Source organism: Ruditapes philippinarum, unplaced genomic scaffold (assembly GCF_026571515.1).
Source record: "Ruditapes philippinarum isolate M1 unplaced genomic scaffold, ASM2657151v2 ctg452_1_1_1_1, whole genome shotgun sequence".
Taxonomy (NCBI): Eukaryota; Metazoa; Mollusca; class Bivalvia; order Venerida; family Veneridae; genus Ruditapes; species Ruditapes philippinarum.
In genome coordinates, this window is record NW_026859349.1 from 451023 (window position 1) to 595201 (window position 144179).

The 144179-nt window shown below is 31.8% G+C and overlaps 4 protein-coding genes and 1 long non-coding RNA gene across 6 annotated transcripts; 1 reads left to right on the forward strand and 4 right to left on the reverse strand.

Moving 5' to 3' along the window:
- Positions 1 to 20562: 20562 nt before the first annotated feature.
- Positions 20563 to 24110, reverse strand: LOC132756171 (uncharacterized). The gene is made up of 3 exons (XM_060747168.1): positions 23974 to 24110; positions 21918 to 22625; positions 20563 to 20907 (listed from the first exon to the last, which is right to left on the reverse strand). The coding sequence occupies exons 1-3, from the start codon at positions 23996 to 23998 to the stop codon at positions 20630 to 20632; spliced, it is 1011 nt and encodes a 336-aa protein (XP_060603151.1). The 5' UTR covers positions 23999 to 24110; the 3' UTR covers positions 20563 to 20629.
- Positions 24111 to 32928: 8818 nt separating this feature from the next.
- LOC132756172 (uncharacterized) lies at positions 32929 to 33580 on the reverse strand. Its single transcript, XR_009629295.1, has 2 exons — positions 33423 to 33580; positions 32929 to 33192 (listed from the first exon to the last, which is right to left on the reverse strand). It is a non-coding gene; the product is annotated as an uncharacterized LOC132756172 (long non-coding RNA).
- A 13281-nt stretch (positions 33581 to 46861) lies between these two features.
- LOC132756162 (uncharacterized) lies at positions 46862 to 77986 on the forward strand. Of its 2 annotated transcripts, none has more exons than XM_060747160.1 (4): positions 46862 to 47018; positions 75957 to 76150; positions 76690 to 76786; positions 77304 to 77986. In XM_060747160.1, exons 1-4 carry the CDS (start codon positions 46926 to 46928, stop codon positions 77475 to 77477), a joined length of 558 nt encoding a protein of 185 aa, XP_060603143.1. In that variant the 5' UTR covers positions 46862 to 46925; the 3' UTR covers positions 77478 to 77986. The 2 variants fall into 2 exon arrangements, with proteins under 2 accessions (XP_060603143.1, XP_060603142.1); XM_060747159.1 differs by lacking the exon at positions 46862 to 47018 and adding an exon at positions 62438 to 62686.
- A 28658-nt stretch (positions 77987 to 106644) lies between these two features.
- On the reverse strand, positions 106645 to 110878 carry LOC132756173 (carbohydrate sulfotransferase 15-like). Its single transcript, XM_060747169.1, has 4 exons — positions 110727 to 110878; positions 110120 to 110264; positions 109384 to 109531; positions 106645 to 107343 (listed from the first exon to the last, which is right to left on the reverse strand). The coding sequence occupies exons 1-4, from the start codon at positions 110816 to 110818 to the stop codon at positions 107165 to 107167; spliced, it is 564 nt and encodes a 187-aa protein (XP_060603152.1). The 5' UTR covers positions 110819 to 110878; the 3' UTR covers positions 106645 to 107164.
- A 24142-nt stretch (positions 110879 to 135020) lies between these two features.
- On the reverse strand, positions 135021 to 140063 carry LOC132756163 (NADH dehydrogenase [ubiquinone] 1 alpha subcomplex subunit 1-like). The gene is made up of 3 exons (XM_060747161.1): positions 139883 to 140063; positions 136612 to 136704; positions 135021 to 135266 (listed from the first exon to the last, which is right to left on the reverse strand). The coding sequence occupies exons 1-3, from the start codon at positions 139982 to 139984 to the stop codon at positions 135237 to 135239; spliced, it is 225 nt and encodes a 74-aa protein (XP_060603144.1). The 5' UTR covers positions 139985 to 140063; the 3' UTR covers positions 135021 to 135236.
- Between the last annotated feature and the right edge of the window lie 4116 nt (positions 140064 to 144179).

Below are 144179 nucleotides of genomic sequence, written 5' to 3' on the forward strand. Positions count from 1 at the left end.
TAAACTGATATTCTTCTAAGTAGCAATAAATGCTGCTCTCCTAAAGGTATGCAATGCGCCGCTGACCATTCCTTCGGCGATATTTTACGCGTACATAAAACCTTGCTGCTTGTTTCTTTAATTATGAATTTTGAAACATTGTTGATATAACATATTACTCTTCTGATTATGCTTTTTATCTTTAACTTCTTTGAAAATGTGAAGATCTGCCAATTTTATGATGTTAAGATTGCATTGCATTAGGTATGTTAATTTCCAAAGCGGATAAACATAATCAGTGTACAACGTTAAGCAAGCCTATAAAATCAATGTGTAGCAACTGATGCGATAACTCCCTCACATCTCGGTAAGCACACGCCGTGGAGAGGAACAGGATATCGGCAGATGAATGAAGATCCACTACAACGTGTAAAACGTCAAGTTTGCTTGCGTCCGACAGCTCGGGTATACGTATAAGGCGGCATAACTTAGCTGAAGTTTGAAGGGGTGGGGGATTAGCCCTAAAAACTAGGCAGAGACGCCGAGGAATGGTACTAAGGTGCCCCACGTACGAGGAGACGGCTTGAACGCCTTTGCTGTTAACAACAGTCCTTATCAGGACTTGCCTCCTTTTTTATTGTCACATGTTACTGTATGTTTTAGTGACCTTTGGCTCATTCATTTCTTTGGCATTTACTCTGTCGACATTGCTCGGTGTCTTTCAAAATCAACTCTTTAAGGGCATGGCTAGTGACAAGTCCGGGGTCCGTACTCGACAGCAAAAGCTGCTTTTTGTTCCTGAATGGGCGGATGGACCCTGCTACTTTTGATCATTGTTCCATTCTTCGAAACCTTTATATTTAAGCATGTTCATTTCTTGCTCGTGTATCCAATGTGAATTTCATACACAATTATCTTTAAAACCAAATCCTTTGTAGCTGATGGGTTGCTGTTGGGGCATCAGAATTGCATTCACCGTTGGGTGATCAAATGGTTTCTAAAATCTGGAGTATATGCATCCCTTAGCTCACACAAGTGAGATGGTTTTGACCCCTGGTGTTGCTTTGATGTTTGTATCACTCGAGAGGCTAGCCAAAATTATCTTTTTTGTTTCGGCGCCACATGACTTCAATTGTGTTTATGCGCCGTAAAACCAAACATTACAAACAAACAAAATATGGAAAACACCTACTGTAAATATGTGTTAGTCATGCATTATAGAAATTATAAATAATAATACGGTATAAATTTCAAATACTCGTAGTTACCATGTACAATATTGATGGTTTAATAACATTTTCTTTAAACCCAGCTAGAAAGAAACAATGAACTTTTTCATTAGAATAACCTTCTAATATTTCACTAAGGATCATACAATAGCTTGAATACAATAATCATACGTTAGGTTGAATACCTTTAAACACATTACAAGAGAAATTGTATAGCAATTTCTTGGTACCAATTAAGGACATTACTCAAATGTATAATCTAATTGGATGCTTATTCTACGGCCCTCAATTAATTTTAGTGTGACTTTATGGTACAATTTTCATGTTTAAATGTTCTGCTAAGGCCGGTGCTAGAGGGCGTTGAAGGTAACTTGCACTTTCAAGTACTGTCGACGAACTGGCTCAATCTAATCAAGGTTGCAATATTTTTCAATTTGTTTGTTTTGGGCGTTCTTTAGGATTCCGTTTTTCTCTATTTTATGTTGTTGTATGTCGTCTTTGACCTGTCTTTTTTTAAATAATCGCAAAAATACACATGTGTATCACAAAAAAATTCTAAATAATTAAACTTGTATGAAGTTTACAAAAAACATAGATTTAACAAATACATGACATTTTAACAGAAAGTACTATAAATGAATCGTCAAGTTTTCCTGATATAGCCCTTACCGCCTCACCAATGGGGTAGATATTTGGTGATGAAAATTAAAAAAAAATCGACCTTAACATAAAAATGTCACATTTTATCGTATCAATATTTATACATTTTTGTAACTCTTTATAAATGTTATTAAAATATTAAATTTGAGATATAAAAAAACAAATAATAATATAACAAACAACAAAAAACTGGTAACTGGTCTTTTAAATGTCGAGCAAGAAAATATTGATTTAGTTTTGACTTACCATCTAACTATCGATAATGCTCTTCTATAGACGTTTGTATGGTTAGTCGCCTCAATGAATATCGTTTGACAGGACGCTTTATGTTTTCAACTATGAGGGCCATAGTTCTCATTTCACAGTAATTAAGAACAGTAGTTAAACCCAACAAAACCGACAAACAAATTGTTTTGTTGATTGTTCCTTGTTTTAATGCATTCACATGACCGTGTCACATTTCAAGATTGCACAAAGAGCGTGCGTTTAATTGATCAGCGAATAAATAAACATATAACAAAGAAACAACTTTTACCTAATCACTGTTTAATGTCCTAAAATGTTAATGTAATTTCAATAGTTAAAGGCATTATGTCAGCGCCTATCTGTCAAACAGCTTAATGCAAGTCAAACCTTGCTTTCGTTAATGGCTATTATAAATTTTCCTGTTTTATATACGGTGAAAAGGATATTTTCTTTTGATGTGCGGATCACAACTTAATTCATAAAGTATTAAATTACGATTGACCTTGGTATTTCTTACAGTAGAAAGAGATTATCTATGCATTAACAACATGAAAACATGTCGTAACTGGTGCCCTTGCCCTGTTCATTAAAGACGTTTGCATGTCTATAAACTAAGTATTAACTTTTTGTAGACAATAATAAACAAGTCAGTATAATTTATATGTAGACTACGTGTAAACAAAGGTTGGCTGCTTTTCTTCCAATAACTAATTAATGCAATTACGTTTTAAAATATTTATAATTTACTCGTATATAAATAAAAAAAAATGACTGCAAGTTTATGTTTGATGTTTTGTTGCATTCGCCAGTAAAGCTATCATGATAAATTATATTAAAATGTGACGAGTGAAGGAAACCAATTTCTTAAAACACATCTAAAACACTACTTGCATTAACTACAAGGGAAATTTTAAACTTTGTTATTACCTTACATTTATCACCAATATTGTGACGACCCAATTAGCTCAATAGGGAGTGCATTGAATAAGGAACCCAGTTGTGACTGGTTCAATCCTAGGATTAATCTTGACAATTGATATCTAGCATTAGTCTATTAGTCGTTTGTCTTTCACACCGCTTATTCTGAAATCATTTAGGATGAGTAGCCGATCACTTACCGTCGGTCGACATATGACTAAAAATATGTTAAGATTAACGGCGTAAAACCAACAAATCAAATAACCAATCCGAAAGCCGAATTGACAGAATCGTTTAACAATCGACGTTCTTGATAACTTGAATACGCTCTGTGTAAAGCAATTTAATTGAAACAATATACGGTGCTTGTTAGTTGTTTTGTTCAGGCATATATAGGAAATAATTCTGCGTCCTATTAAATATGACTTTATGGTACAGTTATATCATTCTGAGTTTAACCACATAACAAATGATTTTACGAAACCACCAATCAGGTATTGACTTGTTGTGCATTGATTCGTGAGTGAAGTCAAAAGAAATACTAGTAGATTCATTTGTTAAAAGAGCTCCACTAAGATCAAAAAGTCTAAAAACATAAAATATAACCATAATAATGTGCATTATGTATTGATTAAGAAGTAATGTATAATCTCAAATTAACCTGTGTTGGGGTACCCAATGGTACCCGTGTAAACCAAACTAATTTGTCATAAAGCCTCTGGTGTTCTATTCTACGAAGACGGAAATTACCAATTGTTGTGCTCTCTTCAGTACACAATGCCTTCTTGATAATCATATTCTGATCGTCTAAACATCTACTTAAGAAAAAATGTTAATAAAATGACCACTTCCTTGTTCTTTAAGATGAAAAGCTTACTGGATATTGTTTATTTAGTGCAAGAAATGTGCAAATATTGTCTTAGAATTAAATAACATGACCTTTCAAATTTTAATATATTTCATAAATTAAAAATAACAATGTTCGTAAAAAAAGGAAAAAACAAGATCAACAAGTTCCATGAAAAGTTGTACTTTTCAACCATTCTACTAGCAGACACTGTCTGCGTGTTGTCGCAATTATTCTTTTCTAGAATATAATATGTTAAGGGCATAATTTAACATCCGTTTACAGCAATATAATTAATATTAGAGTCTAGCTCACTACCCTTTAAGTTACATTATGCACATCAAAGTGTAATAGGCTAGTGAACATGGAAAAATCAAAATAACTTGACATTTTGCCATTATTGTGTTCAATTTATTTTTTATTATGAGAAAGTAATCAATAATCCACGTGACTAATAAAAATGTTTATACATATCGTTCAAAATGTAAATACATGTGTTTAGAAATATGTAAAAAAGAATGGGACCGTCTTTGTATAATTAGGGTATTTTATTTATTGTATCATAAGCATTTTATTATCAATTATTGGTCAATAACCAATATAGCTGTCAATGTTTTTAAATATATTACTAATTCAACTCAACTTGACAGAAAAGTAATGAACATAATGTCACTTTTAGTGCAAGAACTGTGCAAATATTGACCTAGAATTAAATGGCATTCGTCTGAGAAGATTAATAATTTAATCCAACTTAATCATAAATTCCTGTTTTGGGAGTAACAATTCATAATTTGGATGAGATAATCATATCATATTAAGTATCATATCGTATCATATAAAGCACTTTCTAAATCATGTTTAATGATAAAATGTAGAAATGCTAGTTTACCCAATATAAATATCAAAAGAAGCACTTCAAACATACACAAACACATTTATTTGAACTTGTACTTGAATAATATATAAAAAGTGTATTCAGACCATTGTGTGTATTTGCTTTAAATGGAGAATTACAGGTTTTATACTTTTAATTTATGTATTGCAAGAACCCAATTTAATAACATAGTGTTTTGTAATAAAATTAGTAAAATGCAAGAGTATCTATGGATTGCATCTTTGTAATATGGTCAATATTTACGCATCATTTGTACTCATGTGCAGTCAACTAGACCTTTAAATTAATAACGGTGCTGTCAACCGATGTTTGCTTATGTCTTAAACACAATGTAAATCGGAAAAAAGGTTGCTACAACAAGAGCGCAAACGGTTCAACCTAACGAATCTGTATAATAACAATTAGAAAAATACAACATTACGGGCATACTTACCTTTATTTATGTACACAATGATTTATTTGAAAATGTGAAAGTGTGTCATATTTCATTTAATAAAGTTTGCATGTTAGTATTGCCTCCTAAAGAACAGTCAGGTGGACTTTTAGAAATTTCAATATTACGATGAAAAAGAAGACAATATAAAGCATAGAGACCACAGGAGAAATTGCTATGATTTGTTTTTTTCATTCAGCGGTATACCTTTATATCAGTCTCACGAAACTTAAAGTGGCAGGGTGGAAAACTGTTAACTCGTCGGCCTAGTAATCTATTATATTGCGTATTTGGCGCTTCCACCGCGCTTTTACGGCGCTCAAACGGCGCTCTCGCGGCACTCACACTTTGAGAAGCACAGACACGAAGACACGATATTTTACCGAGACACCAAAAGCGGAACATGAAGCGAGGCACGAAATTCTACCGTGAAATCTCGCGGTACGGGATATTTCGACATTGCGAGATCTTGTATTACAATTTCGTGCCTCGCTTCGGGTGCCGTTGAAATGTCCCGTCTCGCCCGACTCTGCTAGTCTGATATTCCATAATTGTGGCATTAGCCGGATATGTTTATATGTACATGTAAATATTTGTGATGAAAGTAAAATACGTGTGGGACGGTCAATTTCTTCCTTAGATCATTTAGGGCCATCCGTGGCCGAGTGATTTCAAAAAACCACTTGACCCTAACCGCTGTAGGTTCGACACTCACTTTGGGGAGGGGGAGGAGTAACGCTTTAGGACGTTATAGCTATCGCGTGCGCATAATTATTACCTGTTTAGAATTTTATGGAATGTGTTCCGAGGAGTGTCCTTTTTATTGTGTGTCGAACACATCTGTTTCATTTCCAATTTGTCGCAAAAATGAATGTTTAAGAATGAATGTGCTCAGAGACAAATGTGCACCCACACTGTTTTAAAGGAAAAAAACTTGACAATAATGATAGGCTTGTTAATTGACCTTGATGCTGACCTCTTTCAAAATGCAGGTTAATGAACTTGTTATTTGATATGACATTAGAAAAACCTAGATAAAACCAATTTATGTTTTCTTTGAAATAAATCGAAAGCTAATCTAATTAGAAACTATTTAGATATACGTAGAAGAGAAAATATGAATGGACTTTGCTTTTTTATACCATCACATTAAGTTATAAACATGATTGATTGATTTTATTCCGGTTAAACACTCACATACACATATACCTAATAAATACATTACTTATTATTATGATAAAAGTAAATATATAAAATTGTACTAAAAAAAGATACTTAAGGTAGTTTGTTAAAAATATCTGTATCATTTAAAAACAGAAAAGTAAATACATAAATAAATAAATAAATAAATAAATAAATAAATAACAAATACAACAAGACTAGAAGTATATATAATTTGTGTTTGACTAGATTATTAAATACATACGTATCATGTAATTATATCAGCAAATGCATGTAAAGAGTGTATTAACCATGAAAGCCTGAAGGCTTATTTCCAATGGAGTCCTTGGACATATACTTACCAGAATTTGCAATACAATAAAACAAACATAAATACAATTAAAGCAATACTTACTTAGTATAGTACGTCAAAGTTCTCGGGTTATCAATCGTTAGATCACCGAGTCATAGTTATAACCATATTTTTCAAATCTTATAGTTTCCCTTATTTACCCTTCATTATAGCCCCGCAGAACAAAGTTGTAAGGGGATTTACTGGAATAAGCTTGTCCGTCCGTCCGGCTGTCCGGCCGTCGGGCGTCTGTCGGTTTTTTTCTTGTCCACCCAATAACTTATTAAAAATAAGAATCCTTTGACCCACAGTCTTCATATTTGGCTTAGAGGTTTATCATGACCATTAGGGACCCCTATTTTGAAGTCACTGGGTCAAAGTTCAAGGTGGCAGGGGCCTTGACTGAAAAAGCTTGTCCGCTCAATTGCTTTAGAAGGCTTTGGTCAACAGTCTTCAAATAAATTTGGAATTGACATGACTAGTAGATGACCCATTTTGATTTTAGGTGACTGTGTCAAAGGTCAAGCTTACAGGGTTTTTACTATTATAAGCTTGTCTGCTCAAATGCTTAAGAATGCATGTCCGCAGTAAAGCATGTAGAATACATAAGTTAGCAATGCACTGGGTTAGTAACCTCAGATTTTGCAGGGAGGTTGTCTTTGAGCTCTCAATGGTCACTGTTGATTCTGACAAAGTGGTATGCGGGGGTATACACGACGTGACAGTGGCAGTTCTAGTTAGATCAATGCCGAAAATATGTAAAGAAAAAGACAACACTTTTATTAAAGTACGAATATTCCAAGTAGTTCAAGTTCTAATGAAACACTGGGCACGTGGCTTTATAACACGATGCATCTGTCATTTGTTAGGGATGAGGGCAATTTAGTTCTTATTACGTTGTATTTTTGTATTCCACTAAATGTGGTTACTTTGTGAGAGAATTTGAGAATGTCACAAAGTAAACCATTTCGTAAATGCTCAGAAGTGCTATCAGTACTTTGTTTTTTACATAATTCGTAAATGCTTAGAAATGCTTTCAGTACTTTGATTTTTGTAGTATTCTATGTTCATGCCGAACCTCAGTTTTATACTAAATCCAATTTATTCAGGTTAATAACCTATATTATTAACCTTATTACACATCGCAAGGATCAGATACATGTACAAATATGGTATACATGAAGCGGAGGGATACATTAAGTACTACTTTTCTTAGAAAAGCGCAGCACCGATCGTTATTCTTTCTTTGCAATCTGGAAGCCAACGAAGAAGGTAGTTGTTTACTGACGCTATGTTTTAAAACTTAAAGTTTTAAATATTTTTTACATAATTAAAATGCTTTTAAGACAATTTTTAGAGCATGTACATTATTAAAACCTAGACTATTTCTATATTTTAGAAAGGAAATATATTTTTCTAAATTGGCTATTTATGTGTTTTTATATAAAAAAAATATTTTAAACGCCACGTGGCCTGACTGACCCGAGCGAAACTGTTTTTCGTGTTAAATGGGTAGATAATATATATATTTTTTCAGAATCTTAAAATACAAAAGGAAGATTAATGTAGATTAATTTGTTTAATCTTTTTTTAAATTTATTTACTAAAATTGTGATTGTTAAGTTGACTTGCTGAAATATTAATGTTTTAATGACGTCACAGTGACTGTTTTGATTTCTGACGTCAGAAGAGCACGTACACTTTATATTTATTTTTCTTTCTTTCTTTCATATTGGATTTCGTACTGAGTCAAAATGCCAAAACGAAAAAGCAAATTCATTGCCAGCACAAGTAAAGGCTGTTCGGAGTGCACGGTTTGCACACCAGAGGCCACTTGGGCAGACCGGATATAGTCGCTACACAATCACAGTCAGTTCTACCGGAGGTGGAAAACAATAGTCAGGCATCGGTATTGGAAGACCAACAGCAGCATCATAATGGTAATACTGTTGATTTTCCTTCAAACATTGTCAAATCTTGTGGTACTAATATGTTAGCCGCTAACGTTAAAGAAAGTATAAAAGGAAAAATATGGAATAATTCAATTCATTTGAGCTTCATGACCTGCTTACAAAATAATATAAAATCAGAACAGAAATTACATGTAGTCAATGGTGAAATAATCATCTCGGAGAAAAAAAACACTGCGATAAGACACTAGAAAGGATCGAATCTTGGTCGGATGCCTTTATTATTTTTTATTTACATATATACTCAGAAATTTCCTAATGAAATTCATAACCTTTTGCAGTATTTAGCCAATATAAGGCTTGCTGCGCAACAAGACACGACGGTTGGGCAAACTACGACAGACAATTTCGTTTAAAGAAATCTATACATGATGGTATTGGCTGGCATTCTTTAGACCCGGAGCTTTGGCTTCATATCCATGAAACCGCTACAATATAGTAGTAACGACAATAATGTAAATGCAAAAAAGTGTTTTCAGTACAATAATTTTGGAACTTGCACAAGACCTAAATGTCAAATATAGCCATACCTGCTTAAGGTGTCAAGGCAATGCACGCCATGATAACGTGCCGTCAGTTCAGCGGTTTACCGTTGCAAAGCAGCGGTTTACCGTTTGCAAAGGTTCCATAACCCTGTTAACTTTTCGGGTGCCCCTTATCGTCCAGTCAGGGACAACACATATCTGGTGTTCATTTCAGGAGCCAGTTATCACCAAGACACATTATACCGGGAAACCAAGGCCCTGGAAGGTTTATGGGACCTAGGCCAAACCCCAATCAACGTTAATATTGTAAAGCACGAACTTGCAAAATATCCTAATCAGTCTGATGCTAGTTTCCTTCTAAATGGTTTTCAATATGGTTTTAAATTGTATTATTACAGGTCCCAGGATTCCTATATTCTCAACAAACTTAACTTCAGTTAAAACATGATCAGACGATGTTAAAACTTAAACTTCACGAATATTCGCAAACTTGGTAGAATCACAGGTCCATTTACGTTACCCCCTTTACCTAATCTTAGGATAAATCCTGTCGGTCTCGTCCCAAAGCGGACCGGTGGATTTCGTCTGATTACAAATTTGTCGTTTCCGGCTGGTATCAGCGTAAATGATTACATTGACCCAGATTATAAGCACGTGACATATTCTTCGTTTGATAATGCAGTAAATATGGTTCAAAAACTTGGAAAATGCGCATTTATGGCGAAAGCCGATATTTCGTCAGCATTTAATTTGTGCCAATTTGGCATGGTGATTTTGATTTGCTAGGCATTAAATCAGATGAAGGGTATTGGATACAAAGACATTACCAATGGGAGCGTCTTTTTCCTGTTTCATTTTCGAAAAATTTTCAAATTTTATTGAGTGGTTGGCCAAAAAGGGAAGCAAAGTCTGATTATTTATGATCATCTTTTAGATGATTTCATTATGATGCACAATTCGTTCGATAACTGTCAGTTTCTCATGTTAAATTTTTTAGAAGTATGTGCACGTCTTAATGTTCCATTAAGCAAAGACAAATGGGAGGGTCCAGTAAAAATTATTACGTATTTGGGTCTTGAGATTGACGTGTGCGAACAAATGATACGCGTTCCGCAGGAAAAAATTATAAAGCAAAATCGGCATTATTATCTTTGATTGAAAGTAAAAAGGTTACCCTTCAACAGCTGCAAAGCGCTTACCGGTTTGTTAAACTTTTTAGCTAAAGCGTTACCGTCAGGGAGAGCATTTTATTCGCAGGTTCTATGATAGAATGTCGAAAGTAAAAAAATCATTTTCACTTTGTTAGGGTCTCTAAGGATATGAGAGACGATGCTTATACTTGGTTACAATTTCTTGAAGAGTTTAATGGTACACGAATATTTAATAAGTCCGAATGGTTTGAAAATGACGTTTTGAGTTATAAACGGACGCTGCTGGAAACAGAAATATGGGATGCGGTTTTTTTCAATGGTTCATGGTCTGTATTTAGATGGCCCCAGACCTGGGAGGAAAACGTATTTAAAGACATTACATATTTAGAACTTATTCCAATCCTTCTAGCGTTACATATCTGGGGTCGGTTGCTAGAAAGGAAAAAGATAATATTAAGGACTGATAACGCTGCCCTGGTTGATATTCTGAAAAAAAAGTCATCAAGGAACAAGAATGTAATGGTACTCATACGTTCTTTAGTCTTGGTAACTCTCAAGAGAAATATTCAAGTAAAAAGCAAAGCAAATTCATGGTAAACGTAACAAAATTTTGTGACGCTATTAGTCGTTTTCAGTGGCAAAGACTTCACAGACTGCTGCCGGACTCCGCGTCAAGGACGCCATGCTCGATCCCGGACTCTTTCCTTCAGATATTGCGCTTGAACATGAAGTAGATAGGCTTATATATGCATCTTTGGCAGACAGCACTCGCAAGTCTTACCATTCAGCCGTATCGGCGTTTGAAGCTTTTTGCATAAATGTTGGTTTTAAACACATTTGGCCTCCAAACGTTGACGTAATATGTCAATATGTAGCATTCATGTCTTTTAAAACAATTTTCGTACTCACATGTGAATATCCACTTATCGGCTATTAGTTATATCAACAAAATGAGTGGTTCTGTTGACAATACAAAACAATTTATCGTTAGAAAAATGGTCGAAGGTTTTGCGACGAGTTAAAAGAAAAAACGATACAAGAGACCCAGTCACACACGATATTCTTGAGAAAATCATTCAATCATTACCATTTAATTTGTAGGTCAAAGTTTGAGTCTCTATTATTTTGCAGCAGCATATTTCATTAGCATTTATAGCGCTGCTCAGAGTAAGTGAGTTTACTCTCCCAGGCAAGAGATCAAAAAAGCCGGTGCTTCAGTTCGAGGATGTAACAATCTCGGATACTTGTTTACGGTTGATAATAAAATCCTCAAAAACTGATCAAAGGTGTAATGGTTTGTTCTGTCGTTATTCCAATAGATCCTCAGAATAGATTCTGTGTAAAAGCATATAAGGTCATATATATATTACCGTCCGACTCATGGGGGTCCACTGTTCTGTCATTTTGATGGTTCCCCATTAAACCAGTTTTCAGTTCAATGCAGTATTAAGAAAGACCTTGAGTTTTATTGGTCTTGGTACAAAGACTCTAAAGTCGCATTCCTTCAGGATTGGCGGGCCTCAAAAATGTTTAAAGACGGGTGTTCAATCAGTGAAATCAAAATAAGAGGTAGATGGCGTTCAGGTGCTTATAAAACAATTATATCCGTTAATCCATGCTGTTGCAAATGCTTTGTAAATTCTGATTTATGTGTTATATCAGTGTGGGTTTTTTTTGATATTTTTTTTTAAGTTATTTTTTTAAATTATTTATCCCACCATTCTTATTGACTGATTTATAAAAAAAGGTTTAACTGTACCTCCATCGTGCTCGGTCACTTGCATGCATATATCATTAGTTTTCTAATATGTATATAAATGTTTAAATTGAATACAATTATCAAAACGTATATATATAAGAATAATATACATTAACTGAAACAAAGATAAATATAGATATAAGATATTATGTTTCTGTATATACGTTGGTACATGATGTTACCAAGTTTGTTTGTTTATTTGTTCGTGTCTAAAGGATCTGCCAAATGACCTTGTTATGGTTCGGCGATCTGTTTTAAGTTTAATTTGCAATAACAGTGATGTCCAGCGGTTTTGGCTTCGTTACTGAGTCAATTTTCGCATTTTTTAAAATCTTAATAGAATATAATTGCATTTCTTAGCTATTAATTACTTACTGTCTGTTCCCGATATTATATTAAAAGTATATAGGCAAGATTTTAGACCAATTTATTCTTATCCAATTTGGAAGTAACCTTTTAGTCGGTTAGTTTATATTTTCACATTTAATAATACGATAATATTCCTGTACAAGAATCATGGATACAACCGTTTTCTCACAGTAGTTAAGAATTTAAATGCTTTTAATCATTCAGCTTTACAGTCCAAGGGAATTTATCTATATCAATGTGTGTGATTTCAGGTTACACCTATGACAACGTATTTAATGTATGGGTGTGTGGTTCGTCGCTGGTCACTGGGGCATCGAATCGGGCCTCGGAACGCCCTGACGGACATAACATTGGAATGGAGAATTTAGGGGTGAAGGTTACATGGTTAGGTATTGAGCGGGATGAGAGTACACCATTTAAAGGAAACGATAAGTTACCATCTTCAGTTTAATCCGAAGCCTGATATGCTGAACATTCATGTGGGGGGAAATGACATAAGGTGCCAAGATAGACCTGGTCTAGAACTCAGTTGGAAACTTAAAAAATGTATTTATGACGGTAATGACGACTACGACCTTAACGGTGACATTGAAAGTATCCAACAAAAGTTGCCAAACTGTAGAATGATATATTCTCAAATTTTTACCACGTTTAACATGGCGTTTACTATGCAAATCATCGGGAAAATAGCTAATCGAATCAGAAAAAAGGGTGAACAGTTGTTTATTGGAGCTTATACTGTTAGGAAAGGTGGGGGTTACATTAAATATCCAAACATTACCGAAGACCCCTAGGGTTTTTTTTCTGACGGCACGCACCTTAGCTCTTTAGGTTATGACATCATGCTAAATACAATTGGGTCAGCAATATATTCATTCAAAAATGTTTAGGAAAAATTCTACATATCCTGTCTCATAATTAGTGCATAACATAGCACAGATGTTGTTTTTTTTTTTATTTACAGCAATATATCATATGTACGACATCTTTGCGCGAACATTGTCATGGCTGAAAATTCATCCTATACCGCTTTGGCGGAAGGGTCGTTAGAGACCCTTTTTGGCATTTTTATATAGCATGAATTTCAGATTTTTGCTGCCGTAATCGGAGCGAAAACGCAAAATATACTACATAAAGATAATAAATTATTCAATTAGCATTTCAAATTTTCATCTTTGAATATGATATCTCAGCTATGACATGTTTACGCCAAAAACTTAATAAAAATAAAATTTAGTAAAAACTTTTAATCGGTGTTGAGTTCTTTGTCGATGGGTAATTTATTCAGGTTAATAACCTATATTTATTAACCTTATTTACACATACGTCGCAAGGATCAGATACAATGTACAAATATGGTATACATGAGCGGAGGGATACATTTTAAGTACTTACTTTTCTTAGAAAAGCGCGCAGCACCGATCGTTATTCTTTCTTTTGCAATCTGGAAGCAACGAAGAAGGTAGTTGTACTGACGCTATGTTTAAAACTTAAAGTTTAAATATTTTTACATAATTAAAATGCTTTTAACCCACCCTCCCACCTCAGATATTTTTTTTTTGCTGTCCGTATTTTGTTGTATAATTTCAGATAGAGTTAGCAGACGATCGTCATAGCGAGTATAAGGCAGAACAAGGAGACCAGTCAGCACGTGTGCAATGATATATATTGCCAAATGGACCTACGAGAAAGATACTTTAAATTTCTTAAAAAGTGTTCAAAGACTCTTATTTTACTTACCAGTCACCTGGGCAAATAGCTTTTTAAGTTCTGCCGCGTTTTTCAAGTTGTTGATATCAGTCGGAATGTAACTTATTCATGCATTTTTATAGCATGAATTTCAGATTTTTGCTGCCGTAATCGGAGCGAAAAACGCCAAATATACTACATAAAGATAATAAATTAGTTCAATTAGCATTTCAAATTTTCATCTTGAAATATGATACTCAGCTATGACAATGTTTACGCCAAAAACTTAATAAAATAAATTTAGTAAAACTTTAATCGGTGTTGAGTCTTTGTCGATGGGTAATGTAAATTATTGTATCATCTTTTTTAGAATTCAGAGTTATCGAGTGAAATTACTTATTTCAGTATTTTTATTCATTGCTTAAATTTCTTGGTATCATTCCAAGCATTTTGATATATTTTTCATAAAATTCGGTCCAGTAAGAAGAAAGTTAGATTATAATAGTTATAGTATATGCAACTCGTTAGTTACGAGGATATAACACTGGCTGGGCGACATCTCGGGATGTTTCTGCAAAAAAATTGTCTCGGCCTAATGGCCTCCCCAATTTTTAGTAGAAACATCCCTGGATGTCGCCCCAGCCAGTGTTATATCCTCAAAACTAACTCGTTTCATGTACTATAACTATTACAAATGCGGAAATATACCGTCAAATTAGGACTGCTACTTATAGCCATGTTTGTTGATATAATATTGATGTACGGATGATCCGAAGGCGGAGTTTCACATGCAAACAGAAATTGAACTTCCGATTTCACCACAATGAGGTTGCAGATTTGTATGCTTATAAAACTCATTTTAGTTGTCTGGACACAAAAAAAGGATCTTGAGTCGCTATGAAACCACATTTATTAATGAAATGTCGCTATTTCTGTTTTTATGAAATTTATTAAATGTAGCTTTAACAATTTTTTTCTCCATTTTTCAACTATAAACAATAAAAATGCAACCGTACAAACGCACGAAAATTTCATTTCCATTTCAAAAAAGTTTTAGCGTATTTCACCATTTTTGAACTTGCATTACTTTATAGAAGAAGAAAATGCAAGTTAACACCCACAAATGAGGAAATTGTCCTCTAATTATCTCATGCTGCACTTAATTACGCGAGACCTTCTCAAGAATCCAACAAAAGTAAGATCTTTATTTTTCATGTCGCAGTAATTCCCGTCGTTGAGGCCTTTTTAACACGTTTAGGTCATCGCGTATAATTAGTATAACTGTACCTCCGACACTATTCTTTTTCTGTTTTCCATCATAATATCGGCAATTTCAATAATGGAATCCTTTAAAAGATTATGCCAATTATGTCAATGCTATGAGGTTGGAGATGAATATCATTTTATTCTTAGATGTAATGCTTACCATTTTTAAAGAATCTAATTAATTAAACGTCATTTTAATTAGTGAGTGATCAAGTTTGGTCTAGTTTGCACAAAATAATGGATATGCTCAAAATAGTATAAACAAGATCAACAAGGAGAGGCGCCGTTCAAGCCAATCACAACAATCTTAGCAAATTTATCTATTCAGCCAATGTGAAAAGGTATGATTTCATGATAAACAAGATCAATAAGGAAAGGCGGTGTTTAAGTCAAACAACAGATCAGTTTAGAACGATCTTAGCAAATATATCTATTTAGCCAATGTGGAAAGGTATGACTTATTGCATTCATATCCTAGACTATAATAATTTTCATTTTATTCACTGTAAATTGTAAATGTACTTTATTAGTGAAAGAGTTACTGTAACTTCTAGTCAATATCTAATTTCATAATAAGTAAAGCTTATTCTCCGGATAACATACATGTAAACAGAATGATTTAATATTTTGTTCTATTTAATACCAACTGTGTCAAAAAGTTTGCTATTTACAACTAGTAGTTTTATGTATAAAGAGAAACATTAAATAGAATTTTATTCCTCTGTTTCTTCCTCCTTTACTTCTAATTTTTCTTCTGCCTCTTCTTTTCCTTCTTCTTCTCCTTCTTTTCCTTCTTCTTCTTCTCAAGACCTATCGTCGCCAAACTTTCATGTACTGCTTGCAAAGCAAAACTCAGAAGTGTGAAAACGGTTAAATAATGTAACTTATAGTTAACTAATGTAACAAATATTTTCTGATTTTTTTTCTCGAAAACTGTAGGTGTTTAGATATTTGAACATATTTTTTGTCCATCAAATCTGCTGTGTATCAAGGTGTATAGATTTGACGAAAGGACAGCTAATTCACTACAACTTTCATGCAAACTTACCTCAAAATATCAATGTTTGTTTGTCTTAATTTGTCCGGTTAGTTCATCTTGATAGCGACATAATAACAAAGTAAATATTCAGTTTTACGACACCTTTTTTGTCCCTTAAGTCTTAAAATGTTTTTCATATTAACAAGCGCTTGTTTATAAACAATTGTAACACAATCCCAAAAACTACAGTCAAACACGTGTAAAAGACCACCTCCGAAATAAAGACCGCCCTGTAAATGAATACCACTCATTGAAAAAAAAACTTCACTATAAAAATACAACAGAGTTAACTCCGAATATAGGTCATTTGTCTATAAAGTCCACTGCTTAAGATGACCTTTATTTACAGGCTTGAATGTAACTTGAATGAAACAGGTTTGTGTCTTTGAAATACATCTACGATATCTCAATATCTATTTTTTGATTTATTGATGGTGTCATTTATTGCGTGTCACTTATCAATAGATATTTTGTATCCTACTGTAAAGAACAATTGTTAACTTGCTCTGGACGGCGTAAAATAAACATCGCTAATTGGGCGGATTATGCACGTAAAAGCCGTCAAATATAATCCGGTATAATGAAGTTAAATGTAGATCTCATCGGGATGTAAAAAGGTCAACGCAGGTAAAACAAGAAGTATCTTTAAACAAATACCCGACGACTAACATGAATAACTATTCCGGATAGACAGTGTGGTAGCTGGGGTAAGGGTGACTTATAACTGCACTCCATGTATCGCACTATACATATACAATATATGTCTTAACACAATTTCAACGAAAAAGTCTCCAAACTATGAAACATTCAAAAACGTGTTATTTGAAACGAAAAATTAAAGAATAAAAGTCTAAGACTAAATGAAAAATGTATGCAAATATCGTATTTACATTTACAATGCAAAATGAAAAGAATAAATGGTAAACATGAAATATTTAAAAACGAGTAATGAAATGTTCACCATATTCTTTTAAAGATAATTATATGAAATTCATAAGATATTAAACCTAAAAATAAGCAATAATTACCACCACTTTATATGATATTATTAAACAGTTAAATTTTTAAAAATAAATAAATAAATAAATAAAAAATAGATAAATAAATACCCCACATACACATACACAAGAAGTACTATAAACAAGCAGCATAGAAGCTATAGACATATATAGAAAGAAAGAATAATTAGAATTGTTCTCGAATATTTTTATAAAAGTAGATAACAGGATGCTAAAGATTCGTCGCCAAATATCCAAGGGTAATATAAAACACAGCAGCCTGGCCAAAGAATCAAAATTGGGAATCTCTAAAGACCATGCCGGAGATACTCTATCAAAATTTAAACATTTTGTCTCATATTAGTAAACAACATCACTATATTATGAAATAAAAGTAAAATTTGTATAACTTATTTGCTGATGACCATAACTTTGAGGAAAAAATACACACAAAAGATTCAATGACATCTATGTCCAAAATGTAACTGTTTACATTGTATGTTGGAAGATTTTTATATAAAAATCGACCCTGAGTGTCAAGAACATGAATCATTATACTTATCTGATAATAGAAACTGATATTTTAATTCATTTTTATGCAATAATAACACGTCTAACACTGTTTGTTTGACACTAGATATATAAATATTACAGCTGCCTTATTTACATCTTCGCAATTACTTCAAAAATGTTTCAGAAACTGATATTTTAATTCATTTTTATGCAATAATAACACGTCTAACACTGTTTGTTTGACACTAGATATATAAATATTACAGCTGCCTTATTTACATCTTCGCAATTACTTCAAAAATGTTTCAGAAACGAATGTCTTATTATTACCCCTCACTTTTTTCGTACTATAATTTCCCATAGGCCTCTGGGAGTTATTCTTACTGTTAATGCAAGAAATTTTGTACTGTTACATAGGTGTAAGTTTTTTAACAGTATAAAATCTGCTCACGTGGTCTATTTTCTAAATAAAATGGCCGCCATTTTTCTCTCGATTCATTCATATTTTCGACGATAGGGCCAAGGCATCACCAAATTAAATATGACTCTCATAAAATTTAGTTCTTTGCACCCTAGAGTTCTTTTCGCATATAAAATATTTTTTTGTTGAATAGTCAAAAAGTAAACATCCGTTTTCAACGGAAGTAATTGTAATGTTAATAATTTTGTGTCAAACTGGAACATGCAGACGATTAAAGCAAGCAACAAAGGATTATTTAACAATTTTAACCAGTGAAACGTTACAGATAGAGTTGGTGGACAGACATCTGTAGGATATCATCGTTATTTTGTAAATGCACTTTGTCACAAACCATGCGAAGAATATTCTGGATACAGAAGGATCAGATTTCACAAATCATAACCTTATAAATGGGTTAGTGTTTTGTTTTCTAAATAAAACACAGCTTATTGTATGTTTATGACTGGTAGATATCATCACTTGCTCAAAGAATAAAAGAAAATCAGCTTCTCCAGTAGGCCTACAGTACACGTAAAACTTGCAAGGTAAGGACAGTTTAGTTATTGCTACTCTTCGTTTATTTTTGTTACAGTTAGATTTAGTCTACAAATTCAGGTCATTACAGTATTTGTTCGGGGTGATAAAAAAATAACACATTTGTTTGTGTGTATCAGTAAAAATATCATCCCTCGTAAAAATACTGTTACCCTTGGCTACGCCTCGGGTAACAGTATTTTCCTCGGGATGATATTTTTACTGTTACCCACAAACCCATGTGTTATTTATATAATGTTTGATGATAAATATGGTAAGTCGCATCTTTTGGAATGAATTGGATACTTTCTATGTACGTTTCGATATAAAATATGAATGTGAATAGACTAATAACACTAAAAATTCACCTATTTTCTTAAAACGTGACTTGATTAGTGTCAGTAATCCCACCGAACTCGATAAATACGGGACAACACTTCAAGTTAACCACTACAGACGTGGTGGTATATACATTAAACACGAAGTTGAGATACATTGCCATGTAATTACATGTAGATTTTCTGGCAAGCAAATTAAGGTTTACAAATTAACTTAACAATATCCTGTTGATGAATTGATAGAGCACTGTTATCGCTTGATTTACCTTGTAAGTGAATTAAAAAAATAATCTTTTGTTTTCAATGTCGATGTTTCATGACGCAGATTAACCTTAATTTAAACATTATATCTCAAATCGGCACAACCAATGTCTGTGCATCATCCAAGTTGATATCTGTTTGGAATTTGAATGACGATAAAAAGTTGGTGGCAAGTCTTGATAAAGACGAAAATAGAAAGATGTATTCCTAAAACAGTGCTCTTCCGTAGATGTAAAAAAAAAATCCTGGGTTTCTTTTGTTGTTATATTTGAATAAAACACAAAATAGTTCGTTGAATAACTCGCTCATTCATTTTTGCTAAACATTTAGCCACTCCATTAACAACAGATCACTTTTATAGTTATTTTGATAGTATACAATTTAAAGTTTGATGTTTGTTCAGGCAATTTAATTCTGATTGCAATTGTAAATCATAGCAAAATTAACTTTAAGAACATAAAGACTCAGGTTTTCGTTTGAATGTATTTTTCAGGACAACTTGAATCGCATATATTGTATATAAGGAATATAAGCACTATAAATAAAATTAGTGTTAAAACTGTCATAATTTCGCGCAAGGAGCGTACATATACAAGAATGTCTCCGATGATCTTTTATCTTAATTTATGCCATAGTTCTTCATAACTTATTCCATTAATATTGCGGTTATAAATTTATATCTCACGTAAGTTTAGCGTTAAAATTAAGCTGTGATTTTATCTAAAATTGTTTGAAAAAGATATATAAAAAATAACCATCACATATTATCTGTACCAATTTCATGCAAGTAAAAATAGTTAGTCTATTGTCGCAGTGGAGTTTTTTTAAATTTATATACGGTGTTGTTATTTATCATCCATAATTTCCTTTGGCAAGTGTACAGAACCAAATATACATGCATGAGTAAGAAACTTTTTGGCGTGATTTCTAGCAAAGCTAAACAAAAAGATAAAAAAAACTGTATCGTTTTCATTTTATTTAATATAAGTACACTACATTATATGATGAACGAGTTTACTTGCAAGGGACTAACTTATTTATATCTCTTTCTGGCCCAGGTTTTATCTAAGACCTTTTTCATTTTGAGCAACAGATGTCGCGTCGGATGTAATAGTTACTTCCGGTAGCAGGTACAAGGTACACTGAGTAGTCCGAATCATATATTTTACATTCTACTGTTACTTTATTCAATGTGTATGTCCAACATATCTCGGTCCTCACACATAATTCTGCACATTTCATTCTGGACGAGGTGGTTGTCGTATTTATTGGTGATACAGAATTATCTATCACAGCATTCTGTTGCTTAATCTTAAAGTAGCCTTTAAGTTCAGTACAGGTTTCAGTCACTGGAACTGTTGAATAAAAAGAAGTTTAAATAATTTTTAAATCATCTAAGATTCTTTACTTACACCCACGAGAATATTATCTTAGGATGCTTAAATACTGATGATATCATTTTCCTGAACAGATTGAGAACATACTGCGACAAATATACAAATATTGTTTGTGTCTCGGAAACTAAAACAATATGTCTGATTTATTTTACTCTTAAACAAATATGATAACTTTCCCTATTAAAATGTAAAGCCTTTACTTTGATAGTTGTGAACTTCTTTTCTATTGGTAAATTCGTGATTAGTCTCCTATAATTTCATTAGAAATTTAAGCCTTCAGTTTATAAAGTTTTCAAAGATTATTTTCTTTCTTTTTTTCGTTATTTAGTGTAATGTTGTATGCCCATTTTAAGTTCAAAATAAAGAGAATATTTCCAGAAAACCCACGATTAAATATATGCTACAGCGTATTACAAAGCTGGTTGACTGTATGTGAAATAGTGACGACAAGTATAGCTATTTCTAATTATAGAACAAGAAATCATTACATTAAAGCAGAATAGACTGAAAAGAACTTCAATATGAGGCTTTTTGTACAAATACACCAGGAACAGTAAGCTGCCATTATAATAAAGATTTCTCTTTGAAGAAATTATTCTGATTGTACTTTCGTGAACGATAACACGCAAAAGTTATTAGCACAAGTATGATGTACGTGAATCATGTTATACTAAGAAAATAACGTCTTTTTTTAATAAACAGCCGTCACGATAAATGCATGTCATATACATGTAGTACGAAACATTTTGTTATATCTGCACACACGAACGCCTTTATCTAACATTTCTAATTACAGCACATTTTCACGGGTTGGTTTTGTTATTAGATTTTTTTTCTTGTTGCAAAGATAAAATATTTGAATAAATTTAATACAGCAACAAGCCGTGTTCAAGCTATAAAGGTATGCAAACATGGATACTGAAATATGAAAACTCTTGACACATTGGAACAACATGATAAATATATACCTATGGGAAGTTGCCAGGCTCCACCTGTGCACTCAACTAACGAATCATCTAAATGGCAATCTTTTGTACCATACATGTTAGCGCAAATAATATTCCCGAAGAAAGGTGGCCGTTCAGGGTAGAAAGAGGAGCCGAATCTCAGCATAGCTGGTTGTTCTATTTCGGCATCCATTGCGGCTTCTGTTAAAATGTCAATACCCGTATTAGTGATGATCCGTGTCTTCTTCTTCCCATCATGACTTACACATATTCCTGTCCAATTTTGAGCCAGTGTTGCAGCGTCTAATGCTGCCGCTGTGAAGCCATACAGTTCATCATATGGCCCGAACGTTTCCGCAATCAAATGCGTTTCATTGTTACTTAGAATCACATCTTTGATTTGTATAATGGTGTTGTCAACGGCGGCTGCATCCACTCTGTAATGAAAAATAGTTCCGACACCGTAGAGACTTTGCCTCTTAACGTATATAGTTATTGCAAAATCATCTATACTATGCGCATTCCCTATTGTAACGTCAATGTAAGAGTAAGAACTTCCCGACATGTAAATGCCATTGTAATTAAGTGTATCATACAATAATCCTTGCTGATAAGAACAGCCCGGTTGTCCCTCGGTAACATTCGCCCTCGTCTCGAGTAGAGGGTTCACAATGTCAAGAGGCCATGTATACTTTGGGGCACCATGACATGTGTATACATGCAATAAAGCTGAAAACAGAACAAAAAGTTACCAAGACTGTCTTTTCGTATTTATTTATGTTTCTGCACTATATATTCTAATCTACTTTGTTATTTAATCATGAAGTCACATATATAATAATTATGCTCTTGAGTTATTAGGAAATTCTGGATAAAACTGGCAACTATGGAATTTAAAATGTTATAGTAAAACTGCGATATTGTAAATATCTAAATGCTTTCATATAAACATTAAGTTAAAGGAACTCCACTGAGATCTAAAAGCCTTAAACTATTATAAATTCAAATTTTTACACAGATAAGTTGGGGCATATAAAATAGAAAAATATGCAAAAGATCATTAAAAATTTGTCCAGGTTAATCGTACGTTACTTGATAAAACAATAAAATAAAGGTGGTGTCCTTCATAAGTTGTCTTTAAATACACAATATACTATGGGCGTATTTTATGTACATCGTCCATGCATTTGAAATAAATTCTGTACTGCTATTGTGTTTAATAATTGAGAACTGTATAAAGATACTACATTAAATTGGACAGTGACTTATAGCCCCATAGGCCGGGTGTTTTAATACCTTGATTAAAATATTTGTATATGTTTATTTTGTAAGTGACGCATGCCACTTTATCAAACAATTTACTTCCCTACTTATAAATATTTAAATTTGATTGATTGATTAAACGAGTTCAGGAAATTGTTTAACAGAATGCATACTGGCAATATTCCAACGAGCTTCATAGACTTTTGTTAAGTCCACGCTTTGGTGATATTACGTATATTATCGTCATAACAAAAACAACAGTTATTTGTTTTAATTGATTTAAAGCAACACAATGTTTGAAATACACGCACAATTAACGAAAATAAAAAAATGGTAAAAAATAGAAAACGAAACAAACAAATTAAGAATGAAAGAAAAAGACAAAATATAATATCATACAAATGTCAAATAATAAAAAACGAACCCATCGGTTTTCATTTAACGAACTCGTTTATAAGCAGTAACTAATCAACTTTGTAGACGTAATGTGAAGGTAATAGTAACGTTGAATTTTAATATATACATAAGCGAGAGTTTTAAAACTTTTGACCGCATGTTAATTAAATTAATTAATATATTCAATAAATAAAAAGCTTGCTTTAAATATAAATTAATGTGATAATATTGTTTCATGTATTTTTGTTGTTGTTTTTCTCTCTCATTTTTGTCTGTTTTATGTTTTTGTTGTATTACTTTTTATGTTCTAAAGATAAACCATTAATATTTTATTTTATTTCTTACAATATAGAGTAGCATTTTTGTTGTTTTATTTGTAAAATAAAGAGGGTACTTAAAAAAAGTATTAACAAATTACCTATAAACAATGCTAGTATCCACATCCTTTTAAATTTTATATGTCTGTTCTTACATTATTTCATCCCGCTTATTTGAACGAAAATAGTTCCCTTTATCACCACTAAGAGAAAGTAGTTCCATATATCTGCCGTAAATGCCACGCCTCATTAAACAATTGCCTTACAATTTCAAGGAAGCTCAGAGGATTTCCTGTGTATTGAATAAAGGAAGGTTTTAAAGGTACGTGTTCATCTGCTCACTTTAGAAATCAAACTAATGAAAATATGTTGGGGAAAAAACTGATATAAGAACTTAATACACTAATCAATTGTGCCCTGTCAGTAAATTCATAATCTACTTACCGATGTTTTTTTCGGCTGCAAAGTCTCATATGATTTTGAATAAGACATGCTTTACTGCGGAATGACACGATTTATTCTGCGTCAATAAAATTACAATTACGAAATAGGACAAATTACAACATATTTGTTTACTTGATTTTTAAGAATAAAAAAAACTTATTAACACAATATGACATTAACTGTTAATGATAACAGCTCCTACTCTTTGCCAAAAACGAAGCATACATAAGAGACGACGCCAAAAACCTTCACATACATCAGCTTTAAATTTCATGACCTATTTCAAATTTCTTTCTTTCTTGCAAAATATTTTTTATTTACATTTTCTTAAATGGAAAGTCAATGTATTCTTATCTTCTTACCGGTATTATACAAATAATGGACTTCTGATTTCTATAATGATCATAGTTTACTGAGACTTAATATCATGGAAGCAGGCTAAAATTAAATCATGCGTAAACACTTTGTCTTCACACCCTAAAGGGGAACTGTTTCGCATTTCGCTGTTGCACTGAACTGTATTAAAGTACAGAATATTAGGGTTCTTTTAATCAAGTTAAGTTTGAGGAATTTGAAAATATTCAAAATTTATAAAAGAAGTAACCATAATTGGCCGGGGCATTTTTTTACACTCAGAGACATTATTATAGGCAATGTCAAAAACAGTCAATATAAAAGAGTTAAAATTCAAATCCTAAGCATAATTAAACATAAAAACTTACTTTTCCTTTTTTTCTTTGTGATAATTTCTTCACACTCTTTCTCTGGAAAAAAGCAAATTTATGACATACACTTCTCAATAAGTAATCAATACTAAGTATAACCAGACTGAATTGATTATTTTGTTAAAAAAAACTTCAACCAATTTGGTGCTTAATTATCAATATCAGTTTTGATACAGAGGCTTGATTGGTATAACTTTTGTAGGGTTGACCACCCGTGATTTAGAGTTATACATCACTGGGTGTAATAAAGCCCCATTGGTAATACTAGATGGTAAGTATCAAACTTACCAAACTAGATTTAAAATACCCATTTTTTAAATCATACATATACACACTTTGGTGCTCTGTCAATTGATTTGGCTCTTTGCATGGATTTTTGTGAAGTTACACAATTCTTTGGTCAATATCGAAGACTCATAACTATCGTAACTATGTTATGTATTCTTTTAATGTAATCTTTTTTAATTCCCACAGTGTCCAGGTTCTTGTTTTACTATTATAATAGTGTTCTACTGACAGCTCTTGTTGTTATTGTTTTTATAGTGCTTGTTATTAATTGAAACTAGTGATGTTAAACAAGTAAATATCTTACATATTTTCTATGTGTTGTTTTGATTATTTTACTCCGTTTTCCACTCTCCACACCCTGTAGTTAATTTCTTTTAAACTAGATCTATTTTATGTATTACCTACACATGCCTGACTACTACTGAAGTGTTTATACTTTAGTGAAGACGAAACGACTGGAGAAGGTCTTATATCAGAGATACGAGAGGTGATTCGTTTTTATGTGAACATTTTGATTTGCTTTAATTATTTTATATTTCATTGCAACAAATGTTCCATTTTGTGACCCATTGGCACATAAGATAATTCTAAATCATGTCTGCCAGCTTCAAAGAGTCTTATTAATGGTACATTGCTCCAGTTTCTCCCACTCTTGCTTCAACGCAATTTTAAAAGATACTCAGGCAAATTAATGATAAAATATTAAAATGATCTTATGTACTCAAATCACTCAGTCCTAGCATAAATTTCTGTATAAATTCTATGTATTTTGGGTTTGAAGCGTAAGCATATCTATTTAAACGCCGACATAATCACCGAGTAGTTTTATAACAAGTCATGTGACTTGAACAAACCCTTTAACATTTACAGAGTTCACTGTGACAGCCTAACCTGACCCACGTGGGTCAAGTTAGGAAACCATCCTTTAATTCTTTATAAGGAAAAAAGTTTTGTTCCTGTGACTGCCGAGTGTATTCATTTTGAGGACATTTACAGAATAATGGATAGAAAATTCAAAATGAAGAGATGAAAATTTTGTCTGTGTCTCCTTTTAATTCTGCTCAAATGACACATTTTTCGCTTTTGGAATCGGTGTTTTAGGATGCCCCAGGCCAGATTTTAAAGTCCATTGGTGCTGCACCAGGACTCTAGCAGTCATTCCTCTTTGGTCACGTACTTGACTACGTGCTTTGAAAAACTGTTTCCTCTGGGTAGATGTATGGTCGGAAGCACTGTACTGATGGAAAAAAACATTTCCTTTTCACGACAAGAAAACAAACGTGGAACGTTATTTATCATAATTGGCTCTTACATAGTAGCCTGTATCACATTAACACCTTTCAATGACGTCTTGCTACTAACCCTGCTGCTTAACGAACTTTTGATTTTTTCCAGCGTTATTGGTGGAGGCAGACCCCAAGTGCCCCTTCGGGCATTATTTCAGGCACAAGCGGGCACCTGGGTAGAACCACCGACCTACCGTAAGCCAGCTGGATGGCTTCCTCACATGAAAGATTTCGACACGAGTTAGGATCGAACCTACAGCGGTGAGGGACCTGTGATCTCAAGTCAACGACCTTAACCACTCGGCCACGGAGGCCCCATTAGGTCTGTCTGTCTCGTTTTCTGTTATATAGCAAACGCGCCTCCTACCATAACTACCACCCATATACAACATTGCCTCGTCCTTAGTGACAAAGTTTTACCATTTTCCACTATTTAAGCGGATATACAGACGCCAAGAACGAGTAAGTCTTTCCTGAATTTGCTTCTCATTTTGCTTATGAACTCTGCATTTTTTCTTAGCTTGATACGAATTATTTTAGCTGTGATGCGATTTACTTTTGACTGAAATAATTCCAATTTGTTTGCCATCTGTTTTTGGTTGGAGGATTATACTGCGGATCTTTCGGATGACTAATTTTCACGTCATTGCGAGTGAAATACTTCGAATAAAATCTTAAATTTGGCCAATTTGTGTAGCGGGAGAAGAATCAGAGACTATTCCATTCCTTAAACTATATTATGAATGGATCCGAACATAAAATACTAAAATTACAAATCAGTTCTTGACGTCAATTTATTTTCCTGTTCATGCTATAGATACCTTTATATCATATAAACCGCTGGCATATTTGGTATGGTTGGTTTCTTTGTAATTATAGCTCTTTCAAAATCAAACATATATCATGTGTGCATATCAGGTAGAAGATATCCCCTGTCTCTTCTCTCGAATTTACAATATTAATTCACCATCCTTCTTCCACAGAAATTGATACCCTTATATAATTCAGATGTTTTGTATGTAAGGGACTGACAGAAAACCTATACTTAAGGCATTTAATTTTGAGACAAAGCGATATATCAGCATGGGTTTAACGAGATTAGTAAAACAAATGCAAACATAATGGCAGGGATAGCGATAACTCTGGCAATAGGAGTATATCAATTATAGAAGGGGATTATCAGTTCTAAACTTATGCAAGAAGAATAATCTGTCCTGACATAAACGTTGTTTATAACAGAAGAAATTATTGTGAAAATGATTTGGTTATATTCACCAGTATCTTTTCTGTAAGAAGTATTTTTGCCGATAATTTAAGACAATTGGATATTATATTTTATTCATCAGACAGAGTGGATGAATTCGTTCCGTGATATTTTAAGTATTCTTTATCTGAAATGTGAAAAATAAAACATAAAGTGGAGTACTCATGACAATAAAGAATTCAAATTTGGCGATCCCTCAATGGGTGATGCAAACATGAAAATTTTAAAATCTATTTCAACTCAACCCACCACTTGACCTTTCCTTTTACATGTAGTATTACTATTGTCAAAAGTTAATTTTATTTCTAATTAAAACTGTGTCACAATTACATAATTCTTTTCTGAGATTTTAAATTGCTTTACACATTTTTAATTCAATTATTATTTTGAAAAATTAAAAGCAGTGATGAACTGACTTTTATGTGACATGGTGAACGACAAAATGTCATTATGTGTGTGCTTGATAGTTTTTCAGAATTTCATCATGGTAAAATTAAGACGTTTTTAATACACGTATTTCACAAGACTTCTAATTTTTTAGAACAACTCTTTTCATAGTTTGATAACAATAGAAATTATAACCTGCATTTATACGTGCATGTAAAAATAAAGTTACATTCAAATCGATTAATTCTAGTTTACCTCGACTCTAAAAATATACTGAAATCGTGCGATGACTCAAAGCAGTATATAACATTTAACTAAACGTAATTCATTTCTAGTTGATTCATGTTGTTGATTCATACTAGTAATTAAATCTATATGTAATTAACATGTTACTTTTCACAACATAAAATGTTTTGTAATGAACTCGTTGCATGTACAATCTATATGAAATCTTTGCAAACACATCCTAACAATCAGCAATGCATATCAAGTGTTCCATCTGTCAAATTAAACATACATTGGTATCTGTTACAGAAAATGAGACCCTTATTTAATTATGTTAGATGTTTAGAACGTGAATTGCTGACACATACACCATATTTAAATTAAACTAGGTACATGTAGTTGTGAGACAAAACTATTTATCAGCAGCATGAATCCAATATAAGTTTTTAAACCAGATGTAACACAGAGATATCTCCCATGGTAGAAGAATATTAATTAAAAACAATGCAGGTAGATAGTTGGCTCGACATAAATGCAAAAGTTTTGTATTTAGTTTGACCTTCAACCGGTATTTCTCCTATGAAGCAAATCAACTTTCAGTAAAATTTATAAATATAGTATGCCACCTCCGCAGAGCAGTCCACTGTATAATAATTACTTGTTTACAACATTTTCAATTTTCCCCAAAGTAAGACGTAACAATAAGTTCTCTAAAGGCCTCAACAGACGGTAGGATTTAGTTGTACAGCACTAATTAGAGATATGATGTACAATTTTCAAAGCAGTACAACACGTAATTCTGCATTGTTCCTCCCAATTGATCCCTTACATACTTTACTTACTAAAATTTTATTCCCCCCATTTTTTGAATTTTTTATAATTGTCACAGGGCGAGATTAATGAGCAGCCTGACCGACACTCGAAACTGTGACCATCGGAATACCTTACTGCAGCTCTATTAACTGAGCTATCCGACCGCTTACAAACTATCTCCCCTTTATAGTACCTTGACATATTCATTTTCTGGATAATTTTGTTTTCGAACATATCACAACTTTGGGTCTCCTGAAGAGTTTTTCAACATAACTATACCCCCACCTTACTAACATGTTTACATTTTAGCCTTAATTGCTCTGGAATTTCATTCATTAAACACATTATCAGGGTATAATTGGGAAATATGTCATCTGTCATCGCGGGAGGTCTATACAACAAATATTAAGAGATAGAACATCTCTGTACATCTAGTATTAAGTTGTCTGAATTCAAGAAATAGTAGCCTTCACACATTAAGATTTGCCTGTACATCTTAGTTTTAATTGGTGTTGTACTTCAAAATCCTAGCGTTTGTTGAGGCCTTAACATCTCTAAAGCAACACATCTCAACACAAGAGTTGCCCTCTAAATGGTGTTGCTACGCAAATGTTGTACTGTAGTCTACTATATCCTTGCAATATTTCTCTTTGATGTTCAATCGAGATAACTTGTAAAACTAGAATTCCAAGTTAAAATACAATAAGTAGGAATTTTATACATTATTATCTGAAATTTTCATTATTGTTTGAAATCTATTTATTTAAGTTGAATTTTTGTATCACATTTTACGCTTCCAAAATTATCAGAACGTTATGCTTTACAAGCAGCTGTAAATGTCGTATAGATAATGTAATGGTAGACAAAACTCGAGACTTAAATCCATATAATTTCTTAAGGTAATGGCAGACTTGCTATTTGAATTGGTATCTGAATTACATTTATTCGTTTATTTTTGTAACTGATTCCTCTACCATTTAATTATCCAGCAGTACAGTGATATTGTGACTTTAAAGGGAATACGTTCCCATATTGTGGAAGTGAGTAAACACTATGTCACTGTGAAGGTAAATCAACCTACTATACTGAGGAGATAAGGAGTGAACCGAAAATATATTCCGTGGACTTTATTCTCTGTTCACAATAAATTACTTACCAATGTTGCATACATTCTTTTCACATACTTTTCGGGTCATTGTTGCATTGCAGCACAATGTTGACCCATGTTTACGTACACTCTTATGGAATGATGTCTTGCGAACAAATGCTTGTAGAAAGATCTTTTAACAGACGGTAGAATTTAGAAGTACAGCATCATTTAAAGCTTTAATGTACAAGCAAATCTTAATGTGTGCTACTTTTTCTTGAATTAGTAAAACTAAATACTAGATTAGAAGGATATGACATGTTCTAATTTATAAATCTTGTTGTAAAGATGACCAGATTTCTAATTTTCCACTGATAATGTGAGTGATGAAAGACATTCCAGAACAATTAGCGCTTAAATGTAAATGTAAGATGGAGTAAAGAGAATGTTGAAAATCTCTTAGGGAAGTCCAAGCTGTGTGATGTTTGAATACCACATTACTCAGAAAAGGATTATAAGGTTAAAAAATTTTAAAAATGGAAAAAAAATATAATTCCTCATGAAGAACCGGTACCAGTGGTTAAGGCGTCCATCTTCGGATCGGGAAGTCGAAGGTTCGAGCCCCACGGGGAGCTTTAATTGAAGAATGAATGTTTCTCGTGGGACTCATTCCGAAATGGCCGCTTCGTGTGCCGCGATGTAGGTAACTATTTCTACCCGCCTGGTGGCTGTCATAGTGGTAGGAGTTCGGAGGTACATGGTAAGCAAGCAAAAGGTGCCTCATAAGTCAGAAATGGCTTGCCCTTTCAGTAGGGGTGACACTTTAATAAACAAGACCTTTATCTTAACCTTTTGAAGAAAAAATAATTCATCACATTAAGACAAAAATACAGAATAGGTTAAGGGGATCGCAGTAAGACCAATATGATTATTTCTTAGATACTTCCTCATTGCTATCCAATGCTGAACAGTTTTTGTTAACCTCTTAAACATTGTCCCTACCAACAATAATTTATTATTATATTTACACATCCATCGTGCATGTAATCCAGTATTAATACCTATGTTACTATATATAGTAACAAAATCTAGGGTATTTCGGGGCCATTATGGCAAGATCTAGGTCATTATGCAATTTTGGCCGCCTTGCTACTCGGCATTATTTTTCCATAATGGGCGAGTGAATGAGCGCACGTACAGTATGACGTCATCAACTCTCAGTGACTTTCAAGATGGCTGCTGACGTTGAATGAACTAAAGTCATTTGTACACAAAATTTAAAGTTTAAATGACGTTATCAATCGCAATCAACAAAGCTTAACATTGAATATTTATAAACTCAATAAAAGAATACAATAACTCATTCCAAGACAAAACATGACCCTCAGAACTTCCAAAAATGATTTCAGTTTGACGGTATAGTTTATTTAAAAGAGACCGATCGGATCGATAGCATTTAGAGGTTGACATTGATCGTCTCAGAGGCACAAAAGTTCATAAAAAACTGGCACTAAATGTTATTCTCAAAAAAAATATAAAGATTATTTATCGATATAAACAACAATAAAACAATATTGTCTCATATGTATTTTGTTTTTGTCATGTTTTCAAAGTAAATCGAAGAGTTAGCCTGAATGACAGATATTTTTTTACCGTTTCTTAGAAAGGGCGACAACCAAGATTAGCGGCGATGTCTAAATGCCGTATTTCGGACATAGGTATTAAAGACTTTAATACTTGGTTGCTGCTCGCCATTATGCGATAATGGCCCTCGAGTCCATAATGTCCTTCGGGCCTGCGGCCCTCAGGCCATTATGCACATCTTCGGGCCATTATCGCATAATGGCGAGCAGCAACCAAGTATTAACCTCTAAGTAATAGTGTCTTGTAAATGCTGCAATTGATCCATTTAGAGGACTATGTTTTGGAGGTCAACCTTATGATTCATATAATATAAAATTATGGTATCATGAATGCAAGTGTTGTATTGTAAATTGTACATTATATTTTAAATTATTGTTGTACAACTAAATCCTACCGTCTGTTGTGGTTTTAATATATAAACATTTTAGATGCCTCGAAAATATTTACTTTATTATTTATAATGTAAAGTTAGCTTGACTGTTTCATCCATTATAGTATTGGTATGATTTGATTTTTCCTGTAAATTCAATCGAGTAAGTCATTCTTCAGTGAAAATTTTTTTCATAGTTCTGTCATTTCTGCTAGTTTATTTTGGAAATCATCACGACAGTGCGTGACTTGTATCACTAAACTTTACAGAACTGCTCATCTTAAGATCCCGATTATTGTATAATGATATATTTGAAGCTAATTTACAAACCTGTTATTATACACTAATCCTTCTACCCAATAGTACTTTCTTAAAGTATCCATATTCGTGTGTCACCTTATTTGCTACGCTGAAATTAAAAGAAAATAATTTGGATTATGTTTTCTTTCAGTTCCTTCAGACAAACATAAATCATTTATAATTAAACAATATTATAACCTTGTTTTGAAAAAACAACAAACACTTATATAGGTGTGGTCAATACAGGCATTTTATTCATTGATAGTTACAAAACACAAGCACACTGCGATGGTTTCTCGCAAAAATATGACCAGAAATATGGTCTTTTGAGTCCATCTCTTAACACAAAAGATGAGAAGGGAAAAAAAAATCACTTCAATGTCCAAGAAACCATCTACACTCAAACACTTATTTAAATCCTTTACATATGGATGAATATTCTTTCACTCTGCTTCAATCTTACAGAAAATTTGACAATTCATTCGATCTGAAATAGATAAATTGACATGATAAAACATGAAACAAATTTGAATATCTATATATTAAATTTGAAGCACTGTATATTATTTCATGTATATAACTCTTATGTTGTTAAAACATGTATGCAAATAAACTGTTGTTGTTGTTGTTAAATCAAAACTTTACTGTAACCAAATTCCAAAGAATCAAAACAGTAATCTTAAAAAATGGGCGGGTGGGTGGGGAAACTAAACTAACCAGTTTAGTTTGACTGCCTGTATCTGACCTCAAAGTGACTTTAACACGTTACAACCCGGTTTATATATAAACCGCTTCCCGTTATAATTACCATATTTGGTAATTTCTCATGCAAAACATGACTTCAGTTATAACATAGAACAATAATAAATATATTCATGTTTTGGTCATATTTATAAATGTTACCCTGACAGAGAAAAACCAACAATTTTAACAAGGATTTCTTTACGACAAACCAGTGTGAAAATAGCTTTGTTCCATTAGACGTTTTAAGCTCACCTGTCACAGTGACAAGGTGAGCTTTTGTGATACCGTATGGTCTGTCGTCCGTCAGTCCGTTGGTGCGTGAACTTTTTCATTCAAATGACTTCTCCTCCAATGCCGCTGGGCTAAATTTAATGAAACCTGGCAGGCATGTTCTTTGCATGAAGCTCTACCCAAGTTGTTAAAAGACTCCAATACCTTGAAGAACTCTGGTTGCCATGGCAATCAAATGAGTTTTTTTTAAACAAAAACTTAAAAAACTTCTTGTCAAAAACCAGAAGGTGTAAAGCCTTGATATTTGGTATGTAACATGATCTAGTGGTTCACTACAAAGATTGTTCAAATTATGACCCTTTGGTCAAAAGGGGCTCCGCCAGGGGGCTCATCAGCTTTATATAAAGTTATATAGGGAAGTCTTAAAAATGTTCTTGTCAAAATCCACAAGGCCTAGAGCCTTGATATTTGGTATGTTACATGGTCTAGTGGTCCTCTACAAAGATTCTTCAAATTATACCCCTAGGGTCAAAAGGGACCCTGTCATGGGTGTTACTCGATTTGAAAAAAGTCTTTAAAAATCTCTGTCAAAAACCATAAAGCCTACAGCTTTGATATTTGGTATGTAACATCATCTAGTGGTCTTCTACAAAGATTGTTTAAATTATGCCCCTAAGATCAAAAGGGGCCCTGCCAGGGGTCTCATCAGTTTAATATACAGTTACCTTGTCAAAATCCACACGGCGTAGAGTCTTGACAATTGGCATGTAGCATGATCTAGTGGTCCTCTACAAAGATTGTTCAAATTATGCCCCTACGATGAAAAGGGGTCCCGCCAGGGGGCTTATCAATTTAATAAAAAATTATTAAAATCGTCTTGTCAAAAACCACAAGGGCTACAGCTTTGATATTTGGTATGTAACATTATCTAGTGGTCCTCTACAAAGATTGTTCAAATAATTACCCTAGGGTCAAAAGGGACCTTGTCAGACGGGCTCCTTAGATTTTTAAAAAGTAATATAGGGAAATAATAAAACATCTTCTTGGCAAAATCCACAAGGCATAGAACCTTGATACTTGATATGTAACATGATCATATAATGGTCCTCTAAGATTGTTGAAATTTTGATTTTAGGGTCAAAAGGGGACCCGCCTGTTTGTCCTCACACACTCTTAATACAGGCATACACCCAGGTGATTGACCCAGGGTACAAGGGTCCTCTTGTTTATATGTAATATTAGAAGATTGTCAAGTGCATTCGTACATTATTTACAAATACACGTATTTACAAATAAAATTTATGTTGAAATTACATAGATATACAGAATAAATTTCTATCATGTATGTATTTTCTTGTTCACTTTATGAATAAGCAATTCCTGTTATTAATCTTTCATGAACCATATCTTAATTTCATTGTAGTTTAAAGTAGTCTTTATTACAGGACATATATATTTCAAATGTTTGAACACCATAACATAATTTGCATCAGAATATCTATTATTTTCGTTCGCATATTTTGGCTAATTACTTCAGAAAAAAAATCTCATATCGGAAAAGAAATGTGGCATTTATCAGTTCTCGATTTTCAGAACTCTCACTTCTGAAGTAATTTCTGTAACTTTCTGCTAACAATAATATTTTATTTTAATTGTTTTTTTTTTTTAAGAAGAAACATACAAATTCGTCTTATTTCGTATTTCCTACAAACACAGCTGAATTTAACATTTTTGTAACTAGGATTTATTGTACTTTACCGTAAATAAAAAAACAACAACAAAACAACGAGTTGTTAAGCAGGCTTAGATAGAGATGTTTTAGACTAAATCAGATGAGCCGCGTCACGACAAAACCAACATAGTGCGTTTGCGACCAGCATGGATCCAGACCAGCCTGCGCATCCGCGCAGTCTGATCAGGATCCATGCTGTTCGCTTACCAACCCTATTACAAGTAGAGAAACTGATAGCGAAGAGCATGGATCCTGATCAGACTGCGCGGATGCGCAGGCTGGTCTGGATCCATGCTGGTCGCAAACGCATTACGTTGGTTTTTGTCTTGACGCGGCTCAGATATATTTGATTAAAGCTCAGGAAACCAATCCGTCTTTCTCATTTACCCTATCTGTTTGTCTTGATTCAATTTAAAAAGCAATTTATACAATAGATTAATTGTTCTCTTCCATTCTTACATGAGTAAGTAAACACATGTTGACATCTAAAAAAGCAAGTTTGTCTTAAATTTCATTGTTGACATCTAAATTAAATTTCATTGCTTGAAACCAGTCTTTTTGATAGTAGGTTTTCTTGGTCCACGGTTTTATTTCTTGCAGATCACCCCTATTATCGTAAATATAAGTATTGTAATAACAAAAGTAAAATAAATATTTCCATTAAATTGTCAATGTTATAACATAACATGTTAGTCTGCTAGCTATTATAACAATTTTAGGTATTTACCCACATTTCTTACCCGTCAGTAAAATATATCGAAAAGCATTATATATTTCTACAAAATATATTATCAAGATGATTGGTGTAAATATGATACTTTTATACTATTATAACACATGTGGCAGAATTATAACAATCAAATTAAACTTCTGTTTTAACTTCAGGTATTGACTTCAGTCACTGATGTAAAATAACAGGATCTATCTGCTGATTCATGTTTTCTATAGGAATGATATCTTTGTAAATTTAATGAATTCTAACATAAGCAGAAAAATTATTACAATATTACAATGCATTTTATCATATAGAACAATTTGACGTCAAAATATCTGAGGCTTGAAATAACTAAAAAAAAAAAAAAAAAAAAAAAAAAAAAAAGCAAAAAACCAAAAACAACAACTGTCATATTTTAAATATAATTGTCCGCAGTTCGGATATGATGTAAATCAGGATGAACGAGTCCACTATTTATATTTAAATTCATCACATACCCGTGCCGTTTTTACGACTCCGTAAAAATGGTATTGCACGGCCATGTATATATTTTGACGTGACATCAACAGTGTACAGGTGTAAAGGCGCGCTAAATAATAGCGTTACATTATAAGCGTGTCAATGAAAAATGATACTTTTTCGCTTTAAACGGTCTTTATTTTTGGTATACGATAAACAAAATATTAATGTAGGTTCATTTCTGAATATAAAACTTAAGTTACAGACATTCTTTGTATTGATATTTAAAAGTTTCAGGGTTTTTTTTTAATAAACTTACAATAATTGTTTTATTCTATGGTACATGTATACCGGCAAACAATTACATTTTTTGAAAGGTTAACAAAGTTATTTTGGCTACACATGAGTTTTAATGAATTATTTCTAATTCAAACAGTGGTTTCATGTACTTCGACGATCCTTCACAAGCGTATCTACATATTACCTATTCTTTAGCTTACAAAAGATTAACAAAATGCCGTGTAAAATAAATTATACAATCATAGCCTTATAATATTGGGTATTTAAGATAGAGAGTGCATTATTAAAACTAAAATTACACGGGATCATTAGACGTCAATTTTTCGTGTGTGCTATATAAAATCCTTATAACAATTATCACTGGCAGTTTTGGTGTGCTTGATGCCTTTTTTAATTAATACATATATACATCATGTGTGCATAGCAGGTAGAAAATATCCCCTGTCTCTTCTCTCGAATTTAACATATTAATTCACCATCTTTCTTCCACAGAAATTGATACCCTTATATAATTCAAATGTTGTACGTAAAGGACTGAGAGAAAACCTTATCTTAAGGTATTTAATTTTGAGACAAAGCGATATATCAGCATGGGTTTAACATGTTTAACGAGATTAGTAAAACAAATGCAAACATAATGGTAGGTATAGCAATAACTCTCGCAATTGGAGAATATCAATTACAGATCTAAATAATGCAAGATAAATGATCTGTCCTTGTATATTAGAATTGTAACAACAGAAATATTGTTAATAGGATTTGTATGGTATGTTTCAAACTTAACAGTTATATTGGTTTTGCAAAGCAATGCGATATAATGCTCTAATATAGCACTTTTTACTATAATATACATCTGACAGAGCAGTTTTTATTTATTTCGTGATCTAATTATTACTCTTTTTCTTTCATTGTTCTTTGTTTTGTTAAAATAAAAGTATTACCAGCCTTGTTTACGTGGTCATATGATAATACATAACATAATAAGATTTGAATTAAGATTATTAGACATATTCTTTCATGTGTCCTTTAATAGTGTCATTTAGTGAAACTTTGATATAGCTGACTTTCATGTGACATGATATACGACACAATGACATTGCGTGTGCCCTAGGATACACTGTTGACATTTTGTTCGATATCTGGTAATGTTTAAATTAAGACGGTTTTTACATGTATTTCGCAAGACTTCTAAATCTTCTGAAGACACGTCAATAACAATTTTCCTGTTTAAATAGGAATCTATTCTAGCAATATATAAACGGACGTGTAAAAATTAAGATCAAAGTACTCAAAATTGGATATTTAAAAACTTCAAAAACAATTACTAAATACATGCACAAGTCTAAAACAGCACATACTTTTTCGACATACTGCAGTAAATTTAGCTAAACGTTAATCTTTTCTTATTGTTATGTTTTTTTTACAACATGACATAATGTTCATGTACAGTTTGTCCCCACAATACAGTTTAGATAAATAGTTTCTCAAAGCTTATCAAACACCAATGACTGCATATCAAGTGATTCATCAGCCAAATCAGATATATTCTTGTTACAGAAATTAAGACCCTAAAATAAGTCAGATATTTTAATGGTAAAAGGCTGACACAAACCCTCTACTTAACTAGGTAATTGTCAGACAAAAGGATTATCACCATAAATCCAATATAGTTTGTAGAACAAATTTAGACAGAGATATCTCCCGCTCTACAGGACTATCAAGGAAAAATTATTTTTATCTACATAATTTATATAACTGATACAATAAAACATAAAGTTAAAGAGCTCTTTAATCAATCGGTCTTTCAAAAGCAGTATACGTATATTGTATAAGAAATTTAGTCGGTAAAATTTAATAAGATGGAAAAATTCTCTTGAACGGCTGTAGTAGGTCTACATTAAGGACAATCGAGAACAAAACCAATAAGTAAACGGACACATCTTCTCTGAAGTATTCTGTTAAATAATCCGATAGACCCGTGTAATATTTTTAACTTCTTTTGTAAATACCAACACATTTTGAAAATAGTATCAAAAAACATTTGTATTGGCGTTTTTGTAATTATCTTTTATTTTCTACTACTTTATTAATCATTTATTCCACAAGATTTGAAAATAAGTGAAAATTATAGACCCGATTTAAAACTTTGCAGTTTGATGCATCTTTTACGCTTCATAGCACAAGATGAAACTGTTTTCAATTATCATAACTATATGTTTTTAAGGGATCAGAAAGTACAAAGTTTTTTTAATTCATATACATGTATATCATAATAGTACTAATTGCCTTGCTTTAAAAATATTTGAACTAATAACTGAATTATATTCATTCGTTTATCTATGTAACACATTTCAAATCCATATCTTTATCTAGAAGCCTATTGAACTTTTAATATCTATTAAACATGATCAGTAAATCATATTGAGATTGTCAATTTTGAGGTTAACTTGAAGGAAAATTCACTTGGACAACTTCACTGTGTCTCTACTAAAGTGAAACGAGGACAAATACAATAACAAAACCAAAAATATCTTCTGTGAAGTTTTCTTTTTCATAATCTTATAAACCAGTGTTATAGATTAAACTAAAACAGTAAGTACAACAAATAACTAATAAATGTAAAAAAACCCCACAAAATAAACAACAAACAAACAAACAAAAAACAACAAAAAAAACAGTATTAATTAAAGACTTTTGTGTTGATCATCATTTTTGCATTCATATTTCAGTTCAATGTTTTAGATGCTCGAGTTTAGCTGTAACGGAAATATGTCTTATGCGAACAAATGCTTGGGAAGGATTTTAAATACGTATCGTTTTTGAGGCTGACAGATAAAGTATAACGTTCCAACCATACTTCTTTTGGAAACAATCAGTGTCTTTAGATATAAAACAGTAACAATATTAATATTTCGAGGGATAAATTCAAAACGGTTGCAATTGCTTTCTTATGTTATATGAGTTACATCCGTTTCGCATTGGTTCCATCGATTTGAAAGAATTTTATAAAAAAAGGCCCCGACAAAAAGTAAACATTCACCAATTATTTGTAACAAAATCATAGTTTCAATGTTTTACCCATTAACTGTTCTAAAAGATTTAATTTTCTCTCTAAATACAATGAACTTAACCATTGTTTTGTGAGAATTAAAGCAGATGATCAACGGTTATCATAATCTTGTCATCTCTGTTCGTTAATTTCGGAAATAATTACGACACTGCGTGACTTATGCCAATAAACTTTACAGAGTTGTTCATCTTGCAGTCCTGATTATTGTATAATGATAGATTTGAAGCTAATACAAACCTGTTATTATTGATATTAATGCTAGCATTAGGAAGTCATTACTTTGGATTGATCATTTTGTAATTGCAAAGGTCAAGTAAACACCATTAGTTGAAGTTCTGTCGGAGACGATTGCGGCAAGTAATTCATCTTTTAGCAAAATTTCATTGGAAAGAGAAAACGGAGACAAATCTTTATGAACAAACAGTTTCTTAGCTTGTGGTTTTTATGTATGTACTTTTATACAATAAACGGACACCTTAAATATTTCCATCAAGTATCACTTTCTGAATGTGTCCATTTTCACGATTCACGTTTTTTGTTTCGTTGAATTTTAAAGAAAAGATCATTGAATCATATAAATATTATTCTGTTACAGAAATGTAATAATTTGTTCCCAGTTACATAGCTGGTACTTTTGGTGTAAGATTTTCTTTTCTGCAGACCACCGCAAGTGTCAGAAAGGTGACAATTGCACGGTATTTCGTGAGTACATGTTAAATATGCCTCAGAATAAAAGTGTATAACGGAACTTTGCATGATCTTAGAATATAATAACAAAAGTATTTTCAGTGAAAAAAGGTTGGGGGTTACAAAACTCGTTTTTTTTTTCAGCTCTTTCGCTTAAATGCCTGCAAATTTTGATAGTCCTGCTAACATTAGGGAGTAATTAATTGAAATCTATTATTTTGTAATCTGTATGGTTCAATAAACACAAAGTTAACAGAACAGTCGAATGGGGCAGTGCTTAGTCATTTTTCAGATAAGCACAAATGTGACCGGAAACTGCATAACTAAAACAATTTCAACTTAGAAAATAGCTTTTAGTCAAGTTTAAACACAAATTCGTTGACTGTTATTCCTGTTATGACATTGAAGGGTCATTACTATCCTAGAACAATTCTACTTTGGAATGTTTCTTACCATGAATAGAGTTAAAATATGTCTTGTGATATACCGGTACTAGTATTAGAACATACGTTATGATTGAATTTAACATGAAATACGTATAAATAATCATTGAAACTAATGATTTAACTAAATGTATTTGCAAAAACACAACAAACAAACAAAACAAAAAGGAAACATCAACAACAACAAAAAGTGAGAAGTGCAATTTTTCTACGCGCCCACTGTCAGATCAAACAATGAACATTGTTACTTTTTTAAAACGATTTGTAAAGTGGCTCCAACTGGTTAGCATGTCACACAGTTAATTGAATTGTTTCCTTTATTTGGCAGACAATGTCTTGTTTTAATTTATTCTTATAAATATACATGTATACGTTTTGCACATTAAAATCATTTACCAAAATGTTAACTACTTTGCCTTAGAAACTGGACCAACGACCTGATATAGCTGCATGGCATTAAGGAATCGTACAAGAAATATAAAAAAAACATATGTTATATTGATTTACAAGAAACTGAGCAAAATTGAGAAGTTTGTCGTCTGGAAAGGTTACATCTATCATGTCATTTAGTTTTAGTAGTTTGAATTCTTCATAATACATATGTTTTTACATTGTCCAAAACATGGTACCACTTCTGATACAAATACAAGGAGAAATAAAAAAAAAGATTGATTGGTTTCATAACAAAGGTCATTAAAGATTTGTTACATCCATTACCTGAATATAAATCACAGCCGAGGATTTTATGATTTTAAAGATTATATACATTTGAAAAACCTATCTCTTGTTTGAGCTTTATGTTTTAAGAAGAGCTCGACAGAGGTCCAGCTAGAATATTAAAAACTTGAAATTTGAAATTCTTACATACATCAACTGGAGCATTTAAAACAACAACATAATATGTATGAAAAACATGATAAATTTACTGAGAATTATATTAATAACGTTTGTCGTGCGATTTAAACAAAGAGCGTCTTTTCTGAAATTTTGCGCACAAGTCATTGGTCCAAACGTACACAAACCTCTTCCGTCATGTCAAAAAAATCTTGAGTAACCCCTATAACATTAATTTCTTATTTGATACAGAATAAATCATTACTATTAACGATTTTTTTAATGATCCGTATATTGTTTAATTTTTAAAGTTAGATTTGATATTCAATTAAATTTACGAATACGTTATATTTTTGGTAATATATAGAAGAAAGGTGCTTTACTATTCTATCAGAGACAAGAACAGTCCTATCTATTTAAACAGAAAAAAATGATTAACCGAAATATATGTCTTAAACACCAAGCATATTGACATGCTCAGTTCTAGTCATGTAAGATTTTTGTCATGAACTTCTTTCTTTTTAACAATTTAGAGTAATATATATACATGTAAATATTTTATTAATAAATTTGTGAACTAATCTAAATCCTTCAAGGATTAAATATAAATCAGTTCAATGGAGAGTTGTGTTGTTACGTTTTATAATTACCTTTATCTTACTTCAGACCTTTTTTTAACTAGATGAGTCAAAAATCATGCACATGTTTAATTTCCTCCAACATCGTTTAAAGCCTTTGATAAAAGTTGAAGAAATGCATGGTTTTCCACATTCCATTGAGTCATTCATTTCAAGCTATTTGTTGGGGAGCATTACTAAATTTAAATGATTGCTTTTTCACAGACGGTTTATCCCAGTATTGAAGTGTAATGCATCAAAGATTGATTCTTTTGTTATTATCTTGGTTAAATAATCCCTATTATTTAAAGCGGGGAATTTCATTCGTCCATTTATTGTCATTTTGTTGTTCCATTAAAAGAAGCAGACGTGAGCTAAATGAAATGGAAAATAATTCATATATGGCTTAATATGAATGTGTGTTCTGTAGCTTTTCGTGTTCTTTAGCTATTTGAGATTATGTTCGTTTCATTAATTATATTAATATGTTTAGAATGGAGTTTTTAACTGAAGGTTCATGGCTAAATACATACGGTGATTAGGTGTATCAGTGATAAATGATTTAACTGTTAAACCAATTTAATAGGGATAAATGGCTGAAGTTGGGACATATCTTCAACCTTTTTCGTATGCACATCATTTGGCATCTCTTTAACAATAATACTTTTTTTCAAAAATGTGGTCATGACTTCTTCAAGCAAGCATACGATTTCACAATATTTGTTTGTTACTATATCTGAGCTATGATGGATCTATTCCCTCACCAGACTTTGATAAACATTACATTAGCAATCGTCCAGTACGGTCTGGCAGCCGGAAAAATTTGTCCCATACTCCAATGTAATATATCCGGTCCTGTGAGATAATTGATTCAATACGTTTTTGTATTGAAAATTGCTTTATATCGGCGCAAAGAGGTTTGTGGCATGCTACTATTTTTTTCACTTTCTCATAGTAAAATACTACATAAAACCGAGTTAGCAATTATTACCAATTATTCTCATCACTTCCTTTTCCAGAATATCTTTTTCTTTTTTATTTCTGAAAGCCTTGCATTTCATTTCATTACAAATACCGGTGATTTGAATAAATTGACGAAAGAACGAGCTTTATTCTTCATGATGTAAACGCATCAATCGAATAAATCATTTTGTTGTAATGAATTTATTAGCATTGCATGTAATTTCATACTTCTTTTAAAATTCACTGGCTTAAGAAAGATGTTGCTACAAATTTTTTTCTAACAAATGAAAACATTTTAAGTGAATAAGGGGAAAACGATTTGCAAAAAATAATATGTTTACCACATTTTTTATTTGTGACTTAGTATCAATTCTGCATTTCTACTCATAAAAAGCACCCATCATTTTAAATTTTCGGCTGGCTATTAAAAACGCAAGCACTGTCGTGTCAGTTGTGATTAAATAAATAACGACAAACGGCAAAAGAAAATTATTTTCAATTTTACGCGTTTTCTTTTTCTTCAATAATCACGGCAATGCATGACTTTCACCACTACATTTTACAGATTAATTTGTATTCAAGGCTATATTTGAGAATAATGATAGAACTGGTGTTAAACATGCTGTATTTTACTGATAATTATGCTAGCATTAATACAACATTACTTTAAAATTGATTAATTTGTTATTGTAACTTTGAGGTTTTCTCAGACGCAATAGCAAAAAAAAATCATTTGTCTTGACAAAGTTCAAATAAACAAAAGCAGGCCTATAAACACACCTATAAACACAAATATTTTTGGAAATTAATGCAGTCAACGCATTATTTTTTCCTATAACCTGAAAAAAGGGAAAATGCAGCCCAATGTTCACAAATAGACAATATAAAGTATAACTTAACATTTGCAATATTTTGCCAAGTTGACTTTCCCAAAACTTTCAAAGTGAAAGTATCGCAGTCTTTATGTAGAATTCGTGGTATGAAATACTTTTTGTATTCACAAGGAAAGAAATAATAAATGATATTGTAATAGAATTTCTGCAATGACTTTAGTAGTTTTACTTGTTAATTCCCAATTTGCATTAACACATCTGTAACAGGGATTAAAATCCTTGATGACCTAAGGGAGAAAATCATGTTTTTGTCGTAGTCAAAGTAAAATACGTACTACTGCAATACAATGGCCCAGTCTATAAAAACTATTTTCCTTTATTGTACAGATCATCATTTTATTTTTAATATTTAAAACATTTCATTAAAAAGTACTTTGTGTGGCATTGTAGATGAGTGACATAATCATTGCTTTTTATATAGCAACTTAGTACACACCCACCAAATATAGGCCGATGATAGCGAGCATGGATGATAGTTTGCACTTGACAGTACCGCACATGAACAGGCTCAAACCGAGCCTGCATAATTTTTAATTTTGTTGTGTTGAGCTTTCTTTGAGGATTCTTATTTTCTCTATTTTAAAAACAGCACATGACAAATATCTAAAACACAAATATTCATTACTTTTATGCCTGAAAAGAAAAATAATACACTGACCCCGAGAAATTAAAAAAGTGCCTTTCTTGCAAGAAAAAACTATCTATTCCATCAATTATGCCACGGGTTTCAATTAAAGCCCCGTTATTACTGTTAGCTTTCTTAATACATTACATTTGCTCATGATTCATATAAATGAAATATAGGTAAATGCTGAATAGAAAGTTATACAGTATACTTGTATTGCAATTAAATATTACTCATTATATACTATGTCTATGTGTTTGTTTTTTATGAAATACGTTTAAGATTTTACATATTTCAGAAATATTTTGTCTCCCTTAAAATATTATATACAAATTATTCACAGTGCTATTATAAGACTATATTGATGGCTAATAAATAAGCAAATAGAGTTATAATTAGTGATTGACTAATCAATAAATATGGCATAAAAGTTTGGTATCTCATACTGACATTGCTGATCTTTCTATAAACATTCATTCATAACTGTTTTATTTTGAATTTTGGGAAATGAAAGGTAAAAAATATTAATTTAAAACAGAAAGACCATGTAATACATTGTTATTCCACACAATGAAAGCTCGTTGTCGTTTCTAGGGGCTGAGGGATTGATTCACAAAGGTCTCCCTACTATGATTGCTCAGTTGGGGACGCGTTCGGGGGTTTAGCGTAGGGAATATTAGATAATCCGTAGTCACACTTTGCTTTGTTATATGGTAACGACAATCTACATAACTTGATCTACACCGGACAGTTCTAGTATAGATAGGCCGTCCGAAATGAAAATGTTATTAAAGATATTAAACTTCTATCTACAGCAAACATATTGAGCAAATGGCAAAACGCTTACACGTGGAAGTATTCAATAATGATGAAGTGTTTTTTTATTCTTTTATTCTTTTCACAACAACAAGGTCATCAGCGGAAATCATGCTACCGCTGTGCTGCTTTAAGGTTAATGTCACATTTAAATTTAGAATGCCTAGAAAGTTACGCTTGAATTTCAAATGTTAAGCAATTTTGTATCCGCTCTATAAGTCCTATACGCGTTGAAGTCTTTAATTAAAAAGGAAGTCCACATGTTCAGATCAACACTATTGTCGCTGTGCCGGCTCAAGATTAAGGTCACCATTAAAAGCTGGTCTTTTAATAAATCCGCTACTTTTGAAGGATTTTCTTTAAATGTGGTTCAAATGTATGCCTGATCAAGGCAATCTTTGAAGCGTTTCAATGTCAAGGGCTCAATTGAATGTCAAATGTCTAACAATTTCGCGTCTTCTCTATAAATACTACAGTAATTTAGGAACGTCTTTAAACTCAAATGTCAACTTAATAAAGATATGCGCGTGAACCAAACTTGTCTTAAATGTTAACTTTAATATGGCGATGAACAAAATTTCTGCCACCGCTGTGCCGGCTCAATGTTAATGTCACCCTTGGAGGTTAAATATATGACACTCTATAAATATTTTACCCCTTGACGGATATACCTCAATATAGGCTAAATAATAAGAGCGATGTATAAACAATGTGATGTACTGAACTCATGTCATCATTGTATTACCTCAAAGTCAATATCATCCTTGAGGTCGCATGGCTAATATGTTCACCATTAAAAATAATGCCAAGTGGACTTGAAACATCCGACTGAATTGATTGTCTTTTCGTACTTCAAGCAACTCTATAACAAATTTATGATAACAAGTTTACAGGAAAACAAATTCAGCTGTGCAATCTTGGTTTGAACAATTTTCAAAACACCCAAAAGCAGCCAATCGGCTGCTGCTTGTAGGCAGGGTCTTATTTGTAATTGATTGATTTTCACTTATTTGAAGCTCCGATTTCTAAACGCAAGCCGTTCAATCTGAAACACCTTAGAATAAAGGACAGAATTAAATAACAAGACAACGATGGATGTGTTGTTAGTGTATTTGGTTACGTTAACGGCTGTTTCTGTGGCAACGGATCTTGATGACGACAACGTCTTAATGGTGAATGTAGAGGTAACATTTAAACATTCTTGACATTTTATGTGACATTTGAAATTGATGGGCATTTTAGAAATCAGTTCTACGAATACAAAAATAATTATGTTAAGATATCAAATAAGAAAACATGTATGCATAATATTCAAAAAGTTGGATGTCTTTTTATTATGATCTGAATATTTGTTTGCTTAGAACTTGATGTTAAATTTGAGATATATTTGAAAATGTTGAAAACGATGAATAAAACATTTATCAAGAGTGGCGGCGTGGCCGAGTGGTTAACGCGTCGGACTAGTAATCTAAGGATTGCTAACCGCGCGGGTTCAAACCCTGTCAGGGGCAAGCCGTTGTTTCCTTGAGCAAGAAACTTTACATTCATTGCTTAATTAGTACTGGTTGGTTCCAGGAACGGGTTCGAGAGTGTTTCAATAAGCTTATAGCTTCCAACACAATCGAGCTGAAATAAATTTGTATAAACTAAAACATTTGTCAAAGTTTATGAGACTCAGAAGCTTGTAGTTGTACATAATCATTTTACTGTTAAATATATCAAAATGCTATTATAAACAATGGAAATAAGATAACGTAACATATACATTAAAAAAAGCTTCAAACAAACAACCAAAGAACGAACGAGCGAGAGAACTAACAAACAGACAAGATAACAAAATAATTTTAACTGATTACTATCATGTAACAAAATCAGTAAGAACAAAATAAACGATGTTATTTACTAATTTACAACTTGATTGCTCTCAATTGGAAGAATAAAACTATACAGATACTTTATGCAAATGCTTCCCTTTTTACAAAATTTGACAGAACAAATTCAGAAAAAGCGACAACCAAACAATTGGATATTTGAAGTGCATGAATAAGGATCACCAACTGAAGCTTTCTCACGTCACTTTGAACGCTCATTTTCATTTCATTTATTTTTGTACTGGTATTTATCGTAATTGAAATTTATTTTGAAAATACAATAATATATTTCTATGTATATTTGTTACAAAGTAAATACACGTATTTATTGCTTCAGAAAAGCAAGTTAATGTTTTTTTTTAATAAACAAAACATATGCAAACGCTTAAACAATTTTTTTCTAAAGTTAAAGTTAGATATCATTGATTTTCGTAGTTTAGTTGTACATGTATTTATATCAACAACTAAAAACGAACTTCACACACTAATAAAATGCATTTCAATTGTACTGGTATGTATTTTTACTATTTTACACAGATTTTTGTCACAGTATATGAAAACATGTATGTTTGAAATTTGGAAAACCCTCTCCAAAACTACCTTTCCAGTATTGCCGCCTTCCAACTGTTTTATTTTTTCTGTCTTTAAGGAAATATATCTGAATAAAGAAAATGTTGCTGTAGAATTTGTAATTGCTTAATTATTATGGTACTGATGTAACGAATTGAATGTTAGCTTTTTGATAAACCATTCGATGTTAATAATTTGATATTCTGGAACAATGTTCACCTTGATAAGCCATTTAAGTGATATTTCCTTATAGGTGTATAGCTTTTTACAATGCTTTCTTTTCAATGTTGAATAAACAAAATATAAGATTTTAGATACAAATACATGTACAATATTGTTTCTATCAATAAAATATGTATTCGTAATAACCAAAGCTTTATAACAAACACCAAAATGCTGATATAAATGATGTGAGTACATTTGATATCAGTAAAAACAGAATGTTGATTTGTAGCAAGCATTATGACTAGCTAAATGAACAGCATACGAGACAAAGATTTTGATAATAAGTATCACTCAAAATAACAAACCACGATGTCGGCTTTTTTTAACAATTTCTTATCTTGCAATATTTGAACGACATTGTCTGAATTCATTCTTTCACATAAGCTTCAGCATAATAATTTAGTTAGTATTCCGGTCAATGGTTATATTACATGCTGTAATGAGTCTATCTAAATGCTAAATAGGCATCACGCTGTTTATCTCCTGATGATAGCTCTAATTTGAAAACATGGCTTTTGTAATTATAGAAAACGAAGTGTGTATAATGTCATTGATTCTGTTGTCAGCCATTTGAAAACATCTTGACGATATGATTAACGTGACTCACGTTATTCTTAGTTTTCTTTTCCTAGTAAATTGTCCTTTTAGAAATTATTTCTAATATATTTAGAATATCTCGTGAAAATCATATTATAGAATATAATGAAAAGATTTGTTTACCTTCAATGAATGTAAATTATGTTTCGTGTACAGTTTCTTGGATGATCTTTATTACATAACAAAAAGGCTTTAGACAAATCCAAGTACCATCTGATTATCATGATTATTACAATCTTAGTATTCGTAAGGAATAACTTAACTTGGTAGGAAGAAATCTTGCTGTCTACTAGTAATATCGGCAGAAAACTATTACATGTATTGCCTAGTTAAAAATAGATGTTTTCTGTGTGAAAACAATAAGAAATAAATGTTCTAGAATATGAAAAGCCCACGATGAGAGCTTTAGAAATATTTCTTGATGGGGCTATAAATTTACATGATAGAAAATTTAAAAATCTTCTAGAGTTAATGGTATTCTGAAACACTCTACACTCTCGTGCAATCTTCTAAGCACTGTCCAAAACATAAAGATGGTCAATACGAAGACGCGTTGTTGTTGCAAACCGTCCTCGACGGGAATGAATGATAACGAATCGGTCTTGACCTGCTGTCGTCACTCTTTGTCTGCCTCTGGCATGCCTCCTGACAGGTTTACCATACTACTGACACCTTGCCTAGGCTAGGGTGATATACACAAGGCGCCACAAAGATATAAATTTTATAAAATATTAGAAAAAAAGAATATATAAGAAAAAACGATATTGGAAAGATATCAAATGTAATTGTATTCTAAACATTGTGTTGAATGTTTGTTGTCTCAGTATTGACATTTTAAGCTACGCTTTTTACGAAAGAAAGAGTTGAAGGGAAATCTCTAGGATATTATACCTTCCAATTAAATAGGGATGAATTGAGATTGAGTGTATTGAATCGGTAACAATTACTTTGTCTTTTGAGAAGACAAAACCGCATTTTATTGCTGCTATAAATGCACTAGGCAAACATTATCTGAAATTAAGTATTGACTTAAGAACAGTTTTTGCAAATAAAACGCTTTGTACAGTTGATGCGTAAAGAATGCACCGCTTTATTTGCTGCAATGGTTTCAGATTTAATTTCACTAAATGTAATCCAATTAAGAAATCAATTACGTTTATATCATGTTAAACATAAAATACCGCTTATCATATGTTTCATATACTATTCACAGCAAATAGTATCATACAACATTATGGTTTCGAAAATATATAAAGACATTTAAAAAACGGTTTTTATATTACATTTACGTAATATTCGTTATGGCTTTTACTAAAATTATTTATTTTAATACTGTTGTTTATATGTGCAAATGTATCCAACTTGTAAGTAGTCAATAAGTAATATGTGTGTTATATTTTACACCTTGCATAGATGCTAAAAAGCATTGTGACCAGTTATAACAGCGTAACATATCTTTTATAAAATTCGTTAAAAAATGAAAAAATGAAATATAAATCGGAAATCACTAATTATACAAAATGTTAAAGCGACTTAGAAATATTTTCAAGTTTTATGTATCGGTATTATGTTGTGTATAAGCTGAAAAAGGACATTAATTCACGTAATTACCTAACTTTTGTTGAAATATGCAAAAATAGATATAATATCATAGAGATATGGTGAGAGCATTAGTAAATACGGTCATGCTTTGAATATAGCTTAAATAACTTTACAAGTTTAAATTACATGATTATATTTCTCAAACTGATGCTGATTTAGTTTATGACATTTGTTTGCTTATCTGAATACATGCTTCTTTTAGGTAGTTATAAATTAATTTAAATGTTTTATTCGGCATATACATGTATTTCATTTTTATGTAGTAAAATGTTGCTAATAATTGATTTATCTAAATGCGCACGTAAAACAGTCAGTGTTGGCAATACTGCAATAACAGAGGGGAGTAAATTAAGAAAAGGCAATCATCTTAAATGTTTTATCCTTGGAGGCGACAGAATTGTTTTTATTACAGCACTTTGCAAACATTACGTGACATTAACAATCACCTTCGTTTGTTTTGTTACTGGGAAAGACTTTCTTAAATTGATGTGACGAGAAAAGACAAAGCTTAATTTGCAATAGTCTTAGAGTTTATTTGGTTCCATATCAATTAAGAAAACTACTGTGTTTCACCTGGCAGATAGGAAATAAAATAAACTTTGTTTTTTATTTATAAATCCTGTGGCAGAAAGTCTGACCCATTCAAATGCAATATCAATTCCATCTACAGAGACACTGTGCTGGGTAAAAAATACTTTTTCCGTAAAAAATGTTTAAAAAATAAAAAACAACATTTTTTAGTGTTATATTTTATAACATGTTTGGTATTTTGTCTTACTTGATTCATGTACATTCAGAAATATTTAACAAATAGCAAAACATTTCAGCACAATCTTCAATTAGAAAAAAAAATTACATTTTAAAATCGCATTTCTAACTTTGAGCATTTAAAATTCTTCGATTTTCTAACGTCTCGCACTTTTTTTCGCGTATCAAATTCAACCATTACAGCCTGGTGTCATAACACAAAGAAATTAGATATCAATTTTAATGGAATTATCCTGTCTAATTATGTAAGTTCTTCTAAAATGTACCAAATCAAATTTTCGTCAATAAAGTTTTAGTTATAAATATCTAAAATATTTGTAAAGAATAAGCGGAATGTTGTTTTTCCAAACATAATATTTTGACTTTAAAGAAAGCGATGTTATCATATCTATTTCATTAAGTAAAATACGTGTATGTATTTCCCATTCGTTATAGATTTGTCTCTTAATTATTATTTTAACTATATATACAAAGTTATTAGTAAATTATTATCCCATTAAACTTGGTTACTGACAGGAAAGTGTTTCTTATGGGTGTAATACAAGAAGTTTATGTAATATTTTCATAACAAGCCTTTATTTTGAACTTTGTCGGACGATGCACACATAAGCTTTTACTCAAGAGTTTGTACTAGCCATAATAATATTGCTCTCAAGTACAATATTTGGTTTTTACGTGCTTTTTGGTGAGGTTTGCGTTAAAATATCTGGTTAAAAGCTTTTCTTTACTTCAAGTTCAAATTATTCAATATCTAATTGAAGAGATATCATTACAAATAGCATTTATCATATTTCATGATATCCTTCGATCTTTCAATTAAGTTTGATTTTCGCGAGAACTAGATTTCTAAATTATTCCAACATCTCTATAGTTGAGAGTATGTCCGTCTTTACCAAAGCTGATCTCGCATTTATTCAATAATATCTCGGCTTCAGTCTATAACAACAACTTTTATGCGATATATGAACACAATTATCTCTGCAATACTGACATTTTTATACCATATTGTTCATATTATTTATGTTTTATTAGATTGCAAAGCATTTATTCTTTGGTCATTATTTTTTCTCTGAGGACATTTCCTCTCACACAAGCAAACGGTCAAATCAAATGGCAAAATTCATTTTAGGGAATAATGAGGTAAATGGATATAACAAAATTACTTCAACACGGTGGTTGCCCTTCACATATCAAGTAACACACTTGCTGGTCATGTGATAGTGATTCTATAAGCCAGTACTTAGATGCAACAATAATCGCTAAGTCACCTTTACTTTAAAGGCAATTTTTCAATATTCAGAAAAGTTTTCTTTACGTTGTTACTCATACATATATTTTGTGTTTTTAGAACACATGTTGTTCTTCATATTTAAAAGTCGCCAATACAATTTTTAAATTCCGTTAACACCTACACCTAACTTTAAAAGTTTGCTGAAGGTATTATGTGCCTTTCAAATAAATTAAGCAATTATATTTTTGTCTTTAATTATTAATGCGTTGTTTTAAATGGAATTATACTGTTTTTTTTTATTTTAGAATACATGCTCCAAGATGTCTAACTTACATATTATCACCCGCTGACCATCAATGGCAAATATGATTATTATCAAGGAATATCCCTGTTAAACTGGCAAATTATTTTGATATCGCATTGAATAGGTAAATATCATTAACAAAATTTGTTTAAATTACGATAACAAAATTATATCCAGAAAATGATCGTACATATACATTTATAGAGGAAAGGTATTTAGTGGTATATGTTGAAGAAAAAAACGTGTAGTTGTTGGACTTTTTATTTAAGGGATAATTCAGAAATTTTCAAATTTGATTTTATATACTTTTTCATGTATTTATATGTAATGCTTTCTGATCACAGCAATAAATATCGTTTCTACAAGCATCTTCAGTTTAGAATGATACTGTCAATATATAAAGTTGAATCGCCTACACCTTGGTTGTTTAAGGAGATATGCCAAAAAGCAATGAAAAACATGGTACCTGTAGATAATAAACTAAGGAAAACCGCGACTGCCCTCATGCCCCATATCACAATCAAAATTAAATAGATCTATATTCAATCATTAACATTAAAAACACACAAATATACTTAAAAAGAAATATATATAAGATATTTAAATACCTTAAAATGTATAACTAATTCAAATAATCATGTTTAAATAAAACAACAATAACAAAAACAAACAACATTTTACAATTAGTGACCGTTATGGATTGTTACTTATATGAAAAATTTCGCCTTTTAACAAACCGAAACTGTTATCATTTTAAAATGCACTTCGTGAATTCGGAATTGACTGATAAAGCACTGAATGGGTAATTGCATTAAAAGCGGAATAAACATTGATGCCGAACAATTTAATATTTGAGCCGCGCCATGACAAAACCAACATAATGGGTTTGCGACCAGCATGGATCCAGACCAGCCTGCGCATCCGCGCAGTCTGATCAGGATCCATGCTGTTCGCTTACAGACCCTATAACAAGTAGAGAAACTGATAGCGAACAGCATGGATCCTGATCAAACTGCGCGGACCCATTATGCTGGTTTTGTCGTGACGCGGCTCATTACATTGGAGAATGATTCATCAAACTTCAATTTTCCCTTGCACATCATCGCGGCTGCATCGCTACGCCGCCGTGCAATCTGAGATAAGCGTTAACTTTGTAATGTACGATATTGTGAACCTCCTCATAGTTTAGTTAACAATGCTTTGTAAGGCCACATGTGTCACAAATCACATTCGTCACAATTGTGAAGAATAAGATCACATTCGTCACAAATTTTGTGATGCATGTGATCCAATGTTTTAGACAATCACATTCGTCACGAGTTTAAAATCACAAATGTCACAAATTTGAGATAAATATTGTTTTCTTCAATGCTTTTCACTGAGTGACAAACGTCACAAATTTTTAGGACTGAAATCAATTATTGGAACTAAAACTACAGACATTTTTATCCCCTCCCCCGCTGATGAAATCGGGAGTGATGGGACTGTTTTAGCGTGTTCGTCCGCCTGTCAGTCCAGATTTAGTTTCCGCACTATCCGGCCATTGATTAGTTATTATACACTGTATATGGAATCATTTCGTTTCCACGCTATTTTTCAGCAACTTCTGGATGGATATCGATGCTGCAACTTTGTAGGAACCTTCATTCACAAACCAGTTGCACATATAACCAGCATATCTCCATTTCTTTTTTAAAAACAGACTTATTGCCCCTTGTTGTTGTTGTTATTTATAAAACACTGTATATAGAACTATTGCTTTTCTGCGCTCTAGGAATTTCAATGAAATTTAGTTTAATATAAAGAGGAGATGCGCATCTCGAAAAATCTCGACGGGACACTAAAGGATTTGGTCCGACTTGAGGGTACGGTCGCTTATATGGGCTTTCCGGCGGCGACTTTAGATAAACACATAAACAAACAAACAAGATGTGCATATCATCATCATCATCATCATCATCATCAGTATTTCCCGTTTGGCCGTTTAATACAGAGTTATGATCCATAATTTATTATCATTTATTGTTCATAGAAAAGCATTAATTCAACCCTATTCTTCAACAAATCTGCTGAATAATTTAAACAAAACTATGTGGGTACATCTAATACCAAGCGGAGATGTGTATATTGACGGCACTTACCCGAAGTTAAGACCCCTGGTTGCTTAATATTCAGTCAGATAGCTTAAGTATTTCATGTCTTCAAATGTTAAATATATCTAATTTTAATTGTGTGGGAACCTTCAATACAAAAAGGGCATGTGCATTATCGCCGTGACCTTGAGTGATATGGGCCCTGATAATTTATGCTTTAACCGACTATTTCCCCGGAGTCTTTATTCGAAATGTATCCTGCAATTGTTTAATTTTCAATCAGTATATGATGCTGTCGGCGGTAAACATTAATTCAGCGAATTTGCTTGCAAGATATTTGAATGACCTCGTGTAATTATAGCTTCGCAAGACCAATCATATTCTACAAGAAATGTTAAGTTTTCTTTAAGTTTATTTATTCAACTTCCTTCATGATTCTCATTTAACCCTTTCCTTTATAGATATTACTGGTAAAATAACTATATGAACCGCGCCATATTGAACCCTAGATGAGCCGTCAGTACTAAAGAACTCTGATATAATATAGGAATAACGCATGTTTCTTTTTTCGTGTTAAAATATCTGTAGAAACCCAAGGGATTAGTTGGTACCCGACCCAACGTATCCCGAGGGTTTCAGCAGTTGTTATGACACGGAACAATCATTCGTTAACGCTATTCTAGCATAAAGCATGCATAAATCTAACACAATCCATACACAATCAAGCAACATCACTGATTTTCCTCGGATTGCACGGGAACGTCAGCGTTGTATGTGACCGTGACGTCATTTCCGTTTTAGTTAAGCAGCGTCCGGGCCACAATGTATTGACGCTGTGCCACGGAAAACGTATATCAAAAGGTGTTTTAACAGCGCATGAGCGCTAGAATCTCCTTGTTAAAAGACCTTTTTGGTCCTGTTAAAACACCCCGAAATCATGGTTATAACGGCAGTTTTATGCTAGAATATAAAGTAATGAATAACAACATGGATTCCAAGAAGACTAAAAGCAAACTCACATTGCACAATACTAGCCGCAATTATAATACTGCTAATAAAGTTCACGAATTTCATTAGTTTAGAGGCGGGATATATTTATAGGTTATTACAGAGGTCTGATGTGCCTTTATTCGATTTTGGCCCACTAAAAGAGCCGAGGGCTAATACCGATCTTGTAGACCCATATCGCATTAAGGCACACCAGACCTGTTCTATAACCTTTTTATTGCATGTGCTCATTTATGTTTTGGTTTTCATTATAGAATTAAAAAAATCGTTTGAAAACATTGTTCAGCGACAATGTATAATTTATTTTAAAAAGCGAGGGACTTTTGACGTCGTCTAATGACGTTGACGTCATTTCCTCACAAACATTTGTTTTTAATATATTTTGGCGTTATTTAACTGTTTGGAGATTGTTTTTCAAGTGTTTCTTCAATTTTGCTTTTTTATCAAGATATATTTCAGTTAAACGTATTTTTTCTTATAAAATTGTCAATCTTTCCGCGTTTTTTTAGCAACCCGATGTGGGAAATCGATATCGGCCCAACCGGAAGTCGGACCGATATCGATATTTGGCGCATCACGTCACCTGACCACAGTCATATTACATGGACAAAACTCATATACGTTTAAATTCACATTTTTTTTCTATTTATAGTGTTTGCCGTTGCGTATTTATAGGTTATTACACAGGTCTAGTGTGTCTGAATGCAATATTGGCCAAGAAGAGGTATTGGCCCGAGGGCTTTAGCGGTCTCGTAGGCCAATATAGAGGATATTACATGAGTGTCTTTTCATATTGAATTTATTAAACGAGTTGGATAAAATAATAAATTGCGAGGCTCTGCCGAGCATTTTATTATTTTATTCATATCACAGGTTAAATTTTGGAGCCGATAAACCGAAAAATTGTTGTTATTTTGCCTTATAAACGCGGTAAAATCAAGCGACGTCCGCTAACGTTAAATGACGTCGACGTCAAAACGATATTATACTAGTTTATTGCATTTGTTACTATAAATAGTAACAAAAATGCTAAGGAAGTGTGCTGATATTGCCCAAAGAGTGCCGATATAAGCATGCATTGAGCAAGTGTGCCAGATATCGGCACACTTGCTAGTGTGCCAAAATCCATATCATGACGTCACGTCCGGTTGACGTAAACAAGTTTTGACGTTGGAGCGCTCAAGATATAACTTATAGTTAACTTATCAGCATAACACGCAACAGGATAGATAAAGATTAAATTTCTGCACATTTTTATATGATTTTATAGAAATTTAATGAGCAGATATTTAAAATACAAATGTTTGTGGCGAACGGAAAATGTGAAGAAAATAGACACGATTTGTTAGAAAACAGTATGGAGATAAAACATTAAACTTTGTTTAGAAGAATAACATAATTGAGTGTCTACATATGCAATAAAAAGGTTATGATACAGGGCAAGTGTGCCTGAAGGAAGATATCGGCACACTTGGTCCGCATTGTAGTAAACGGTCTAAAAGCACTTTTCAAAAGGCACATAAAATAAAAAGAAAATGTGTTTGCTTTTCGTGAATATGAACTATATCTCACATCGAAGTGAGAAAATGTTCATATTTTCACTCGCGCTACGCGCTCGTGATACATATTTCATTTTTTTTCTCACTTCTCAGTGAAATATATTTCATATTCACTCAAAACAAACAAATATCCTCTATAAAATTCACTAAACACCGTCGTTTGAAACTATCTAATCATAAAAGGCGAAAAAAGCTAAGACGCGTCGAAACGATAAAGCGGCCCCGCCACAAAGACACGATCTGTTTAAACGAATTAACTATATTATTATTACTAGTGGAATAGATATGGAAAGTTCCATAGAGCGTCTGCAAGCAATTGGCACAGACTTGCAAAATCGTCTCAGGAAAGAAGGTTCCTAGATGTCAAAATGTCATACTCTTTAATTGAACCAAGATTCCTGAAAGTCTGCGGAAGTCAAAAGTCTGTCAGACCAAAAAAGGTTCATTGATGTCAAAAGGTCCTAATCTCTAATTAGATATCCTGAAAGTCAACGGGGGTCTCAGCTACTTCCCAAACAATCATATATGGTCTCATTGGTGTAAATATGGTCATAATTTGTACTGAAACTAAGATTAAGTCTGTGAGATTCCTTTAGACTGTCGCTGTATGGTGGGAAGAAATTTGAGGTTCACAGAGGTAAAAGATCACTTCCAGTTGAAGTCTGATACTATGCCGTGCATTGTCACCAAAATTTTTTGAAGGTTTCGAGAACGTAAGACGACTTGATAGCAATACCATTACGACAATGCGACAGTTCTATGAAGACAATACAATGCCGACGATACGATATTGCAACAAGTTAGTACGATGGCGATAATGCAATGGTGGTGAAAAGATATTGGTATCGTGATGTCGACATCACAATATCGATTTATTGCATTGTCGCCCTTGTACTATCGCACTGATATAACCACGATTGTCCTTATGATATTCCGTGTATCACATATTGAAAAATAAACTTGTGACATTTGTGATTCGCCTGTTTAAAAATTCTCAATTTTGCTTGTGACGTTTGTGATTGGCATTTTTACCCGATTTTGGTCAATCACATTCGTCACAAAAGTCATTTGTGACGAATGTGATCACATTCGTCACAAATTCATAAAAACTTGTGACGAATGTGATTTGTGACACATGTGGCCTAACAATGCTTATTTTGATTGTAGTTTTAGGACTTTTCAGATAATTTCCTTTACAAACCTACAGTTTATATATTTATAATTATATTGATCTATTGTTACTCATTGATCTCCCCATGTCAGATTACATTCAGCAATTTTCAATACAATACATTATAACTAATATGATCATTAATGAGAACTATAAAACCGTTTTATTTCTTAGTTCAATTATGTTATTTCAAACAAAGTATGCATTTTTCCGCAATATCTTTCGATATTACTCACTGCGGACATAGATAACTACATCCAATTATATGCATGTTTCCCTTACTTCAAAATCATTTTATCTAAAATAGAATAAAAACAATATTCAAAAGAGTCGATTACACTTTTGTTTTATGTTGAAGCTGATGTAACAGTCGAGAAAATTTGTAATAATTCTTAGTTATATATAATTTGATTGGCAAATTTATGGAGAGGGGAAATGTCACTTTTAATTTTGGCATTTTTGTTTTCAATTTTGTTCAGGATAACACTTGCAGTTATTATATTTAAGTGAAGTCCATTCTACGACTCAGTGGTCGTTATGGTTATTTCTCTTAAAATTCAAAATGTTTAATCCGGAATGCTAGAATCAATTAGGTTCAGCAACAACTTATTTTTCGAATGTCACAAACTTTCTGTAGTAAAGTAGTTTGCGACACTAACATACAAAAAATAAACTCTGATACCAGTAGAACATCTCTCTCCATTCAATGTAATTAGTACATCAGACATAGGGTGACACCAGTGATTGATATTAGTTCTTGAACCGTTTCAAACAAGATCAATCTTAATTTGTCTATTAACTCCAAATACTGTGATGTTTATAAAACCAAGTTACTGTAAATGCAATGTATGTGGTTTTTTAAACGGAATTTTTCTCAACATTTCAATCCAAACCTTCAAAGACGGATATGATATGTTTATTGGCGTATTTGCACAATATTAGTTGTATATAATTTACCTTACACGAAAAATAAAGATTATATGATATATGCTCGTAATATTGGTGGTGCCGCTTTAATGTCATTTAATCGAAAAAACAAACAAACAAACAATAAAATACAAACAACAACAACACACACAGCAACAACACTGAAATCATCACGTAAATCAACAAATGACTATATGTTATCATTATTTTTTTCCCATTTTCGTGAAATAAAATTCTTGAAATAATGAAGTTAATGTCTTGCCCATGAACGTTTTTGTGATATTTTGAAATATTTAGGAGGATGAATTTGATCGCGTTATTTTTCCAGTGAAACTAGAAAAATATTTCGAAGAATAAGACTTGTCGTTGCAACGCTATTCACTCAAATCGGGCTGAAAACAACACAAAATATGATTTTCAATTTATTACAGAATATATTTCTAAATTATCTTTTGCATATCTCTCTATTTTAAGTGCACGAGCTGATCTATGTAAGAAATTCATATTTAATGTTTTCAGGTCTTTGGACCTCAATGGAGTTCCTTTAAGGCTCAGTTTCTGATAGAGACACTATCGTAGGAAAATAGATTGAAATCTTATTTCATTTCACCGAAAGAATATCTGAATCTTTACACGCTATTTTTTGATAAACTGTCAAATTTACTTTATCACTTGTAGGTTTTTCTGTCATTTTTATTTTGTTTACCTGGTTGGTTGTTAAAAAAATTTCTACAGAAGAAAGAATCAAATACAACAATTTCTTTGTTTGCAAAGCCTTTTGGAATAGAATCATGCATCATAAAATACCATGTGACTTCTCGATTTGTCAAATTAAGTTGAGTTTTCTTTGAAAAGGTGATAGATGTCCATGAATAAAGCAAGATTCATTTCTGTATGGATTTTTTCAAAATATTGGCATCTTTAACAAATCCTTAAGTGAAATTGAAAGCGTTACATGCTTTACTTCTTCGCGGTTACTAAATACACTCTGCGTACTACAAATGATCAATTGGGCAAGATAAAGCCAAACTTGTCACACATCTGGTCATAATGTTATGAAATATGTTAGTAGAAATATGCTTTCATTCTCAAATGATAAAATTCTGATTCATACTTAATTGCAGTATTTTATACAAATATTATTATTTGCAATTGGGTCCCTTGATAAAATAAGAAAAAAATCTGAATTCAATGATATGTTTTTGAATGATGATTTGAAATGTTATGAATTCAATCAACTGATAACGTTTACATAAAAAGAATTTCATTCCAATTACGTTTTCGAAGCGTCTTTTTGTTTATCATGAAAACTCTAGAGTCTGCAAAGATAGGACCCTTAATGAATATTGATAAGCTTATTATGATTGCTTTTCTATTGATAATTGCCTTTTGTGTGTGGGTGCAAAGATAATTGTATCAATCAAATCGTGAACGTATAGGACGATTATTTCAAGGGCAAAATTTTAACAAATATTAAGTATCAGAGAATCAAGAACGTTCTTCTGCACATACTGGTTAAATAAAGAACAACAGAATATGAATAGCAGGGCATTAACTAATGGTTGTATAAAAAGTCTTTATAGAAACAATGATAAAAATGGCCACTTTACAAAGACTTACCTAGAAAACATGTTTTAGAACACTTTTCCTTTAAGAATATAATGTCAATATGAGTATGAGTATCAATATTTGATATCAAAATCAGCTTGTGGTCCCCTATACATATTGTATAAACCAAGCCTATTTGTATAGGAAAAAAGGTAAAAATCCTCTACTTATATATAACAATGCTCAAGGTTATTTTACATGCTGCATTTCTTAGTGAACCTCCATAAAAGTAAAATCAATGTTGCTACCTAGGTTAAAGAAAATCATTTAGACTGAAGAAATATAACTTAAAAATCTCAGATGAGCGATGTATCACTACATGATACAATAAGGTATTTATTAAATAACTTCAGTTCATATATAAACAAATAATGCCGCATGGTTATATACATCTATTTGGGTTATAACATCAGGATAGTAATAATATAAACATAGGAAAACATAAATAGATAAAAAGAAGAACACCTAACAAATCTTCTGCATAAGAGGTAGTTTGACAAATTTTAATACATTTTTGGAAAATATGTTTTCATTTTCAAAATATATGTTTTCAGATTTTAAAAATTTCAAAACTGTTTAATACTCTACATATCTTTGTTCTAGACTGAAATCTTAACATAATTTAAAATATAAATTCGTACACAACAGAAATTGTAAGTGAAACTAAAAATCAGATTTTCATGACCTTTTCCACACGTGCACATGTCATTTCTTTTGTTATTCGATTAATGAATCTAATTCATTGCAAATTGGCAGATCTGAGACGGACAGCACCGGCCAATTTTAAACATGCATGAAACAAAGTGATCATTCATTTTTCTATATACAGACAACATATTGTATAGTTGCTCTAAATCAGGAAGAAAAAGACTGATTTTTCAGGCACAGCATACGGCCAATATCAAATAATTGAATCTTGAAGTAGAGACACGTGGTAGTGACCCTTAAATTACCTTCAGTATAGACTGACATCCGGAAATTGACAAAATTTCATGCTGCTATACTTTCAGAATCAGACATTTATCTCTTTTTCAATTATAGCGGATGACTCGGCTTCCAAACCAATAGCAAGCGTCTATGAATACGAGTAGGTAGATCTCGTGGAGTTTCGCGGTATAAAATCGGGTTAAGAACGGAAAAAATCTGATACTTATAATTTGGCGCTCATTCTATATTTAGCTCTTGAAAATTTACAGTAAACAAACACACAAACATGTTTATAACAATGGAACTACTTTTTGGAGTTTTGATGGTAACTTTAGCGGTAACCGACTGTCTTTCAGTGGACAAAGATGATGTTTTAGTTGTGAATGTGCAGGTAATTTTTGAAGTTAAATTTGTTCTCTTCTCAAAATTATATTGATAGTCTTTATAATCGTATATTCTTTAATGACAGATAAATGTAATTCATGAATATTATACTTTTTATTAAAATTTAAACGCGGTAGTTGTGTACCATTTAAGCATTTGTTTATCAGTTATCATAAAATAATTATTTTCGAAATTTCTTATGCATGTTTATTGTTTTATAACATTATTCAAGTTTTATAAAATGAATGAAACAGCACAACACGTATATTGCATTCCTGTTAAATGACGTTATTGCAGATGTAATTTTGCATGTACAATGGTAGTGTAATTTTAGATAATTTAGATATCAGTCTACAAAGTGGATGCTAAATTTATTTCGGTTTCATACTGATAATAAATTAGAGTAGGAAACTTGCTTTGACATTACATTTTTAATGCTTTGTCAGATTAACATCCACATTAAAAGTAGTTTTGTATTTTTTAAATATAATTAACGGCAAAATAAAATATTTCTTCTTGTTTATATCATAATATTTAAACAATGGTTGTATGAATAAAACAACAAATAAATTACATTTTATTGTTAGAATGAAATAAGATACAAAACAAGCGCGCAATCAAATGTTACTATTATTTCCTATTACTTTTGTAATGTTTGTAAGACGAAATGTATTACGACTTTATTTTAAAGAAAACATCGACTGTGCTATACATTCAGACAATAACACATTTATCATATACATTATTTCATTTTACTAAGAAATAGTTAAATATTGTTAAACATTATTTTAAAAAGATCTGAACGTTCTGATATCAGGCCTCAAGTGTCACCACGGTTCACATTACCCATTCCCGATGACAAATGTGCAAAAAAAATTCTTTAAGTCTTTAAGATTAATTCCCAATCGGACTGAAATTCATATATATCCAGTTTAACAAATTTAACAAATTTGATGATTTTCATTCCGGTATGTTCCCTTACAGTCAAATATTATTGTATTTTTTGTGAGTCAGTTAAAATTTGGGTTGGTTAGAATAAATTAACAATGTCGCACAATTCAAGGTATCAAGGGCTAGGCACTTTTCCCAAAAATATCTAGGCAAAAACCAGGATTTTATAACAAAATACCTACAAAGGATTGCTTTTGTATGTATATGTTATTTTCGTTGTAATCTTAAAGGATTTGCTTATATGTCGACATAGTAAAACACGTAAATATATTTAAATAGAATGCTACCACTGTTTTATAGCATAAATTTTTTTATAGGATTGACAAATCAGTTTGTAATAATCAAAAAATCAGCCGCGTCACGACAAAACCAACATAGTGCGTTTGCGACCAGCATGGGTCCAGACCAGACTGCGCATCCGCGTAGTCTGATCAGGATCCATGCTGTTCGCTATCAGTTTCACTACTTGTAATAGAGTTTGTAAGCGAACAGCATGGATCCTGATCAGACTGCGCGGATGCGCAGGCTGATCTGGATCCATGCTGGTCGCAAACCCACTTTGTTGGGTTTGTCGTGACGCGGCTAAAATGTTCTATAACTTCAGTTAGTATCTCTATATATCATAACGGAAAGCAATATTAAAGCAAAACGTGAAACAATAAGATTTCAAGAAATGATATTTTTGAATAGATTTGATATATCTTTGATATATTTATATATATAGATCTTATTATCTAAATAAGATAAATACAGAATTTCAATTTATATTGAATAATATTCATATAATCTTTATCATCGATAAACACAGTTTGTTCTTTGTAGTAATCATTGAGAGTTTTAAGTGCTTCTGATGTACAAGATGAACAAAACTCTGTTATAAATTTACGCCTCCTTATATTAGCATAGATTAATTATCGCTCATATTACATATAGATTAATGTTTATATCTGATTACAAATGAATTTGGTTTAGTATTCATCCCAAGCCGCTTACTGGAACTAATGTGATTAGTATAGATATTATACCATGTAACCCTACCATCCCTTAACATAATTATAGTATATTAAGTTATATTAGCAGACTATCATGATTATCATAATTATCGTCTGCCTGTCTCTATCACGTATGGGCAGTTAGTGCATTTAGTTTTACAGTTCATCATTATCATCATTTTAGGAATAGATTATGAATAATTTATCTGAAATTTATCTGTGTTAAAGGGGCGAACTTACTTACGACAACAATAAATAGTTTTGAATTCAATATATCTAGTTAAATAGGCAACAGGCAAAGTTATTTACAAGACAATATCCTAAATACATTCCTAAACAAGGATTTTGCTTGAGGAATGGCATTCACATTTTTAAGCAAACAAGCAGCTAGTCGTGATTTGAAGAAACATATCAATAATACGATATGACAATAAATACAGCTCATTACGAAATACAAAGATATATTCAGATTATTTGTTGGATGTTATTTGTACACTAAATAGTACTCAGATTATTTTAATATGAGTTTTAAAAAATCATTATCTACCGGATAAATAATGTAATAGGATTACCTGATTACTTTGTAAAATTATTATAAACCATCTATAAGCATGTTATAATCACTTATTTAGTTACATTTAATCTAAATAATATACGTTAAATACGGATAAGCATAATTTAAATACAAGGATACGTCAGAAATGTAGAAAAACAAAACACCATCCTTTATAATCCATAATCACAATGACAATGAAATTAAACAATATACACTAACTAAAATGGAAAATAGAAAAAAAATATCAAATTCATATCAAGTAGATATATATGCATATTATTGTAATGGTAATTTCTATATAATTCGTACCTATTGATGTTTGAATATTTCTAAACAATGTTGGAAATTATAACTGTGTCTGAAAGACAGTACACAATTATTTGTTAAGGCGTCGATATCTTTGAAAACTATTTTATAGCCTAAAGGGTGATGATGATTAAAATTAATTGATTTCTTCATATATATATCTAATCGAATCAAAGCCCTATTGTTGCGGGAACCTCCCATTTTTCAAATAAGTTAAAATAAAGTAAGTTTTGTACAAATTGTGCAAAAGTGAAAGAATTCTATTATTCGAAAAGAAAAATGAAAGTTTTGTGAAAATTTTCAGTGGAAAAATTACAAATGTAGCTGATGACGCTTTTACAACCGACAATTCATTAAAGTGAGCTTATAACAAGTCTTATGTTTATAAGAATTAACCCAGTGAGATATCAAACATTTTATATCTCATTAGCTCAAGGGCTTGATCTTTTATTCGTTTGAATTCAATACTTTTTCAGATCAATCTATAGTGAAAGAGGGAAATTAACTTGTTTTGAGCTTTTAAATCAATAAAAATTAGAATTACGAAAGGTGAGAATAGCACGTCATCTGTTTTATAGGTTGCTTCAGGTTAAAATGAGAAAATTTAGCCTGAATAAAATGAATGTGAGTGCCTCAGAGTATAGAGATCTAAGAAGTCGTGTATTCTCCTGTATATCACGTCAGTAAAGAATTTAAGATATAGCAATTTGTGTTTAACTTTTAAAACAATTAGTGGAAGAAGTATATGGTAAATAAATCTTGATAATAGTTTAAAAAACAAAATCTCCATCGGGGGCCTCACAGAACGATGAATTATTCGTGTATTTACATATTATTTATGAATTTAACAATAAGTTTTACTGTTTAAACGTCAACCAAAGAGAAGAAAGATTTCGAACATGCTGTTGCTCAATTTCATTTTGTTTTTATTTCAAAACAAACTACTCATACACCTACAGAGAAGATCGGGGTATACAATATAAATATACAGAACGTGTCTTTGGTTGTGTAAAGAATTCAAAAGTTCATAGCAAAGATACAACGATATCTACGAATTGCTGAATTTAAACATCCACGCTTTATTTAAGAAAGGCTTTAAAAGGCTTTTGTAATCCTGCATTCCTCAGTATATAACATTGTTTTAACTACATAAGTACTATGTACGTTGACACGTCATTCGTCTTGCATATATGTATTTGACAGACATTCATCAGAAAATGTTGTTTCCTGGCAACGTATTAAGCATGATGTCACATGCATCCATATAAGTATGGCGAGTTACTTTGATAGTTTTGCAACTTCTATAAGGTTATGCCTCTACCTACCAATTAATGGTTAATTTATTATGTGCGGTAGAGAACAGGACAGGACATATCATTTGTGTTATAGGTCATTAAACCTGCAATAATATTCTAAATTAATCTGTTACGAAATTGTTAACTTAATTTTTATACGGTAAACAACTTTATTTTATACAGTAATAGACAAATAAAAAGTAATTCCAAGGATGATTATGATCGTTCGGTGGCCTACTGGGTACCTATGGTAAAATATTGTTGGGGCTGTGTTGCAGAAACGCTGCTCTCACCACTTGTTAATCTTAAATGTTATATTTGATAATCAAACCCAAACCTTTAATTATTAATTTCATTCAGACATCCATATTAATCCAGTATTTCTTAAAATTTGATATGGACATTTATTCTACAATGTATTTAGGTAACTTTAAAACTATTGACAAATATATCATGTTCATTGAAAACCCTGTCACAATAACTCAGAAGGGAGAGCTTCAGGGCAACCTATCAAAACCTGATTGCAACACTACAGTTTTCCCAGGACATTTATGATGTTGTCAAATCTAATATACGCATTAAAATTTTATGAAAAAGAAAAAAGAAAATTTGTAGAACGTGCTTTTATCTAATGCTAAATGGAGCTTATTTTACCATCATATTTTCTCAAAATATAAATGTTGTAAATTTATTTCTTTGTATGACAATGGTGTATGAAACGCTCGACACAATAGAACTTCGAAGATGTCAATTACATTGTAGCATTAAATGATATCCAAAAGATAGAATTTCGTGGCTAACCGTTATAATGATGTATAATGTAGGGAGGATAACATTTTGGCCTGTATAATCGTAAATCAAATATAATTACAGATACAAATAAGGAGAATAGTGGCTGGCTAGGCAGTCACACATTATGAATGTAATGGAATAGGCAGTTTCATCATTGAACGGACCGTATAAATTATAAAAAAACATCGTGAAATATGGAATCAAGTCTTTAATATGATGTGAATCATTTGTTTTAAAAATATTTGCAAATATGAGAAAAGCACTGGCGAAAGTTGGAACTGACTAATGAAGTTTCTATTGTACTAAACAACGCCACTTTCTTTCCTAACTTACATCGACAAAATTAAATTACAAAAACATTTATTTACATGCATTCGATTGACGTTTAGAAATGTAAACATATACTTAAATTATCATAAACAGATAAATAAAAGATAAGAAAAACATAAGATGATAGCATCAGCAAATATAGTGGTAAATTATCAAAGATCGTAATGTGGATTTGATGATGGTGATGTATTCTCTTTATAAGAATACAGAGTATTTATAATGACATGTTTTATAGAGTTTGTTTGGGTGATTACGATGTGATTTAGATGGAATCATAACGACAGCTTTATAAATATCGTTCAGCATTCCTACGTATAAAAACATTAGGTACTAGAAAATGATTTTGAGAGTCAATTTAGGGTATTCTGGATAATTCATAGATTCTAAAATAACGTTAGCATTATTGTGAAATATACTTAACAATATAGTATTCATTATAACATTATTAAAAATAACAATGTATTAAAAACAGTATTTTATTTTTACTTTCATCAATATAAATGCAGAAAGTATATGCTAGGGAAAATTAATACAGTTTAAATACAAAATATGCTGTGTCATGACTATACAGGTGTTTCATTTCAAGTTTCCAATCTACTGCCAATGTTAATTGTAAGTTAAAAAATATTTTACTGTGAAATACACTTCAGGAATCATAGTCAATAAATACAAGAAATGCAAGATAATAAGATGAAATTTTTTAAGTGGAGGTGTATAAACAAGTTTAGATATGACATACAAGAGGAATATGCAAATATAATATAGAAGAGCATCGAACAGGCATCTAATTGTACGAGGAGTAGCCGAGTAAATCATTGCATTTTGATGTTCTTTTCTTGTATATTCAAAAAAAAGTCCCTGTGTAATATGAAACCCCAGAAAGTACCATACGAACTCTAATATATTCTATCTATTTCTTGTGTCAAATGTAACCGAAAATGCAATCATGGCTGACTGATGGGAATAATTACGCATTAGTAATTACGACAAGATAGATGTATATGTATACGATTTAAAAATACACATTTCAACAAAAGGTCAATAATACATATAAGTTACATTAACGTTATATAATTATCTTTACAAACTACACCTTGTATAATGTTTTTGACAACCAACCGTGAACACTGATGTTGCACTTGGTCATGCCATGTGCAATATGCCAGCTACAAGTAACATTTAATATCATGGCAAAATATTTTGATGATTTTTCTGACATCTATACTGCGAGACTTCTACCGTCAGCTACTTATTAAAAGATTAAGCGATTAAAGCAATTTGTGCAATAGACAACATAGATTACATCTATTTGCAGTTTGTCATAGACAGTACATTTGCCATGCCTTAAAGTTAATAAAATGCAAGTTCAACAACCAAACTTTGAAAGAGAATGTTGAACTGTTGTGATTCATTTTTTTTCCTTTCATGAAATTCAAGATAATATACTTTACTTCAATTTATAATGTTTGGCTTACAGCAAATATATTTGTAAACATTCAAATTCTCCACATTCATTTATTCTTTGTATCCATGATACAAGGCACAACTATCATAAAATCAAGACCTTTACCCATAACCACATATGCATAGTTTAAAAATAAAAAAACGTTTAACTCGTTAAAATATATATCAGTTGATGAAAACAGAATAAAACGTATACTCGCTACAACAGTAATAGACTTACAACTTACAATATCATTCTAATAACAAACCATTTCAAGACAAGTTATTGTAGAAATAACGCAATCATTTTCTATAATTCAAAAGTGATTTTATGGTTAATATTTTATTCGTTTAATATTCAGATCAAAATACTTCACAGGGTTGTTTCTATCTATATTGTTATCTATAAGTAATCTAAGCTCATGTAAGGCCCATCCGCTTAGCTCAATAGGGATATGTAAGCAGGCTTCGTTGATTCCTACCTCGAACAAGGTGAAATTTTCCCCTGAAAATTGATGTGCGACATAAGTAGGGTCAACCATACAAAACGACACGATTGACTGTAACTTGAAACTTGAAATATAATAAAATACAAATTTAATGGAATTTTACAAACCGATGGAAATATACAAATATATGATATAAGGGCAAGGAAACATACCCGGTACATTGCCTTTGTTGCAATTATAAATGTAAAATAATCTTAAAGTCAAATTTGCCATATACATATGTCATCATTGTAATTATAGTTACCAGCATTACATATGTTTATAAAGTTTACACGACTAAACAAAGAGTTAAGTAGAATCTGTGCTGTAGACATTACAAATTGTTTCAGATCTTTTACTTATTATGTGTATCAAAGGAATCTTTTACTTCTAAGGTCTATAAAAGGAATCATTTACTCATAAACTGTATCAAAGGAATGTAAGCTAGGAGTTAACAATAGATTGTTTGAAGTCGATGACCGTAACTTTTCAAAGCTGATGCTGATTTACAGATAATAAATCCTACTCAAGTATGTTCGTATTGAACATATCATCAAATAAATCTTATTACATGGAACGGTTGAATAGAAACTTTCTCGACCAATTTCAGTAATAGGATATTGTTTGCCTTTAATATCTAAATGGTTGTCAGCCATTCAAATAAAGGGGATAATTGGTGCGAAGGAAAGCAATTTATCTAAAGAGTGCAAATATTTTACATAAAATCATATACAGATATATCTTAACAGACAAATACGGATTCTTTCCTGTGACTTTTCGATGGAATTTGTTTATTAAAACATCTCTGTCTGTTGATTGATATAATGAGTATGTAAAAAGATCTTAAAATGAAGATGTCTTAATATTTTGATCTTATGTTTTAAAAACCAGATATTTATTGGCATATCGATTTATTTTCAATAAAAAAGTAGATGTTTTAAAACAGTGTACATGTTTAATTTCGTTTCTTTCCCTTGTTATTTATTGCTTTTCAATACGTTTAGATATTTTTGTTGTATGTTTTGTTTTAGTGACAAGTATATTATCAAGAATATTATATCTCAAATGAGATGTCCAGTAAAATATACTATTGTATAATTTGAACTAGAAGAGACAACAAGAGCTAGTACGCTTTTATATTCCAAGATTTAATACACAAGTGATGTTACATGTGGCATGCTATGGAGGCGGAGCTTATCAGCAACTAAAGTCTGTTTCAGTATTTATCAATATAGGACAATTTTGATATTCACGTGAAAGTTCAAGTACGTGGACGTATTAAAATGATGTTAATATCACTAATTACTTAAAGAAATAAATGCTGCTGTGTATACTTTAAAGTTCTTGTTACTAGAAATCATGTCCACTCATTGTTCTATGATAGGAAAATTTGTCTAACGCTAATGGAAATATAAAGGTACAGTTTTTGTTGCACAGAGCTTTACATTACGATGTTGTTAGAACATTTGTTACTGGAGGAATAATATGCTATTAATCTGAATTCCCTTGTTATTCTCAATAACATTAACAAAATACAGCATTATATTGCCTCTAATGAATAAATGCACCGATCATTTGTATGTAATGTTATTGTAAGATTAATGTTAAAATGATACTAACCATGCTCCTCAACAACAGACATTGTTTGTAAAGCTTACGGGGGAGTTGTTCAATTATCAAATATTCAAGATTCAATATTCAGACAACATCATTTATATAGCACAAAACTCTAAACAATTTGACACAGTACAGAAGTGCTCTGTGCAAAGTTTAGATAAGAAATTGTTTGACAATAAAATTTATTTTAAAGAATTTGTATCATATAATTATGTTATTTTGTTTTGATATGATACATTTATCATGAGAGTTGTTATTTTTTCTAATAATTGATTCCAACACTATGCTGAAATATTGAAATTTGCTCACGGGTGTGCTAGGTGTGAGAGAACATGTTGAACTTTTCACTGTGTGTCATGAACAGACTCGTAAATCCATTTATGCGAATACATTTGATTTATTGTTTTCACTGCTCGCTCTGGTAAAACCTTCCTTTGATCAGAATAAGCCCAATAAGGTGTGGCTACATTTCATATAAAATAGTTAAACCATTTTGCATTAAATAGTTTAAATTGTAGAAAAAAATCTCATGACGCTCTCGTCATATTTTCATTATGCTTTGCACTTGTTAATTGTGATAGAGGTTATGTTGCACGTGGAATGGCTTATACAATAAAATTGCTTCAATTATTTTAGGATACACTCTGAATATAGAGTAGATCCAGTAGAATAATGATGTGCTGTATATATGGACATATTCGAAGATTCTACAATGATCGTAGTGATTCAACAAATTATTTAGTCTCCAGTTTGAAACTCATGAATAATAACGAAGTTACATTCTCCTTTTATGAGAATTTCGTTGCATGTTTTGATAAGAGATATCTTAACACCCTTTTAAATTTCACTTAAAACATCAATGAGAACAATGGCGAAATTTTATTTGTTGATTAATTCGTAATATTACAATAAATTAGCCTTTTCAAACTGTTCAATACATCATAAATGGTAAAATATTTGCGACCAGACCTCCACAAATAGGCAATTTATGAAATAATTTAATTATGTCACATTTTTAGACGTCTGAAAATTTACCATTCTCTTTTATAGTATTGAAATTTAAAGTTTACTTTGATAGCATGTTTTATACGCTTAGATCGAACAGAAATTTAAAAGCTTATTTGTAAACGTTTCAAGCTGGATATAAAAAGTGTTCTTGTCTTTTTTCGCTGGAAATATCCTCAGTAAAAAGTTTGATTTTTAGTTCATCATGTCTGTCATTAAACTCTGCCATTTGTAATCAGTGGTTTAACATGACAACATTATCTCATTTATGTAAATATATCTCCAGTATGAGACAACTGATGACAAGATGAAGTTCGCGAGACAAACTTAAAGCAAACTTCAATGGGACTAATTTTCAAAAGATTAAGGGTAGAATCCTTTTTAAAATTGCATTTTATGAAACTGTATTTTTACCAAATTTCCTGACTAATTGAGGCAGTTGTTTATGCAAATGGAATAACAACAACACTGCTATATTAATGAAATATATTATACGAAAACTTATGTTTACTCATTCTGGCATTGCATGGTTTGATTTTAGTTCGGGGAATGCCCTTTTTAGAATAATTACCAAGACGTAAATATCTTACAATACTGAAGGTTAGTCTCATATTAATGTCATAGTTATTACAATAGATTTGGTCATTTTTATGATTGCCAGCAGGTGTTTTAATCGTCCAATATTATTAAGCCAGAATTGTTTTTATGCATTACTAAGAGACACAATGGGGTCTTCGGAAAAAGACGATCTTTATTTGCATTATTGTTTGACATTTTAAGGTTATTGACTAAACTTATTGTTACTTTTATTACTCTTCCATAGTGAATATCAAGAATTAATGACATGCGGGGTTCTTTGATGCATGTTTATGATGTATGTTTATGGCAATACGAACCAGTTTAAGAACAAGCGTTTCTTTGTTTTGAAAAAAATAGTGTGTATAACCATCAGATGATAATTTTGTCGTATATCATCATATAATAATAAGGATACATGTACTAACATAAAGAAGAATAAGAACAGAAACGTAACTTTATGCTTTCTGGAGTTTGTAAAACCATCGAGACTTATGATGACATTGGTTTCATAACTTTGTGTTTGACTACAAAAACAAAATATGTCGACTTCATATATTGCTGAACATATATATGATCACAAGCTTAATTATTATTATTTCTTGCTTTCGTAAATCAAACAAAGTGATGCCTGTTTTCAAAATCATCTTTTAACAGTTGATAAACTAAATAATAAGCCATGTTATCAGTAATATATATAAACAATAAGCAATGATATTTCTAGACAATAAGCAAGATTTATTTTAGACAATGAGTAAATAATGGCCTCATTTATAATCTTTCAAATAGATTTTAACAAAAGCATGTATCAACTGTATTTGAAAATTTCACGCGCTTTTAGAATATGGCGGTTAAGGTAAATATGATGGTGCACAAATAAAGTAAGTGTTGCATGGCGAACAAATAAAGTAAAGTGAGTGTTGCATGGCGAACAATTAAAGTAAAGTAAGTGTGGCATGGCGAACAATTAAAGTAAAGTAAGTGTTGCATGGCGAACAATTAAAGTAAAGTATGCGTTGCCAACTTTAACATTGCTACAAACGTATTGCAATATAAATTCTATACCAATATCAATGTTGCAAAATAACCATTTCACACATCAAACGTCTACTGTAATGTGAATCAACAAGCAGGGTTTAGCATGATAAGGATGATTGACATAATCTGTTTATTTAGAATATTCAGACGTTCAGAATACAATCTGTTGCAACTAGATAAGTCTTAAATGGACACACACTTCCTTACATACACGGTTTTTAATTTTGTACGATTTCGACTTTTGTGAAGCCAAAGACATCCATGTTTTGAATATGAAAACATATCTTGATGATGACGTTGTGTGTTAACTACGAGGCAATTAGTAAAATGAAACACAGAAAAATGCTCTAAATTTCACAGCCTGAATATTTTGCAGTTTATATTCTCATTCATACGACTACTATACTATTATGGTAGAAATACTTTATATTGCAATTCGTTGTCAAGAATCTGACATTGGTTGTCCATTTATATAAACATTTATGACGCAGGTCCTCCATATTGTTAAAGGAGCTGGATACAAAAAGAATTAGTTTCATACTAGTCTATGTAACTTTATAACAAATGTAGGACCTCCTGTCATAAATACAATATATTCCTTATTATGATCAATGTCAAAAAAGTTTATTATACAGCAGAATGTTATAACAGTCGCGATATACTTTTTAAACACATGATAAAAGAAAATATTTAAATAACCCTATATAAACAGTTTTAATAATTTTGAAAATAATTCTTTCTGTTGTATATTTGCAAACAGAAATATAAGATGCTGAGAAAGTAAAGAGTGGCGTTAGGTACCCACGTAAAGTATGAACAAATATAAAAAATAAATTGCCTTCATGTGACAAATACATATCAAGATAATTGTTATAACGGAACACAAACCTACTTTTGCAAATTGCAGGAAAATTGTACCATCATTATGGCTTGATATCTTAGTAATATACAAATACTTAACTTGTGATAGCTCATTTTCGATTATCAAATATCGGCTGTTACCATTATGCATAATTAGCAGTATTATTTCCCAAGAGGCATCTGGAAACTACGGTGTCATTTTATCAGTGCTCTGTAGTTTTCTTTGCTCATATTTTGATGTCTTCTTGTTAAGTTGACACGCTATTTTTGAATAATTTCATGTATTGATTTCTATATTGACAATAAATAACGTAAGAAACAATCTTAGAGTACATGGAATCTCTGAATATTTGAGCCGTGCCACGACAAAACCAACATAATGGGTTTGCGACCAGCATGGATCCAGACTAGCCTGCGCATCCGCGCAGTCTGATCAGGATCCATGCTGTTCGCTTAAAGACCATATAACAAGTAGAGAAACTAATAGCGAACAACATGGATTCTGGTCAGACTGCGCGGATGCGCAGACTGGTCTGGATTCATACTGGTCACAAACGCACTATGTTGGTTTTGTCGTGACGCGGTTCATTTCTTATTTGCTACTGCTGTTATGTTGCAATTTACTTTTGCCAGAAACAGAAAAAACTATAGGTGCTTTGTAACACAAGACAAATATTTCCATATCAATAATATATAAATCAAATAAATCAAAAGATTGTTTTCTTAAAGTAAAATATTTCTAAATGTTTCTTTTGATAACATTATCTTGTTACACTATTTTATATTTTTAATATTTACAGCATGGTATAAATAATAGTTTTAATTCTGACATTAAGAATATATACTTGCTTATGTTGACAGTCTTTATTTAAAAAAATGTATTTCAAAGATTAAATTCCATCTATTTTAGTGCCCAACAAAATTAACATAATTATAACACAAGGAAATAATTGAATACTTGCATGTTCACGAGTATTTTTTGAATATTCATTAATAAAGTGTTAAAAATGTCTATTATAATCTTCAGAGATTTGATGGTGACATGGACATCTGTAGAGAAGGTGAAGTTTGTGCTGATGTTTTCAACTTTACACGTGACCATGGTGACGGGACTGGAAGACTGGAATCAAGATTCATACAAAACTGCAAATGTCCGCCAGGAACTTTACCATGTGGACAAACAGGAACCCAGCTTATGTTTAAAGAAACGAAAACCCAGTCGTACGTTATAATCATGTTATTATGTGTGATTTATTTTCTTATTATTTAATTTGCAATTCAACTTGTCTTCAAGTGTATCCTGCTTAAGTCAAATAACAGTAATGGCTCCTTACATGTAACATGGTCATATTTTTCTATGTAAAAATTAAGATACATGCAATTAAATATTTTAATTCTTATCTTTCTAAAACTTTTAACAGAACTTTATTTGCAACCATTTCATTTTCGACCTTACATTGAGTAATCCAATTTCGTAATTAACCTTTTTGGATCGAAGCTCGTTTCAGAAGATTTCAGAATTGTTTTTTGATTAAGAAATTTAAAGCAAGAAATACACGGAGAAAACATTAAAGAATATTAAAACACAATCAAAACAAACTTGCGCTAAGATACTAAATCTGTTTTGTGTGTGTCTTTTTTTGTTATTAATTTTCGTGTTCATATTCGAACATTCTGGAATAATGTAGATCGTTTTATGTTCCTAAAGAAAATTGTTACATTCTTAATGTCTTATTGGTCAGTTTATTTTGTTTATTTAGAATGGTAACTTGCGAGTCAGCGGAGGACTTTGACTACTGCCAGGGAGACGAAATTGCTAAGGAACAACACAATTTGGGTTATTATGTTTACTACAAGGTTAGTTCTGAACTGTGAATTTCTCTGTTCATTCAAAACTGATTATATGAATGAAACTAAATAAAACAATTAACCAAAGAAAGGCTGTAAAAGCCCGCTGTTTGTAGTATTATATATCATATGAAGTTATCATTTGTTGACACGCACTTAATCATAGATGACAATGCCATTGGTTTTACTGGCTGCTAATAATAACAAATATATATACCTTTTGAATTTACAAAATATCTATTTTGTATCTCTTTAATATCTTACATTTAAAACGGCCACATTGAAAAATTTATTAATAAATGCAAAGACAACCCATTTTGTTCACATTTTTATTGTATTTTTCTTAAATTTTGTGGTATTGTGTATGTGACTAAGTGATTCTGAAATGGGTATTTTACATTTAATATATATATTGTTATAACTTATCTATAAAATCCGTATGTAAGTTTGCATTCCGAAGCATGTACCATATATTTTGGAAAGTGTTGCTTCAAATGAAAGGTCATAAGACCAATATTTTTTACAGATCAACTGTCTATGCCCAAACAACGACAACCCACGTGACTTCCGGAACAAGATGACAACAGTAAAGCGTTGGAACGAAATGAGCCCTGAGGAGCGAGAAGTTGCAGAAAGAAACCCAAGGTCAAGATTCTTCAAATGTCGGGACACAACTTCACGTGGACATGGATTGTTTTGAGAAGAAAAAAAATAATTCAATATCAAGTAGCTCAAAAATATGAGCATCAATTCATTTCCGCTTCATCTTGGTGACGAACATTGCTTATCAGGCTTGATTTTGTAAGAAAAAAAAACATGAGATAAATTAAACGCTGTTTACAAAACATTTCAAAGTAAATACATTCAATTCATTTGTATTAATTTCATTATTCAAATATTATTACTGACTATTGTCTTAGATAATTGTCCACATGCCATATACATGTCTTAACACAAAATAAAACCATGTCGTACCTTACCTTTTAATTCTGTATCATTCATTAGAATTCTTAAAGACAAACCTTATCGAACTGTCTAAAATACTTATATGAAATCTCCTTTCGGACTACTTCACTTTTGTTTCCGGTTGAATAAAATGAAAATTATATTCTCCTTTATATAGAATAGCATACAATGTCATTATATACAGAAACATCATCAGTGTTAACAACTGTACATAATTATATTTGAATAAACCATCTGACAGTATTATTCTCTTGTTTTATATTTTCGATTGTTTGAGGGAAAATTATTCCATATTTTACTTAAACAATACAATTAAAAATTAAAAGCCGTCGACGTTGAAGATAACTGAACACAATAAATTTTCTCGACATATGGCTAAATAATATAACATGAGCAAGGTTTGGCGCAATGTTCATAATATATGTCCTTACATATTGCAATGTTTTGATCTTTTGTTTCATAAAAAACTAATAAAGTGTATAAAGCTATAAAACTATTGTTTGAATTTTAAAGAAGAATACTCCCAAAGAGCTTTTTATGAAAGAAATATGGCTGTAAATTGTCTTTAAAAGACAATAGTACATGTACAAAACCATTGCTAAATGGATAAACACTAGTTAAAATAGCAACGTGATATTTTGTGAGATAAGACATTTTATGGTACACCTCATTCGAGAATCATCCGTTATATTATTTTAACAATATAATTATACTGTTGCCAAAATTCATAAAAATATCTTACAAGATATAGCTTTATACCCTTTAATCTCAATGTATACACATCAGCAATGAAGCGTTGTTTCAATAAAAAATATCATTTATATAACAAAACAATATATTTTTTCTATGTGTCTGGTGCTGAGTACAAATAGTTATCACCTTCAAGTAGTACATGTATATCTTTTTACATAGGCCATCTATGAAAAGATACTGACTAATTACCAAGTATTTTTTCTCAATTTGATGAATGTAAATAAATGAAATTTATCTTTTTCACAATGTACAAAATATTTGAACCAGTTTTGAAATGAAAAATTGCTTAAATCAAAAGTCTTAGAATGTGTTTCAGATTTTTATATGATTAAGCAGCATTGCACCTTGTTAATTATAAACAAGTTATAACACGCTGGGCTTTAAGTGAAGATATTGCAATGGTATATATAAATTTATAGCTTTTAATAAATAAGAAAATCTGACCAATTATTATCTTCCTAAGGATTTTAAACAGATATTATAATGTAAGAATTTCTGAATGATATTAGTATGTATAGATCATGGTATGAAAAAAACTGTTTGAAGTAATTTGAAACAAATAACATACTCAGTGTTTAATGGGCAAGATTGTTTTGCCAGTTTACCTGTTGGCTATATGGACAACGCCATTTTTGCTCTCGAAATCGTGAAAATTACCTACTCAGTATTGGTTTTCCAGCGGTTAAAATTAGAAACCACATCGCTTTCAAAATTATGAAAGCTCGCCGATGACTGGCTGTTTGAAAGGTCACGAGAAGGTGATTTCCAATTGGTGTCCCTCAGATCTCAATGCGTAGCGTTAATTATGACCTGATTTTAATCAGATTGCCAATTACTTAAAGTCTTTTTTTTCAATTAACTTACGAATAAGTATCATGATTTTAAAATTAGAATACAGCATTAAAAAGGTTTTATAATATGTCTGTGTACTGACAGTAAACAAGTTTGCACGGTAAAACAACGGTCACAAAAGTGGATCGGAAAAATCCTAACAAATTACAAACGTGATTCACATTGTATACTTCTTCTGACCTAGAAAACTATTAAAAAGTTTGGAAAAGCAATGGTGTAAAAGCGGATGACGTGACTCTCAAGAGGCCACTGTAGCCGGTAAAATCTACTTTGATAAATGCTATATACATCATGGAACCTATGACAGTGTTTGTATATGAATAAAAATAAAGTATTTATTACAGAGAAAACGAATGTTTGGGAACAGGAAACAATAATAGATATTCAATTTCTTGAAACCGAGATAATTAACATTTTTAGAGCCAGTTTAAATTTTGTATTATCTATGTATTAGAAAAATGGGTACTCATTATCATATAATACTCGCAGAAAATGATAAATCAGAAAGTGTATGTTGATACACGTGTTGGTTGTTACGCTTTCTTTTATTATTTAACAGTCACAATATTCATTCGCTATTAGAACACAAATTGATGTATACGACTGTTTCACATTAAACATTGTTTACGCTTATTTTGCCTTTATACACAACTTTACCAGAAAAGAGCTATATTTATTTGAGGCCAGACTACCACGTGTCAACAAAGTAATCTGATTATTTTACAGTGTAGGTCTAAAACGCCAGACTATAAAATAAACAAAAGGTATGTTTTTATTTCTTTAATTCCCCTTATCAGAGACAGATAAGTGTAGAAGTGATTGAATCAACTTATCTCAAATATGCATATTGATTTAGTCGGCAATAGAATATAGACAGGAAGTTTTTCTTTCGTTGCCAGCTTAATTTAGAAATTAGGTTATTGTTAATGATTTCATGAATTTCTTCATGGATTCAAAATTAAATTATTGACTGACTGCCTCTGTGTAAACTAGCACATTTGAACTTTCCGTTTGGCATGTCAAAACTTTATATTAGTCCTTAGGTACAATCGAAAATACATTGGATGTGTTTATAGTGTATTGAAAATTGATATGGACAGTATGCATATACAATTACATTTACGATAATTTTTTCTTATTCATTTTCTACATTAAAATACATATTTACATGTATACAAATTGAAACAATGTTAAACATACATGTGTCGAAATGGAATATTTTTAGAACCCTAAATCTATAGCATTAACAATCTTCACTACGCTATAAAGTCAAATTTTTTTAAGAAATGTAAAGTATGTATTGACTAAAATATGGAAGATATGTTTAATTTCTTTAGAAACAAAAATTGAACGTTTGATTGAAATTACAAACGTGTATTTCGAAAAGTCAGTTTCAACATACATGTACTTATATTTATTTATATATAAGATCAATTATAAAAAAGTTCTTTCATCTTATACATATTAGGAAAGGATAATGTGTCCGTATTGAAAACACGCCAATTCTTCCAGACACTTAGCATTACAATGTGATATTAAAGGTAATTTGAACTGGTACATTAATGCCTGTAATATATTATCCAAAATGATTATATTAGGGAATACAGCGCTTTAATGAAGCAAAATAAAAACCATAATGATAGCTTAAAGAAATAATTCCCGAAATATTTCTAAATGAAGCCAGTTTTTTTCTGAGGAGGATAACAGTTTCACCCCAATAATCGTCTATCAAACGGATAATTACAATCGTAGTAAAGCCGTGCGTTTGCATTTATTGTTTTTCGGAGACTTTAAAAGGACCTAGTCATACATTCCATTATACCAATCAATTATGCCAAGGTTTTAGCAAACATATTTCGGTGAGTCAGAAGAGGGACACATACTCCTAGTGTTTCATCTATATACAAGATCTTTGTGAATGTTCATATATACAATCAACTTATTTATACTGTTATGTCCGTGTGAGGTTTGGAAATCCCCTTTTAATCGCAAAATAAATCTGAAAAAAAATGTTTTGTCAGGAAATCATGTATTAACAAATAAAAACATAGTGTAGAAAGTGACAGTTTAAAAAAAATATAAAAATTGTCAAATTGAAAAATTTATGATTTTTTTTTTGTTTTCAAGATAAATTTTCCTTTTAAAATGACTCAGCGCTAATTTACTCAATCCTTAATCTTGATAAAATCAGTCGGATAAAACAATGATATTATTTTCATACCGTATACCATATTTTGATAAAAACAAGAAAATTGTAACAGATAAGTGTGAATTGGTCGTAATTTCTTGCGCGTCGTAGAGATTTAAAATATTAATACATGTAAATTACTTTTCGGTCAAAATGCATTGCACTCACTGACATAAGTTTTAAACATATTTACAGTTAGTCAAATAAAGCTGTCGTGAGTTACAAGAAAATGATGGAGTATGGTTATCAAAGCTATTTATTCTAATGCATTTAGTTTACGTTTGGCATCATGGTATTCCTATTATAATATTTACTGTGGACATTCACATAATGCTGTATGACCAAGAAAGGTCAATGCTAATTTTTGTTATAAATTTTGTATTTGTATATGTGTAAATGCTCTTAAAGGACAGACAGACTCCTAAAGAAATAGATCAAACATTCCAACAGCGGCATATTTTCTTTTCACGTATGTATATGAGGAGGTAGAAGAATAGCTTCTTAGAATGTATGGTTTTAGCAGTTATAATGGTTAGAAGGATGTTTGTCATTGTCTGTTATTGTAATAAACATGTATTCTGACTATTGACTACTCTGACAAGCATTGCTCTATAAGGCTCGTGTATAACAAGAGAACATTATGGGGAATGATATAACGTCACCGCGCTCACAAAGTGAGAAGAAAGGTTTCCATTCATAACCATATTTGATGAAAGCTGTGCCAGCAGAATAATACTTTTTCAGACATTGATGTCTATTATCAACCTGTCTTATTACTGTATGATAAGAGGGGTTATATGGCGTTATGTAAATTTGCCGCCTGATTTCTGACAAAGATGACATGATATGAAAAAGTAAAAATCGTAACTACTAATTATGATAGCTTCATTATGAATAATTATATTGAAAGGGGCGGGGCGCGGCGGTCTTCGAAGACAACTGGGAAGCGGTTTCATGATGGGGTCTAATGACCCTCGGTTTGATTGAACCGGATCATGATGACATACACTGAACATTTAACGTTTCTTACATCCCTAGCACTGTTTATAAAAATATAATAATTATTAGAATTTCGACATATTTAAAATCAATGATCCTGGGTGAGAAGACAAATATATCTGTAATGACATTAATTTCAAATCACTTAACAAATATAAGTAACGTTTGTATACATTTTTGAAAATAAAAAGACTATCCTGCTTACAATATAATTGATATCTACCAAACATCAAGAAAACTCTATCTTAGGCATTTCGGCATATTTGCGTTGTTATATTTGTAAAAGTTGTTCTTTCAAACGTTACAAAATTCCGAAACTGTTACAACATGAACCAATTCTGACACATGAACAATATTTATTTCATGCTTTCCAGTGTTTTATTGTAATATATCAGATGATTATATAGAGGATATTTGTTTGTTTCAGTGTAAGATCGAAAAATATTTCACCGAGTGAACACCAGATGCAATATTTTCCACGAGTGGCGTAGCCACGAGTGAAAATATAATAGCTGGGGTTCACGAGTGAACTATTATTTGATCTTACATGTAAAACAAACAAATTTTCTGTTTATTTCATGATTTTTTAACGATTTTTACACCATTTTACTGATTTTTGCCGCGTAACGTCATGCTCTTATCTTCACGACGTCATCAAATAATGACGTCACAATGTTGAAGCAAAATATAATTCCATGATTATTTTTAGATTTTAGATGTTTTTCAGCACAACGTTCGTAAATATTTACGAACTACAGTTATCACGTACATTTTTTATTATGATTGACTACATTTCCGCTGAAAAAAACATTCATTAATGATAAATATTTTATTTTTACGCCAAATATAGTTCGGCTACTGTGAAATTATATTTGGTAATCATTACTGTGAAATTATCGGAATATAATTAACCGTTATAATTCAGTAATCTATTGCAAAACATGTAATAAATTCTGATAAACCATTAGTGAAATTTATAAAATATAATTTTCACTGTTGCCGGACTATATCTGAATGCGGATGAAAAGAAAATCAAACTAAGTGGAATAACAGGCAGAAATAAATGCCTTCATGCGTAAATTTTGCTTCTTTAGGAAAAGAAAGTCAATGTCACCATACATTATGTTAAAAATGTATCAAAATTAGAATAATCAGACAAGCCACACAAACACGAACATTTAGTAATTAAATTTAATTGCAAACGTTTCGGCTATATGCCTTCATCAGTGCAAAACATAATAAAATTACAGGAAGCGACGTCATAACGGAACACGCGTTAAACGCGCGAAAAACGTTATGGCGTTTAGCGGCAAAACTATGATAACATGTAGAAACAAATATTTATGCTATAAATAAAGCTGGTACATGAATTAAAATGGATCAACAGTGATACAGATGTCTATTAGACTGTGTTAATAAAAATAAGATAATAGACAAACATATTAATATTCATGTAACCTATATTATAAATCAAACAATACTTTATTATTTAGTCCATTTGGAATCATAGTATTTAATTTATGGATCCAGAAAGATTCTTTACATAACCGGTCCATGTTGTTTTCTATAATTTCTATAGGTAAAAATGAAAAATCTGACAATGAGCACTTATTATCGTTTGATCCGAAATGGATCGCAACATGTGAAACTGGATTAACGTCACAATTTCTTATATCAAATCTATGTTTATTCATTCTGCATGATACATTTTGATTAGTCTGACCTACGTATTGCTTTTTACAGCCTTTACATGTAATGAGGTAAATTACATTACGCGTAGTACAGTTAACATCATTGTGTAAATCAAAAGAACTACCTGTTATGCTGCTATTAAATTGGGAACCAACAATTATATTGTTACAATGTGAACATCTACTTCGTAAACATTGGCTAGATAAAAATGTGCGATCAAGTAAAGCACTTCTCATAAGATAATCTCGAATGTTTTTAGGACGTCTATATGCTAAAATAGGTTTGAACTTGGTATGTATATTTTTAACGCTTACCTTATCAGACAAAAGTAATAGATCCCAATATTTATTTAAGATTTCACCAATATTAGGCAGAGATGTATTAAAACATACAGTAAAAGGTATTATTGAACTAGTACTTTTAACGACAGGACTAAGAGCATCATTTTGGGACATGCCTTCAATTTTAGAAAACGCTTTCTCAATAATAGATTTAGGATAATTTCTATCAGAAAAATATCTATTCAACGTATCTAAAGACTGCTTAAAAGTACCGTCATCGGAAATGACACGTCTATAACGTTTAGCTTGACTAAACGGGATACCACGCTTACATGATAAAGGATGAGAGGATGTAAAATCTAAATACAAATGCATATTTGTAGGTTTGCAAAATATATCGGTAACAATTTTTCCTGTTACGTCTTTAGATACAGAAACATCAAGAAAAGATACCGAACACTTAGAAATATTGTAAGTGAATTTAATATTCGGGTGGAAACTATTTAAGGAATCTATAAAAAAGTTTAGCGTTTCCAAAGAATCATTCCAAATCATAAAAATATCATCTAGGAAACGTAACCAGACATCAGGTTTTACATAAGTAGAGTTAAGAAATTGCTCTTCTAGTCTACCCATGAATAATGAAGCATAAGAAGGTGCCATAGGGCTTCCCATTGCTGTGCCCATGGTTTGTAAATAACTCTGATCGTTAAAGTCAAAGCAATTATTATGTAAAACAATATTTAACAATTTCCTTAACAAATAAATTTTCTTTTTATTTCATGCGTTTTAAGAAGTACATTGTTAACCAATCTCTGCTAATATTCTAGCAGACGAAAATATCCGAAATGGCGAGTAATAATTGTTTTTTTATCAAAATTAGAGAAATTTAACAGAACTATATTTCAAAATTGTTGATGTGACGTCATGATGTGATGACGTCACAAAGAAGAATGCGCGACGTTACGCGGCAAAATCAGTAAAAATTACTTAAAATCACTTAAAACGCATGAAATAAAAAGAAAATTTATTTGTTTTACATATAAGATTGAAATATATTTCATTCGTGAACACCAGCTATTATATTTTCACTCGTGGCTACGCCACTCGTGAAAATATTGCATCTGGTGTTCACTCAGTGAAATTATATTTCAATCTTACATGCAAAACAAACAAATATCCTGTATGAAATTCCTAGAATCTTGCATGCAAAATATATATTATCACTTCTAGAATGGTGAGTATCTAATTGTATACAAATGAACTAGAAAAACTCGAAAAGTAAAAAGTTGGCAAAGGGTTTGTTCTAATGGAATGGTAAATACAATATACATGTACCGTATGTATCGTTAATGTTTTAAACAAAGAAAATGTACGAAATGGCGAGTAATAATTGTTTCAAACTGAGTTTTAAATCATGAAAACTAAAAATCAAAACCCTTTTATTCGATATCGGCACTGTTAAGAATACATTAATATACTTATATATGAAAATGTCTCATTATAGTAGCAAAATAATAATACATAGAGTATAATACCTGTAAAAACCGCAGACAAACATCCTTGTAGTTGACAATAAAATACAAACAAATGATGAATTTGAATTGAATTTTTCAAGAATAAACTTAGATCCATCTCAAACTATCCAATAATTGTGTACATCACAGCAAATCCTTTTCTATCTGTAAGATAGTTTACCCCCAGATCATTTAGTTTAAACATATTTATTTCCCGAATATTTACATGATATACATAATACAATACAATCAGAATACAAATACAGATCATTTACATAACGTTAATATTGAAATTATACCAGTTGTTATACATAAATTTTGTTGTTGCGACATTTAACGGTAGTGTTGAGACATTTAATGGGAAGAGAAAATTGTTTGACATTTAACGTCACCGTTTCGATATAAATGTAACGGCAGAATATGTTGAGACATTTAGCGGCGGTTGTGACATTTAGAGATATTTACACCAAAGTGGTCATTTTCTTTCTATTTTTCCCCTAAATATTTGTCGGCGTTTAACAATAAATTTTTATCAGCATAAAACAAAAAAAAATCCTTCGGCTACTATGGAATTAAAGATGTGTTAGACGGTGTCGCGGTAGTACGCGTAACAGTTGCCAAAGATACGCAGCAACGACATGTTCGTTCCGAAAAGGGCTTTGGTGGTTAACTTTGACTTCATGTGTACAAAACATAGCTGAAACTGTTGGAGTAAAATCAACGGAATGTAATCTGAAACATGATCAGTTTTTATGTGCCAATTTTCAAGATGCTACTCGAACGTTTGCAGAGTCGCGTTCTACCTTAGCAGCAAGTGCGACATTTAACGCCGTTGCGACATATAACGGCGCCACAGGCTTTAAAACTATCATAAAATATATGGGACTTCTAAACGTGGGAAAATCCAACCCATTTCTTCTAATTTATTGCGTTGCGACCTCAGCTTGATATAAGTTATATATAAACTGCATAAATATGCATCTGTTAACTATGAATAAGTAATTTTCATAATTATCGAATACCAATCCCGACGAACAATGACAACGTGCAGAAGTTCCTTCTAGACTGCATGGCCATAAAAACTTTTAATACCTATGTTACTATATATAGTAACAAAATCTAGGGTATTTCAGGGACATTTTGGCAAGATCTAGGTCATTATGCAATTTTGGCCGCCTTGCTACTCGGCATTATTTTTCCATAATGGGCGAGTGAATGAGCGCATGACGTACTCAACTTTCAGTGACTTTCAAGATGGCTGCTGACGTTGAATGAACTGTAGTCCTTTGCACACAACATTTTTTAAAGTTTAAATGACATAATTAATCGCAATCAGCAAAGCTTATCATTGAAAACTTCATAAAACAATTGGCACTAGATCTAAATGTAATTTTCATAAAAAGGTGAAGAGTAGGATTCTGTATTTATCGATAAAACAACAATAAAACAACATTTTCTTATTTTTATTTTGTGTTGTCTTGTTTTCTAAGTTAATCGGAGTGTTAAATTGTACAGTATGGCAGATATTTGTTGACAACTGACCGTTTCTTAGAAAGGGCGACAACCAAGATTAGCAGCGATGACTAAACGCCGTATTTCGGACATAGGTATTAAAGACGCTAATACTCGGTTGCTGCTCGCCATTATGCGAAAATGGCCCTCGAGTTAATAATGTCCTTCCTTATCTATAAAAAGTGACATAATTGCCAGTTTAAATAAGTTCCAAGACAAAAATTATTCGAAGAATGGCTAAGTTGGTTTTACGAAGCGCATATTGTAATTTATAACGCATTTTGTCAATATTTTAGCAATGCAATCAAGTAAAGATGTAACAACCCAAATCTCAAGTATAACATTCCTTGTTTCCCTTTTCGTAACAGCAAGAAATCGATTAGAGTTTCATGTTTAGCGCCAAATTGCGTGTCTTACATGGAACCGCCATTCTTTTATTACAACAACTTCAATAAAAACTTGGCAATAAAGAAATAGGACGCTTTCAGGAATGATATATTGAAAGCTCTGCAATATGAAATAGAAATACAAACGTATAAACTTTAGAATTGAATAATAAAACTGCCAAATATGTTTCCTTTTTGCAGAATGAAAATTCTCTTGCTACACTTCTGTAACGTTTTTATGTAAACAGGGGAAAACACATAACTATCTTACACATGGTCTATATAGATAAAAATATTTACATGTATGAATTTCTTTCCATTATAAGATTCTGAATACATTTTTGTACTTATTGTTATTAGAATGACAATACCAAAAAGTTCCGAGAACTATTTTTTTATATTACATTGTAACATTTATATAATTATAACTATATGCGATAGCTCATTATCAACCATTTAACATTGATTATTAGTAATCATTATGTGTGGCTATAATTCTCAGGCGGTGACTGTAAATTACTATGTCATATTATCAATGCTCTGTAATTTTCTTTTTCCTTTTTTTATCAAGTTGACACGCAATTTCTGAATAATTTAATATATTGATCTACATAAACAGCTTTGTAATGGACGATGTATATTGTAAAACTTTTTCAAATATGCGCCGCTTTATGTTATGATATACTCGTACATTTACGTTTTCAGGACATTAAATGTAATGATTTTTACGCAATATACGCAATATACGCTACAGTATACGCATTGATTTTAGAGATATTTTATCATAGCTTTCAGAGGTTTGATAGAAGTCTTTTTTTCGCTGAAGCTTTCACGTAATATTTATTCATAAACTTTCTAGGATGAATTTATTCACAATCTTTACGTGTATCGGAACTCAAGTTAGTTTATGATACAGTTTTTTTAATGACGTCGGTCATTGACATTGGTGTTGTCATGACGGTATATTTGTATAATGAAACAGTTTTGCACGTACCTTTCTGCTTTATATTCGCGGCGGATTAACTGTAACAATGTTGAATTTACTCTGTTTAATGAAAAAAGATAAACCCGGATTATAAAAAGTAATTACGTAGTACTCTCTTGCTCCACTTTTTCGGCACATGTTCAATACTAAATTTTACAGATACTGTTAGCTTTCTATATTTATTTTTAAGACGCAAAAAATTAATTCATGAAATTTCAAACACTTGAAAAAAAAACCTTTGGGGAATGTTATCGAAATAACAAACCGATTCTATAAAAGAAGTCGTTCGTCTCTCCAAAGCTATGACTTTCAACTTTAAAGTTTTATTGAATATATATCCCAGTTTGCATTACAATACAAAAACATGAGACAAATTCATTTGTATAATGATAAACTTTCATGGGCGTAACTATCATCTGTTTTACCATGGGAATTAACTGAATCGACTTGAGTGTGTCATAAAGTCAAATATATACAATAGCCCCTCGTTTAGGATGATGGAATCAAGGTATTAAAAATACAAATTTCGTTTGATACGATTATTTATTAATAATATTAGTAAATGAAGACTGGAAACATTTAGAGAAAACTAGACTGAAAAAGTATCAATATAAAAAAGCCGAAACACAGCCGTCTTAAATATATTCATTAGAAACGTGGTAATCGATACTAGTTTGCGTCATATTTTCCGAAACTATCAAAGCAAAAAGACAGCGAAACGAATCAGCAAAGGATAGAAAACTGCATTGGGTTGATTAATCAAAGTGAATGAAGATATGTGATAAGAATTGTTGAAGACCGGAATTCATTAATGCCAATGCTTGGCATATAGATCTTCTTTTTGAAATCTTTATCCCAAATATGAATTCACAGCAGATTTATAGAAGGATCGGATAAATTATATTGTTAGATAAAAAGTGAATTATTTGAATTTATTTTATATTAAAAATACCACTTAATGGTTTGATTCTTTTATTCGTTTATGGAAAACGGTAGCTAAACCCCATGTAACCTAACAATATCCAAACACATTGTAAGAATATCCAAAATCGGGAATTTTTGTACTGCAGGTAACCAAACGAATTTTATCAATTCAATTTTCAGACGTTGAAAATACCATACTTTAAAAAACAACATGAAACGTTTTTTTTTTTTCTTTTTTTTTCTTTACTTCATTTGTTAGAGACAGATAATTGTTGGAGTGATGGAAGCAATGTATACTCGTAAGGAACTATGCAGATTGTTTTTGTCGCCAATAAAAACAACAACAACATTTTTGTTGGATATAGAAAATTTTCTTCTATAAAAGTTAGCAGATCTCAGACTACTTGAAAAGCTATAGCAATTGGTTCCTATCTCTACACTAAACAAATTATTAGCACAGCGTGTTAAGTGGCTCTGATAGAGATAAAAGCCATTCATATTTATTAAAACTGCGCTAAACATTTTATAATTCTACTTTTCTTATTGTTTCGATTCCACTACGGGATAAGATAAATATTCAAGCAGTCGTGTAAGACCAAAATCAAGTTAACAACAAACCGTCACCTTTATAGCAAGCTATTTTTGTAAAGTTACACCACCTTACATTGCTGACACATACTCCTAGAAACTCAACTCCATGATCTTATAAAAGTCCTGACTGGTAATACATACACATATCTATAATGAATAAATGATTTTCTGATTTTAATGAGTAAATAAATTTCAATCAAATTGTAATAAAATAATAAATTTATCTTTTTTAAAGTTCCATAATATTGTTTAAATCAACAATATTGAATTCATTTTTCCCATCACCTTCTTTACAAAACCGTGTCGCAGATAATTGTAACTTCAAATAATTCAATCAATTTTATATATGATTGTACCAACGTTATTATATATATGTTAAGATATTGCCGAAAGGTCGAGTTTATGTCTTTTATTTATTATCTTAAGTGTATATAGGGACACTAAATGTGACGTTATAAATCTCCATAACTGAGTAAGTAGGAAAATTATCTGTATTTTACAACTTCGTTTAACAAAACATTTTCTATTATTATCATAAAATTGTATATTGTCACAAGTCATGTCCAACAGATTCCTGTAATGAATTAATAAGTGAGGCTGCGTCACAAGATAATGGGACAATGTGTTTATATTCTCTGAGATAATTGAGAGATAGATGATCTATATATCATATATCATAATATAATGATGTAGCTACTAGCATGAAGGATGGAGCCACAAAGCAAGTAAATGAAAATAAATGAGAATTTTGATCATCTCCCTCGATAATGCTTACACTGAATAGAAAACATTTTGTATGTGTTCATGGTTTCATTGTCTTTAATTAAAAATTACGGGAATGTTCGGGCATTAAGCAATATTCTTTGTATTTCCTGGACATTAAACTTCAAGTGTGTTGCTGAGAATAAATCATTGTTTTATTTAAATTTTAGGACATTAATAATTATTTCAACCACCATTTGGTTCTTGTATCCAATCTTTGCGATTTTTTAAAAATAATTTAACATATGAGTTCTTTGAAATAAAATACTAACTTTTGAATCACCAAAATTGATTTGCACACTAAGTGAAGATTTATATGATGTAATAGACAGATTAAATTTATCTGCAGTCTGGAAATTTCCTACTTGTCTCATAGTTCTGTTATTAGTATAAAGAAAGATAGGTATTAAAAGAGCTCCAAAAAGTCATAAAGCATAAAACGTCAAATTGGAAAATTTTACCTAGATCAACTAGGGAAATTCAAACAAAAATAAAATATGGAAAATACGATAAATAGATATACTCAGAAATAATGTCGAATCGATATCTATTACGATTGTTAGCTAGCGGAATTTGACTCAAAGGCGTTTGAAAGCTTTACATTTTAGGCACTACCAAAATGATGACTAGCAAATGATGTTTAAGTGTGTACACAAGTTATTGGTATAGACATACGTATACAACATGTATATCATATGGTATAATTATGTAAAATACTATTTTTTTTTATAATTTCACAAGCATGTTATGCATATTGATGACATAATTAAACTTGAAATGTAATATACGTAAAATTCTTTAAAATCCAGCAAAGTAAAACTTAATTCCTATGACGTTATTTAAGAAATAATATATACCAAACAGTGATTTTATAGCTAAATAAAATCACTGTTTGAGGAATTATATCACGAGGGCGTAACCCGAGCGATATAATGATGCGCATCCGATGAAATAACTGATTTGGATATATATTATTTGACACGACATCAACAAAGAAATGCTGCCGCACTTGGTATGAAGTTAAATATCGCCTGATTTGTTGGCGTACTCATGTCTTATGGTTACGTCACATGTCTCAATTTAGAACTTCAACAGTGATTTTATTGCATACTTCCGTCCTTCTATGATCAATAGGGAAAAATGCTGGTGATGTGGGAATACATAATAGGAAACTTCGTGCCCATATGATTTATAGTTCATGTTTAACCAAACTTCATATAGTAAAACATATTGAACGCAATCAATTATTGTTCTATATATAAAGCGTGTTCAATCTTTCAATATTTCTCGTTAAGCTGACGCTAAAAATCTTTTGTTATTAAGTTTACATTCCAAACGATTTTTAAATTACTTTCTCACTGATGTGTCAATCAACATGACTGCACTGCATGGTTAAACAAGATAAGAAAAATTGACATTAATTTATCAACAAGGTTCTGACGTGCAGAATTAGATAGATCTAGTTGTATGCTCGGCACAAAATTAATTGAAGAAAGTTTCTTTAGACATAACAAACTTTGCCTGATTAATTCATTAAGATTCTTCTCGTAAGCCAATATACGTTAGACCCTGAAATTGAAATAAATACGATGGCATTGTTGTGTAGGTCTTACTAGAATAATACTAAAATATAATCACCATACCAAATTCATTGACTTCATAGATTACAAAATTTAATTTAAGAATCATATTTCAAGTTATATTCATACAAGATAACAAAACTGTTTTAAAAAATGTCCCCTAGTTTCATTATTTGCAGCAGCTTGCAATCCACATTCCGCAGATTGGCAAGTCTTGAAACCCCCACCTTTATATATAAACAAAACATTAATAAAAACTCATCAATGCAAATTATTCTATGTTTTAGATGTGATGATGTATAAACAGGAAAACATCACAATAGTTTATTAATTACTACTGCATTTGAGTTTCCCCTTTGTAGTTAATTGTCCAGCAAAATGTGGTGACAGTTCGTACGCACAGTATTAGCGAGCGACAGTATAGAAGAAATTAAGTTACTGCAAATCTGCTCAATCATGAAAGACTATACGAAAGTCTAAAAACATGTAAATTAAATACTATGATGCATCATTCAAAGCCGTTTTTCAATGTGTCTTTTTGTAGGGTTTTACCTATTTCTCCTCTATAACATTAACCATCAGTCACACACTGAAAAATAATATGTTGTTTTTAATATTAAGTAAAGTCAAATACCATGCATGATAAAACGATTTTCAGGTATTTGTTGATAATTAAGGAAAAGTATTATGGAACTAGCTCCAGACTTATAAAAGGCCTTAATTGTATTCAAATTAAAACAAAAGACGGTTAAAAATATCTATAGCATAAATATTATCTTTTATATAATATAGTACCAGTTTATGTAATAAAAGTTTAATGATTAATTGATATTCTAACATGAAAAACGTACAACAATTATTGATAAGTGTTTACAAAATAGTTAAGAAATGCCAAACATTTTCATATCTGAAAGTAGCCAAAAATATAAAATTTCGCCGATACTTACAGCAAATAACATCTTATATTCATTACAGTGTAAATAGTATACAATTTATTTAATATAAAGAAAAGCGTTAATGACAAATGAACAACATTAAATATAAAGTAATAATATCAGGTAAGTTAACCGAAGCGGTATATCAAACACCTCATAAACCAAAGCTAAATTTATAACAAAAAACATATATCTGATACAATTTTAACTGTAAGTAACTTAGTTTTCAAGCCATTATGACGAAAGAAAACTAATACAATATGGTACTGTTGGTCATGGAATGTTGTATGATTAATGGTTGAAGTGTTGGCAACTTAATATATCTTAGTGCTTAAAATATTAATAAAAGTAAGTATACATAATTTTATATTATTAGCACCGTCAGAAACCCACGGTTCACATTCCGTACATTTATTGTGTATTGATGGTGGTGTATGGCCTGCGTTACCAAAGATGCACCAGAAGAATCCTCCGAGACGTTGAAAAATGATGTTCTTTATCTTCATGGTGCGGGAAGACAAGTTGCCTATGTTTCAAAGGTTATTTACTAATGTATTTGTTATAATTATTCTACCATACAAATATGTTCTTCTTAGTATACAACTGTGTCTAAAACTATGTCTAACGCTTTTATTTCGGAAATATATGAATTGATGTGCAAATAAAGATAACCATATATACAATAGTAATTTATCACAATATACGTATAATTCTTTAATAAAGGAATCGGCGGTATAAAGTAAAACTTGATGGTGATAAATGAGTATGAAAGGAGTGATATAAGGTACATGTAATATCATTTATCGTTTAAAGTTGTTTTATGCTTGTATCGTTTTAATTAATATTAACTCATGTTCAATAGTCTTATATTTCATCATTTACAAAATTTCGTACAACTCGGCTTTTATCCAAATTAACGAGTGTTCTGTTTTATAAAGAACGTCGCCCTCGACAAACAAAAAGAACAAAACAACTTTTTCTGAAGCATGATACCATAGATGTTAGCCTCTACATAAAGTTTGTACATATATAAATCAGATTTGTTTATGAAAGGTTAAATTATATATGTATATGTTTATACTGAGCATTTCTATTAATTGATAGATCGATCAAATGAATTACAAGTATCTTATCATCAGCCTGACATTATCTCATAACATTTATTGACACCATGCGCACAGTTCTTTTTGTTTATTTTTTAAGTCGATATTAAGTCGGTTGGGTTTTACGTCGCACGAACACAAAAGAAGTCATATGGCGTCTTTTCAACTATACTGGTGGAGGAAGTAATCAGGTACCAATCCGTTTATTATTTCAGACAGGAACGTGCACCTAAGGACAACCATCGACGATCCGCAAGTTCGAAGGATAGCTTCATCATATGAAAGAAATCATTATCCCTGACGGGATTTGAACCAAAAGCAATGAGGAGTAAGTAATTGAAGTCAACGAACTTAACAACTCAGTCACAGAGGCAAAGAGGACCCCACTTTTTTACATATCTCTGTGAAAAACTGCTTTTCTTGATATCTTAACTATCCAGAAATTACCAATTCCACCGCAAGTGACAAATCCCGGGCGATTTCAAAATATGTGGTAGAGACATTAATGACTGAGAGAGAAATAGCCCCGACTTAGGATAGAACCAGCGACAAATCGATGGCCTTTCTATAAAGCTAAGCGGACAGATAGGTATGTTTAAAGTCATTTAAAAAATGAAACCACATAAAAGATTTTCATCAAATTTTACATTTCAGCTTACATTCATTTTTCCGAACAAGTTTGTACTGATGGATATCTAAAAGCTAAAAAAATTCTGTTTGCCTTTGACTGACTTGATAAGTCCACAATTGATTGGTGAACTATGAAGTGGTACTGAACAAGATGGAATTATATTTATCTTGATTCCAAATGCATACCATTACTCTACTTGTCTCTCAGCTTTGTCACAATTATGATGATAGATAGATTGAAAACAAGTGACAAACAAAGATATATAGATTGCAAAACTATACAATGTTTTCTTTCATGGTACATCATAACATGTATTAAGTATTACTCAAACATTAATTGTAAAACATCAAAAAAGAATTGTTTTGGTATTTTAGGTAATCATTCAAGTATTTCATATATTTTCTAGTGTTTGAAGGATTTATAGACACTGTTAGTACATGTATTCAAAATACCTCAAGTACATCAAATGTCTTGAGGGGCACATAGAGTCATAAAATAAATTGTATAATTCAAATGTTTTTGCACATAATAAATGATCTTTTTATCATTGCACTGTGCCTTTAAGAGAACATTGACATTAAATGACTCGAATATTGTGAGGAAAAAAACAATACATTCAAGTTTAGTTTCTAAAACTCGACGTTATATTACTAGATCTCCTGCATACTACATGAATAATATGAAGAAATTGTTTTAAACTGAACTGGAGCTTGAAAAATACCTAGAGTTCAAAGCTAAAAAATAACCACGTAAAGGGTTCCAAATATTATCGATTGAACTGGATATGGGTAAGAAATATGGTCAGAATGAAAGCAAAATAAAGTAGAATTTTAGTCGAAATAAAAACTTTCAAATTTACCCTCATAAATCAATTTAGATTAAAAAGCATCTAGTTTTTGTTAATATGTTGAACATACAATCTCCTGATATATGTGTATATTAAATTTGTTAGACACTTTTATGGCTATTTTTCTAAGAACAAAAATGTTACAAATGCCTTGAATGATTATGTTGTCTTGATATCTTAGAAAACACTTTTAAAATGATTCAAACAAAAGTTACATAGCATAATTGTTTTATATAATTTTGATGTTAAGAAACTCCTAACTTCGTTTGATCAAAGAAGTTCAATGATAAATACGACAGATGCATCGCTTTTTTTATGGTGATGATAGTTTTCTTGCTCGCTCTCGAAATAAGATGATTTATGTCGAAATTTATAAGATTATTTACATTGAAATTTTGTAAATAGAAGAATTCATCGTTTTTTTTTGTAACATAACTTTGGTAAGGAAGTTATCTACAGCAAAATTATACCCCCGTTTGTTTATTTTAAGAAACAGATACAAAAATATACATATGTTGATTATGAATATATAACTTCTGAATGTTCTATTTCCATAAAATTGCATTTATAAATGTTAGTGTAATGTCTGTTAACATGTCGTCTGCGTGGTGTAGTAAGATAAGGAAGATTGACAGAACCAATTTATCTCAAGTGTTTTGTATAATGTAATGCATCTGTCGCGACTTGTCTTTCCGCGCAAAATCAATCGGGTAAAAAAATAAAAAAAATACATGCATGATTTAAATTATTTCTTAGAATCTCGGAGGTAATTTACTTTTTGCTCTGATTATTATAACTTTCTGTAAAAAAAATGGAATAGATACATTAGAATGTTCTGTACAAGTATATAACAAATGAAAAATCGTGTTATTCATATTAAATAGAACTAAAACTGAATGCTGTAGTGAGATTTATAAATGAACGAGCTTTCATTATTTACTTACAATCATACTAGGTATCAATTATAAATCAAAACTTAGCCTTCTCATTCCCCCCCCCTTATTTGTTATTTCTAAGTTACGTTGACTTCAAACCACTTGTCACTCACCGCTGTGGGTCCGAATCCCGGTAGACAGGGATTTTGGATTCTTTCATGCTAAGAAACTATCAAGCTAGCTTACGGAACGTCAGTGGTTCTACTCAGGTGCCCGTTTGTGCCGGAAGTAGGTTTGCCTTCACCAGTAAAGCTGGGAAGTCGCTTTATGTGTTGGTGCGACGTAAAACCCAACCAAAAAATACATAAATACATAAACAAATAAAAATAAAATAAATAAATTCTAAGTTAAATGAATATAAGAATAAATAAAAAATGCTTACCATTTGTTCGAAATAAAATGAACTCTTACATAATAAACACCCCAGTTACCTAAGATTGTCATTGACATATTCTCTTTCTATGTAAGTCAAAAAGATATTACTTTTTGGCAATGTAATTTTTGGGGTAGCAGTGATTTTTTTGTGGATCGGTAACGGGAGGGAAAACATACACTATTTTAGTTAAGACCATAAATATTGCATCTTACAAATATTCATGAACAAGTTACTTTGATTGTCAATGTTTAAAATTTATGTAAAGTTTCCTCATGAGATACAACTTCCCTGATGATATATTACAAACCAAACATAGAATATTCGTAATAAGAACAATGTTTCAATTTCTGTTATAGATTAAGCTTGTTATGTTTAACACTTTACTAGATCCGGATTACGTGACCAACATGGAATCCTCAGAGTTATATCTCAGCTTTAATAGAATCACATCAGCAAAAGTATTCCATGTTTCCATAAAGTGATGTATTGTAAACAGTAAAATATTAAAAATAAATATGAAATCATGAAACTTGAGAGATGAATTACAAAACTGTCAGTATCTTTCCTGGTTTAACCCATTACTTCATGAGCATTTTATGAAAAATGACTGTTTTCATTGAAAAGTCTCCCGTTACAAGTTCAAATTGCTATAATACTATAAAAACTGCTTCAACACTAATCAAACTTGGCACAAATGTTGACTGGACCATTGCACTTGCAACAACATGCTCAGGCTTAAATTTTCTGTTACCATGGCAACGAGGGGACATCTCAAAATTACCAAAAATCACTATTTTGCGTTGATTTTTTCCATCAAAATTGATTTCAAAGTGCTGCACTTTCTCAATGGATTGAGATAGAGTCAAATGCTTTTCAGCGTTGGTTACACGTTACCTTATGATCAATCTGGGGTCATTTACAGCCTCTCACAAGTCCAAAATTTTTCTTGGCGATGAGGGGGACTCCGCCCCCCTTCAAACCCCCAAACAGAAGGGGGCACATCCCCCTTCTGGCAACCCCCTGATGTATCTTTTGGTTGGGGGGCCGCGCCGAAAAAGAGGTCACTTTTTTTAACAACATTTCTCAAACAAAAACAAGTGTTTGGGGCCTAAATAAGGCATTTTTCATCATTTGAGACAACAAAAAGGGGGGGGGCTGAAAAAGGCGTTAAAAGGCGTGTATATGAAGTAATGGGTTAAGATGAGACAAGTTAATCCTTCTCTTGATTTATTTCCAATTCTGTTTTGATTAAGTGGAGATTATTTTTCAGAAATATTTATCAAAGAACATAATCCGTTTCCATTGTATTATTTGCACGTACAAGACCAATAGATTGTTTTTTCCAATTCCTTTCTCCAAGAATTAATTAGAAGTTGCTTGTAGATGTAAATTTTCTATTGAAATCTTGACATTTGTGTTGCAGATAAATTAAGAAGAGATTTTATTGGCACGCGTTATCAAACATATATGTAATAAAAAGCGAGGACGCTATCCAGATACAGTAGCTTACGGACGGTCAGTGGTTCTACTCAGATGAAATAATGCACGCATGGGCACCTATATTCTTCTTCCACCAAGGAAAGTCACTGCAACAGTGTCAGGATGACTTTAAATCCAACAAAACAAATAAAACAAGAATCTCTCAATACTTGATGGTTTTAAGATTTTATTGAATAGTTAACATTGGCGGCAATTATTGTAAATAATTACTTTTCTTTTAACTAAAGGCTTAAAGCAAAAGAAAATAACACGGCAACATGTATGGTTTATCTCCTATATTTGACAATAATGTAGAGATTGATTTTTGTGTTGGGGTCTGTAATTTGGTTGCATTTATATCGCCTTTGTCTATCGATCAACTAAAAAGATGCCTTCATAAAAGACTAGCCGTCTTTGTGCTTCTTTATTACGTTCATAATTATATACCTGATAGACTATTATTGAGGCCAAACTATGAGATATTATCTTCTTTCGTATAAAATAACATCAATTAGATATCGTCCGGAAATTATGTCTCAGACTATCATAATGAACAAAATCTCGCTTTATAAATACAACACAAACATTGCCATTGAAAGCATGTATATGATCTTTTTTAATTTCAAGCTTAATCATGCTGAAAATTTTAACCCATGTGTCCAATGAAGACTAAGCCATCTGACCAATGTCTGCACTGATCGTTATTCAGTTTGAACGTATTTAAAATTTCCCTCAAATGAAGAATAATTTTGTCCAGATTGAATATAGATTCTTTTTAATAGAATAGTTCGCGTACATGAACATGTGGGTGTTATATAACACAGAAATGTTCAAGTTTTTACTAATGGTACGTGTTATCAATGCTCGTAATTTAACCTACACTGTACAATGTCTGAAACATCAAACCAAATTGGCATGTATGCATTTGATTAAGATGTGAACCTATTTTAGTTTCTTTTAATAGTTGACTGTGAAAGATTTTAAAGGCAATACATATTATTACCGCTCTAATTTTGGATAAAGACTATATTTGTATATATTTGATTGTCTGAGACAAAGGCATGAAACCTAAGTAAAAGATTCGTGACGTAAAACTTTAAAACGGTATCATATTGATCATTTACGTTGAATGCTTGAAGTGTGCTAAACATTTTAGATAAAATGATAGCGCAGAGATTCAACGGATTTATTTAACAAGGTCGCCCACCCTGGTAGAAGTAAAAAATGTGTAGTCTCGGTTAGACTGACCATGTTCATACACTGATCCTTTTCTTAGAGCAATCTACTTACTAACAAAAATGTTGTAACAGATATTATAAAGAATACAGAAAATTACATTCCCACTAAATAAACACGTACACAATATACAATTGTCGTGTCTATATATAACAACTTATTTCTTCACAGTTGAATAATAAAATATACATATTGTGATGATTTGCCGTTTAGACAATTCCAAAACCTACAAAATATATCATATACAAACCAAGTAACCATTGGGGAAACTCTGTTTTCGTCTTCCTTTGTTTCGTGTATTCTTCTTTAAGCGTTTTTTTTTATCTTCAGACCAATAAATAAATCCATGTCCAGTATCAAACTTACTCCATTTGTTTAAAGCAAGGTTTGTACATACTTATTGTTTACCGTACTGTTACCAATTAAATTAACCAATGTTACTAGTGCAGACCAACAATCAGGCGCAACACAATGGTCTGAAATGCTTGCAATATTAGTGCCGACCAACAATCAGGCGGCACACAATGGTCTGAAATGCTTGCTATACTAGTGCCGACCAAAAATCAGGCGGCACACAATGGTCTGAAATGCTTGCTATACTAGTGCAGACCAACAATCAGGCAGCACACAATGGTCTGAAATGCTTGCTTTACTAGTGCCGACCAAGTATCAGGCGGCACACAATGGTCTAATATGCTTGCTATACTAGTGCAGACCAACAATCAGGCGCAACACAATGGTCTAAAATGCTTGCTATATTAGTGCAGACCAACAATCAGGCGCAACACAATGGTCTGAAATGCTTGCTATACTAGTGCCGACCAACAATCAGGCGGCACACAATGGTCTGAAATGCTTGCTATACTAGGGCCGACCAACAATCAGGCGGCACACAATGGTCTGAAATGCTTGCTATACTAGTGCATACCAACAATCAGGCGGCACACAATGGTCTGAAATGCTTGCTTTACTAGTGCAGACCAACAATCAGGCGGCACACAATGGTCTGAAATGCTTGCTATACTAGTGCAGACCAACAATCAGGCGGCACACAATGGTATGAAATGTTTGCTATACTAGTGCCGACCAACAATCAGGCGCAACACAATGGTCTGAAATGCTTGCTATACTAGTGCAGACCAACAATCAGGCGGCACACAATGGTCTGAAATGCTTTCTATACTAGCGCAGACCAACAATCAGGCGCAACACAATGGTCTGAAATGCTTGCTATACTAGTGCCGACCAACAATCAGGCGCAACACAATGGTCAGAAATGCTTGCTATTTAGTCAGTACCTACTGCAATTAACTTAAAAATAATAAAAGTTTTTGTGTCCAGATTTAAAGATGAACATGTACATTTAAATTAAAAGCACGGAAAGGGTTTTAAAAGGGATTTTTTTTTTTTCCCAAAGGGAAAATTTTGTCAAAAATGAAAGGGAAAATGTCTTTAAACCCAAATCCTTTTTATTTTGGGTTTTAAAATTTGGGAAATGAACTTTTCAAATCTAACCGTCTATCTATGTAATATATTTACATATGAGAGATGAATTTGCTTCATACGACACTATTTATCATACAATAATGACAAAAGCTTAATGACAAGACATACTGGAATCAAAAGCTACAATCTATCGACGCTGTTCTGTTCTGAGCATGTTTTGACATTTTTTAACTTCAACATATACATAATGATATAACTCACTTTGCATGCTAATGTCATGAATTTTTTTCATCCCTTCGATTTCACGAAACAAGAAAAGTACAATCATTGTTAAAACACAGTTTTAAACATTTTGAACCGTCTGGTTAGAAATATAAAGCATTCTCCCGACGAGTTAAATGCTGTCAATTTTTCGCTGATATCAATACAATCATTTTTTAACATAGGTTTACATATGTAGATGTCTTTTTATGAATAGTCTGGTCGCGAATATGAATCTGTTTTAGATGAGACATATCTGAACATGTTTATCTTCATATGATTTATTATCGGAACATGTTCAATTGTTATTTTACCTGTGATTTTGGACAATACCATCTTGTCAACGATATTTTCACTTTTCCCCAGGAAATTCGAGAGTCGTACTATGTCAAAACAAAATCTTAACATTTTTTAACTACACATGTATTTTCTTTTTTTTCAAAAAATTAGCATTTTTTTTTGTGTAACCAGAATAAATTTTTACTGTCCCTTTACTTTATTGTTTTATAAAGTATTTTTTTAAAATTGTCTTATAGCAGACTTATCCCCCCCACTTATTTTTTGTCGTCATATTTTTCATAAATTTTAAACCAATTTTATTTAAAAATCATGTTTTAAACTTGGGAAAGCATGATATCAATTAAGGGAAAAAATTTTTCCCTACCCTATGAAATGAAAAACTTTTTAAAAAAATTTTATGCACCCCCTGTGGGCCCTTGGGCCCAAAGATGAATATTCCCAAAATTTATAAGCAAAGTTTTCATAAAATTTACTTTCACTTTTGAAATTTTTCCATAACTCAAAGTCAATAGTGTTCACCTAGTCATGAAAAAACCTCCACAGCAAATTTTGGCAGTGTATGCCACAGTTCCCTGGTTACTGCTCGGACAAGCTTTAAGTGGTCATATGAGCTCTGTCAATATTATAAAAGGTTAGTGTCAACCAAACATGGATCTATTTAAAGCTGATAGTCAATAACTAAGTTAGAACATGATTTGTCCCTCTTCAGGTATAACACATTATGTTTTTACTAGCAGAAACAATCAATGCCCACGTAGTCCCTTATTGCCTTCGTAATTATCTGCTTCACAGAGGATCATTGAGAATTAAATAACATCTTGCCCCACAGAAACTAACATCGTTAAATATATCAAAGGAACTACATTGTATGTCTTAAAGCTATCACTGTGATTTTAAAATTTGCTTCATAAAAGCAAAGCATCCCCATGAATTATTAAGATTTATGTCGCTTATATGACTGTATAAATGTTTCCCTGATTGTTTTGTATAATTAGTCAGTGGTTTTTGCGTTAATGGCACGTTCGTGTTTTATTTAGATGATAATTGGAAATATTAAACTGAAGCAAAAAAGGGTACAAAATGTCACATACATTTTCAATTAAAATCACGTACATGTATTTATAACATATAATTTTCTAAAACCAAAATTTTGCTTTCATACCTTGTTTAAAGCAGAATCTTGAAACAGATGCTACTATTAGAATAATTGTTAAAATATTAAAATTTTTTAACTGGTATATACTTTATGAGTCAAAAAATGTTTTAATTTTTACGTGTACGTTTTATATACTGTATGTACCCAAATTGAAACTACTCAATCAGAACACTTATGTCATTGACATTTTATCATTTCTAAAATAAAGAATAAAATAGAGATTTTAAATGGCATCAATACCAAACAAATATATCTATAATATGAATAAAGTCATGCGGTCTTGTTATATAACATTTATATACATGTAGTTATCATCTTTACATAAATTTGCATCATAAGCAGATTTTACATCTAAAATATATAAAGTTATTTTCCGTATCGGCAAAACAGATCAAATTGCCTGTATGACACGTGCATTGTTTTGATATTTATTTATATTTCCATTAAACATAATATCAGTTTGCAACCTATATCAGTATGATTTCTCTGACTGTTACAAAAATGTTTTGAGGGAATCAGGAAATGTATTTGGTCCCATTAATTTAACGTTAATCATGTATGACAAGAGTAATGATAAACAAAATGACATTATTATGTTGTTTTCCTCATAAAAAAAAATAATCATATTAGATATAGACTAATGTGAATAAGATTGTAATGGCGGAAAAATATTTATTATTATTATAATTGAATATATTCTGTCAACTCTTTTGTTGACAAGTATAGTATTTTAGTGCAATATCAATGAATATTAAATACTGAGAAACTTAGACGCTAAGATGAAAAAACAAACAACAACACAAAATAGTTAAAACAGTTATGAGAAGGGAACAGAGGGTCTTTAATTCTTTCCTTATTTGCGTTTAATTCTTTCCTTATTTGAATCTGACTAACTTAATTGTTGTCCATTTTTTGTAAGCCCAAATAGACGTGATATTTAAAATGAAATAATGGTGAAATATATTCTATTCACGGATAAAGACATAAATTCTTTTCTCAGAAAACGAATTAGTCGGTCAAAGACTTATTGTTTCTTGAAACAATAAATATTTTTCGACAAGCTTCCACGTTTTAACCAAAATTTTATATGTTTTATATTCTACGCTTTAGAGCGGCTGCCATGTTCGAGTTTCCAAATATTTGACCAATTCTAAAGGCACAAAAATATATCAAATACTCATATTTTGTCTTTGTTTTCAATTAAATATAAATCTGATGAAAATGGATTTATCATAAGAAAAAGGTTTTCAAATAAATATAATTATACTTGATAATAGTTAGGTTGTTTCCACTAAAGCTAAATCCTGTTACAGCCGTGAAACATTCTGACGGTTCCATAGGTCATGAGTTTGAATGGATGGCATTTTCGTTTATTTTTTTTACAGTTCACACTATATGGGCTGTAATAAAAAGAAAAAAAAATATCTGAAGCACACAATCCAGCCAAAAAGTAAGTACAGGTCGCCAAAGAGACTTTTAACACAAAAAGAAAGCCGACGATATGGAATCATGGAATAATATCTAGAGCAAAAAATAATTTAGTTAATAAAATTGGAAATAAAATATTTCTGTTATAAAAGATTTTTTCGTATAAATTTTACATCAGAAAATTATATATGGATCTGAAAATGTTCTTATTTTATACATTTTGTCCATAGAATTAAAATGATGCTGTTGATATAAGAATATTTTTATCTGTTTTATAAAATAAATGGGCAAAAACATCTTTTTTTATATAAAATCAGTGTTAAAAATCAAAACAAGTTTTGTACGTGTGCGCGCGTGTGTGCGGTTATTTTTTTATCAGGTCCATTTTTGCAAATATATACTTAAATATCATCTCGACAGAATGAATACATTTAGCAAAATATACTAACAGACCCTGTTTTCGTTCCGCTTCAGATTTTAAAGTCTGCATTATGTTGCCATTCAAACTAAAGAGAAAAAACACCAATTAACGTCTTGTAATAAATAAGCTAGTCACGTGTTACTATCTATCTTTCAACCCAAATAGACCACAAGAGAAATGTGTTTGTGCGTGTTCCCTTACAACGATAATTATCTGTTTGAGGCCATACCATTTTCATTTTCTACACAAACTAACATTATTTAGGTATATTCCGGAAATTTTGTCTTAAAGCTATCATTATGGTTTTCTATTTTGCGCTTAATAAACTCCATCATAATGTATTATTATCGCATGGTTAGGATAAGTCTCGTATCTAGAAACTGTTACCTCAGAGACTTGTACGTATGCGTCATTTTTGTTTTAAGTCACACCGACATTTTTAAAGGGAAAAGTCGTCGATCATTCTACTACATGTATTATATCAGACATCGGAGTATAATCCCCGCGTTCCATAAACTAGCTGGATAGCTTCCTCAAATGAAATAATCCAAAATTCGAACCTAAGCGATCAGGGACAAGTGATATATGTAAATCTAGTTAAATATAAATTCTTGTTTAAATGGATTTCAAAGATAAGAATAGAAATGCTATAAAAATAACTGACCAAAACAGAACGCTTCAACATATCGACCCTCAGATTAGAACAAAGTAATCTCCATCGGTATATACACATATGTTTATGTTCTACTTACTTCAGTTTTACTGGGAAATTAATTCATTTAAAATAATTAAATTTCGGTTTTAATAATAGTCACACTTGTAACCAGTCACCCTCCTGTTGTATAACTGAAACATTTATTTTCACATAAACATAAATATATTTATTGATAAACATCTGTATAAAGTAATTCTATAAAGGTTATTACTGAACACTTCTCACTCTTACATTTTCAAAATGGTCATCTAGGAGTTATTCATTATGTCTGAAGCAGATAAGTCGACATTACATATATGTCGAATGCCAATACAACATGATAAAAAAAACTCTATTTCTTTGTTGTATAAACAAAATATGCGTATGATAAATAAGGGTAATGATTTTTCTATTCGCCACTTTATTTGCCGAATACTATAGTAACAATCGTATCATAAAAAAATCTGCACTTGATTGACTACAAACAATGTTTTAGTACATCTCTGCACTTAAAGAGACAAAGATTCTGGTTGTTACTTAGATGTGTTGCTCTTGAGTGAATGAAGAGCCGCGTCACGACAAAACCAACATAGTTGGTTTGCGACCAGCATGGATCCAGACCAGCCTGCGCATCCGCGCAGTCTGATAAGGATCCATGCTGTTCGCTTACCAACTCTATTACAAGTAGAGAAACTGATAGCGAACAGCATGGGTCCTGATCAGACTGCGCGGATGCGCAGGCTGGTCTGGATCCATGCTGGTCGCAAACCCACTATGTTGGTTTTGTCGTGACGTGGCTCAAATATATGACGACGTCTTACTTTGGAGAAAATGTAACTGTTGTTTAAACATGTTATTGTCGCATAGAATGTCGGTCTGTAGATGTTGCACTGTATAGCAATACAGAAACAAGCATAAATTATCATTAATTTTGTCAATCTTCTCTGCCGTGTGATTCACTCCTCAAAATGTCCGAGCAGTTCTGCATCAGACAATTTTCTTCCTGAGTGAGCTATAACACTTAGAATTCGTATGTAATACAACATTATAATACTAGCATGTGAAACTTCAAAACATTATTTTCATGATTCATCATATTTCATTCACGGATCGATTTTGAAGAATTTCACATAAGAAGTTTACACATATAATTAATATCTGAATTCTTCCCCTATCAATTGTACAAGTTTCTCATTCCACGGTTTATAAAATTCAGCAAGCATGTGTCGTGTCTTTGGTAACATATCGCCAGTTTGTTTGTCCTCCGTGTCCCGTTCATTTGCCTGTCTTTTATTTTCGATTCTGGTCATAGCTTCGTCGGGTGGTTTATCTACAAATAATATATAATTGTTCATCATGTGTTTTTATTGTACTATGCATATGTTTGAAGATGAATATAATTTTTGTGTTCGTTTCCACTAAATAAAATATTTAAAGACAGAAAAACTTTAAAAGGTTGCCTCCCGGGAAATTTTTTTGAATTTTGAAAAACATACTTTTATTGGTTAGGGGCATTTAAAAAATTTCCCTTTAAAAACATTTAAAATTTAAAAGCTTTGCGAAAGTTTTTAAAAGAAAATTAAAAAAAAGGGGCGCTTCGTGTTTTATTTTTTTTTGGGTTTTTTTTTTTGGGATAGTTTTTTTTTAAATTTTTAGACATGTTTATTTTGGGGATACACCCTTTTTTGGGGGTTTTTGCTTTAAACAATGTTGTTTTATTTTTGGGTTTTAAAAAAATTTCCTTAATTTAAAATTTTGCATTTTTAAAATTCAAAAGTTTTTGGGATGTTCCCCTTCAGTAAAAACCCTTAACTATTTGGGAAAATCTAGGGACAGTTACGTCAGTAAAGCATTAACTTTCGAATATTTAGGTACAGTTATGCCAGTAAAGCATTAACTGTCGAATATTTAGGTACAGTTACGTCAGTAAACTATTAATAATCGGATATTTAGGTACAGTTACGTTAGTAAACCATTAATAATAGGATATTTAGGTACAGTTACGTCAGTAAACCATTAATAATCGGATATTTAGGTACAGTTACGTCAGTAAACCATTAATAATCGGATATTTAGGTACAGTTACGTTAGTAAACCATTAATAATCGGATATTTAGGTACAGTTACGTCAGTAAACCATTAATAATCGGATATTTAGGTACAGTAACGTCAGTAAACCATTCACTATCGAATATCTAGGTAAAGTTAGGTCAGTGAGCCAATGACTATCGAATATTTAGGTACAGTTACGTTAGTAAACCATTAACTATAAAATATTTTGGTACAGTTACGTTAGTAAACCATTAACTATCGGATATTTAGGTACAGTTACGTCAGTAAACCATTAACTATCGGATATTTAGGTACAGTTACGTCAGTAAACCATTCACTATCGAATATCTAGGTAAAGTTAGGTCAGTGAGCCATTGACTATCGAATATTTAGGTACTGTTACGTCAGTAAACCATTAACTATTGAATATTGAGGTACAGTTACATCAGTAAACCATTAACTATCGAATATTTAGGTAGAGTTACGTCAGTAAACCATTTACTATCAGATACTTAGGTACAGTTACGTCAGTAAACCATTAATTATCGGATATTTAGGTACAGTTACGTCAGTAAACCATTAATTATCGGATATTTAGGTACAGTTACGTCAGTAAACAATTAACTATCGAATATTTAGGTACAGTTACGTTAGTAAACCATTAACTATCGAATATTTAGGTACAGTTACGTCAGTAAACCATTAACTATTGGATTTTATGGTACAGTTACGTCAATAAACAATTAACTTTCGAATATCTAGGTACAGTTACGTCAGTAAACCATTACTTATCGAATATCTAGGTACAGTAACGTCAGTAAACCATTAACGATCGAATATTTAGGTACAGTTACGTCAGTAAACCATTAACTATCGTATATTTAGGTACAGTTACGTCAGTAAACCATTAACTATCGAATATATAGGTACAGTTACGTCAGTAAACGATTAACTATCGGATATTTTGGTACAGTTACGTCAGTAAACCATTAACTATCGAATATTTAGGTACAGTTACGTCAGTAAACCATTAACTATCGAATATCTAGGTACAGTTACGTTAGTAAACCATTAACTATCGAATATTTAGGTACAGTAACGTCAGTAAACTAATAACTGTCTAATATTATGATTTTGTTTGTCCAAAAACTTTTGCCATATGTTTTTTCTCAATTTGCTCACTTAATCTATTTATCCCATCTTTCTTGTCAAATTTCTTAATATAATTATGCATTGAAAACTAAGATATAAGTGTATTACCTGAATCTCTCTGGGAAACAGTGATAGATTTGATGTAAAGGAATCTTTAAATACCTACCGAGACCTAGAAATCTGTAAACATCAATCATGGTGTCATTTATTTGTTGCGAATAATTCTCGAGCTTTAAAATTTTAACTTGCTCACGTGGAAATGCCCGGAAAAAATCTTCTATGTAAATATGATAAAATCCAATTTGAAGTCGTGGCTGTAAAATAAAGAAAGAAAAAAATAAAACATAGTTTTAAATAAGAAATTGGGGATAAAAAAACCTTGTGAAACATTTTTTTATCATCTGAGGAAACTATGGAGGGGTTGTGGTTCTACTCAGACGCTCACTACGGCCTGCACAGAAGTGTCTGGAGTTAAAACTGAAAAATCGCCATATGACATGTACAGAATCTGTATAAACAAATCAAAAATACAATACTTTGGCTTAAGCAATTAACTTGGAAAGTATGTTGATACCTTAAGCATTCAACAAAATTGTTTAGACGAATTCGGACAACTGTGTATCTATCCGTAGCTTATTCTCTCAAAAAAGTTTTGAATGAGTTTGATTTTTGTTGATCCTGTACCTCTGTATACGCTTATTTAATCTTTAAAAGACGAGAAAAAAACGGAACACGCCAGGTTTTCATTGCCAAAGGATTGTTTTGTATGTTAAAAAATAAAAACATAAGAACTTAATTAAATGAACACTGCCATCGAATAGTCAGAAGTAAATTTCATGAGCACAATACATTATCACAAATACATGTATGAATTATACAGTGTTTAAAAACGTGAAACGTACCCCTGTTCCCATAAAATATATACAGTAACGAACGCTGTATTTTCGGAAACAGTCGTTCATATTATATAACGCTGACACTACTCTATTATGAAACTCTTCCACGCTCTGTCCATCCTCTCGAAAATACAAATACTCCGAATACAACCTGGAGAAAATAAATCCTAATAAACAGTTATATGTAATGAAAGGTATAATTGTTTAAATTCTCTATACATTAGCATAATAAATAACAAAAGATTCATTTACTGTTTTTAAACTATAGGCAAATATACGTACATGTATTATCTGGCAAAAAGTATAAAGTGTTACTGTTTTCATTTAGAGAATAAGACCTGTTTAGTGTAGTTGGCTTTGGTCATCAATGCAACATATAACTGAAAAATACATGTTGAATGGATTTTCCTTTTTATAACTTTAGGTGAGAGAAAGACAGTTGATCTCGATTGTGATGACAGTAATGATGATGATGATGATAGTTTTCGTGTTGTAGATGATGATACGATATTATAATGATGACGATATTTTGTATGTTGTTTGTGATTTACTATACGTGTTTTAATTGCGTGGTACAACTATTGTACTTCAAATAATTAACAATTTTTTTTACCTTGATACGGGATTTCTGAGCATGATAATTATTTTGGCGTCAGGGTTCAGTCTCCTGATAACGTCTGCGTTTGTAAATGGTGGAAACTTCATGTACTTGTCTATGTTATTTACTAACAATTTCCGGTTATCCCATAACAAGGAGGCGCTACAATCACCTGTGAAATATTTGACAATTCTGCTATAAAAATGGTAAACCATGTGAAATAAATCAATGAAGTTGAAATACATATAATTCGGAACATGTTTTAAATAATTACACAAATATTTAGATTCCATTTTTGATGTTCAAAATTTTATGTAAACAAAATAAATACTGAAATTTTTAGAATTTAAATAGAGCATTAAATTGTAAAAGCAAAACAAAACAACAAAAACAAAATTACCAAATATCATAGATTTAAATTTTTCTTTTTTTTCAGTCCTTCTTACTGCATCATCAAAATACTCTAAATATCTTGAAGTATTTCTTTTGTGTCCTGAAAGAGTGTGAGTTCAATATAATAATAAAAAAAAAATATGTGTTCAATATATACATTATACATGTACGAAATACATTTAGATATATTATATAAGATTATTTCCAAATATTGATGGAGTTCGGATTACAGTGACAACTTTATATTTTCAACAAAATTGACATCGCTATATAAGGTTAGTCACGTTCGTCCACCACACAGAACTTTGTCACTTATCGAATATAAGTAGGTTTTATCACATACCCGTGCCGATTTTGCGGCTCCATAAAAACGGTATTGCACTGCCGTGCATATAATATGCTAATGACCCGTTTCACATGGCCGCTTGTCAACAAAAACAATATGGCTGACCAAAATTTTCAAGTGGGTCAATCGGTACACATTGACGGAAAAGGGGAAGCAACCGTCCTCCAAAGGTTCACCGTGGGTTTGGAACATTTTATATGGTCAAAATAAAAGACTTTAAATTTGAAGAAGGACTAGAAGCTCGACTTTAATTGCTTATACCATCGTCAAATTTTGAAAGAGAGCGTTTGCAGACGACGGAAAATCATGCAAGACTTTTGTCCAGTGCTAATGTCAACATTGAAGAATTTATTCTCGGACAAAATAATCAATTTGAAAATAATGTCAAAAACACTGTATAATATAAAATTGTTTAAAATAATTTTTTCAACAACCTGAAATAAATGAAAGTCGAGAAATTCAAAATATCTTACCAGCTGAACTCTCTACCATTCTTTCAAGGTTTTTCATTACTGTAAGGAAAAGTAACGGATCCGAGGATGAACCGACTTCCTTAATGGGTATGATGTCAACTTTGACCGTCAACTACGCCGATTTAATTACGTTGAATACATAGCTACTAGCCCAAAATTTTCACAAGTTCGTGAAGTATTAAAAAGCAAGCAGAAACTCCTAAAAAGGGAAGGCAAGGGTAATTTTCCAAATAAAGCAGACCCTATTAATGACCAAGAAATAGAAATATTATGGCAGAAAAAACAACTGGGCAGTGAAACACCAGATTCAATACTTCAGACATTATGGTTCTATAATACTGTTCATTTTGGTTTACGTGGGAGGTCCGAACATCGTGATATGTGTTGGGGAGACGTAACATTAAAATCCAACACAAACGGTCATGAATATTTAGAATTTTGCGAACGTCAAACTAAAACACGCACTGGAAATGATCCTCGAAATATCCGAGAAGTTACACCAAAGTTATGGGCAAATATTTCTAACCCTGATCGATGTCCCATCAAAATATACAAAACGTCTAGCTGGTTATTCGCTTCCACACAATCCATTCTACATTGCAACAACAACAAAACCCTTACCTTCTGAAGAAGAAGCCTGGTTCAAGAAAAATGCACATGCAATCAACAAACTCGGCAACATGATGTCAACTATGGTCAAAAATGCTAACATTGAACGAGTAAAAAATTGTCAATTCATAGTGCAAGAAAATATCTGATCCAAAAATTGTCTGACAGTAATGTTCCACCAAACCATATATTGCACAAATTTACAGCCACAGAAACGTCTCTTCAATCAACAACTATAGACATGTTAACAACGACCAGCATAGGAATATATCTCAAATCCTTCATCAAAACACATTTGAAAACTCAAATACACAAAATTCTGAGAACCCTGCAAGGTCATGTCAACCTCATCAATCGTTCAATTCGGCAAAATCTTGAGACAAAGTGATCCTTCGGAAGCACTAATCACAACAAAATTACGTAAGAATTGCAGACTCGGTTTGATTGAGGCCGTAAATTAGGGATAATGAATAAGTGCAAAATCCCTCACGCCTCCCTAGCACCGGCTTGAGCGGTACTCAATTCTCAACACTTAATAGTGCTGGCATCAATGATTCCGAAGGACCAGAAAAATATAACAACACTGAAGTGAAGTACGGGACAACTTTTTACAGCTGCCACACAGCACTTGACACCTGCTGTTGTGAAGTATAAAAATCTGGAGACAAAGTGATCCTTCGGAAGCACTAATCACAACAAAATTACGTAAGAATTGCAGACTCGGTTTGATTGAGTCTGTACATGAGGGATAATGAATAAGTACAACATCCCTCACGCCCCCTAGCACCGGCTTGAGCAGTACACAATTCTCAACACTTAATAGTGCTGGCATCAATTATTCTGAAAGACCAGAGAAATATAACAAAACTGAAGTGAAGTACGGGGCAACTTTTTACAGCTGCCCCACAGCACTTGACACCTGCTGTTGTGAAGTATAAAAATCTGGAGACAAAGTGATCCTTCGGAAGCATTAATCACAACAAAATTACGTAGGAATTGCAGACTCGGTTTGTTTGAGTGTGTACATGAGGGATAATGAATAAATGCAACATTCCTCACGCCCTCTAGCACCGGCTTGAGCGTTACTCAATTCATAACACTTAATAGTGCTGGCATCAATGATTCCGAAGGACCAGAAAAATATAACGACACTGAAGTGAAGTACGGGGCAACTTTTTACAGCTGCCACACATCACTTGACACCTGCTGTTGTGAAGTATAAAAATCTGGAGACAAAGTGATCCTTCGGAAGCACTAATCACAACAAAATTACGTAAGAATTGCAGACTCGGTTTGATTGAGTCTGTACATGAGGGATAATGAATAAGTGCAACATTCCTCACGCCCCCTAGCACCGTAAAAAGCACACATTCCTCAAACGATTAATGTCTCAGGAGGTATTCACTCGGTATTATGTGTTCCTGTCTACGGAGGAACATTTAACATTAATGTTTATCCAAATCAGAGTAGTAGATCACCAGACCAACCAAAACGCAAACGACTTCGTATACTTGACAGCGATTCAGAACACAGAGGCTTGGGGGTCAGATCCTGCCCCCCAACGTGATACGCCCCTGTAAACACTCTACCAAAACTATTTTATTATTTAAACACAAATGGGACATCTATTACAACGATAAAAATGGTTTTCAAACAATTTTTACATATATGAAAAATACCGTATACCATCAAGTCTCAAAAGATTGCAGACTCCAAAATGTAAACACGATAACCCTTGTATAATAAAACCTTTATAAATCATTATTAAATGAACCTTACCGTGACTTTACCGGTGTAAATCAATAGCAAATAGAATTATCTCCTAGATGCAATCAGAATAAACATTTATACATCTCATTGTAATATGAAAATCAACATTTAATTAAAACCGAAAGTAAATTTTGCGTTCTGTCCAACCAATACGAGACCTGAGCCCGGCTCTGCGTGGAGCGCTTGTCAAGCCGGTATCCAAACGGTGTACATGCTTTCAACTAGATATCTACTCGAGCAAGCTATCCTCATGTCCAAATTCAAATATTTAAATTGTACAAAATATAGAATAAAAAAAACTTGGGAAACAACACACTGTGCATATTGGTAATAGTTTTACTACAAATAAATGTCTTTTAAACGAGTGTTTGCAGACAGCTAATAAGCGGAACATGAGGATATAATGCCCACAATTTTAGCAAAGACACAAAAAGAAACGGATGGAGAACAGACAGACAGTTAGACGAACGAACTTAAAAGCTTGCTGTCATGTTTTTGTTTATATATTATGAATTTATAATCTGTTTTTATTTGTATCAGATATTTAAGGATCTCTCCGATAGAAAGCAAGCGTTATCTGTACTTATCTTTTTCTGTTATCTTTTTTTTTTTAGCAATACTCACTGAAAAGCGCTGACGAGCTCTTCTATGTGCCAACAACTACGAATACTACACATCTTGGTGCGTTTTTCTTTTTGAAAGACTCTTAACAGTGTGTGACGTAACGTAACAATCAACGAATTACTGCGATATTTTGTACTTGTGAGTAAATCCGAAATGATGGAAGGGGTCATATAAAGGTTTAACGAATTTAAGCGTTTTTGTAATAATAGTTAAGTTTATTCATAAAGCATACGTTCTCTCCGGGCCAGAATAAAAAAATAAAACATGAAATTGCAATTAAAATATAATATGATAATAAATATATATGGAATAATGTACTCTAATAATAAAAAGTCACTTTAGATATTAAATATCATTAAGAATTGCGTATTATCAATGTTACATCACATAATGAGTGATTTTATAGTTTAAAAAGGTAGAAGGTGCACATGTGGTTCATCGTCCCTTAACATATGCGCGTATCCGGTTAATATTTCATAAGAAACAAAAAATTTTGTTATTCTAAAACTAATTTAGCATTTTCTCAAATGATCACTACGTGCTTAATTTATCAGGAAAAACATTTACGCAGAAAAAAACAAGAGAACATCGAGAATGCAATTATATGGTTATAAATAAGTAATCTAAACAAAATACCCTTCGTAAAACGTTTTCTCGCCAGCCAGTGTTGCTCCTTTTGAACTTTATTTGATATCTGAGGATGTTTCCTTAGTCGTCTATACAAGTCTGTGGTTCCGCACTTTGGGGCTCCGACAAGGTAAAAATACGGTATACAACGTACATGGGTTTTATTGGTGTCATCACTGAATTCCTGCCAGCATGGGTTTCTGTAGTTTTTTAATAATGGGGACCTTTTCTTAAATTGTAATATTTGAAATGATAATCACATGTACAATGTATTCAAGTCTGTATTTTTATCAATAAAATATGTTCCTATTTTTATTCATTAATTAGGTCATTCTGAGACAAGTGTAAGTTGAAGTCTTAGAAAAATGAAGGAGCTACATGTAGAAAGAAATATTGCAACTTCGACAGTACTTGATAACGGCATTTTCAATATTGTTATTTCAAAACTGCAAAATTAACAAAACTTTAAACGCAGAATTAAAACAACAAAAATAAACAAACCATTTTCACTAGCATTCTGTCTGTTCGATGAAATGTGCCTAATTCATCATGTCCATGACGCATTTGCAGTTCGTCAGAACCAGCGGAAGTTGAACTAGCAGTCTTAAATACACCTGCAAATGACAAAAGCTAGATGTCATATATTAAATTGAAAAGTACAATAAACACATGTCACTTCGTTTTATTTCAGAAAACAAAATCCACTTACCTTTGTTAAATTCAAAGCTGCCGGTGATCTGTATGGTTAAAATCCTGCAAACTACCAATATGGCAATGAATGCAAGAGTTCGTTTCATAACTGTATCCATCTTCACGCATATCTTCAATGAATCTTTCCCTTGGATAAATAATATTTCGCTTAAACAACATTTGTGTGATAAAGTTTCTACTGGTTTATAAATTATGAACACAAGATTCAAAATATTTTATTTAGTAATGAAAACATATTGATTTTGTCATTTTTCAGAAACAAATAGTTTTAACACCTTTTTAGCAAGTTTGAACACTACATACTACATGTGATAACAAAACAAGTAATTATTTCTATATACAATGCATGATCGGTAAAAGTAATTACTGTCGGCAACAATTACATTTTAGCTGTTTGGCAAACTGTGAAAAATTATTTCGCTAAATTTCTGTAAAAATATGCATTACGAGACTTTCTTACAGGAAAAAACAGATGATATGACACTGGAGGAAACCTGCAGATATACACTGTTCATGATGACAGACATTGGAGAAGGCATGCAGAAGTAAACTGTTCATAATGGCTGACATTGGAAAGCTACAGAAATAAACTGTACATGATGACAGACACTTAAGAAAACCTACACAAATTTACTGTTTATGATGACAGACACGGGCAAAAACCTGCAAAAATACACTGTTCATGATGACTGACATTGGAAACCTGCAGAAATAAACTGTACATGATGACAGACACTGGAGAAAATCTGCAAAAATACACTTTTCATGTCGACAGACACTGGATAAAACCTGCAGAAATAAACTGTTTATGATAACAGACACTCGAGAAATTCTGCAGAAATAAACTGTTCATGATGACAGACAGTGGAGAAGGCCTACAGAAGTAGCCTGGTCATGATGACTGACACTGGATAATTTCGGCAGAAATAAACTGTTTATGATGACAGAGATACTGAAGACTGCTTGCAGAAAAAAAAACTGTTCATGGTGACAGACACTGGAGAAAACCTGCAGAAATAAACTGTTCATGATGACAGACAGTGGAGAAGACCTACAGAAATAAACTGTTCATGATGACAGACAGTGGAGAAGACCTGCAGAAATAAACTGTTCATGATGACAGACACTGGAGAAGACCTGCAGAAATAAACTGTTCATGATGACAGACACTGAAGAATACCTGCAGAAATAAACTGTTCATGATGACAGACACTGGAGATTACCGGCAGAGAAAACTGTTCATGATGACAGAAACTGAAGAATAACTGCAGAAATAAACTGGTCATGATGACAGACACTGGGGAAGACCTGTAGAAATAACCTGAACATGATGACAGACACTGGAGAAAACCTGCAAAAATAAACTGTTTATGTCGACAGTCATTGAAGACCTGCAGAAATAAACTGTTCATGATGACAGACAGTGGAAAAGACATGTAGAAAAAAATTGTTCATGATGACAGACGGTGAAGAAGACTTCCAGAAATAAACTGTTCATGATGACAGTTACTGGAGAAGGCTTGCAGAAATAAACTGTTCATGATGACTGATTACGGAGAAAACCTGCAGAAATAAATTGTACATGATGACAGACACTGAAGAAGACCTACAGAAATAAATTGTTCATGATGACAGACCCTGGAGTATACCTGCAGAAATAAACTGTATATGATAACAGACACTTGAGGAATTCTGCAGAAATAAACTGTTCATGATGACAGACAGTGGATAATTTCTGCAGAAAGAAATTGTTCATGATGACAAACATTAGAGAATGCTTGTAGAAATAAACTTACAATGATGACTGACATTGAAGACCTGCAGAAATAAACTGTACAGTGGCAGACACTGGAGAAAACCTGCAAAAATACACTGTTCATGATGACAAAAAGTGGAGAAGGCCTTCAGAAATAAACTGTTTATGGTAACAGACACTGGAGAAAATCTAAAAAATAAACTGGTCATGATTACAGACACTGGAGAAGATCTGCAGAAATAAACTGTTCATGATGACAAACAGTGGAGAAGACTAACAGAAATAAACTGTTCATGATTACAAACAGTGGAGAAGACAAACAGATATGCACTGTTGACAGACAGTGGAGAAGACCCACAGAAATAAACTGTTCATGATTACAAACAGTGGAGAAGACCTAGAGAAATAAACAGGTAGAGATAGATGAAATATGGTTAATTTGAGTATGTGATTCATTATCAGCAAACTCCTTCATAAAGAGGATTACAACCGCTCGAAGTGTCGGATATAACTTTGAGCAAGAAAAGTTATTTATTTATTGTTTTCAGAATGATTGACAAATTTACTGACCTGACTTTACGAATCTCTTTTTAATCCGTTGTAGTTTTATTTTCTATTATTATTATTTTGTAAACATTTAAAAAATGAATTTTACATTTAAATCACTGTGAAAGGTTCTGTACTATACGTGCTTTTGTATAATGGATCTTATTTTAGTATGTACAATGTCTATTTTATCACGGATCTATATAAATCCGTGGTTTTATGTATAAAATTAAGAACATAACGCGTACAATATGTCGAATGGATATGAAATTGAATAAATCAACGTTAATTGTAACGATTTCATGATACAGTGAATCTGCACACTATATTTTAAAAGATCAAAATCAATATTAGTTCACACTTGCGAATCTATTAAATGGTAAAATTAAACCTAAAAGTAAATATATCTTACAGCTTATCACCGCTATTGTAAAATGTATCAATAGTGTTATATTCCATAGTTAGCACGGGGGAGGAAGTGTTACACGAAGGATGGAGTTCTTATGATAACTTGTTTGGAGTTCTTATGATAACTGTCACGGAGTTCCTGGAAAACGTTACGGATTTCTGTGGAAAACTTTTCTATATACTTGGAGAAATCGCGTACAAAATGGTTATTTTTAACTTTAAATGGGGAGTTTGAGGTGCTAAATTTAACTTTGATAACTAAGCTTGCCCTACATATTGTATTTCGTTTTTAAAAAAATCTTTTAGTCCATATTTTGTCGCCTTTTTTAAAAAAATCTGGTAGTTTTGAGAAAAATTTCCAAATTACTTGCTAATTCGTACATATTGACCTTTTCATTTTTGATCTTCTTCGTTGCTATACTAAATTACCTAATTATTATGGAGAGTTGCAAACATAAAGCCCGGGCTAATAAATTTATACCCGATTTTTCAAATGTTACGGAGTTCTTGCGATAACTCAAAATATGTCCTGGAGTTCTTATGATAACTTTTGTTACTGTCAGTGTGTTTTTGTGCTTAATCACGGCACGTTTAAGCGTATTTTATTAGTCAATAAGTGTGTAAATCATTATGAAGCATAGTACGCTTATCATTTGCACAAAAATTTGGTTATATAACGTTGGTTTTGATCGTGTTTTTCAGTTCAAGAGATATTTTTCTTACCTCCGTTTCTTGTGTTTTTTTTTTGTGTTTGTTTTGATCTTTGTGTGTGTGTGTTTTTTTTTTATTTTATTGGAATGACTGTAAACATACTTGATGTAGAGCATTTACTTACAGGATAAAAATACGCTTTGAATTTAATACTCAAGCATGATTTCGTCATATACTAGTATACATTATTCCTGGCAGTTTTAGAGAACATTAAGTAACTATGCTATCGGTATGCATGTAAATGGTTTTCAGCAAAATAAGAGGTAGTATGCACTACCTTTATCTAAATTTAATGAGGTGGGTATTCAACGGGTATTTCAATTTCTAAAAGGTATCAGTTTTTGTCATAGAAACGTATAAAGTTCTATGACAATGATATGACGATAGAAAGTAAGTCTTCAATAAGATATGTGAGTCACCGTAAGGTTAATGCCGTTTATCGACCTTGTTCCTTTCTCTATTAAATCCAATGTAGCATCACGTGACGTACAGCAATTTCCATATTTCGGAAAATTACTGCATACATTTTCTTTACAAAGTTGGAGTCCTAGTGGAAATTTTGCAACAACTTTTGCTGTAATTGATTACAAAAATATATTGTCGAACTTCTTTCGCTCGAACCCGTAGGGCACGTGCAAATCTGTCGAAGAGATCGGTAGTAATCGGTTGATTTTTTATGCATAAAAAGATCATACATTTCGGGTGCATGGGTGTGAAAGATATCCCGGTTATATACGATACATGGTATATAATGATACAATTTACTTAGCCGCTTCTTGAGGGAAGCCCAACTACTTAATGTCTGCTTTAGAAAGGCGGTTGCTTAAAACATGTAACTGAGAAAAAAAAGTGTAAGTTTTAAACAATTTTTCCTTGGCGATTTAAGCTATGTTACTGCTGAATACAGGTGACCGCTGATTCAGGTTTTCCTGAAGATTTTTGTTTGTTTGTTTGTTTCATTTTACGCCTTTTGCCAACAGTATTTCAGTCATATGGACGGGTAGTTTCCTAACCATCGTTCCTGGAGAGTTACACCAGTACTAGACTACCTTCCTTCGTGCTAAACTACCAAAACATCTCCCGGGGATCGAACCCACGCCAGAGAGGTAACTGGATTAGAAGTCATCGACTCAAACCCCTCGACCACGGAGGCGGTTGTTCCTGAAGATAGCTTAGCACCTGTTTATCCTATGTAGACTGTACACATGTCTTCTCCAGATATATTTTATGATCGTGTTTTAATTTTGCCACATGGCCTCAATGTTGCATTTGCGGAAACTTATGACATAAAACTTTTGTTGACGAACAGTATACACAGAAACATTTAGTGCATTCGTTGGGTTTTATAATGTCAATATTATTTCGCACAAATTTAATTAGGAACTAAAACACGATCAAAACCAACGTTATATAACCAAATTTTTGTGCAAATGATAAGCGTACTATGCTTCATAATGATTTACACACTTATAGACTAATAAAATACGCTTAAACGTGCCGTAATTAAGCACAAGAAACACACTGGCAGTAACAAAAGTTATCATAAGAACTCCAGGACATATTTTGAGTTATCACAAGAACTCCGTAACATTTGAAAAATCGGGTATACATTTATTAGCCCGGGCTTTATGTTTGCAACTCTCCATAATAATTAGGTGATTATGTAAAGCAACGAAGAAGATCACAAATGAAAAGGTCTATATGTACGAATTAGCAAGTAATTTGGAAATTTTTCTCAAAACTACCAGATTTTTTTAAACGGCGACGAAATATGGACTAAAAGATTTTTTATGAAACATAATACAATATGTAGGGCAAGCTTAATTATCAAAGTAAAATTTAGCACCTCAAACTCCCCATTTAAAGTTAAAAATAACCATTTTTTACGCGATTTCTCCAAGTATATAGAAAAGTTTTCCACAGAAATCCGTAACGTTTTCCAGGAACTCCGTGACAGTTATCATAAGAACTCCAAACAAGTTATCATAAGAACTCCATCCTTCGTGTAACACTTCCTCCCCCGTGGTTAGGGCCTACATAGAACTTTCCTAAACGAGTTTCTTGATATACAGAGACCTAGCTAGGATATATACAGACACTATATAATATGGTGTACTTCGATGGTGTAACCGAGTAAATGACTTTAAAACCAAATTAATTTCACTTTACATACTTTCTCTGCATAAACCATTAAAATTAATCTGAGTAAGTTTGAACAAATATATCATATTTAAACTTGTAATACTTTTACATGTACTGTTATAAGTATTATTAATATTATCACGTGTCTCGAAGCTTTCATTAGCCACCATGTATAGGAAAAGATGAATACATGATTGTTTTCGCTTCCTTCTACATTTAACAGTATTTTTTTTGTTTTCAATTTTTTTTGAAACCGTATGAGATAATTTTATTTTTAAAACTTTTTAAACCCGACTCGATTCCTTTAAATATTTTTTATGATAAAAAAACAGCACTTTATTTTTATTTGGTTTTTCCACCCTTCCCTTTTCTATCTAGAAAGAACACTACTGTGATCCTTCTTATTTACCGGACAATCAGTTTACCGGACAAAAAAATTATCTCTGTCGAATAGTGTTTAATTTTTGTTTTGATTAAAAAAATCATCTGGTCCTAATCGCACATACACTTTCCATTTTGAAGTAAATAACAACAAAACACTCTCAAGTAAATATTCGTACCATTATCAAAGTGATGTCTGTATTAAGGTCATTGTTTGAATAAGTGTCAGTGCACGTCTTAAAAACCATTAGATTTTTACAAATAATTTATTCGTCAAATTCAAGTTATATAAAAATGTATCTTGCTGAAGCAAATACAACATCTAACTATTTTATAGTAGCAAAAGTCCATGTAAAATTTGACAACATAAGTGATTTGATATGAAAACAGTCCGATGCTTTTATGCATTTATACTTTCTTTTTACTAAAACAATTGTTTGCTCTAAGCTTTCTTAACAAGTCCATATTGACCGAAATTTTTTCTTTAATATTTCTGTCATGCTCTTTTTTCATCTTTTTTTAAAAAGAGCTACGAAACCACGAAAACCCTTCTACACTCTCAAAAAAACTTTTACGGGGGGGCCCCCCTTCAAATTATGTTTCCCCGAATAAAACCACCATGATTCCAGCCACTTTAAACCACTAAACAGCTGCCCTTTTTTACTCGTACTACTAAATACCTTCCCAAATCTTTTTTCAAACCGTTTTTACTATCACAAACGAAAACATACTAAAAATTTAAAAACCTGCTTACTTCTTATTCTTAAATTTCTTAATCTGTTTCCCAAAATTTTCTGGTGAAATACCCTCCAAAAAACTTAAATATAGGGTTTCCCTTTTTAAAGGGCTCCTCTCTGTCATCCCTTTTCGACTCCCCTTCCCAAAAAAAAGGGGGTTTTTTAGCCTTATTTCATTTAAATGTTTTAAAAGTTCATAGCCTAAGCCAAAAGTTAGAATATATATTTGAGATCAGTGCCCAACAAGCATAAATATTCTATGATATTATACGGGAAAAACCATGCCTTTCTCCTGAATTACTCCCGAACGAAGACCTACAGAAATGGCGAACTTTAGCTTTCCCCATATCATATGTGACAGAAACTGCAAAGAGAGGAAATGGGGCGTCGCAATAATTAATGTTCGAGGATGGAGATTTAAACGATTGAATATTCCACAAGGATCCTCCATAAATTAAGACAGAGATTGAAAGGCCAGTTTGGGTTGATATTAAATTATTTCACTCCAAAAACTTTCTAATGTCGCGGTCATTTTATCGACCACCTGACTACAAGCAATGGAATACTGGCAACTTCCTGGACGAAAATTGCCGACCGCGCTTTCTCTGTACAGACATATGACACAATAGTTGCAGGTGATTTCAATATCAATACTCAGACATCATCCTTAAATAAGATGACTAGACTTATAGAATCCTATAATGCAGAACAACTTATTACCTCTCCAACGCACTTCACTGAACATTCTTCTTCCTTGATAGACTCCATATTTGTTAATTACCACCAAAATTGTATCACTAGCTTAGCAGCCGACCCCTTTATTCCTGATCTCAAACGTTTTCATTGTCCTGTTATAGCAGTCCTAAAATTAAGTAAACCAAAGCAGAATAATTTTAAGAGACGTATTTGGCTATATGATAAAGGGGATAACGACAATTTCAGAGATAAACTTAGGTCATCAGACTTGCATTCTCTTTTATCTAATGACAACGTAGATGAGTATAAGCAGACATTTTATCTTAAACACTTATCCAAGTAGCATCCGAAACTATTCCAAACAAAGAAGTAAGAATAAGACCTGGTGACATACCTTGGATTAACAACAATATACGTAATTGATTCAGAAAACGAGCCAAACTTCACAAAAAAGCTAAACAAAACAATACCGATTTTCACTGGTCAAAATTTAGAAAAATTAGAAACAATTTCACTACACTAATACGAAAATCTAAATTAATGTATCAAAATAAACTAATTCAAAAAATAAACACAAATAATGTAAATCCTAAAGAATGGTACAAATGTAGTAAAGAATTAACAAAGAAGCAATCCTCAAATTCAATACCTTCACTTAATTACAACAATATCATTGCATCATCCAATCAAGAGAAGGTAGAAATTCTAAACGATTTATTTAGTTCGCAATCAAATGTAGATGATAAGGACTTAATACTTCAATCCTTACTGAAATAAACATTCCTAGCCTGTCAAACATTAACATTTCGCAGCGGGATGTGCTTCACTCATTATCCTTAACATATCCCTCAAAAGCATGAGGCCCAGACCTTGTAAGCCCTAAATTACTACGAGAAGCCGCGCCTGTTTTAGCCAGTCCACTCGTAGCCTTTTTTAACAAGCTTATTCGTTCTTCTTCCTTTCCTACACCATGGAAACTTGCTAATGTAACTCCTATTTAAAAAAATCTGATAAAACATGTCCCGAAAATTACCGCCCTATCTCACTGTTAACCTGTATCGGAAAATTGATGGAAAGATGTGTTCATAAGTATCTGTATAATCATCTTGTCACTAATAATTTGCTTACTCCTCACCAATCAGGTTTTATAAGAGGTGACTCAACATTTAATCAATTGGTTTACCTATACAATGATATTTGTCAAGCTCTCGGTCAGGGTAAAGAGGTTCGGGCTGTATTTTGTGACATCTTCAAGGCCTTTGATCGAGTAGGGTATCAAGGTATTCTCTACAAACTATCTTCATTGGGTTAAAACAGATCGCTTCTTCAATGGTTCTCCTCCTATTTGCCTTCCAGGCGACAAAGAGTCCAATACAGAAATGTATCATCAGCATGGATTTCTATCTCCACAAGTGTCCCTCAAGGTTCAATTCTTGGTCCCCTTTTGTTTCTTGTCTAAATCAACGATATGACATATCTTCTTACATAAAACTTTATGCGGATGACTCGAGTTTGCATATATTTGTAGATAACCAACTTAACTCAGACTTAGATCGGATACATTCTTGGGCCAATACTTGGCTTGTTTCTTTAAATCCAGAAAAAAAAACAATTACTTTTTCAAGGAAATTATCTAAACCGTCTCATCCTACAATTAGTAATAACTCTATACCAATATCTCTGGTCACATCGCATATACATATTGGTGTTACTTTATCTCATGATGCCCGTTGGAAAACGCATATTCATTTATTACTTGATAAGGCCTGGAAAAGAATCGGACTACTCAGAGTTTTTTTAAAAAAAAATTATCACGAAAACGTTAAGAACGCATGTATTATTCATTCGTCCGCCCACTTCTTGAATATGCTGATGTAGTCTGGAATTAGCGTAATTAATTTGGCGTGATCGGTTTGACCCCTTTTACAGACTTTTTTTTCTTTCTGTTGGAAAAAAAAGACAGCGCCCGTCCAAAGTTATCTTGGTGTCTCTTTGGCAAGTCTAATTAGTAGGACTAGTCTGGGATAACTTAATTGACGAACTAAATAAGGAAATAGAATCCGTTCCAAATGAAGCAGCTAGAATAGTCGCAGGCGCTACCAAACTATGTACATGTAATATGAACAAACTCATCAGTGAACATGAATGGGAATCGTTAGAAAATAGAAGAAAAACACAAATTAATCTTATTGTATAAAATGAAAAACCATATATCACCTTCTAATCTTTCAAATCTTCTAGCTCCCACCCAACAAAGTACATATAACCTTAGACATATTGACTATTTAACTCCAGTTCCAACCAGAACACATTTATACTCAAAACCATTTCTACCTTCTACTATTCGCACCTGGAATTCTCTTCCTGAAACTCTTCTATCTATTCCAACTTTAAACTCATTCAAGTCCAAAATAAATCGGAATATCAAAAGATCATCGTCTTACTATATTACAGGCACACATTCAAGATCAAATCCTTCACACAAGATTAAGATTAGGGTGTAGTTCATTGAAGGAGGATCTGTTCAGACGGTCTATTGTGGAAAGTCCAACATGCACATGTTTAATGAGAGAAACTGTATCTCATTTCTTATTGCAATGTACCAAATACAGAAATATACGCGAAAGATTTCTCACTTATTTAAATTGTCCATCTACAGTAAATAATCTTCTTTACGGCAACGAACATCTCTCTTCTGATTAAAACAAAACCCTCTTTCAGAATGTCCAAAAATTCATTACACAGTCGAAGCGCTTTTTGTAAGAATTACTATCATTGTGAATAATCTTGGTCTTTCCGTACGCTCATATTTCCTAACATGTTAATCCTAATTATTAAACTCCGATAAATTCAATCATACCTTTCCTTACATTCTTCCTTTCTTTCAGCATTTCACCGTAATTTACTTTAGTTTCTCTATAGTGATAATTCAACAATCAATTATGCTCTTATTCTTTGTTGTACATTCAAAGAGCTTAATTAAATCTAACGGCAACATTTTTGTATCTTTATCTTGAAAATTACTTTAACTGGAGAGGAATTGATATAAGTAGTTTGTTTTACTTGTTTTCCAATCCAGTCTGAATTACATTGTTGTGCAATATTTGTAAATATCATTTATGTTCAATTTATTGAATAAATAAAGTTTAAACGAAGTAAATATTGTTGATTCAGTTCTTTATTTACTTACATGCCCATTTGTTTACTTTGTTATATCATGACCTGGTCGGTCATGTGAGGGAATAAGCTGTTTCTGCGAATGCTCGAATATTGAGGCTCTTAATGGGTTATTTTAGATAGGTTTTACAATGTACTTTAACAATCTTCTCTGCGGTATCTCAGCAGACAACTTATGATAAAAAGTTTATTATAATTTAGTTTAAACAGTATTTCGTTGTTGTCTTTTACAAAGAAATGCAAATTAAAAACCATATAAGGAAACCGATCTCGCCCAATTGTTCAAATCAAGGACATGAAATGTAAACAAAATGAATTATCTGGCTTTTACAGACTTCATGATGACCAAATGGAAACAGTACGACAAAGAACAAAATTCCAATTGAATATCAAATTTTTAATACGTTAATGATTTATGAAGAATCTATATATCACGCCCGGCAAACTGTCGCTCCACTTCAAAATTGTGGTGTACGGTAAAACGAGCGAACGGCATTTCCGAGGTAGAGCGGAAGGCCGATTTAAACGCCTAATTGTAAGTATTGTTTATGTTTTTGTCTTGTTATTCATTTAAGTTGTATTTTTTCGAAAAACGGAAAATGTGGTTCCGTGTAGGATTGACTTAGGCTTCCAATGATCTAAGCTGTTACAAAAAGAATTTATATTAAGCCCGGGAGAACTTTTCTCCCTGACGAAGCGAACGATGATTTGTAGAATATTGAACTTCCCAACCATAGAAATGCCATACCTTTCGGATTTCTTGAAAAAGTGTATTAGTAAATTATCGACCCGTAATAAGAACTTGTCCTTCGTGCAAAATAAATTACTCCTGAAGGATTTCTTAAATTTGGAAATCGATATTTTTCGAAAGTAGTGGAGCGAAAGGGCAAGAGATGGAGCAAAAGGTTCGATGTTGAGCGCAAGGCGATATTAATTTGACGTATTAGGAGGAGCGTAGTCTATGATTTTTTTACATATTAAAGCTATAGAAGTTAAAATAGACGTAATCGAGTGTTCAGACCGATATATATACCTTTTGAAGACAACTAATAAAGTGTGATATCCTTTCAACGACTATAGCGTAATAAATGTAATCGCGAAGGTGTCACCTATGGCTTCTGTGTAGATTTCTTTATTTATGTTCGAAGTTTGGACGAGGCCCGACCATTTAATCATACACATGTATGCATGGCATAATACAGGACGCCACTTATTCGAGGTCAATCATGATTTTTGACACGGTTATGTACATTTAAAAACGTGTGTCCGTGCAAATGCGACAAAATCGAATATTTTATTTCTACCGCGAACACATGTTTCCTAGCAGGTACGTGTAACTCGATTGTTCATGCCAAAATGTTATGTTTTTCGAAAGTTAGATATTCAAGGTGCAGAACAGAAACAAAATTATGCAATGCATGGAACACATTAAATTAAATGGATCACTACTACCGAGTTCAGTTCACAATGACTTTCTGTAATTAATAGCTCTAACGTACCTGTTCTGAGCAAAAACACAAATAAGCCACGTTTTCATGAATTTGTAAGGTGGGGAATCGCTATGAAAATGGTTGACAAGGTGTCAGTCGTTATAAGGATATAACACGTGTTCCAGTTATGTTTCAAGATACTTCCTCCCTTATTTAGCATTGTTGTTTAGTTTATTATTTTCGTCTGAAAGTGTAAATAGAAATTTCTACTATAACTAGGTCTATTATATTATTGATAATTTTAGTCTGTACACCGACTGAGTTCTGCCTCACTTTGAGAGGAAAATAATAAACTAAACCATTTAATTTAATGTGTTCCATGCATTGCATAATTTTGTTTCTGTTCTGCACCTTGAATATCTAACTTTTCGAAAAACATAACATTTTGGCGTAAACAATCGAGTTACACGTACCTGCTCGGAAACATTTGTTCGCGGTAGAACTAAAAATATTCGACTTTGTCGCATTTGCACGGACACACGTTTTAAATGTAAATAACCGTGTCAAAAATCATGATTGACCACGAATAAGTGGCATCCTGTATTATGCCATGCATTAATGTGTATGATTAAATGGTCGGGCCTCATCCAAATTTCGAACATAAATAATGGAATCTACACGGCAGCCATAGGTGACACCTTCGCGATTACATTTATTACGCTACAGTCGTTGAAAGGATATCACACTTTATTAGTTCTCTTTAAAGGTATATATATCTCGTTCTTAACACTTGACCATGTCTATCTTATTGTCTATAGCTTTTATTTATAAAAATCATTGACTACGCTCCTCCTAATACGTCAAATTAATATCGCCTTGCGCTCAACATCGAACCTTTTGCTCCATCTCTCGCCCTTTCGCTCCACTACTTTCGAAAAATATCGATTTCCAAATTTAAGAAATCCTTCAGGAGTAATTTATTTTGCACGAAGGACAAGTTCTTATTACGGGTTGATAATTTACTAATACACTTTTTCAAGAAATCCGAAAGGTATGGCTTTTCTATGGTTGGGAAGTTCAATTTTCTACAAATCATCGTTCGCTTCGTCAGGGAGAAAAGTTCTCCCGGGCTTAATATAAATTCTTTTTGTAACAGCTTAGATCATTGGAAGCCTAAATCAATCCTACACGGAACTACATTTTCGTTTTTCGAAAAAATACAACTTAAATAAATAACGAGACAAAAACATAAACAATACTTACAATTAGGCGTTTAAATCGGCCTTCCGCTCTATCTCGGAAATGCCGTTCGCTCGTTTTACCGTACACCACAATTTTGAAGTGGAGCGACAGTTTGCCGGGCGTGATATTTATTGAGTTAATAGTGTTAATTTCCTTTACCGGTAAATTTAGTTGTCTACGTGATTTTTTTTCCTATGATAATGTCCGACTTTAAAGATACATTTAGATGGTCAAAATGTTAAATTTTGCGTTTATTAGATCAGTTTTACGTGAATTAGGAACCCATGCAATCTTAATTGGGTAAAATTTCATTGTTTTTCATGGTTTTAAATAAAAGTTACAGCGAAAAACTTCATATTTTGTCCGATAATATGTAGGATCCCAGTATATTACAATATTTACATCGTATTATTTTGAACGATTTACAAGGGAAAGAAAATGATAAAAGTATTACAGGTACATGTTTAACTAGTATATGAAATAAAACAGATATTCCATTTTCAAATACAAAATGTATGTAAATCTTCTTGATATCATATGAATATCAAATAAAACATTGACATGAATATGTAACTGGCAGCTAGGTGAAAAAACTATACTGTACAAGTCTTTGATATATCTATACAAGTCTTACATGCACGTAAACTTACATTAATTAAACAACTACGATATACATTACGATATTATTTTTATTACGATATCGTCAATCATTAATTACGATCAAACACATGTATAATGCTGCCATATAGAGATATAATTATTTTGATGTAAACAAACTTGATTGTCCTTGTCTTGGAACTACTGGCTGCCTGCGTCACATTTTATCTGGTAAGAGGAACTTCAGAATCCTTAAGCATGCATTGAGGAAACATTTTCAATGAACCACCTCACACAATTCCTCGGGATATTGAACAACGCTATTGTATATAAACATAACAAACTCTCTGTTCACCAGGTGTATTATTCTTAGTCAAGTTTCTGTCCAAATTGAGTTTAAAATTCTTGTGAGTGAACATCACGTACAGGGTCAATGTAGGATTTAAAACCAAATTTCAGTATTCACTATCAAAGTTAAATAAAACCTGCATGTTTTTTTTTTCAGTACTTTTGTCGATGTTTTTAATTACACCAAACCTTTCACATAACGAGTGGCCTAGTAGTTAAGGTGAGTGACTCTCAGCTCAGTGGTCAGGAGTTCGAGTCTTACTCGTGTCACGACCATTTTTCTTCATATTACACCAACACAGTTTAGGTCCAGGAACTGGAGTTGAGAGTTGTTCAAATTTAGTCTCAAAATTTCCTCGCAAACTAATAAAAACTTCTAAAATTGATATACACTCGTGCAACAAACGCACTTACCATATACTGCGGCAGAGCGAGTATTCATTTTAAAATAAAGCAAATATTTACAAAATTAAATTATTTTTTCTTCCCCGATTCTTTAGTCAGTGTAATTTCAGATCAGCATAATTATTATACTAAAACATGTGCAATGAAAGCAATAAGTAAACGACAAAATATCTTAGGTTTAATATAAACCTTCTTAGGTTTAATATAAACCTTTTTACAATCACAAACAATAAAACATTTAAAGCTTTATCTACCAAGTTTTTCTGACCGAGTGAAAATTGCAAGCGTAATTAAAAACAGTACCAAGAAAAATGAAGATCATTAAAATCCTTCACAGCATCTAATATTTGCTGTATTTTATAGGACTTATACAACAATCATTGTGCTGCAATTTGTTATTAGACCATATAGCGATTGATTTATATACTATTTCTTAGGGAAATTCCCCTTTCTGTCGATGTATATTTAACATACTTAATTAAGTCCGCGCCGTTCCTTCAACATCAAAATAAAGTCGTAATGTTTCGTTTTTACAGTCTGCCATATAAAACATTAAACGACTAGTAGTGTTTCCGACAGAATCAAGAATAACAACTACAACTAGATAACTAGAATGTCTAAATGGAAAACTTTCCCCGCTTCAAGTTTCTCTAGCTGCCAGTAAAGTCTTTGCACAGACCACGGCTTCAGTGTAAAATTGTTTAGTAATGTGGGTAGCGTAGTTATAAGTTGGCTGGAACATGGGTTACATAAATTGAAAGAAACAGAGGTAATTTCGACAATAAAAAGACACAACAAGCAATTATCATAGTATTGCAAGCAATTCATAAGTCCCCTACCGGTTAGAACTCCAGCAACATTCTGATGGGCCATTGGCCATTCAATTTTACCAGTGGATGAATGACATGAATGAACTTAAATCTTTTGAGTTCTAAGTTTGTCTATATCACAGTAATGTGTTAAGTTTCCGTGCCTAGTAAGGAAATTCTGTTTATACAACCTTGTCATATTATTATGATGTGGGATTTAAAAGTAAATCCTATAAGGAATGAAGAAGTTGGAGTGAAAAATACCAATTTCTCGAAAAAAATCTAAGTTCAAGGGGGAGGTAATTCTGGACATAGTCTTGCTAGAGTATTTAACGTTCTCAAAAATGTTGAGTGATAACAAGAAACATATATATGAAGTTTGAAGTAGATACATTAGGAAATAAAGAAGTTTTTTAAAAAAGACAACATTTTTTTCCATAAAAATTCTAAGTTCAAGGGAGGAAATACTGATAATTTTTGTGCTAGAGTTGTAAACCTTGTCACATATGATGTGGTTGATGACCAGAAACTTATATTTAAAGTTTGAAGTAAACACCTTAAGAAATAAAGAACTTATAGTGAAAAAGCTGAAAATTTTACATCAGAAATCTTGAAATTCAGGCTATTTGTTGCCATAGCAACCAGAATTTTCAACATAGGAAGAAAAGAAAAAGATGTGCATAATCTCCAGACTGCCATCTACCGTTATTTCAAGTTTCATAAAAATATTTTCAGTACTTTTTGAGTTATCCCTGGATCCAGTTTATGTGTTAAATTTGCCATATTTTCAGACTATTTGTTGCCATAACAACCAGAATCTTCAACATAGGAAGAAAAAAAAGAAGACATGCATAATGTCCATACTGCCATCTATCCATATATCAAGTTTCACAAAAATATTTTCAGTACTTTTTGCGTTATCGCGGGATCCAGTTTTGTGGACAGACAGACAGACAGACAGACTTACAGACGGATGGAGGGTAAACCTAAAGTCCCCTCTGGTTAAACCGGTAGAGGACTAAAAACAAGATTTAGAATACCTTTCGAAATAGCGTACGCCACCACTTACCAAACAATACACCATGTGATGTACACACAAACCTAAACAAAGTGCAGTTTTTGAATGGTACACGAGCTTATAGGTCAGTTTAGTAACCTCATGGCCAATTCCACTTAGGAAAATTTGCTTATCTGGAGTCTAATCAATGGGAGGTAACTGCATTTGTGCAAAACAAATTATCACACACTGAATTATGTCCCATTGAGATGCAACATGTACTCCTCCGACGCTAAAATGTAACCCTGCTAACCTAGAAGTTTTATACAAAGAGTGTTAATATAAAGAGCAATTATATACAAAAAGTGTTAATAAGAGCAGTTTTATACATGTACAAAGAGTGTTAATAAAAGCATTAAAGATCCGAAATACTGGTTAGTAATTAAAAATTTTTCCTATCACCCACTTTTTGGTAACCTTAAACCCATAGTGATATCCGATATTAACAATAGTTTTCATTACATTGTGAACGAAAGTTACTTGTTATTACATAACAAAAATCGGGCTGAAATCAAACTGTTTATGGATTTTTGGCTTGTTTTCGCGAGGATAATTAAAATTCCAAATAAATTCATTTCGTAATTAAGCACCACATTAAACCTGAAAATAGTTCTACCACATTACTCAGAAGTAAACAAAACAGTGTATGTTATCGTTTTAGAATAATGCATCACAAATGTATTTATTGTATATCCAACGGAAAATAAAGTAAATTTCAGTAAAAAAAAAGTAAACTTATTATTTAAAAATATGTTTGATATTCATAAAATAAAAAGTCAATTTTTACTGTAAAAGTCAATTGTTGCTAAGGAAGTCACTGCTTGCTTATTCAATTTTGACGTCAGGGCCAAGTTTTAATAAAGGGCCAAGTTTTAATAAACATGGAAGAAGCCGACTAGAAAAGTTTCATATCAAATATCTATGCTTTGTTGTTATGAAAAAGACTGTTTCTTTAAGTACCCATGGCAACTGGGGTTGATAATAATTTTGAAATTACTTTATGCCAGGAACATTCCTGCTTAGTTTTAATAATATTGACAAAGTGGTGTAGGAGCAGATGTTTAATGAAAATGTTACAGCAGGTGAAGGTATATTCACAAGTTAGGTTTGTTTAAAAGTTAACTCAGCTAAAGTATAGTTCCCCCAGCTGAGATAGCTAGCTATACAGCCTGACAAACCGTCACATCTGTGCAGTCTGAAAAAGCCCTATAGAGTTTGCTAACCAACTTCAATTTTCAACCTGATATCTCAACAACTGACTTGTGGGGGTCAGGCTCGACTTTTTCTTCTTTCTAAAGTCAAACACATTATTAAAGGAAGATTACTGCAGTAAAGAAAACTCCTACAAAAAATTGCTTATTTGTACAAAATATAAGTAAAATTTCATAGTTAAGGTCATTCAACAAAGGTCAAGGTCAAATTTAATATAATCATCATGTCAATTTTGTCAAAAGTGTTTTTTTGTACAAGATTGAATCAAATCCATAAATAATTAACAAAATAATGACAATTTAAGCAAAGTTCAATAATTTGACCTTGCAAGTCAATGTCAATTCATGAGGGACAAGGTCAATTGAAGGTCAAAGTCATATCATGATGGTTTTGTCATATTTGTTCTTTTGTCCCAAGTATAAATCAAATCTGGAAATAAATCTAACTAGAGCTATCACTGAAGGTGATTAATACCCCCACAAGCAACCATTACGTTTGAAAAATAAGTGGTGTGAACAATAGTTTGAAGTTGAACTATAATTTATGAAGATTAAAATGAGTACAAAGAATTGCAACATCAACCAGGTCTTCAAGAAAGCTTGTTTTATCTCATTCCTAGCTCAAGTTATCGTCCGGAAACCATTTTTCTATTTTTAGTAACGGTGACCTAGTCTTTGACCCCAGGGGGTCCATATGCAATACCAACCCAGGTATTCATACAAGCTTGCTGTACACCAAGTTTGATTGGAATATCTCATTCCTAGCTCAAGTTATCGTCCGGAAACCATGAAGGTGGACCGACCGACGGACGGACCGACAAGCTGACTCCTATATACCCCCCCTAAACTTCGTTTGTGGGGGTATAATAAATCTAACAAAGTTAGGACAATCTACGCAAATTTGCAATAATTTGACCTGGAATGGGAACAGATGACATGACTGTAACAATAGCTCAAATTCTTTCTTTTAAAAAGTTGAGCTAAAAATGGAAACTGGACATGTTCATTTTAGCAATTGAGCAGATTAAGAGATAATTTTGACCAGGATTTTTTCACTTCAATATTCATCATGCTTTTAATGCTGAAAACAAAATGAAGGATCATTTGAAATATCTACATATTTATTCTATAAGACAATAAAGTCAGGCTTAAAAGTCAATCTGAAACATATAAATATGAATATATACACAATACAAAATCATAGTTCATTTCTGTTGATGTTTTGAGTACTTTTTTCCCTCCAAAAAACTTAATTATGATGAAATAAGTTGTTCAAAACTGTCAAAGCTTTCTCTTCTTTATTTTCATATTTCCATTATTTACTCTTCATCAGGAATAACCTCAAGGCCCTGAAATGATAAAAACTGCAATTAATACAATGCTTTAAATATGAATAACCCAATTTATAAACATGTATTAACTTAATTTACCACTGCTATTTTAAAACTGTTACAACTGTATGGAATAAAAATACATTCATCATGTGAAAACTACAGAATAGAAATAAGCATAGCTGCCACAATGCTAGTAGTTATTTCACTTTTGAAGACACTATAATTATACCAGTAGTTCTTGTTAAATGACCATGTTAATTACCGAATGTTAATCATACTATCACAGTAGTTGACAATATTATCATAATACCAGATGATGTTACTATTAAGTAACATTAACAACAATTCATTTATTCTCAAATTATTGATAAGAAAGAATATTGTCTCTGTAGTCTTGACCTTTGACCTAAAGTACTCTCCTGGTCATGGACAAAGCCCCTATCAAGTAATACAAACCATGGCTTTAATATTCTCTCTCAAGTTATTGATCAGACAAGAATTTTACATTAGGTGTCTGTGCGACCTAGACCTTTGACATACTATCACTTATAAGTTTCATCCTCTGGTCATGGGCTAAGTTACATGTACATAAACCATGACTTATAACATCATGTTATTGTTAAGTGCCACTGTAACATTATGATATCCTCAAAATCAAAAGGGGTCATCTACTTGCCGTAAACAATGTCTCTACCAAGTTACATAAACTAACGCTTTATCCCTCTTAAGTAATTGATCAGACAGGAATTTTACCTTTAGTGTCACTGTGACCTTGACCTTGACATAATGAACTTAAAATCACCCTTAGATAGCTACTGGCCATTGGTGATTTCCCTACTTATTCACATAACCCATAGCTACTTACTTCTCTAGCTATAGATTGGACAAGGATGACAGGACATATAATGTACTGGCATGGACGGACCACCCTATTATACACACATCGTAAATGTTGGCATAATAAAAACCTGTTTTACATAATCATCTTTATTTTATGTAAGAAATTTAATATTTCCTAGCCATAACAATTCATTATTGAGTAATAATGACAAAAAGGAAGATGAAATTATGACCAGCTTTTTTATACATCGTAAATGATGTTCTGTTATCCATAATATATCAATATATAACATATTGAGATTTAATTAGATTCTGTATGTACTTAGATGTATTATAATGCTTTAATTTGAGTCCTTTAAACCATTACTGGACCAGGTGCCCTCTACAATTTCCTATTGTATGCATTGTTTAGAATGAAAAATTAATTTACATCTGACAGTATCCTTCATAAAATCCAAGTTATAATTGATAGACATGCATGACAATTTGGTAGCTTTTATAGTGCTGATCTATAACTTACCAGTGTTTTATGGATGCTACCAGTAATCAAACGATCTCTTGCCATTAGACGAAAATCATGCTGATTATTTACACCAACTCTATTTTCTCTTTTCTGAAAAAGGAAACCAAAACAAACATGAGCTGAAAATAGGACAGTAACTTTTGTCTGTAACAGTAAAAATGGTAATTGTACTCAAAATACTTGTTTACAAGAATGACATGTCTGGTGCTTGCCTACCCTCAGTACATGTACTTTTTACTGTTAGTTTTGTTTTGTTTTGGGTTTTACGTCACATCAACACAGTATAGGACATATCGCGATGTTCCAGCTTTACTGGTGGAGGAAGACCTCAGGTGCCCTTCCGTGCATTATTTCAGGCACAAACGGACACCTGAGTAGAACCACCGATGTTCCGTAATTACTGTTAGTTTAACAAGCCTGGATAATATTGAAATTAACAAAGATGAAGTTTTGTTTATGTAACATATTTGGCTGGGACATCATGGGAGAAGCAACTTGAGATTAGCGCTGTAATATTTATTTATCTAATCAGGTATAGCCACATACATTTTGTCTTATTGATCATTGTGAAAGGGTATAATTTTGTCTGTAGTAAACTGTGTAATAAAAAAATATCAGCCAGCTACCTTTACAGCTAGTCATCTTGTATTCAAATGATCATTACAGGATTTCATGAAAATTTCTTCATGAATAATTTTACAATAGTATATTAGACACTACGTTTAACCACTGATATATATTATGTTGGTGAGCTTCCTTTATGTCATTTACTTCAGGTTACACTTGAATTTGGCTGGAAAATAATTCTTGATAATATTTTGGGTAATTTTTGTTATAAGGGTATTATTCAATTTAAAAATGTATTTTATTTTTATATAGGGACTTTTGTGCCAGAGTAAGCTGATGGGTTTAAGCCAAATAAGAATTATAGTACATTAACCAAAACGTCAGGTAGATAATCAAAAACAAGTATTTTATGATGTCTCCAAGATTTAAACTGCATGCCTCCATATATGCCTAAATATTTCAAGAAAATTAGTATAATTTTTTTTTTTGTAGAGTGGCATGAAACCTTTATATCAAATTTATATATGTAATCAAGTTTGTTAATGTGAGTCAATTTGAAAATATACTTGAAGATAATTAGGATTAAAGCAGCACACTTCCAGATTCATGCTAATTTTCATCAATTAAATTTTGAAAATGTATTTAAAAGTATCATATTGTGAGGTAACCAAAATGAAGCAATTTAAACATTATCAATGGCAATTGCAACCCATAAAGCCATATTAATTACCAAAATATGCAAAAATAAGCTTTACTGTGTTAGTAATGCAGTAGGAATGTAGTTATTAATCCTGGTAAAAAACAGTCATTAATCGCACATACTGTAACATGTAAATTATAACTTGAATCTTAAATCTTTTTACTTTTCCTAAAATCTTAATTCATTTTTCTCAAGTTTGATTTTATTGAAATATTTTGACTCATCTGGAGGTATGTAGCTTTAACAATACACAGAGCTGTATAATAAGTCACTGACAAAATTCTGACACTTGCATACTGTGCGGGGAGGTATCATAAATTAACAAAATTGTCTTCATTACAATACTCCATGTGTCCAGAAAGGGAGAATGTATGCATGACTTCACTTTAACCAAGACAATGGCTTGGGTGGTGTTTTCTAATTATCCTAATATATCATTTCAGCAGCTATGGTGTTCTTTTATTATTTTAGCATATATAAATATTCCAGCAGCATTTGCTGAAAATTTGAGCATTTTAATGTTAACTGTAAAGCCCATCACAAACGCTTTTGACAGAGATGTCCCTGATGTGGGTATATAGAAATGCATCAGGAAATAATGCTCTGGGCAATTTCCTGATCTTTTATCATCTCTAGTGACCTTGACCTTGCAAATTACATGTGTCACACTTGTAGTCATAATAGTTATCATTTTTGTTACAATCCATCTAAATGGTCCATGTACCCATCTGTTTTATCTTAACTTTGACCTAGACTTTGGTAGCAGGAAAAAAATATATGTATGTTCTTTGTCACAGCACACAAACATTTTCACCCAGTATACTCTAATTTTATCGTTGAGCGACAATCTTTTAAATGATAAAAGTAGAGTACATGTATTCCAGATAAGGTATTTGTATGGAGGCATGAGAAAAGAAGAAAATTTCTGTTTTGTATTTCTTTGAGTAGCTACTGTATAAAATAGATCTGGACTGGATTTTTGTTGGTGAGAGTCATCGGTCGTTTAGTTTCTACAGATGCAATGGCATTTCTTAAACAACATTGTCGGTTTTCAGCAATTCAGTCATGGAAATTTCTATGTTTATGTGAATCAGATCTTGTCAGATTTCCATGTAACCAGCTGTTTCAGTGTTAGTATAAAAGAGCCCTGAGGGCTCGACAAATCCACTCGTCCGCTTGTAAATACGATTAAAAATTGATTCCGGACGAGTAAATCCCAGAAATACTCGTCCTGCAGAACAAGTGAAATTTCTAGCAGAAAATAATCAAATTTCAATTCAATTCAATTTTTTATTCTTTTGAAACCATTTTTCAAGTTTCACTAGTAAAACAGAGCACAAAATAATTCCTGTGTTTGACGGTGGGCAAAAAGGATGTTGATTTTGTTGAATGCAACGCTAAATTTTTGTTGCATAAATTCTGTCTGATTCCATTTTGTTAAATCATACAGCTAAAAGCTCACTGCAGGGATTCCAGGATGTTCCACAAACAACAAAATAAAAATTGTATAAAACAAAATACTTAACACTGCTTAATACGGAAGATGTCATTGCATACATATATCTATACTCTATTGATCAAGACCAAGTAATTTTGACTGACTTATGACATTGAATGTAAACTTGGGTAGAATTAAAGCACTGGAAGGGCGAATGAGTTGCTACCCTCGTATAACTATTAACTAATACTATAGAGGTATAATGAAAATTGTGTAATAGTGTCATATTATTGTTTGTTTGTGGAAATTGACTTTGGATAATAATTTTGGGGGTTGTAAAAGGGACTTGGAGGGGGGGGGTGGGGGTTTGGTAGAGGAAATACAGATCAAAACGTCAAACCCTGTGCCCCAACAGGAGGAGGGGGGCAGGTAGGGGGGTAATATAGATAAAAGTCTAAACCCCGTGCTAAAATATTTGTGAACATTCAATCAATGAGCCGTACCCCGTTTATAACTGTTTACCTGTAGGATACTGTAGTTAGGCATAATTACAATATACTTACACGTCCTCCCGTTCTAAACATGGTGAACGGCACTGTTATATAATCGCAAACAACAGCACACCCCATCATCAGGCCAATATAAGGCAGTATCTCGTACCACATATTTTTAAATTGCACATAAAAAAGTGTAGCAGAGAATATGACCTTAACTTTTAGTTATCTCCCTTTTAGTTGAACCGTCTAATTGACAGTCTCCGGTATCAAGATGTAATCCATTTAAATTTGCCGGTATCGACCGACCGTGCTCGCAAAAAAAGATCAACTGATTCCGATTTTATTTTCATTGTTTTATGCCACTAAAAATGATCGTATTATGCTAGAATTAAATGGTACATACTCGAAATGTAAATAATTGCTTATTTGCAAAGAAAACAACCGATTTTGGTATAAAATCAAAAAATAACAATTTTAACAAATACTTGTAAAAATAATATCGGATCAAAAATGAGGATCAATTTTATAGGATCAATTCAACTGTAAAATGCCCGTATCTTGTAATAATAATAATAAATTTATTCAAAAATTTCATAATCATGGTATTTCAAGTCCAGTTGTATCAAGTTAATATTGAGAGAATTAATTTGGAGTTTTTAAATTTGATTCTGATATATGTATGACATAACATCACTACAAACAAACATGCATTATAACAGGGAAAACAGCAGAGCTTTATTGTATATTTAAATAAAACATATCGGTATGAATCCCCGCATTACACACAAAACAATTTAAAATGAATCTTTTCACTTTTACTTAAGTGTATATACATGAAATGAAAACATTTAAATTTTTAAAAGCCTTTAAATTTTTTTTAAAAAATTTTAAAGGACAGTACATCACCACAATAAAGAATTAATGGGTTTAAACAAAACGATTCAAATTAAAAAAGGCACAGACCAGGTCAGTAATTATAATCTGGAACATACGATACATCCCAGTTATAATGGTGCACGTTTGTAAAGTCGCTTTTCATTGCATAATCGTGACGTTTATATAGTTTTATATACACCTGTACACGGCTTCTGTCGATTCATTAAGAAATCTTATTTTTTTCTCTAAAAAATGATGCGTGCTGTATTATAAATTCAAAATTTTTCCGAGTTCTGTTTCAAATCTGAAGATTTTCATTGGTCATTGAACATTTTGTGGCAGTTTCTGACCAATCAAATACATGTACTTGAGATCTGAGTTTAAGCTCAGAGAATGTCTTTTATAACCTTAATTGGATAATACTCTATATATTTTGTTGGTAGCTTTCTTTCTTTCTTTCTTTTTTCTTTCTTATATTGAAATCCATTTCACATTTGTTAGCAGGACAAAGCCATAAAAGATTTACACAACAAACAAATTTATATGCACGCACGTGTGATTTTTAATAAAGATCTTACCGTCCGGCTGCCGGTACAAACTCCAGGGTAATGTAACTTTTTTTACGGCGGTAACGAGCTACCCGAGAGCTAGACGACAGCCATGCAGTGTTTGATTTTTTTTCTTGCATATTAATGATGTTCCGAAAAGAAATTACGAAAAATAATGTTTTCATTGAGCACTTTTTTCTAGCGTATAAATAAAACTTAATTCTACTGAAGTCATCCTAAGAATGCAATTTTTCTCATAAAAAAGGCATTTAGTGGAGAAGCAAACATCATATAAGCTTTTGTAACTCATAATCATATAACCCATTCTTAACTAGTTGAATAAGATATAATACAGTGTACCTGGCAAACGTGACGTAACCGGCATTGCGTTGGTGTAAATCTACTGATAAAAAATACACACACTAATGTCAATAATAATAATAATAATAATAATATCTTTATTTAAAGAAGGTTACACATTAAGAACATACAATAACAATCATATATATCTTATTTCCAAAGTGGCCTTCTGAAAAAGAAAACAACAACAACAACAACAACAGGACATTCATAGGTAGAAAAATGAATGTATAATATGTAATTTTTAGAATAATACAACTCATATACTTTCGACAGGCACTCAACAATTTTTGTTTAAACATATATGTATATTGCATCATTTGTTCGTTCGTTCATTCGTTCGTTCATATATTTATTCATTCATTCATTCACTCACTCATTCATTCATTTGAACATCAAGATATGCTTTGTATTTTTCTTTAAAACATTTAAGGTTATTAACATTACGAATATCTAAAGGTATATTGTTCCAAATGTTCATGCCATAATAAGAAAATGTGTCTTTAATATAATTTGTTTTAGGTCTTGTCCATAATACAATATCTTTCCGTGACCTAGATCTTAAGTTATATATTTTGTTGTCGGATAAAGTCATCAGTTCTGTCATATACGTCGGTGCCATGTTATTTAAAGTTTTAAAAACAAGCACCGCCGTGTGGTATTTACATCTGTCAAGGAACGGTAACCAATTAAGAGTTTCTAATAGATTTGTTGACGGAGATCTTTGAGGTTGCTGTAAAATGATTTTAGCAATTCGTTTTTGTAACTTACAAACATTATTTATGTAGTTTGTGTTTCCTTTACCCCATATAATACAACAATAGTCCATAATGGGCAATATATATGCATTGTAAAACAATAATTTCATATCAAAGTGCAAAAAATACGATATTTTTTTCAATAAGACAATTTTTCCGTTAAGTTTTTTACAAACATTGTCAATTTGCAAGTGCCATTTTAAGTTGTTATCTATGCAAATACCCAAGACTTTTTGATCAGTTACATTTTTAAGAGCTATTTCATTTATCTTAAGAATTAATTTTCTCATAATATTTACTTTTTGTCTTGTTCCTATTACCATACATTTTGATTTATCTGGATTTAAGGCCATATTATTTATTTTGCACCATTTGTCAATGTTATTTAAATGATCTTGAAGTTTTATTTCTACTTTTGATATATTTTCTCCGGACTCATAAAGAGTAGAATCGTCTGCGTATAAATCAATTTTCATATCATTACCAATGAAAGCTATGTCATTTATGTATATTAGAAATAATAAAGGTCCTAATATTGAGCCTTGTGGAACACCGGAAATTATTTTCATTGTCTGAGATTGTAGATCACCTATCTTAACTAGTTGTATTCTGTTAGAAAGATATGACATAAAAAACTTAACGGCATTTTCAGAAAAATGATAAAGTTTAAGTTTATGCAAAAGTATTTCATGGTCAACCAAATCAAAGGCTTTCTTTAAGTCTAAGAATACAGTCCCTATAATTTTTCCACTGTCAACATCTTTTAACCAAGTATCTATTAAACTTATGAGTGCAGTATTACATGAATGATTTTTACGAAATCCTGATTGTCTATTATGAATAATGTTCGTTTTTTCAAAGAATGAGTGTATTTGTTTGGCAATATGGCGCTCAAATATTTTGGATATAGTTGACAAAATTGATATCGGTCGATAGTTATTTGCTTCATTCTTATCCCCCGATTTAAAAATAGGTATAACTCGAGCTCTTTTTAAATCATCTGGGAAAATATTAGATTTAATACTATTATTGATAATTGATGCAATTATTGGTGTAATATAATCTCCACAATATTTGATGATGTTTGGTCCAATTCCATCTAATCCTGTAGATTTTTTAATATTCAGTTTTTCAATAATAAGTTTTACTTCAAACGGTGTAATTAATTCAATATTAAATTCATGATGTATTAGCTTTTGGTCTAAAGTTTCTTTCAATTTTGAAAAATTTGTATTTGAAAACTTTGTTTTATGTATGACATTCGAGATATTGACAAAATACTTATTTAATTCATTTATAATATTAACAGTTCCGTAAATTTCTTTATTACCTGTCACTAGTCTGTCTGGCATTGTAATACAACCTTTTTTATTTAGATTTGAAACGTCCTTTAAATTTTGCCATAAAAATGCCGGGTCTTTGTTATTTTTAATAGCATTGTTAAAGAAATCTCTTTTACTTTTTTTAATCATTGATGTTATCTTATTTCTGAGCAATTTGTATTGTTCATGTTTCCCTACTTTATGATAGTAATCGCGTTCATGTATAAGATATTTTATCTCATCAGTAAACCATTCCGGGCGGTGTTCACGTTTGATACGTTTTTCTTTTATTGGTGCATGCTTTTTCAAGATAGTATTTAAAATGGAGTAAAATAAGCTAAGGGATTCATTCGGATTTATTATGTGCTCGACTAATTCAAGATCGGATAAAGCAAGGTCTGCCTGAAAATCAATTTCATTGAAGTTTTTAAAACATCTATATTTAATCGAATTATGTTCATTAATCAATCGGGTACTACATGCTTTCGTTGATCTTGAA

Excerpts from the sequence above, each read along its gene's own strand:
- LOC132756171 (XM_060747168.1), bottom strand. The coding sequence starts at position 23,998 with ATGTGGATACTAGCATTGTTTATAG. Across the intron at positions 22,626-23,973 it reads GATACTAGCATTGTTTATAG|CTTTATTGCATGTATACACA; the intron begins GTAATTTGTTAA and ends TTCTGTTTTCAG. Across the intron at positions 20,908-21,917 it reads AGCCTGGCAACTTCCCATAG|TTCCAGTGACTGAAACCTGT; the intron begins GTATATATTTAT and ends TTTATTCAACAG.
- LOC132756162 (XM_060747159.1), top strand. The coding sequence starts at position 62,582 with ATGTTTATAACAATGGAACTACTTTTTGGAGTTTTGATGGTAACTTTA. Across the intron at positions 62,687-75,956 it reads TTTTAGTTGTGAATGTGCAG|AGATTTGATGGTGACATGGA; the intron begins GTAATTTTTGAA and ends TATAATCTTCAG. Across the intron at positions 76,151-76,689 it reads AAAGAAACGAAAACCCAGTC|AATGGTAACTTGCGAGTCAG; the intron begins GTACGTTATAAT and ends TTGTTTATTTAG.
- LOC132756173 (XM_060747169.1), bottom strand. The coding sequence starts at position 110,818 with ATGAAGTTTCCACCATTTACAAACGCAGACGTTATCAGGAGACTGAAC. Across the intron at positions 110,265-110,726 it reads CTCAGAAATCCCGTATCAAG|GTTGTATTCGGAGTATTTGT; the intron begins GTAAAAAAAATT and ends TATTTTCTCCAG. Across the intron at positions 109,532-110,119 it reads TATATTTTATGGGAACAGGG|CCACGACTTCAAATTGGATT; the intron begins GTACGTTTCACG and ends TTTATTTTACAG.
- LOC132756163 (XM_060747161.1), bottom strand. The coding sequence starts at position 139,984 with ATGTGGTACGAGATACTGCCTTATATTGGCCTGATGATGGGGTGTGCT. Across the intron at positions 136,705-139,882 it reads TGTTTAGAACGGGAGGACGT|AAAAGAGAAAATAGAGTTGG; the intron begins GTAAGTATATTG and ends TTCCTTTTTCAG. Across the intron at positions 135,267-136,611 it reads GTAGCATCCATAAAACACTG|GGCCTTGAGGTTATTCCTGA; the intron begins GTAAGTTATAGA and ends TTATCATTTCAG.